General features: G+C 39.8%; 5 protein-coding genes and 1 long non-coding RNA gene across 13 annotated transcripts in view; 5 read left to right on the top strand and 1 right to left on the bottom strand.

The window, feature by feature from the left end:
- Nucleotides 1-20,754: 20,754 nt before the first annotated feature.
- LOC131353841 (junctional adhesion molecule-like) lies at nucleotides 20,755-27,526 on the top strand. The gene is made up of 4 exons (XM_058390915.1): nucleotides 20,755-20,809; nucleotides 21,435-21,740; nucleotides 26,800-27,126; nucleotides 27,237-27,526. The coding sequence occupies exons 1-4, from the start codon at nucleotides 20,755-20,757 to the stop codon at nucleotides 27,410-27,412; spliced, it is 864 nt and encodes a 287-aa protein (XP_058246898.1). The 3' UTR covers nucleotides 27,413-27,526.
- A 5,841-nt stretch (nucleotides 27,527-33,367) lies between these two features.
- On the top strand, nucleotides 33,368-34,457 carry LOC131354844 (uncharacterized). The gene is made up of 3 exons (XR_009204787.1): nucleotides 33,368-33,576; nucleotides 33,912-34,026; nucleotides 34,132-34,457. It is a non-coding gene; the product is annotated as an uncharacterized LOC131354844 (long non-coding RNA).
- A 9,727-nt stretch (nucleotides 34,458-44,184) lies between these two features.
- Nucleotides 44,185-60,571, top strand: LOC131354098 (uncharacterized). The gene is made up of 8 exons (XM_058391374.1): nucleotides 44,185-44,291; nucleotides 53,467-53,769; nucleotides 55,862-56,014; nucleotides 57,316-57,642; nucleotides 57,753-57,905; nucleotides 57,988-58,059; nucleotides 58,287-58,342; nucleotides 58,554-60,571. The coding sequence occupies exons 1-8, from the start codon at nucleotides 44,243-44,245 to the stop codon at nucleotides 58,665-58,667; spliced, it is 1,227 nt and encodes a 408-aa protein (XP_058247357.1). The 5' UTR covers nucleotides 44,185-44,242; the 3' UTR covers nucleotides 58,668-60,571.
- A 777-nt stretch (nucleotides 60,572-61,348) lies between these two features.
- swt1 (SWT1 RNA endoribonuclease homolog) lies at nucleotides 61,349-86,975 on the top strand. Of its 5 annotated transcripts, none has more exons than XR_009204771.1 (20): nucleotides 61,404-61,427; nucleotides 62,553-62,589; nucleotides 64,930-65,022; nucleotides 65,139-65,200; nucleotides 67,911-68,823; nucleotides 69,161-69,211; nucleotides 69,307-69,439; nucleotides 69,584-69,694; nucleotides 70,637-70,825; nucleotides 70,914-71,007; nucleotides 71,430-71,593; nucleotides 71,693-71,856; nucleotides 72,734-72,872; nucleotides 74,831-74,979; nucleotides 75,558-75,695; nucleotides 75,932-76,075; nucleotides 77,972-78,038; nucleotides 78,866-78,933; nucleotides 84,137-84,424; nucleotides 85,127-86,975. XR_009204771.1 is itself a non-coding variant. In XM_058392551.1 (19 exons), exons 2-19 carry the CDS (start codon nucleotides 62,584-62,586, stop codon nucleotides 85,215-85,217), a joined length of 2,781 nt encoding a protein of 926 aa, XP_058248534.1. In that variant the 5' UTR covers nucleotides 61,349-61,427; nucleotides 62,553-62,583; the 3' UTR covers nucleotides 85,218-86,975. The 5 variants fall into 5 exon arrangements, 2 of the variants coding, with proteins under 2 accessions (XP_058248534.1, XP_058248535.1); XR_009204770.1 differs by having other exon boundaries at nucleotides 75,558-75,700; XM_058392551.1 differs by lacking the exon at nucleotides 84,137-84,424 and having other exon boundaries at nucleotides 61,349-61,427; nucleotides 75,558-75,700.
- A 740-nt stretch (nucleotides 86,976-87,715) lies between these two features.
- ivns1abpa (influenza virus NS1A binding protein a) lies at nucleotides 87,716-101,695 on the bottom strand. Of its 2 annotated transcripts, none has more exons than XM_058392554.1 (15): nucleotides 101,528-101,695; nucleotides 95,835-96,081; nucleotides 95,592-95,728; nucleotides 94,417-94,586; nucleotides 94,215-94,290; nucleotides 93,279-93,452; nucleotides 93,061-93,186; nucleotides 91,403-91,510; nucleotides 90,893-91,007; nucleotides 90,476-90,703; nucleotides 89,693-89,814; nucleotides 89,465-89,591; nucleotides 89,241-89,372; nucleotides 88,973-89,158; nucleotides 87,716-88,876 (listed from the first exon to the last, which is right to left on the bottom strand). In XM_058392554.1, the coding sequence occupies exons 3-15, from the start codon at nucleotides 95,700-95,702 to the stop codon at nucleotides 88,620-88,622; spliced, it is 1,932 nt and encodes a 643-aa protein (XP_058248537.1). In that variant the 5' UTR covers nucleotides 95,703-95,728; nucleotides 95,835-96,081; nucleotides 101,528-101,695; the 3' UTR covers nucleotides 87,716-88,619. The 2 variants fall into 2 exon arrangements, with proteins under 2 accessions (XP_058248537.1, XP_058248538.1); XM_058392555.1 differs by having other exon boundaries at nucleotides 88,985-89,158; nucleotides 101,528-101,694.
- Nucleotides 101,696-120,363: 18,668 nt separating this feature from the next.
- Nucleotides 120,364-144,179, top strand: part of hmcn1 (hemicentin 1) — a 93,134-nt gene continuing 69,318 nt past the window's right edge. For all 3 annotated transcript variants that reach the window (XM_058393178.1, XM_058393177.1, XM_058393179.1), the window contains exons 1-5: nucleotides 120,364-120,821; nucleotides 141,694-141,764; nucleotides 142,428-142,586; nucleotides 142,681-142,803; nucleotides 144,002-144,173. In XM_058393178.1, the coding sequence (XP_058249161.1) occupies nucleotides 120,575-120,821; nucleotides 141,694-141,764; nucleotides 142,428-142,586; nucleotides 142,681-142,803; nucleotides 144,002-144,173 (772 nt within the window). In that variant the 5' untranslated portion in view covers nucleotides 120,364-120,574. The remainder of the gene's footprint in view (nucleotides 120,822-141,693; nucleotides 141,765-142,427; nucleotides 142,587-142,680; nucleotides 142,804-144,001; nucleotides 144,174-144,179) is intronic.

Raw genomic sequence — 144,179 nt, 5'->3', positions numbered from 1 at the left:
AAGAGATCCACCAGCATGCTTTACAGTGGGGATGGTGTACTTTTCACCATAGGCCTTGTTGACTCCTCTCCAAACATAGTGTTTATAGTTGTGATTATAAAGTACAGTTTTGGTTTCATCACTCCAAATGACTGCTCCAGAGGCTTGTCTAGGTGCTGTCTGGCGTACTGAAAGCAGGCCTTTTTGTGGCATGGGTGCAGAAATGGCCTTCCCCTGGCAACTCGACCATGCTGGTCATTTGTGTTCAGGTGTCTCCTTATTCTGCTCCTTGAAACAACACCACCACTTTTTTCCCCCAGAGAAGCCCATATTTGTCTCAAGGTTGTGTCTTTATAACATTTATAACTTTATAACATTTGATCAGGGTTGTTTGAGTGATTTCAGTTATCATTAGGTTTTAAAAAGGGGTCAGACAACTATGTGATAATTAATGACCACTACTTTAAATAAGAAAAAAATCTTTGGCATTATCAGTCATATTTTCCAAATAAATGGCAATGTTTTACAGTTTCTATCAGGGTGTGCGAACTTTTGAGAACAACTATATATCAGGTTAAGAAATGAATGCTCTAGAAGGGGGGCAGTACGGTGTCTTAGTGGTTAGCAGTGTTGCCTCACAGCAAGAAGGTCCTGAGTTTGAGTCCCGGGTTCGAACAGACACGGGCCTTTCTGTGTGGAGTTTGCATGTTCTCCAGTACATGTTTTTGCAAGTCCAGAAACATGTACATCAGGATGATTTGTAATTCTAAATCGCCCATAGGAGTGAGTGTGAGTGTGTGTGGTTGTCTGTCTATGTGTGGCCCTGTGATGGACTGGCGACCTGTCCAGGGTGTACCCCTGCCTTTTGCCCTATGTGTGCTGGGATAGGTTCCAGCAGACCCCCGTGACCCTAATTAGGGATAAGCGGGTGTAGACAATGGATGGATGGATGCTCTAGAAGGCTTTTGTGTAAATAGTCTGCTGTAGAAGTTCTTGTTTGTGACTTTCTGAAGTTGAGTAACTTAGTAAACTTGAGTAAAAATAAACACAGAAGGAATTGTTGAATCTGCCTGGACTGAATGTGTTTTTCTAAAGAGCATATAAACCTACAACAGCTACACTATATTGCCAAAAGTTTTGGGACACCCCTCCAAATCATTGAATTCAGGTGTTTGTTTTTCAGGGGTTGGGCTCGGCCCCTTAGTTCCAGTGAAAGGAACTCTTAATGCTTCAGCTTCATACCAAGACATTTTGGACAATTTCATGCTCCCAACTTTGTGGGAACAATTTGGGGATGACCCCTTCCTGTTCCAACATGACTGTACACCAGTGTGGAGAAGATCTATCAGAATGTACAGAGTGGAGCAGAAGTGTTAGTGAGACATGAGAGTCCTAGTGGTGCAGTGTAGAGTTCAGTAGATTTATGGTTGTGAGGAAAAACTGGCCCTGAACCTGCTGGTTCTGGTGTGGATGGTCCTGTATCTCTTCCTGGATGGAAGGAGGTTGAACTGATTGTGACTCGGGTGGGAGGAGACCTTGATGATTTTGTGTGCTCTGCTCAGACATCTACTGTGGTGAAGAGACTCAATGACAGGTAGTTGGGTGCTGATGATGCGTTGGTCGGTTTTCACCACCCTTTGCAGTGATTTCCTTTCACACACTGTGGAGCTGCCATACCACACTGTGATAGAGTTCATCAAGATGCTGTCAATGATGCGGCGGTAAAAACTGGTCAGGATCTTGGGGGATAGGTGAAGGTTTTTCAGTCTTCACAGGAAGTAAGAGTTTTGTTCTGACGCAAAGACAGATCCTTAGAGATGTAGTAGCCCAGGAACTTAAAGCTGGAGACATGATCTACTTCAGACCCGTTGATCTAGACAGGGGAGTGTCTGCTGCTGTTATGTCTTTTTAGCATTGAGGGTAAGGTTGTTTGTTGAACTCCATGCTGACAGGCTTTGGATCTCCTCTCTGTAGGCTGATTTATCATTGTTGCTGATCTGACTAACCACTGTGGTATCATCTGCATACTTGATAAAGATGTTGGAGTCATGCAGCAGAACACAGTCATGTGTGAACAGGGAGTAGAGCAGTGTGCTCAGCATGCAGTGTGTACATTTACTTTTACATCAATTTCTACATTTTCTTTTACATACATTTCTACATTTTCTTTTACATAAATTTCTACATTTTCTTTTACATAAATTTCTACATTTTCTTTTACATAAATGTGTACATTTATATTTCACCGATTCTATGAACATTTACCTCTGTAAATGTCTGACTGTGTTTTGGTATCTGAAAACTGGTCAAATCAGGCTGGATTTTTCAGCAGGGTAGCTGTTATAATGTCAACTCTAACTGAAAATACCTTTAAAAGTACAATAGAAGTGACTATAAACTGATAGAAGTATGTGTGTGTGTAATTCTTTATTCTAATGAATATAAAATACTGCATAGAAACAGAAACTAATTATAACCAACTTTTTTCTGTTCAGAGAATTATAGTTCCAGTTAAAGGTTAATTTCAAAGTTTGTTAAAAGAGAAGATAATGCTATTTTTTATTTAGGTTTTTTTTTTTTAATTATTTTTTTATTTGGCAATTTATTTCTTTTCAGTTTAACTAGTTTAACTTCACTTTTTCCCCAAAAGTGAGCTAAATGATAATTTATTGTCCTGGGCTAATATTACAGCTCCAATAAATGCATGTTGATGTTTTTCTCCTAGTATTGTGTATTTATCTTACACTGAATGCATCTTCTGCACAGAAGTTTCTGATATTTCAAACAAAATGTACAATGAAGCGGTAATTATGCACAAATTTCACAATGGAGTGAACACAGAGTGAGGACTGAGTGAGGAGGAAGTGAGGAGTGGGAAATGTTCAACCTGGTGAGGAGCTGAAGTGGAGTCTCCCGAAAAACCCAATATAGATGCTGCAGATGAATATTTCTCAAACTTGACTTGAACATCATTTTATTACCAGTTATAAACTTCCTCTGAGGAAAAAAGTAAAGTAATGCAACATAAACATCACTTAGTAAATTGCCCTGTTTCCTTCAACAGAATGATATTTATAGAGGACTTTTAACATTTTACATCGTCACATATAGCTTTAAAACTTAATCCAAATTCCGAGCATGATATGTGAAGGAAAATATTATTATTATTATTATTAACCTGTTCATTAATTAGAGACAGTAAAGGCCTTTTTTCTTCTTTCTGCAGAAATCTGGATGTACACTATATTGCCAAAAGTATTCGCTCACCCATCCAAATATTCAGAATCAGGTGTTCCAATCACTTCCATGGCCACAGGTGTATAAAATCAAGCACCTAGGCATGCAGACTGTTTTTACAAACATTTGTGAAAGAATGGGTCGCTCTCAGGAGCTCAGTGAATTCCAGCGTGGAACTGTGATAGGATGCCACCTGTGCAACAAATCCAGTCGTGAAATTTCCTCGCTCCTAAATATTCCACAGTCAACTGTCAGCTGTATTATAAGAACGTGGAAGTGTTTGGGAACGACAGCAACTCAGCCACGAAGTGGTAGGCCACGTAAACTGACGGAGCGGGGTCAGCGGATGCTGAGGCGCATAGTGCGAAGAGGTCGCCAACTTTCTGCAGAGTCAATCGCTACAGACCTCCAAACTTCATGTGGCCTTCAGATTAGCTCAAGAACAGTGCGCAGAGAGCTTCATGGAATGGGTTTCCATGGCCGAGCAGCTGCATCCAAGCCATACATCACCAAGTGCAATGCAAAGCGTCGGATGCAGTGGTGTAAAGCACGCCGCCACTGGACTCTAGAGCAGTGGAGACGCGTTCTCTGGAGTGACGAATCACGCTTCTCCATCTGGCAATCTGATGGACGAGTCTGGGTTTGGCGGTTGCCAGGAGAACGGTACTTGTCTGACTGCATTGTGCCAAGTGTAAAGTTTGGTGGAGGGGGGATTATGGTGTGGGGTTGTTTTTCAGGAGCTGGGCTTGGCCCCTTAGTTCCACTGAAAGGAACTCTGAATGCTTCAGCATACCAAGACATTTTGGACAATTCCATGCTCCCAACTTTGTGGGAACAGTTTGGAGCTGGCCCCTTCCTCTTCCAACATGACTGTGCATCAGTGCACAAAGCAAGGTCCATAAAGACATGGATGACAGAGTCTGGTGTGGATGAACTTGACTGGCCTGCACAGAGTTCTGACCTCAACCCGATAGAACACCTTTGGGATGAATTAGAACGGAGACTGAGAGCCAGGCCTTCTCGTCCAACATCAGTGTGTGACCTCACAAATGCGCTTCTGGAAGAATGGTCAAAAATTCCCATAAACACACTCCTAAACCTTGTGGACAGCCTTCCCAGAAGAGTTGAAGCTGTTATAGCTGCAAAGGGTGGACCGACGTCATATTGAACCCTATGGATTAGGAATGGGATGTCACTTAAGTTCATATGCGAGTCAAGGCAGGTGAGTGAATACTTTTGTCAATATAGTGTAGCTTTACATCAGTAATTATCTGTAGACCAGCTGTAGTAGCAATTTTATAACACAAGATGTCGCCAATTAATCACTAAACCATTACCCTGTAAGTAAATAATTAAATATAGTAACCTTTTAAAAACAGTTTAAACTCCATTAATTAATTAATTAAAATTATTATGAATCTTACTTTTTATAATCACATGTGATCAGCCTCTAAGTGCTCCTCAGCTCACATGTGGTAAATGTGTCTTTATCACTTCCTGTAAGTCTCAGGAAACACACTTGCTGGTGAATATACTAATGGACATTACAGCTTTGTCCCAAACACCAGAATTCCTGTTTTGATAAGTGAAGTTAATGTTGCAGCTCATGCCCAGTTTTACTTTTTATTTTATCATGTTCGTTATTATTATTAATGTTATTGAGTCAGTCCTTTAGGATATGGTGGTGTATAGGTGGTCGCTGCAGGTGAGGGAAGTGAAGTTATTTTCTATTTTTTATTACAGAAAGGAGAGAGAATATTAGCCAGTTCATTTTTAGTTCATGTGGTTTCTGTCCAGACTGGGTTTACAGTAGGCCGGAGTTCAGCTCTGTTCCTGAACAAATAAACCAAACACTGTCAAATGTTTATTACAAAATAACTTTAAAACTGTAAATTTCAGGACCAGCATGTTCTTCTAATGAATCTGTTCAAAGACAGAGTTAATCTTTATACACAAGGTAAACGTACACATCCTGCCTTGTGTTATAATGTCCTTATTTAGACCTGTTCAGCTTTGATCATGTGGATTTTTTCTTCCTGATTAACTTCAGTGTAAAATGTACTGATGAAGAGAGGTGGCTAATGAATAAGGAGGATTCTACAGTCAGATTATTTTACATCCCTATAATACTTACAGTGTATGTTTTTACACATTTACTGAATTACATCTCTCACAATCTCTGTCTTATTGAATGTATCTATAATAACTCATATAAAGCATAGTAGAAAAGTTATTTCCTGTAACTTGTACATCACTTCTTCACTCTGGTCTTAGCTGTAAATAGATGTGTGTGAATTTCACACCTTTTTCTGCTGTCTCTCTGTCACTGCTGTCTCTCTGTCACTGCTGTCTCTCTCTCACTGCTGTCTCTCTGACCACCAACTTCACTCCCTACATTGCATCACATTTAGAGTTTTTATTTTTTACATTAGTTACATGCTTTTATCAACACTGTGTTCACATTTTCAAACCTTTCAAACACAATTCAGTAAAATAAATTCAATAAAAATCTTTAAATTGAATAATAAATTATAAATACATTTATAGAAAAATACCTGGCTGATTTCTACTTTATCCTTATCCATGTGTTCTATTTTTCACTTGATTCCCATCTCTACAAAAGTGTAAATGTGTGGATCTATGAGCAGTGTGGTGATGCAGTGTGTAGCGTCGTCTCCTCACAGCTCCAGGGTCCCTGCTTCAGTCCTGAGATCAGGTTCCCATCTGTGTGGAGTTTCTGTGTTTGTTCTGTATGTGTCGGTGGTCCAGTGAAATCAGTTAAAATACACATTAACACACTTATAGTTAGTTAAAGGGTTTGTGACAGTGGTCTTGTTGAGTGTGGAGTATTACACAATATTCTTTCTGCATGGTACAATGTTGGTTAACTGAAGCTGTGAGAAAGAGGAAGTCCCATCAGCCCCCATTCTCCCATCAGCCCCCACGTTGCCCTGACCACAGTCCTGTGGTCACTCTGACATGCTGGGTGTCTCACACTGGCTCTGCAGAACTATGAGAATGCTAGTTGTTCATGTGTCTGTGGTTTTATAAACTGTGAATACTTGTCAGTGTCCTTGTTAAAAAGTCTCTGGTGCATGGGGGGAGGGGAATCACTGGTCCACCTGCGGTCTTTGTAGTTTACGCATATTCCACAAAAAATGTAAAACCTGCATAGCCTGAAGTTTCTCTTCTTCCTCCTGAAAAGACAAAACATATTAAATCTAAAGGCTGTTTTTAATCACTGTTAGTAATATGACACATGACACTGGAGTAAAGCATGTTCACAGTCATTAATGAAAAAATGTACCTTTAACATTTAGTCTGAAATCTTTTCTCTCTGCCTGTACAGAACATCTGTAGTTTCCCTGGTCCTCTTCAGTCAGGTCTGATATGAGTAGAGAGAGGTTTCCTGGAGAGTTTTTACTGACCAGTTTGACTCTGTTTCTGTGATGTCCAGTCTGTTCAGGGTAAATTTCCTGATAATGATTGCTATTAGATTCTGTTGGTATTGAAAACTCCCATTTTAGAGACTTTGGTTTGTTCTGTAGGTCAGTGCAGACACAGGGCAGAACTACAGACTCTCCTGTGAACACAGTCATGTCCTCTACCTCTGCCTTCTTCACCAGCTCACAGCCTGTAAACACAACATTTACAGTTAATAATAGAAATACTGCAATTATTAATATTCCCTGCTTGGAAATCACAACATTTTCTGATAGAAACCAGAAGAGATTTTTAAAGGACCTGTTTTTAATTCTCTAAATGAATCCAATATCAGGACTCTGATACCCAATACTGAAGCATTACTGACTTATTTTATTTTAATAACTGTAAAATCTTTAATAAACTTTAATATTTGTTTTATTCCAGCTGATGATGCTCCTACAAATGGAAACAATTCCTCCAGTTAAAATACTTCACCTTCCATAAAAACAATAAAATAGTTGTTAACATATGTCTTTATGTCATGTACCTTAGCTTAGAAATTGTTAGGATTTTATCTGCAATTTCCCAACCTGACCACCAGAGGGACCCTTCACCCCAATTCTAGCGCTTCTGGGTCACAAACTCACTTCCTCTCTGTCAGCCATTTAATCATGAAAAATGTTTAGATTTAATATTTAATTTTATAAAGATATGTTCTACTTATTTCAGCATACTTTAACAAATGTCTGCATTTAAGAACCACACAAAATATTTATTTATTCATAAATGAATTAATTTCTTCCATCCTTCATTCATTCACTCCCTCAAACCTGAGTTTCCGCACATGCGCAGTGTAAATCATGTTTCCGGTACAGATGGCGGTGTGACACCCCCCACTATTATGTGAAGTATTGTTAGTGTCACTACATCACCAAGCCGTTTATTGTCTTGTCTAGTGCCATAGTGTTTCCACCTAGCCTGTTTCCTGTTCTAAGTGTGTTTTGGATTAGAGATTTGGATTTGTTTGCTCCGTGGATTGTTTTCTCTGTTACTGAACTGTGTCTGTTTTCTGTTTCTGACCTGCCTTTTGTTTTTGGATTGTTTACTCTGTCTTTTTTCTTTATTAAACCACTCTGCATATGGATTCTGCTCCTGCTGCTCATTCATTACAGAAATAAAGTTAACACATTACTTAAGATACATCTTCATTGGGCTACATGACACCTACATAAACCCTTCATAACAACTGACATCAACCTAAATACATATTATATGTAGGCTTATGTTAGTGTTATGAAGGGTTTATACAGGTGTCATGTAGCTCTATAAACACTACAGTGTTAATGAAAATAAATCATAGATTAGACTGAGAAATGTCTCAAATCCAATCCAACACCAGTTGAAAGTTTCAGGTCAGTCTGATCCCATAATCAGTATTTAATGTCATTTAGAACTCTGTACTGATGTGTCACTATATGACTCCTAGATTAATTCTCCTTTAGTTATAGGAAATGGAGTAGACATTTTTGTTAAATATGTAACTATAATACATTTAAAGACTTATCAAATCTGCTTTCACACTGAATATCAACTTTTATTGTGTATTTAAATTCTTTTCCTTTAACATAAATCCTGAAGTCTCTGTGTTTCTTCTCAGTTCTGCACCTGTAGACTCCCTGATCCTCTTCTCTCAGGTCAGATATGAACAGAGACAGATTACCAGTACCTCGGTTTTTCTTTTCTCAAGCTGCTTTGAGACAATGTTCATTGTAAAAGGCGTTATACAAAATAAATTGAATTCAATTGAATTATTGACAGGAACTATATGAATAGTGAAGTGACTAATTAATGTAGAGATATGAGATTTAAACACTCCTTTTTCCTACTTAGATAAATTTTCAGATATAAACTGACTTATGGTATTGTTTATGGTATTATTTGTTGTTCATCAGTGAGTTCATTTCTAATTAATCGAAGCCACATTTAAATGATATTATTTATATCATCATCAATAAATAAGGCTATGTCAGAGTGTGCACAGAGAAGTATGTGCAGGTAGTATTCACAGCATATAAAGTGACAGGTGTAATTATAATTGTGCTAAAAATGTCTGCATTATGTACAATGTATGTAAAACAGTAACAGATACAGTGAATATACAGATAGTATATAGTATGTATAAATATAGTATATATAAAAGTATATAAATAGATAGAAAGATAGATAAAAAAAACTAGGTGTAATCTATGAAATGGACAATATGTACATTAATTATATTACACAGTGAGAAGATATTATATTATAACAGAATGTACAACAGAATGTATAACAGTGAAAAATATTATATTAACAGAATGTACAGGATGGAGCAGAACTGTAAAGTGGTAAGTGTAGTAAGACATGAGTGTCCTAGTGGTGTAGTGTAGAGTTCAGTAGATTTATGGTTGAAGGAGAAAACTGGCCCTAAACCTGCTGGTTCTGGTACAGATGGACCTGTATCTTCTCCTGGATGGAAGGAGGTTGAACAGTTTGTGACTCGGGTTTGTCTTTGATTATTTTGTGTGCTCTGCTCAGACATCTACTGTGGTGAAGAGACTCAATGACAGGTAGTTGGGTGCTGATGATGCGTTGGGCAGTTTTCACCACCCTTTGCAGTGATTTCCTTTCACACACTGTGATGGAGCTCGTCAAGATGCTGTCAATGATGCAGCGGTAAAAACTGGTCAGGATCTTGGGGGATAAGTGAACTTTCTTCAGTCTCCTTAGGAAGTAAAGACACTGTTGCGCCTTCTGAACCAGAGTTGAGGTGTTTAGCTGCCAGGACAGATCCTCAGACATATGGACACCCAGGAACTTAAAGCTGGAGACACGCTCTACTTCAGACCTGTTGATGTAAATAGGGGAGTGTCTGCTGCTGTTAGATTTCAGGAAGTCCACAATGAGCTCTTTGGTCTTTGTGGCGTTGAGGGTGAGGTTGTTCATGGAACACCATGCTGACAGTCTTTGGATCTCCTCCCTGTAGGCTGATTCATCGTTGTTGCTGATTTGGCCAACAACTGTGGTATCATCTGCATATTTGATGAAGATGCTGGAGTTATGTTGCGGAACACAGTCATGGGTAAACAGGGAGTAGAGCAGTGGGCTCAGCACACAGCCTTGTGGGACACCGGTGTTCAGGATGAGGGTTGAGGATAAGTGATTAACCCAACCTTACAGACTGAGGTCGATTTGTTAAAAAGTCCATAATCCAGCTGCATACGGATGTGCAGATACCCAGGTCACTGAGCTTAGTGATCAGTTTACTAGGGACAACTGTATTAAAAGCAGAGCTGAAGTCGATGAACAACATCCGAGTGTATGTATTGTTATTGTCCAGGTGGGAGAGAGCAAGATGAAGAGCAGTGGAAATGGCATCCTCTGTTGACCTATTTGATTCAACTCCCATTTTATCATCCAGGCTACCTTTGCTGCTGCCATCACCACCCTGTTCATGTAATCTACCAGACTGCTAATCTTTTAGGCTAACCCTATTAATTGATGTAACAGGTAGACTACTAGACCAATTATAAATGAATAAATAGGCCTAAATGAACCCTCAAAAATGCACTAGGAATACACCATCTATACTACCACACCACAGACAAATATAAAATTGACTTACACTTTTACACAGATACACATTCAAATGTTGAAATATATATATTTTATGTATTTCCAATGATCAAGTACAGTATATCAAAAGTATCAGAAACACAAACTGAACAAAAGCTACGACAGTGTAAATAACAATGTTCACTCAATGGCATATGAACAGACCTGTAAGAGTAAACAGTAAGTAATTAGCACTAGTAAATAAATCAACGTCCTTGGACTGACCATGGCAAAATAATCAAATGGATTATCAAGGCATTCACTCTCTTTCATCTTTCCCTGAATCTCTCCCTCTATCTCTCTTTCTCTCTCTCTTTCACATCTAGTTGCTCTGCAATATGAAATAAACACATTCTATACTTATATTAATTGTATATTACAGTCATACTACTGAAGATCTCATAAATCATAAAAGCACATATTATTCTGAGTATAGCCTGCATGTTTAGTTTTGCTTAGCATAAATTTGAAAAGAAGAAGAAGAAATTTCTGGTCAAATTTGGCACTAGAAAATACTCCTTAAATAATCCCCATCTCTAAAACAGTGTCATTTTCTAAGATGTTGCAACATTCTCTTTTAAAACTTCTATCGGTTTATATATTTTAGCCATGCTGTAGATGTGCGTTTGCAGGTAATTCATATTTATTTATTTTTAAAGTATCTTGACCCTCTAACACTTACACTCTCTATTCTACCTCTATGATTTCATTTATTTGTTATATAAAAATCTTGACCCACAAACACTAGCACTCTCTATTCTATCTCATTTTTATTCTTTTTATTTATTATTTAAAAAACCATGCTACATGCACTGTGTTAGACTAAACGAGACTTGTCACAGCACAGCACTCACATGCTGTTTGTTGGTTTGATTTTATTTATTGTAAGTTACTTTGCATGAAAGCATCCGTCTGCCAAATGAAGACACCAAAGTATCGCGAGAGTGATTCTCGAGCATATTCGAGCGCACACTCTTAAGTCACTCTCGCGGTACTTTGACCTCGTGTACCAATCGGTCTGCGCAGAGTTGCTTCAAGTCAGACACACCTATTACCTGCCTCTGGAAATAGCCATTTAGGCAGTGCGTCACTGTGGGTCATGTGATGATGTCATTTTCATTACCAGTTACAAAGATTGAGAAAAAAGGAATCTTAACAATAAACATGCAGCTTTACAACATACTCCAAATTCTGACCAAGCTGGGAAATGTGAAGAAAAATAATATTACAATTATCCTGTTCATTAATTAGAGACAATAAAGGCCTTTTTTCTTCTTTCTGCAGAAATCTGGATGTAGCTTTATATCGGTGATGAGTAATTATCTGTAGACCAGCTGTAGTAGCAGCGTTATGACACAAGATGTCGCCACTTAGTCTCTAAACCATAGTTCTGTAATCTAATAATAAATAAATAAATATAATCTTTTTATACTATAGTTTATACTATATTAACTTATGTTATTAATTAAAATTGTGTGTGTGTGTGTGTGAGAGAGAGTGTACATATACGAATGTTTATAATGATGGAATTAGTGATGAAATACGTTTTCAATAATGAGAAATGACGTAGTGTTCGTTGTGGTTTCCTGAAAACCAGAGTATATAAAGAGAGACACTCAGGCAGTGTGTCAGAGTGTGTGTGTGTTTCACGCTGAGGGACTGGTGTGTGTGTGTACAGAAGAATCAGTAATGATGAAGTGCTTGTATCTTTTGTCTGTCGTGTTTCACGTGGCTGCAGGTGAGTGAAGTTATTTTCTATTTTCTATTACAGAAAGGAGAGAGAATATTAGCCAGTTCTTAGTTCAGCTGCTTTGTGTTTAGTTCATGTGGTTTCTGTCCAGACTGGGTTTACAGTAGGCCCGAGTTCAGCTCTGATCCTGAACTAACAAACCAAACACTGTTGAATGTTTATTATTTAGAGAATTAATAACATTAAAACTGTAAATTTCAGGACCAGCATGTTCTTCTAATGAATCTGTTCAAAGACAGAGTTAATCTTTATACACAAGGTAAACGTACACATCCTGCCTTGTGTTATAATGTCCTTATTTAGACCTGTTCAGCTTTGATCATGTGGATTTTTTCTTCCTGATTAACTTCAGTCTAAAATGTACTGATGAAGAGAGGTGGGCTAATGAATAAGGAGGATTCTACAGTCAGATTATTTTACATCCCTATAATACTTACAGTGTATGTTTTTACACATTTACTGAATTACATCTCTCACAATCTCTGTCTTATTGAATGTACACTATATTGCCAAAAGTATTCGCTCACCTGCCTTGACTCGCATATGAACTTAAGTGACATCCCATTCCTAATCCATAGGGTTCAATATGACGTCGGTCCACCCTTTGCAGCTATAACAGCTTCAACTCTTCTGGGAAGGCTGTCCACAAGGTTTAGGAGTGTGTTTATGGGAATTTTTGACCATTCTTCCAGAAGCGCATTTGTGAGGTCACACACTGATGTTGGACGAGAAGGCCTGGCTCTTAGTCTCCGCTCTAATTCATCCCAAAGGTGTTCTATCGGGTTGAGGTCAGAACTCTGTGCAGGCCAGTCAAGTTCATCCACACCAGACTCTGTCATCCATGTCTTTATGGACCTTGCTTTGTACACTGGTGCACAGTCATGTTGGAAGAGGAAGGGGCCAGCTCCAAACTGTTCCCACAAACTTGGGAGCATGGAATTGTCCAAGATGTCTTGGTATGCTGAAGCATTCAGAGTTCCTTTCACTGGAACTAAGGGGCCAAGCCCAGCTCCTGACCCCTGAAACAACCCCACACCATAATCCCCCCTCCACCAAACGTTACACTTGGCACAATGCAGTCAGACAAGTACCGTTCTCCTGGCAACCGCCAAACCCAGACTCGTCCATCAGATTGCCAGATGGAGAAGCGCAATTCGTCACTCCAGAGAACGCGTCTCCACTGCTCTAGAGTCCAGTGGCGGCGTGCTTTACACCACTGCATCCGACGCTTTGCATTGCACTTGGTGATGTATGGCTTGGATGCAGCTGCTCGGCCATGGAAACCCATTCCATGAAGCTCTCTGCACACTGTTCTTGAGCTAATCTGAAGGCCACATGAAGTTTGGAGGTCTGTAGCGATTGACTCTGCAGAAAGTTGGCGACCTCTTCGCACTATGCGCCTCAGCATCCGCTGACCCCGCTCCGTCAGTTTACGTGGCCTACCACTTCGTGGCTGAGTTGCTGTCGTTCCCAAACACTTCCACGTTCTTATAATACAGCTGACAGTTGACTGTGGAATATTTAGGAGCGAGGAAATTTCACGACTGGATTTGATGCACAGGTGGCATCCTATCACAGTTCCACGCTGGAATTCACTGAGCTCCTGAGAGCGACCCATTCTTTCACAAATGTTTGTAAAAACAGTCTGCATGCCTATGTGCTTGATTTTATACACCTGTGGCCATGGAAGTGATTGGAACACCTGATTCTGATTATTTGGATGGGTGAGCGAATACTTTTGGCAATATAGTGTATCTATTATAACTCATATAAAGCATAGTAGAAAAGTTATTTCCTGTAACTTGTACATCACTTCTTCACTCTGGTCTTAGCTGTAAATAGATGTGTGTGAATTTCACACCTTTTTCTGCTGTCTCTCTGTCACTGCTGTCTCTCTGTCACTGCTGTCTCTCTGACCACCAACTTCACTTCCTGAATTACATCATATTTTTAGCATTAGTTACAACCAGAAGATCGATTTTTCACTTGATTCCCATCTCTACAAAAGTGTAAATGTGTGGATCTATGAGCAGTGTGGTGATGCAGTGTGTAGCGTCGTCTCCTCACAGCTCCAGGGTCCCTGCTTCAGTCCTGAGATCAGGTTCCCATCTGTGTGGAGTTTCTGTGTTTGTTCTGTATGTGTCGGTGGTCCAGTGAAATCAGTTAACATACACATTAACACACTTATAGTTAGTTAAAGGGTTTGTGACAGTGGTCTTGTTGAGTGTGGAGTATTACACAGTATTCTTTCTGCATGGTACAATGTTGGTTAACTGAAGCTGTGAGAAAGAGGAAGTTGTCATTCTCCCATCAGCCCCCACGTTGCCCTGACCACAGTCATGTGGTCACTCTGACATGCTGGGTGTCTCACATTGGCTCTGCAGAACTATGAGAATGCTAGTTGTTCATGTGTCTGTGGTTTTATAAACTGTGAATACTTGTCAGTGTCCTTATTAAAAAGTCTCTGGTGCATGGGGGGAGGGGAATCACTGGTCCACCTGCGGTCAATCCTAACGTCCTCTACATTAGTTGTCTCTGTACACAGTGACCTGGCTGATACTTGATAATGTCTGTATAGCTGATATTATTGTGTGAAGTTATCTTCATGCTGATGAATTGTACAACCTGCTTCACTGTGAGAACAAGTGCTGAGAACAGACACAGTGCAGGACCGCTGATGTGAACCAGTCCTGTGGTTGTACCTCATGCATTACATCAGACTCTCTTAGTTTATTAGTACAGAAGGTCTTTTCACGAAAGTCAATTCACATTGAGCAGAAATGATGGCCACCAACGATGTTGGAGACGCCAAGGAGAGCGCTATGCATCAGCCACTGTTGTCACCAGACGAGCCTGTGGTGGTGGTGGTGGTGGTGTTACAGTCTGGGCAGGTGTGTCTATTCAATACAGAACTGCCCTACATTTTGTGAATGGTACAGTGACAAGCCAATACTACCTAAATAACATCATTAATCCAGTCATTGTGCCCCTGCATGAACAACACAGACCTAATTTCATCTTCATGGACGACAATGCTCCAGCTCATCGAGGTCGCATCATTAGGGAACGGCTGCTGGAGGCTGGGGTACCTCAGATGGAGTGGCCTGCACTTTCTCCAGACCTGAATCCCATAGAAAACCTATGGGATCAGCTGAGTCGCCGTGTAGAGGCTCATAACCCTGCACCCCAGAACCTCAATGACCTGAGGGCCGCCCTTCAAGAAGAGTGGAATGCCATGCCTCAGCAGACAATAAGTCGACTCGTGAACAGCATGAGACGTCGTTGTCAAGCTGCAATTGATGGTCAAGGGCACATGACAAATTATTGAGACATTGACATTTTTTGTTGTGGTATACCCACCACTGTTGTTGGATTTTGATTTGTTGTGGTTTCATGAAAACCAAAGTATATAAAGACAGACACTCAGACATTTCATGCTGAGGGACTGGTGTGTGTGTGTGTGTGTGTCTGTGTGTGTGTGTGTGTGTGTGTGTGTGTGTGCCGAAACGTACACATCCTGCCTTGTGTTATAATGTCCTTATTTAGACCTGTTCAGCTTTGATCATGTGGATTTTTTCTTCCTGATTAACTTCAGTGTAAAATGTACTGATGAAGAGAGGTGGGATAATGAATAAGGAGGATTCTACAGTCAGATTATTTTACATCCCTATAATACTTACAGTGTATGTTTTTACACATTTACTGAATTACATCTCTCACAATCTCTGTCTTATTGAATGTATCTATAATAACTCATATAAAACATAGTAGAAAAGTTATTTCCTGTAACTTGTACATCACTTCTTCACTCTGGTCTTAGCTGTAAATAGATGTGTGTGAATTTCACGCCCTTTTCTGCTGTCTCTCTGTCACTGCTGTCTCTCTGTCACTGCTGTCTCTCTGACCACCAACTCCACTTCCTGCATTACATCATATTTAGGGTTTTTATTTTTTAACATTAGTTAATTGCTTTTATCAACAAATTTCACATTTTCAAAACTGACACAATTCAGTAAAATAAATTCAATAAAAATCTTTAAATTAAATTATAAAATATAAATAAAATTATAGAAAAAACAGCTGATTTCTACTTTATCCTTATCCATGTGTTCTATTTTTCACTTCATTCCCATCTCTACAAAAGTGTAAATGTGTGGATCTATGAGCAGTGTGGTGATGCAGTGTGTAGCGTCGTCTCCTCACAGCTCCAGGGTCCCTGCTTCAGTCCTGAGATCAGGTTCCCATCTGTGTGGAGTTTCTGTGATTGTTCTTCATGTGTCAGTGTTCCAGTGAAATCAGTTAACATAAACATTAACATATTAACAAACAACTAATATAATCCTACATATAATATTTATTTAGGTTTATGTCAGTTGTTATGAACTGTATGAAGATGTAACTTAAGTAATGTGTTAACTTTATTTAGCTAAGGTACATGCCATAAAAGCATATGTTAACAACCATTTTATTGTTTTTATGAAAGATGAAGTATTTTAACTGGAGTAATTGTATGTATAATACACTATAATGCCAAAAGTTTTGGGACACCCCTCCAAATCATTCAGGTGTTTGAATCACTTCCATGGACACAGCTTTATAAAATCAAGCACCTAGGCATGCAGACTGCTCCTACAAATATTTGTGAAAAATTTGGTTGCTCTCAAGAGCTCTGTGAATTCAAGCATGGTACCTGACAGGTTGCCACCTGTGCAATAAGTCCATTAGTGAAATTTCCTCATTACTAAATATTCCACAGTCAATTGTGTTGTGAATTCACCGAAGCAGACTCAGGGGACTCAGAAGTAGTGTTCAGCAGAAATGTTTTATTGGAGATCAGAACACACTGCGGTGGTACTGTAGTCCTCAAGTCCAGTGAAAAGGAACATACTGTATGTTTTTGTGGTTTTAAAGGCCTTGAGTGGGCAGGACTTGGAGGTGTGACAATACAAAACCCTAGAGGTGATACTCTTAAACAAAGCACTGGATGGGAGAAAGATCCCCAGAGTTGGTCCCCCAACTGTCAGCTAGTTCACAGTTCCTCATCAGCATCTGATTTGATCACCATTTGGTGGTGAGAGCTGGGATATGTAAATGATTATTCAAAGAGAAATGTATGTTACAGTAGATTCTAGAGTGAACTCAAATGATGTTTTCCTACAACTGTTATAACAGTTGTGGAAGCAGTTGGGAACAACAGCAACTTAGCCACCAAGTGGTAGGCCACGTAAAATCACAGAACAGCTGCGTCCAAGCCTTATATCACCAAGTGCAGTGCAAAGTGTCAGATGCAGTGGTGTAAAGCACACCGCCACTGGACTTTAAAGCAGTGGAAATGTGTTCTCTGAAGTGACCAATCACACTTTCCTGTCTGGCAATCCGATGGATGAGTCTGGGTTTGGCGGTTGCCAGGAGAACGGTACTTGCCTGATGGCATTGTGCCAAATGTAAAGTTTGGTGGAGGGTTGGGTTATGGTGTGGGGGTGTTTTTCAGGGGTTGGGCTTGGCCCCCTAGTTCCAGTGAAAGGAACTCATAATGCTTCAGCATACCAAGACATTTTAGACAATTTCATGTTTCCATCTTTGTGGGAACAGTTTGGGGATGACCCCTTCCTGTTCCAACATGACTGTACACCAGTCCACAAAGCAAGGTCCATAAAGACATGGATGAGCGAGTTTGGTGTGGAGGAACATGACTGGCCTGCACAGAGTTCTGACCTCAACTATCCTCTGATAGAACACCTTTGGGATGAATTAGAGTGAAGACTGTGAGCCATGCCTTCTCATCCAGCATCAGTGCCTGACCTCACAAATGCACTTCTAGAGGAATGGTCAAAAATTCCCATAAACACCCATTACACCCTCTGGATGAAGAAAGGGGTGGCATTAAAATTCATTTGCATGTAAAGGCAGATGTCCCAAAACTTTTGGCAATAATGTGTCTGTGTGCTGATGGATAATATCAGAAATAATATTTTGAGTCTATGCGTCATTTTATATCTTTTGTGAAGCATTCTTTGATAAAGGGAAAAAAGGGGGGAAAAGTTTAATACCCTGTTAGAGAAAGAGGAAGTTGTCATTCTCCCATCAGCCCCCACGTTGCCCTGACCACAGTCATGTGGTCACTCTGACATGCTGGGTGTCTCACATTGGCTCTGCAGAACTATGAGAATGCTAGTTGTTCATGTGTCTGTGGTTTTATAAACTGTGAATACTTGTCAGTGTCCTTGTTAAAAAGTCTCTGGTGCATGGGGGGAGGGGAATCACTGGTCCACCTGCGGTCAATCCTAACGTCCTCTACATTAGTTGTCTCTGTACACAGTGACCTGGCTGATGCTTGATAATGTCTCTGTCATTATCTCAATCTCTGTCTTATTGAATGTATCTATAATAACTCATATAAAGCATAGTAGAAAAGTTATTTCCTGTAACTTGTACATCACTTCTTCACTCTGGTCTTAGCTGTAAATAGATGTGTGTGAATTTCACACCTTTTTCTGCTGTCTCTCTTTCACTGCTGTCGCTCTGACCACCAACTTCACTTCCTACATTACATCATATTTAGAGTTTTTATTTTGCATAAAAATTAGTTACATGCATTTATCAACACTGGTATTTTAAAAACTGACACAATGCAATAAAATAAACTCAGTAAAAATCTTCACAGGTGGACTATGTCCTATGCAGGAGATACAACCTGAAAGAGATTAGAGACTGTAAGGTGTTGGCAGGGGAGAGTGTAACTAGACAGCACAGGATGGTAGTCTGTAGGATGATTTTAGCAGTGAGGATGAGGAAGAGAACAAAGACTGAATCTCAGATCAGGTGGTGGCAGCTAAAGGAAGAAGACTGTTGTGTGAAATTCAGAGAGGAGATGGGACAGGTGCTGGGATGAAGGGAGACTGGACAGTTGGTCAGGTACTGCAGAAGTGGTGAGGGAGACAGCTAGGTACGTACTAGGTGTGACATCTGGACAGGGGAAAGAAGACAAAGAGACTTGGTGGTGGAATGAGGAAGTACAGGAAAGTATAAGGAGAAAGAGGCTGGCAGAAAAGATCTGAGATAGGCGAAGTGATGAAGAAAGTAGACAGGAGCACAAGGAAATGCATCATAAGGTAATAAAACCAGCTTCATGGTTTCTAAATGGTACCATATTCAGTAATCTCATGAGACCATCCTCAGCAGCAGCTAGAGGTTTCCAAGTTCAATCAGAAGTAGGTCATCATGATGGATCAGGCAGGTCTAGAAGGCTGAAGGGGTCTGAATCACTGGTATAAGAGGAGAAGCATGTAGAGCAGGGGTCTCCAACACACACTTCTGAGTAGCTCACCTAAAGTTTAATAGAATATGTACAAAATTGATAAAATCAAATTAACTCATTAAACCTGTTTAAATTTCATCCCAATCAAGCATGTTGCACAATAATCATGTTAATATCAAATACACATCTAAAATAAATAAATGAATAAATGAATAAAAACGTCCCACCCCTTTCGTGTGCTGTACCGAAATCTGACTCCCCGGACAAATCATGCTCCTCCACGCGCATCACACACTTTAATAAAGACGTTCATCAATCGATTTGACACACAGCTAGCACCAAGACCGTACATGGAAGCGTTATAGAAACTTAAATCTATAAACACAAATTGAAGTAGTTTGGATAAAGGATAAAGAAAACAAAATATACCTGTTTGACACTGATATTTATTTTTTAGTTCACACAGCAATAGCTTATTCAGCTGGTTTGGTTTACTGCAATAAGCTGTGTAAATAAATGCTACTAAAAATATATAATATTATAACATGAGTAGCTCTTGGCCACCTTCATTTTGTCAAAAGTTCTCAGAGGAAAAACTGTTGGAGACCCCTGATGTAGAGAGAGAGAGAGAGAGAGAGAGAGAGACAAGACTAGCTATGAAAACTAAAAGGGAGAGCCATTTGTAACGGGTGCCCCATCCAGACTACACAAAGAGCACCCATTGGTAATAATGTAGTGATGGACCAGTTACTAGGTTCTGTGAGGAGGGACGAGTGTAGTTAAGTAAAAGGGACCACACAATGTTAGAGAAATTGAGCTTTGTATTAACTAGCGTGAAACAATAAACAGGCAAAATAAATCAGTTGTACATATGTATAAACAATAAAAGAGAAGAAAAAAATAACAATTGTAGTTGAATGGGTTTCAATTCTAGTGTCCACCTGTTTTATGTCTTTTAGAGGAGGCCTATTATTAGTTTATCTATTTTGGAGTTTTAGTTTGTAATATATATATATATTGCTACTCAGTTTAGTTCTGTTTAGTACCCTTTTAATTTTGTTTCTATTTGTTTGGTTATAGGTCTATGTTCCATTAAAGGAGGATATTAATTTTAGGTTTTGCCTGATACCAGATTTACCCAACATGAAATATATAACTTTTTTTCAAGGACTCAGACAAAGGAATACCAAGTTCAGAAAACTAACATGAACCATACAAACTCAAAACATTCGTGAATATCAAGAACAAAAAACATTAAAGAAAGTGCACAGTCTCTATTAGAGATCCTTGGAAAGTTCAATATCCTCTGTGTGTTTCACAAAGACCTTAATGAAGCTCGTATAAAGTTCACTTGAATGTAGTGCAAGGTTGAATTTAGTCCTATCTGTAAGTGGTCCTCAACGAAAACAAAAAATAACTTCCACTTGAAAGGGGTTTCCAGTGGTTAGCATCAATGTTAGATCGGGGTCGATTTCCTAAGGGTGGCTCGCCATCTCAGATTGAGAAAAGTATCAGTTTAATCCAAAAAGGAAAAAAAAGTCCATGAGTATCACTATTAATCCATGTGTACATCCATCGACCGGACATTACATCTCACAATCATCCCTTAATCCATGAAGTTCAGTCACAGATTCAGCAGCATTCATGCCCCGTTTTCAAAACGCACTTCCGTGTTCTGTCTGACGTCACACGCAACTACATCACATGGCTATGTGCGCTTTAATTCCTTATTATTTTCACTTATCATTATTTTATTTTTTTCCTTCCATACATCAACTCACATTTATCAGTAAGTGTTTAGAAAAGAAAAAAAATACAATTGTTTTAATTATATCATTTATTTTCTTAGTCAACTTCTGACCTGTGTTACACATTCTACTGTTGAAGATTTCCTAATCATACTCAACACTTAAATATGGTACAATCCTAAATAAACACAATATAAACAAACAAACAGTTATCTGTACCAATTAATTATTTCTTAGGTAGTCAGTAGTAGTAAAACAGAAACATTTCAAAATTTTAGAATGAATTGTACTGAAGCATAAATATTTTAATAGAATTTCATTTTGAAATATTGTACTTCATATAGTATTCAGTAGATTCTGAGTTTTTGTATGTGTGTTTCTGTAGGCTGTGATCTCTCTGGTGATAATGACCTGGTAGAAATCACCCAACACCAAGGAGGTTCAGTTCTGTTACCCTGCTCCTGCTCTGACCTGAACACCAAACCTCAGACATTCACCTGGATGACCTTCAGAACAGGATCTCTGACTGACGTGTTAAATGATGAACACTACCGTGGCAGACTTCAGCTGTTTAATAACATTTCTCCTGGTAATCTGTCTCTGTTCATATCTGACCTGAGAGAAGAGGATCAGGGAGACTACAGGTGCAGAACTGAGAAGAAACACAGAGACTTCAGGATTTATGTTAAAGGTAAAGAATTTAAATACACAATAATAGTTAGTATTCAGTGTGAAAGCAGATTTGATAAGTCTTTAAATGTATTATAGTTACATATTTAACAAAAATGTCTACTCCATTTCCTATAACTAAAGGGGAATTAATCTAGGAGTCATATAGTGACACATCAGTACAGAGTTCTAAATGACATTAAATACTGATTATGGGATCAGACTGACCTGAAACTTTCAACTGGTGTTGGATTGGATTTGAGACATTTCTCAGTCTAATCTATGATTTATTTTCATTAACACTGTAGCGTTTATAGAGCTACATAACACCTGTATAAACCCTTCATAACACTTACATAAGCCTACATATAATATGTATTTAGGTTGATGTCAGTTGTTATGAAGGGTTTATGTAGGTGTCATGTAGCCCAATGAAGATGTATCTTAAGTAATGTGTTAACTTTATTTCTGTAATGAATGAGCAGCAGGAGCAGAATCCATATGCAGAGTGGTTTAATAAAGAAAAAGACAGAGTAAACAATCCAAAAACAAAAGGCAGGTCAGAAACAGAAAACAGACACAGTTCAGTAACAGAGAAAACAATCCACGGAGCAAACAAATCCAAATCTCTAATCCAAAACACACTTAGAACAGGAAACAGGCTAGGTGGAAACACTATGGCACTAGACAAGACAATAAACGGCTTGGTGATGTAGTGACACTAACAATACTTCACATAATAGTGGGGGGTGTCACACCGCCATCTGTACCGGAAACATGATTTACACTGCGCATGTGCGGAAACTCAGGTTTGTTCTGCGCATGTGCGGAAACTCAGGTTTGTTCTGCGCATGTGCGGAAACTCAGGTTTGTTCTGCGCACGCACAAAATTGCTGGGTAGATGAGTCTAGACAAACTATCCATTTTAGACAAAAGAACCCTACCAAAAATTGTGAGATCCCTCTGCAACCATCTATTCAAAGTGAATTTACATTTGTCTATGTTATTCAAAACTTTTTTATTCTCCATTATTTCTCTATCTTTAGAAATAGTAATTCCAAGATATTTAACTTCCTTTTTAATTGGAATATTAAACAATGTCAGTAAAGGAAACTCATGCAAAGTTAACATTTCACATTTCTTTAGGTTCAAATAAAGCCCTGAAGATTTAGAGAAAAGGTTAACAGAGTGTAAGGCTAGTGGAATTTGTTGTTCATTTTTAGGAAACAAACAGCAAACAGGAGCAACCTGACTTTTTTGCCTATCCAACACTGTCAAGGAACTGAATAACAAATTTCTCAAATCTGTCCAAAAAAACTTCAAAAAATTACTAGTGAGCCCATCTGTCCCTGGGGATTTATTTAAAGCCATTCTCTCCACAACTCAACCCAATTCCTCAAAGATCTGAATCACATAAAACTTTAAAAGCATCATCAATACGTGGAATAAAGTTCTGGATTTTATCAAAAAGAAGATCAGACTCATCTGAGGAGAACTCTGAAGAATAAAGTTTGGAATAAAACTGAAACACTTTTTTCAAAAAAATTTCTAAAATCTTTGCATTCCTCTTCTTGGATCAGTAAACTACTGATAGAGTTCCTTTGTTACCTAATTTTTTCTAAATTACTAAAATAAGAAGAGTTTTTTCACCTTCTTCTATCCACTTGGCACGTGATCTTATAAAAGCACCCTGTGCCCTCACGAGATACAAATAATCTAATTTACTCTGCAGCTCCAAAATCTTATCATTTTCCAAATGATTTAAAACAGGTTTATTACAGCATCGGCTTATTTCACAAATTAAATCCCTTTCCTGCTCCATTTTCTCTTTGTTTAATATTTTAGAAAAACTTATAGAGAAATCTGTAATTTTTAATTTTAAAAATTCCCATTTACTTGCATTACAATCAAAAGAATCATATCTCACTATACCCTGTATTAATTCCTTCATTTTATTGCAGAATTCTTCATTCTTCAAAAGAAAGGCATTACAATTCCAACAACCTTTGTTCCTAAATTGCATAAATTTTGGTTCTATAACGATATCTATAAAGCAATGGTCTGTTAGCGGAGCTTTAGAAATTGTAGACTGTGAAACATATTTTAAAATATTGTCACTAACCATCCAATAATCAATTCTAGACTTGCTCTCCCCATTAGGTTTAAACCATGAGAAAGAATCAACCTCTGGATTTAAGTATCGCCAAACATCAATCAAATTATTTTCTGATTTCAAAAAGTCGACACTCATATTGAGCCATCTGTCTTTCCATTCGTCTGGAACCATATTCCAGTCCCCTCCTACTAAAATATTTTCGGATGGGTAAAGTGCTTTAGCTTCTGAGATCATATTAGAAATCTCTTCTACTAAATTTTGGTTTTGAACTGCGTTGTTAAAGCCATAGACATTAATTAAAATGAAAAAAGAACATCAATTTTCAGTACCACCATCACCCAGTGTCTGCTACCATCAGCTTTATAAGGGATGACTTCCCCAGGACATTTGTTGAAGCATATTGCCACTCCTCCAGAACGATTAGAACCATGGCTGAAAAAAATCTTGTCACCCCATTGATTGGTCCAAAAAGAAGTATCCAAATCAGAAGAATGAGTCTCCTGTAGAAACACACAATGTGCTTTCTGACATTTACAAAATGAAAAAAAAAAAACGCTTTTCTTTTAACAGTATCTTTTAAGCCCATAACATTCAGAGAACCAAATACAATTTTGTCCGTAATCATTAACAATAGAACAAAAAAATAAAAAAGGAGAATTAGTAAATAGAAACACAAATTGAACCACTTGTAAACTCACACTCAGTCCCTCTGAACCGTAATTTAAAGATAGAGCTCCAGTGTCCCACGGAAAGGTTTCCAACTACCTGTCAATTAGAAATGTAACCCTTCACCCGTCAGGATCAATCCGTTGTCCTTCAGTGAAACCATATGGACCACGAAAAAAGATCGATTTTCCTGCCCTCCTAGCTGGATCAATTTGAGGCCACAACTTCCATCTGTCTTCCAAATCTCGGCCAGTCGAACTCCCTCTGTTTTACAGACCGGCAAATTTTTGCTTCTGCGCCAGACTTCCTCCTTCACCTGCCTTTGAGTGAACAGCACGATGACAGACTGCTTTTATTGTCCATCGTCCTTCCCAGCTTGTGGACTATGTCGACGGCCTCATCCATCTTAGCTTCCATCTCAGGTGCAATCTTAACAAGGATTCATACAGTATGACACATGATCTGATATCATCGTCCTTTTTTTCTTCTATACCTTTTAAACGGAGACACCACCTCATTCTGTATCTTTCTTGTTCTCTCACTCTCTCTTTCAGCTCCCAATTCTCCTTGCGCAGATGATCATTCTGTAACTCCAAACCCTTTACTCTTTTCTTACATTCCTTCACCTCTTCCGGGTTGAACTGAATCACCTTCATTAAACTTGCAATCATGGTGCTGCTTTGTTTGGATTGTTCACTTAAATCCGCTAGCTTCCCATCCACTCTCCTTTACAGATTTACAATGGCGTCCAGAATGGTTTCGTTGGAGATTTCGTCTTTTTGTCAGTTGATGGCTTAACCCTTTTCTCTGCAGGAGTTTTACTCTGTGTTGAAGGAAGGGAGCCATCTCCACGTTCTCTTTTACTTTGCACCGTAACCTCCATTGCATAGTCATGTTCTCTAGCCTCATCATTTTTTCCGATATTAGGCGACAGATCTTTCCATTTGAGGTCTAATTTTATCCTGGCAGGTTTGATCGATTCTTGTGAAGACATCTTAACATTAACCAGTCGGAATTACTCACTTCAAGCAACCTTTTGGGAAACATTTTCACGAGCATCAAAAAAACACACCTGCTCTGCACCACCCCCCATCTTCGCAATCAAGAGGAAGAGGAAGAGGAAGGGGCCAGCTCCAAACTGTTCCCACAAAGTTGGGAGCATGGAATTGTCCAAAATGTCTTGGTATGCTGAAGCATTCAGAGTTCCTTTCACTGGAACTAAGGGGCCAAGCCCAGCTCCTGAAAAACAACCCCACACCATAATCCCCCCTCCACCAAACTTTACACTTGGCACAATGCAGTCAGACAAGTACCGTTCTCCTGGCAACTGCCAAACCCAGACTCGTCCATCAGATTGCCAGATGGAGAAGCGCGATTCGTCACTCCAGAGAACGCGTCTCCACTGCTCTAGAGTCCAGTGGCGGCGTGCTTTACACCACTGCATCCGACGCTTTGCATTGCACTTGGTGATGTATGGCTTGGATGCAGCTGCTCGGCCATGGAAACCCATTCCATGAAGCTCTCTGCGCACTGTTCTTGAGCTAATCTGAAGGCCACATGAAGTTTGGAGGTCTGTAGCGATTGACTCTACAGAAAGTTGGCGACCTCTTCGCACTATGTACCTCAGCATCCGCTGACCCTGCTCCGTCAGTTTACGTGGCCTACCACTTCGTGGCTGAGTTGCTGTCGTTCCCAAACACTTCCATGTTCTTATAATACAGCTGACAGTTGACTGTGGAATATTTAGGAGCGAGGAAATTTCATGACTGGATTTGTTGCACAGGTGGCATCCTATCACAGTTCCACGCTGGAATTCACTGAGCTCCTGAGAGCGACCCATTCTTTCACAAATGTTTGTAAAAACAGTCTGCATGCCTAGGTGCTTGATTTTATACACCTGTGGCCATGGAAGTGATTGGAACACCTGATTCTGATTATTTGGTTGGGTGAGCGAATACTTTTGGCAATATAGTGTATGTTAACAACTATTTTATTGTTTTTATGGAAGGTGAAGGATTTTAACTGGAGGAATTGTTTCCATTTGTAGGAGCATCATCAGCTGGAATAAAACAAATATTAAAGTTTATTAAAGATTTTACAGTTATTAAAATAAAAATAAGTCAGTAATGCTTCAGTATTGGGTATCAGAGTCCTGATATTAGATTCATTTAGAGAATTTAAACAGGTCCTTTAAAAATCTCTTCTGGTTTCTATCAGAAAATGTTGTGATTTCCACAACAGCAGGGAATATTAATAATTGCAGTATTTCTATTATTAACTGTAAATGTTGTGTTTTCAGGCTGTGAGCTGGTGAAGAAGGCAGAGGTAGAGGACATGACTGTGTTCACAGGAGAGTCTGTAGTTCTGCCCTGTGTCTGCACTGACCTACAGAACAAACCAAAGTCTCTAAAATGGGAGTTTTCAATACCAACAGAATCTAATAGCAATCATTATCAGGAAATTTACCCTGAACAGACTGGACATCACAGAAACAGAGTCAAACTGGTCAGTAAAAACTCTCCAGGAAACCTCTCTCTACTCCTATCAGACCTGACTGAAGAGGACCAGGGAAACTACAGATGTTCTGTACAGGCAGAGAGAAAAGATTTCAGACTAAATGTTAAAGGTACATTTTTTCATTAATGACTGTGAACATGCTTTACTCCAGTGTCATGTGTCATATTACTAACAGTGATTAAAAACAGACTTTAGATTTAATATGTTTTGTCTTTTCAGGAGGAAGAAGAGAAACTTCAACACACTCGGGGAAAACAGACAGAAGACCTCCATCAGAACAGCCTCCAAGTAAAACAACAAACTCTCCACCTTCATCATCCTCAACAACACTGGAACAAGATAAACAACAAACTCACAGCAGACCTCTGGGTGCCAAAACTTTTCATCAGCAATAAAAAAAAATACCAGTATTACATTTATTAACATTATTGGTGTTTTATTACACAGTGTTCGGCATTGCTGCGGCTTTTCTGTTGGTGGTAATCGGTGTAGTGGCATTTATTTGTTGGAGACGCAAAGGTACAACACACACACACACAGATTTTGAAAGTGATTAACTAATAACTGATTTGTGATTTTGTGAGGTGTATTGTGAATTGTGAACATTTTTTTTCTAGTACAATTTCCATAAATTTTCTTTAGTGAATCAGATCAGATCAAGTCAGTCAGTAATTCAGTAAGTAGTTTCACTGTAAAATAAAGTTTAAACTGTGGCTCTTTGCATCACTCAGTGTTAATGTATGTGAGCTGAAGCAGAACAGCAGCCTCCACACTTCACCTGATTACTTCAAATAGTGAAAGTCTGTAGTTCCCACTAGAGGTGTGATTTCTGAGGTCTTTTCTCATTAGGAGGAAGATGTGGAAAGAAGGTGATTACTGAAGGACGTCCAAAGCAGAAGGATCAGGTTAGTGTACACACAGGTCTGGATTCAGCTGGATTTTTATTATCATGTGACATCTTTAAGTCTTAAATGTACAGAACAACACATGGTGTAAAGAAAGAAGTCAGATTTAGAGATTTGTCGTCTTTACAGGATTTTATTTGCTTCTTAAAGTCAACAGTAGAAGTGACAGAAGTGTTATATGAATAATTTTCCTCTTCTGTCTTTCACAGACTGTACCTGATGTTACTTACTCTACTGTAAGCCACATTCACACAGCCGGAGCAGCTCGGGTCCAGATCAACGCTGGAGAGAAAACCGAATACGCCAGCATTGTAACAAACTAATCTGCAGTAAATATATAGAATAATGCTGAAATCATACAGTAGATTAAATACATACCATGATAAGCACAGGATTCATGATATCGGTTCGGTTTATTTTACTGTCATTTTTTTTCTAGCCATAAATGGCAGATTTAATCATATGTGTGCTGATGAATAATCTCAGCAATAATATTTTGAGTCTACATGTCATTTTATATCTTTTGTGAAACATTCTTAGAAAAAAGAAAAAAGAACGTTCGTGGATTTCAAAATGAGTTTTTGTAAAACACACTTATAGTTAGTTAAAGGGTTTGTGACAGTGGTCTTGTTGAGTGTGGAGTATTACACAGTATTCTTTCTGCATGGTACAATGCTACAACGTCCTCTACATTAGTTGTCTCTGTACACAGTCACCTGGCTGATGCTTGATAATGTCTGTATAGCTGATATTATTGTGTGAAGTTATCTTCATGCTGATGAATTGTACAACCTGCTTCACTGTGAGAACAAGTGCTGAGAACAGACACAGTGCAGGACCGCTGATGTGAACCAGTCCTGTGGTTGTACCTCATGCATTACATCAGACTCTATTATTATTATTATTAGTAGTAGTAGTAGTAGTAGTAGTAGTAGTGCTGCAGGATCCCATGCTCTCATTCCTGCAGCCCGGGTTTGATTCCTGTGTAGGGCACTAACCCAGACACTGAGGGATTAACTCTCAGTGTCCAGATGAAATGGGAGGGTTGAATCAGGAAGGGCATCCGGCGTGAAACCTGTGTCACATCAAATATGTGGACCAGATGATCTGCTGTGGTAACCTCCAATAGGGAGCAGCTGAAAGAAAAACAACAACATTATCACTATTTAAACACAATTATTATTATCTAAATGTTAGCTATTTGTGATCAAATCACAGGTTTAAATAAAAGTGTTTCAGACGTAGAAATCAGGCAGTGTCAAAACTGCTGCCTGTGTTATTCAGCTGAGAGCGGGTATATTTTGGCACAAGTGACTTTTTTAACTAATTAAGTTTTATAAAGTCACTCTTACTGCTGCTGAAATGGGTTCCATATACAATGTTTAAGGATTTTTAGGGATCCTGTTTTTCACACAATCAGCTTTTTCCAGACATCTCACCAGGTCTGATTTAGTTCATGTTCAACTTGTTCCTCTGGGGTTCAGGGTTTGATTCTCTCCCCTGCCCTGTGTGTATGAGAAGTTAGAATCTTCTCCCTGTGCTTTTTTGGTCTCTTTAAGGTCCAAAGACATGCATTGTAGGCTGATGAACATCTTTAAAATGTATTTTGTGTGTAAATGAGTGTGCAGATTTCTCTATGTTGGTAGCCCATCCAGGGTGTCCCCCGAGTTCCCTGGGATAGGTTTTGTGTAGGATACGTGGTACAGAAGATACTTCTAAAATGATATTAGATCTATTAAACTTTTGTTTGTCTTTTTGTTTTGTGGTGGACACATGGAATATTTGTGTAAATCAAAACCATGCATGGTCACAACTTTATTAGGATATTAGCATGAAATGTATGTTTAAGCAATAAATTTTTAGTTGTTGTAGCTTGTTTGTTGCTTGTACACTGATACACATGGCAAATAAAATCACATTACAATTCGTCTCATTACGGTCCTTTATTAAAGAAAGGGGGTGGTCTTAATATTACAGAAGTAAATGCAGTATTAAAGTAAACGTAATTGGTTATTGTATTTAAATATCTTTTTCCAGTATCTGTACTTTACTAAAGTATAAATAAAAAGACTTTTTACTTTCACTCCACTACATTTTGAAGTAACATATCATACTTTCTACTCCTCTACATTATCCCACATCTCCCAATACTTAAAACTGTACTTAGTACTACTTTAGTACTAAAAATTGTCCAATTACAGCACAGCAAACCGAGAAACAGAGCTCATATTATTATTGAACCAACATAAGGTTTTATTGGTTTCATTAAATGCAGCGAGTGCAAACAGTTCAGTAGAACATTAAAACTGCAGTGTCACAGCCTAAAATACACAGCCTGTAGCCTACGATGGAAGAAAACCCTGACCACATCCTGCCACCTGCACACCTATGACCCGTGGTCTGACATGCAGGATTTGTTTTAAGTTGTAGAACAGAAGAAAGTCTTTCATATTCAGATTCCTGCTCTGCCTCAATAACATACAGGACTTACAAGACTTAACATACAAGACTACACTTACAAGAATCCAAGAATCATATTTTGTGAAATCATGTAGAGGTGAGCGTCCTGTGGTAATCATAATGGCCATTTTCTTTAATATGTATCTAATGTTAGCTCGTAGCATTGAATTCTTGTGTATGTGAATAAATCTGTCATTATCTTAATTATGTCCTGTATGGCTAGTTACACTTTAGTTAGCTAAGTAAGCTAACGTAATCAGTAACTCTTAATCAATCAGTTAATCATATATTAACATTACTGATGTTATACAGCATAACCCATATTGATCAACTGTTATTGTTGATATTTGACCAGTCACCAAGTAAAATTTATTTTTCATATTTTTTTATGTAAAGCAGAATAAGATTACTGCACAAATACTGTAATTGTCCATCACACACCAAAGCATTAGTTACTGAATACTGAAATATTGACTGAGCTGAATCTGAACTTTTTTCCTCTGAATCTGTAGAGCAGCAAGTTTCTGTTAAAGTCAATCTGCTTAGATCCTCGCTGGTCATTTGTTTAAAACTGATTCCCCAGACACAGGAGTGTCCAGCACACATTAGTTATTCTGTATGAGTGACCAAGTCAGACTGTCCCGCTGTAGTACTTCATATTTTCTTCTACTGTGATGTTTATATTTTTATTTTTAAGCACTTTATGTAGGAAACAGCTTACAAGCTATAAAGCCTGTCTTTATATAAGGGTTAGTTTTTCCTGTGTAGTGTCCATGTACAAATACCTGTGCCCTGTAAATACTGACACACACACACACACACACACTGCATGAAAAGTGGGATTTTCCTCAGTTAACGACACTGTAAATTGCCACAGAATTTCAGGGTAATGACTGTTCATGGGAATGTGCAGGCAGCACAGAGAATTGTCGGGAACTGCCAAAAATTGACATTAAATAGGCTTGGCAGTTGACCCCCCCATGTTCCTATCTCCTTGGCCTGGGTTTAGCTTTTATATGTAAATGACTACAGTGAGCTATACAAATGCAAACCAGGGTAGTGTGGGGAGGGGGGATTCACTGATTGAGAGTGGGCTTATTACCCAAATGTAAAGAAAATCTAGTGTAAAAAGCTCAGTCTTATTTTAATTATAGACTTTTAAATTGTTGCTTGAATTTTGAATTGAGATTTGTCTTACATCGTGTCCTAGCTACACGCGACATGATGCAGCGACACGCCATAAAATGGATCTTTTCCATGTTAATCAGTTTTTGTCCTGACCAAACTAACCAGTTTTAGAAAGCGGCTGATGGCTGACAGCTCCTATACAGAGAGCACAATGAAAGTTCTGCGCATTAATTAATATTAATCATCAAAAATGGATGAGGAGAGACTGATTATAGACGTTTAATAGCAGAAATATATAATAAATCCCTCAAGTTTTATAAGGAAAGCCATAAGAAGTGGAGGGGTGTATCTCTCTATGCATGTACGCTCTTGTATGTAAGTATGTGTGTGCGGACTATGATCATATCACATCGCGTCTAGTTAGACTAATTACCTTGTATACCACTAAAAGACACAAAACATTAATAATAATAAACAAATGTGTGTGTCACGGCCGGGATCCTCGCCCTAGGCGGGGCTTGAACCCAGGCCGTCCATGGTGCACGTGCCCACGCTAGCACGTGGCTGAACGCAGACCTAGACACAGGATTTAGCGAACCGCTGCTTTATTACATAAAGACAGGACATGGGGAAACAGACAGGTGACGAGACATGGCATGGTAAACTGAGAATACTGAAGACTAATACGAAAGCCGAACAGGAGCAGCCACAGCCTGGAACCACGGCACAAGTAACAGCAAAACAATCACGGACAAAGACAAGCATAAAAGGATCCCTATTTATAGGGCTAGACATTAGGGTAAACTGGGTACAGGTGAAACAATCAGGGGAGAGAACAATAGGACAGGTAATCACACGAACGACACACGAACAAGCAGGCTTCTCGGGTTCACCTGCCAGCGCCCTCCTCAGGCCAGGCAGGGAACAGTCCAGCAGTTCCTGACAGTGTGTGTGTGTGATATATATATATATGAAGCATTGAAAATGAGGATTTTCTTATATATATATATATATATATATATATATATATATATATATATATATATATATATATAATTATATATAACAAATAAATGTTTTTTTAAAAAACAACAATACCAAAATAAAGAAAATCCACATTTGTTCAGTGCTTTATCAATTCAGTTTATTTATCTAACACATTTAATGAAAGTGAAATCAACTGAGCGTTATTGTCATTCTGCTACATGTAGGAACATACAGTGGTATGTTACATACAATGTTGTATCTCTAAGGCTCCAAATTAAAGAAAAGAAAATACTTTTTATTGTATACAACTAAAAGTATATAGCAAATGATTAAATAAAGTTAAAAAAAATAGTATAACATTTTAAGACAATAGTCTGATCCTCACAGCACTCCTAGACCTCAACCACTGTACATAGTGGCATGACTACAGTAACTTTTTCTGTTCCGACAATGTGCTCAACAGGGAGAAATGATGCTGGGTATCAGATGTCTTTCCCTGCAAACTCCAAATTTCTATGGGTTTTTCATAAAAATGATGGTCTGGATGGGGATGAAGCCAGGAGACTTGTGCAATGACATGTTTAAATTATTACCTTTTGACACAACATGTACAACAATAAACCTCTTGATAATAGCCAGCGGTGGTTCTGCTACAGGGTCAATGGTGGGTTACCCTTTTGCATGTCTTGGCAAAACAGTCAATCTCAGTTATACAATTTTCATTTACATTTGATGTTACATGGTCAACATCGCATTTCTGTCATCCTCATCCAAGACTGTTTGCTGGAAGGGAGACAGAGGCTCCACTGTACAGTTTAATGCTCTCCGAGCTCTTCCTGGTTATGTCACTTCGCATGTGACGAGCCTCGGCCAATCAGGTGCTAGATCACGGATGAAAGATATGGGCTAACATGCACTCTGTTATTTCAGAAGCAAATAAACACGTTGTTTTAACTCTGTACTTTTTGCCTCCACAGATTAAACTCGCCATATAATGAGACGGTCACCTCCTTTTAGTGGAGCACTATCCATAAGCCCGGAATTGCGTGATGAAGGCCTGGATAAAACTGACTTTGTTGGTAAGTAATTTTCACTGTGTTGTTGTTGTTGTTGTTATTTACTTGTTAGATTCAAGAAGCTTTATTGTCATTTCAACCACATATCGCTGACGCAGTACATAGTGAAATGAAACAACATTTCTCCAGGACCTGGTGCTACATAAACACACAACATAGAGTTCAAACACAAGAACAACACAAAGCTAGGACCGAAAGTTCGTCCAAGCCACATAAAGTATAAAGTGTTATTATATTTTGTTGTCACCATGTTGTTCTTAATTCTGCTTTTGCTATTTATCTGTGTAGATATGTTTGGTTGGTTGTGTTTTTTAACAAACCCATTCATTTTTTTCTAGTTGCCTGCAATACATACTATGAAACCATGCATAGAAATTTCCGGTACAGCCAGAGCTAGCAAATGTGGCTGCAGCTAATAAGACCTCAGCCCGGAGTTGCCAGAGGAGGAAGAGGGTAAGACCGATTTAGAAATAAATTCGTTTTACTTATTTTTGTTGCATCATTATAAACTGTTATGATGTACATGTTGCTTATTATATGTAACAATTGTGTTTTCAGCACTTAGAGGCGAAGCAAAGTGTACTGGCTGCGGACAAAGTGGTCTTCTGGAGGGGAATCACCGCTGACCTGATGTTAGGCAAAGAAGATGGTGCCGTTGATGGAGTCTCGGGGTGGATTGTGAGACCTCCATCGTTCCGCAGCCAGGAGCTCAGCAATCTGTGTGCTAAGCTGCAGGCGAGACTAGAAGCCAGTTCAAAGTGTGCAGCACTGCATCACTGGCATCTGCGAACTGGGCTTCCATCTAACAGAACGCCACTGCATACCTACGACCCCAGGCAGCAAAAAGACATTTAATGCCATGACATTAATCTCTGGCTACTTTTTGTGTACTTATATTTCATATGTCTATTTAATAAAACTCTTACATTTAATCAACATGTCTCTCCCAAATGTCTATAAAATAAATATATAAATAATAATAAATAAATAATAATAAATAATAAATATAAATAAAAAAATTATATATATATATATATATATATATATATATATATATATATATATATATATATATATATATACATACATATAACAAAAGGGAAAAGGGAGGGGATTACTCAAAACGGTATTATAATTGCCCAGACTGACCAATAGCAACACATCACAGGTTATCTTTCTGTTTTAAAAATTGTGCTTTCATCCAGTAGGTACTGTAGAACATTCAAGGTGGTTTCATTCATATGCTAATTCACATTTTGCACCTTGTACCTCCACACACACCTCCCTCCCCATACACCCCCTGGTACGATAACAACTGTTTCTGTCACTTGTGAACAGGAACTTCCCAGGCTGTGAATTGTCAATAACTGCCGGTGATTAGAGGGGTCATAAGGCATTCACAGGGACAAAAATTTGCCTTTTCATGCAGTGCTGACCAAGGGCCTTTGCTTCTACTGGGGCCAAACAGGACATGCACTGCCTGCATGTCCCTCACGCCCAGTATGCCCCGCGGTGAGTACTATTACCTATTCTCCTAATCACTTAAAGCCACTCACCACTCCCATAGAACTGATTTGCGGTGCATCTCCCATTACAGTTCACGCGCTCCTAGACTCTGGATCAGCCAGCAACTTCATCTCCGCCGACCTCTGCCACCAGCTGAGCCTCAAGAAGAGCCCTAACCCTGTCCATTACCACACTGCACCACATTCCATCACTGGTAGTCCCCTAGGACGGGGGACAGTGCACTACTTTGTGGGGCCAGTTCACATGAGGATCGGCTTCCTGCACTCTGAGAACATCCACTTTCTGGTTCTAGAGTCCACATCAAAGATTGTCCCTGGAGGTCCCTGGATTATGGAGCCTACCCCAACCATTTCCTGGGCCACCAGACAGATTCTGAAGTGGGGAGAAAACTGCTTCCATCGTAGTTTTCCAACCTCCTGCTTCAAGTACCTGAAACTCCGACCTTACCTCTACAATTCATGTCCATAGAGAGTCCACACCAACAACAACTTCTGTCCATTCCTCCCCAATACTCGGACTACCGAGACATGTTCTGTCCCCGCAAGGCTTCCAAGCTTCCCCCATCAACCTTGGGATTGCTGTATCGATCTCCTTCCGGATGCCCCAGTGCCACAAGGCAAAATATATTCCCTATCCCTACCGGAACACCAGGCCATGGAGGAATACATTCAAGAAGCCATAAAGCAAGGCTATATCCACCCTTCCAAGTCCCTGGCAGCCTCAAGTTTTTTCTTTGTGGCCAATTAGGATGGAGGACTCCGTCCCTGTGTTGATTACCGTGCTCTAAACCAGGTCACTGTGAAATACTGGTATCCCCTTCCATTTGTTCCAGCCGCCCTCAAACAACTGAGAGGAGCCTGGATCTTCTCTAAGCTGGACCTCCGCAGTGCCTACAATTTTATCCGGAGCCGCGAGGGAGACGAGTGGAAGACGGCTATCGTGACCCCTACCGGCCACTACAAATACCTCATTATGCCGTACGCCATGGTTAACGCACCATCCGTATTCCAGGGGTACATGAATGAACTGTTCCGGGAGTACCTACATCGCTTCAACATCGACATTCTGGTGTACTCTTGGGACGAGACCGAGCATGTTCTTCATGTCAGAACTCTCCTCCAAAAACTCTGGGAACACCACCTCTTCTTAAAGGCTGAGAAATGCTCCTTCCATTTAACTTCCACCAGCTACCTAGGATACGTCATCAGTCCCGAAGGGGTTAGAATGGAAGAGGGCAAGGTGGAAGCCATCACTGCCTGGCCAATCCCCACCATGGTGAAGGAGTTGCAGAGGTTCCTGGGGTTCTACAGGAGGTTCATCGGGGGGTACTGTTCCAACGTCACCCCTCTCACGTACCTCCTCAAAAAGGGGCCCAAAACCCTGCAGTGGAACCCCGAAGCCAACCAAGCCTTCCACCTTCTTAAACAGCGGTTTGTGTCAGTTCCCCTCCTATCCCATCCTGACCCTGATCTTCCCTTCATCGTGGAGGTGGATGCTTCCAGCACCGGAGTGGGGGCGGTTCTCTCCCAAGAGCATGGTAGTCCAGATTCATAATTTGTGTCAATACACATTGTGATGCCAAGTGTGGTTCTTTGTGATTACGATCAATAGCATCATTTTCGGTACAACTGAAATTATCACTTATAAATAAACACTCTTCAGGATTACAAGCTTCTAGAATATTTTAACCTTATTTAAAAACAAAACTCTTTCACCACCCATTACTGGAGCATACACCTTCAGAAAAACAACATTCTCAAAACTGACACATACTTTCAATAAATGTCCACAATCACATTTTCTATTTCATCTGAAACAGGAGTAACACTATTACTTAGTAAAATAGCTCTACCACCACTATTATTACTCTTATGGCTTAAGATCACTTTTCCAACATCCATTCACTTTCATTTATCATGTCACTATGTGTTTCTTGAATAAACATGACATCAATACTTTTGCTTTGGTCTTATTAATTTAAAGAGCATCGCTCTCTCCCTGTAGTTCCCTGCACCGTTTATATTTAAACTGCCCAGTCTTAAATTACTCATAAAATGAATAAAGAAAGACACTGAGCAAGACAAACACAAAAACAAAGGGAAAATTAGAACACTTGTTTTTCATCATTCAACATGCTTAAACTCAACATTTACACAATTTACTTTAACCTGTATATCTCCTGTTCTGTTAAACCCCCAGCCCTGTTTCTTTCATTGCTACTCTTGCTGACTCTATAAACAATCCACCATCTGGAAAAAAAACTCTACTTTAATTCCTTTCATCACTTTAGTTGTTTGCAGAAAGGAGTTAATTTTCTCAGGAGTATAAACGCTCCTCCCAGCTCTCCTCTGAGGGACTGAGTCAAATGAGCTCACTGATTCACTCTCACTTTCCATTTCTGAATCATCAGAGTTACTACAGAGATAGATAGATAGATAGATAGATAGATAGATAGATAGATAGATAGATAGATAGATAGATAGATAGAACTTTATTGTGATTGCAAAGTACAGGTACATAGCAGTGAAATGCTGTTTAGCATCTACCAGAAGTGCAAATAGTAGAAATTGTGCAAATGAACAAGTGCAGATAAATATGTAAATATATACACTACCAGTCAAAAGTTTGGACATATCTTCTAATTCCATGGTCTTTCCTGATGTTTATTTCTTTCTACATTGTAAAACAATGCTGAAGGCGGCCAAAATACACAATAATGTCCTTTGAACAGTTGATATTGAGATATGTCTGCTACTGATTCTCTGTAAAGCCTTCATAACGGCTCTAATCTGAGGTGCTGTTAATTGGTGATTTCTGAGGCTGGTAACTCTAAATGAACTTCTCCTCTGCAGCAGAGGTAAGTTTTGGTCTTGCTTTACTGGGATGGTCTTCATGTGAGCCAGTTTCTTCATGGTGCTTGATGGGTTTTGCAAATGCACTTGACAATACTGTTCTTGCAAGAACTATTCCAGAACACCTGACCTTCGTGTCTTAAAATAACAACTGACTGTTTTTTGTTGTCATTACATATGGATTACTGAAGTCCATGTGTGTTATTTCATAGTGTTGAAATCTCCAGTATTGTTCAATACTGTAGAAAATAAATCCCTAAACAAAAAACACTGAATCAAAAGGTGTGTCCAAACTTTTGACTGGTAGTGTACATCAATAAATAAGGCTATGTCAGAGTGTGCATAGAGAAGTATGTGCAGGTAGTATTCACAGCATATAAAGTGACAGGTGTAATTATAATTGTGCTAAAAATGTCTGCATTATGTACAATGTATGTAAAACAGTAACAGATACAGTGAATATACAGATAGTATATAGTATGTATAAATATAGTATATATAAATGTATATAAATAGATAGAAAGATAGATAAAAAAAACTAGGTGTAATCTATGAAATGGACAATATGTACATTAATTATATTACACAGTGAGAAGATATCTACTGTGGTGAAGAGACTCAATGACAGGTAGTTGGGTGCTGATGATGCGTTGGGCGGTTTTCACCACCCTTTGTAGTGATTTCCTTTCACACACTGTGATGGAGCTCGTCAAGATGCTGTCAATGATGCAGTGGTAAAAACTGGTCAGGATCCTGGGGGATAAATGAACTTTCTTCAGTCTCCTTAGGAAGTAAAGACACTGTTGCGCCTTCTGAACCAGAGTTGAGGTGTTTAGCTGCCAGGACAGATCCTCAGACATATGGACACCCAGGAACTTAAAGCTGGAGACACGCTCTACTTCAGACCTGTTGATGTAAATAGGGGAGTGTCTGCTGCTGTTAGATTTCAGGAAGTCCACGATGAGCTCTTTGGTCTTTGTGGCGTTGAGGGTGAGGTTGTTCATGGAACACCATGCTGACAGTCTTTGGATCTCCTCCCTGTAGGCCGATTCATCGTTGTTGCTGATTTGGCCAACAACTGTGGTATCATCTGCATATTTGATGAAGTCGCTGGAGTTATGTTGCGGAACACAGTCATGGGTAAACAGGGAGTAGAGCAGTGGGCTCAGCACACAGCCTTGTGGGACACCGGTGTTCAGGATGAGGGTTGAGGATAAGTGATTAACCCAACCTTACAGACTGAGGTCGATTTGTTAAAAAGTCCATAATCCAGCTGCATAAGGATGTGCAGATACCCAGGTCACTGAGCTTAGTGTTCAGTTTACTAGGAACAACTGTATTAAAAGCAGAGCTGAAGTCAATGAACAACATCCGAGTGTATGTATTGTTATTGTCCAGGTGGGAGAGAGCAAGATGAAGAGCAGTGGAAATGGCATCCTCTGTTGACCTATTTGATTCAACTCCCATTTTATCATCCAGGCTACCTTTGCTGCTGCCATCACCACCCTGTTCATGTAATCTACCAGACTGCTAATCTTTTAGGCTAACCCTATTAATTGATGTAACAGGTAGACTACTAGACCAATTATAAATGAATAAATAGGCCTAAATGAACCCACAAAAACGCACTAGGAATCTATACTACCACACCACAGACAAATATAAAATTGACTTTTACACAGATACACATTCAAATGTTGAAATATATATATTTTATGTATTTCCAATGATCAAGTACAGTATATCAAAAGTATCAGAAACACAAACTTAACAAAAGCTACGACAGTGTAAATAACAATGTTCACTCAATGGCATATGAACAGACCTGTAAGAGTAAACAGTAAGTAATTAGCACTAGTAAATAAATCAACGTCCTTGGACTGACCATGGCAAAATAATCAAATGGATTATCAAGGCATTCACTCTCTTTCATCTTTCCCTGAATCAATCAATCAATCAATCAATCAATCAATCAATCAATATCTCTCTCTCTCTCTCTCTCTCTCTCTCTCTGCACATCTAGTTGCTCTGCAATATGAAATAAACATGTAACCCAGACTCAAATTAGTTCATTTGCGCTCTAAAAAAAACAAAAAAAAAAATTAAATAAATAAATTATTTTACTATATTCACCTACATGGGGAATCTATATACAAAGAAAGACACAGAAAAATTGGGAGAAAATATAATTCTTTATTAACTGTCTTTATTATTGCAGTAAAATGTATCCAATCATAGTTTGAATTACCGCCGCAGGTGTAAATTGGCCAATTGAGTGAGCTTAGCAGCGATGCTAACTCCGCCCACCGGAAGTGCCGACAGAAAAAAAAAAAGTCAATAGAGAGAGGAAAAAGAAACAGACTGTATGTGAATAAAGCTTGAGAATTTCGAGGAAAGAAACAAGTTATTTTAGAAAAATAACGGGAGTCTCTTTTTTTTTCCCCCATAAGGATTAAAAAGTAGATGGTTTGTCTAAAGCTAAAATACTAACAAAACTTTGAAGTGTGTAAGGGAGCTTACCCTTTTATGGCCTTGTTCGTCGGGAGCGTCGATCTGAGGTTAACGGAGTCATCACTGTAATTGTGGTGAAAGATTTGCAAGACAGTTAATTCAGGGGAATCGGTGAGTTGCAGATTTATTTTTGTTGCATGTGATGAATTGAAACTAGTTATTGTATTCCTATGCGTTAAAATTGAAGTAATATGTTTATTGTATGTGAAGTATGGCCTATGCTGTGAGTAACGAACATTAATTTTGGTGAATACTGTTGACACAGTATGTGAGAGATCTAAGAATGCTATCCTGTGTGTACAGGTCAGTTTTGTTGTATGTATTGAAATTGGAATTTTCTGCTGTGAGTTACAGACCTGGTGTGGAGGCATCAAGCTGCGTTGAGAAAAAAGATGGCGAGCCACCCATAACCTCTGAGTCTGAGTCTGAGTCTTCAACTTTTGTTTTTATCCCCCAACGATTCACCGTCTGTTCTGCTGACGGACTTTCCGCTTCCAACTTCTGAGGGACAGAGGGATTTTCTTTCCCTGATTCTGATTTAATGGACTGAAGTAGTTTCTGCACTTGATTTGAATCATGGAATGGACGGAGGCGATTAATCTTTATTGTATGCTGTTGTGTGACTTAGTTCACATCTTGTTTGTTTACAAATGTTTCCCCCCTGACAAAAAGATCTGTTTTCTATGATTTTATACACTGTCAAGGTATCAAGGTTAATTTTGTTATTGATTTTGGCTTGAAACCATAATCTGAATTTGTTTATTCAAACCAAATAGTTACAGTAGAGCAGAACATGTTTTAAAATCAAAACCAAATTTATTCATTGGCAATAAATAGACGTATTTAATTTAGCAGACTAAAAGGTACAATACACAACCTAAATTTCATAAGAATCAAAAGGGGAATTATCGGCTAAGTGTTTTTGTTTTATTTCATCAAAGGGTACATTTCATTTATTTGGGTTTGTCATTCGCCAAATTCCAAGCAGAAGGTCGGTTGTTCTCTCTGTTGACATTTCATGTAATTCATTTTCAGATAACTATTTTGTTTTTCTGTCTATTTCATTTTAATTATCATTCATAACAATTCTAAAAGTAAACATACAAAATCTAAAAACTTCAAATCTGTGTGTTCTCTGTATTCTTTGCCTCCCACGGACTCTGTTTCTTCTGATTGGCCCATTACTCTGGCTCAGTGTGTTGAACACACTGTTTCATTAACTGTGTATAACATTGGGTCAAGCATCCGGTTGGCGACGAATGTAAGACCGTTCTCGCCAGGCGGGTGTTACACAATAAGTGGCGAGCCAGCCAGGAGGCAAAGAACACACATTAACTAATAATTTTAATTCTAGAGATTCCGTCTTAACCTTGAAGGAAAAAAAGGAAAGGCTTAGTTCTACCTAACATCTTTAGTGCAGAAGCCAACCAAATAATAAAGTATAATAAGTATCCCAGAATGGAGGTGATAGAGGAAAAAGGGGTTAAAGTTCCCAATGCAGTCCTAATTAGAGGCGTTACTGGGACAGAAGTGGAGGAAGAAATAGTGGACTTTGTGAAACAGTATGGGTCAATTAATAGAACCATCTCAATAAGTGATTCTAGTTCAGAGTCAGGGAAGTCCTTGATAGTTGAGTTTAGCTCTGGGCTGGCAGTACAAACCCTTCAGACAATGCTTCCATATGTCCAGCAAGCGAAAAATAACCCTGATGTCTCCTTCCATGTGACAGCTTTGTCAAATACTTATGTTGAGAGATGTGGACGAAACACAACTCAAACTTTCCTCAATGAACTGAGAGGGTTGGCAAGCCGCAGTGGTGAGAATTTGAGGATGTTTTGAAGAGTATGTTAGCTCAAATGCATGAGATTGTGGTCCCAAAGCCATGTCCTGCACCCGTTCTTGCTGAAGTTAGTGACACTTCATCTGCTCCTTGAGCAGATCCGTGTCTGACTGATTTTACTCTAAAGCAGTCTCAGGCAACAGCAGATGCTGCATATCACTCTGTCCCACTGGTTCCAGCAGCGGCAGGTCCAGAATCCCCATCGCTCACTACTAGTGATTTAAATCCACCTGGAGTGCAGAGAGTCGTGGTGGAGCATCTTGTACGCAGTACTGACTTAGTACTGACGGACGTGTTCCTTGTCCACCAAACGAAGTTGATTATGAGACTTGGCGCACTAGTGTTGGATTACTGTTACAAGACCCGACAGTTTCTGATTTCCACAGAGTGCGTAGGATCTGTGAGAGTCTGCTTTCCCCAGCAGCTGACATCATCAAGTCTGTTGGCCTGACAGCGTCACCATCTACCTACCTTCAACTGCTTGATTCTGCTTTCGCCACCATCGAGGATGGCGATGAACTATTTGCAAAATTCTTGAATATCTTCCAGAACCCAGGAGAGAAACCCTCTGCTTACCTTCAGCGGTTGCATGTGGCATTGCAGTCTGCCATGAGGCAAGGTGGCGTCCTTCAATAATCTATACTTATATTAATTGTATATTACAGTCATACTACTGAAGATCTCATAAATCATAAAAGCACATATTATTCTGAGTATAGCCTGCATGTTTAGTTTTGCTTAGCATAAATTTGAAAAGAAGAAGAAGAAATTTCTGGTCAAATCTGGCACTAGAAAATACTCCTTAAATAATCCCCATCTCTAAAACAGTGTGCTAGTGTGTCATTTTCTAAGATTTGTGAACATCATTAGCTTGCAGTTAGCCATGCTGTAGATGTGCGTGTGCAGGTAATTCATATTTATTTATTTTTAAAGTATCTTGACCCTCTAACACTTACACTCTCTATTCTACCTCTATGATTTCTTTTATTTGTTATATAAAAATCTTGACCCACAAACACTAGCACTCTCTATTCTATCTCATTTTTATTCTTTTTATTTATTATTTAAAAAACCATGCTACATGCACTGTGTTAGACTAAACGAGACTTGTCACAGCACAGCACTCACATGCTGTTTGTTGGTTTGAAGTTACTTTGCATGAAAGCATCCGTCTGCCAAATGAAGACACCAAAGTATCGCGAGAGTGATTCTCGAGCATATTCGAGCGCACACTCTTAAGTCACTCTCGCGGTACTTTGACCTCGTGTACCAATCGGTCTGCGCAGAGTTGTTTCAAGTCAGACACACCTATTACCTGCCTCTGGAAATAGCCATTTAGGCAGTGCGTCACTGTGGGTCATGTGATGATGTCATTTTCATTACCAGTTACAAAGATTGAGAAAAAAGGAATCTTAACAATAAACATGCAGCTTTACAACATACTCCAAATTCTGACCAAGCTGGGAAATGTGAAGAAAAATAATATTACAATTATCCTGTTCATTAATTAGAGACAATAAAGGGCTTTTTTCTTCTTTCTGCAGAAATCTGGATATAGCTTTATATCGGTGATGAGTAATTATCTGTAGACCAGCTGTAGTAGCAGCGTTATGACACAAGATGTCGCCACTTAGTCTCTAAACCATAGCTCTGTAATCTAATAATAAATAAATAAATCTAATCTTTTTATACTATAGTTTATACTATATTAACTTATGTTATTAATTAAAATTATGTGTGTGAGAGTGTGTACATAAACGAATGTTTATAATGATGGAAAGAGTGATGAAATACGTTTTCAATAATGAGAAATGACGTAGTGTTCGTTGTGGTTTCCTGAAAACCAGAGTATATAAAGAGAGACACTCAGGCAGTGTGTCAGAGTGTGTGTGTGTTTCACGCTGAGGAACTGGTGTGTGTGTGTACAGAAGAATCAGTAATGATGAAGTGCTTGTATCTTTTGTCTGTCGTGTTTCACGTGGCTGCAGGTGAGTGAAGTTATTTTCTATTTTCTATTACAGAAAGGAGAGAGAATATTAGCCAGTTCTTAGTTCAGCTGCTTTGTGTTTAGTTCATGTGGTTTCTGTCCAGACTGGGTTTACAGTAGGCCCGAGTTCAGCTCTGATCCTGAACTAACAAACCAAACACTGTTGAATGTTTATTATTTAGAGAATTAATAACATTAAAACTGTAAATTTCAGGACCAGCATGTTCTTCTAATTAATCTGTTCAAAGACAGCATTAATCTTTATACACAAGGTAAACGTACACATCCTGCCTTGTGTTATAATGTCCTTATTTAGACCTGTTCAGCTTTTGTGGATTTTTTCTTCCTGATTAACTTCAGTCTAAAATGTACTGATGAAGAGAGGTGGGCTAATGAATAAGGAGGATTCCTATAGATTTATAGATGTGTGTGAATTTCACACCTTTTTCTGCTGTCTCTCTGTCACTGCTGTCTTTCTGACCACCAACTTCACTTCCTGCATTACATCATATTTTTAGCATTAGTTACAACCAGAAGATCTATTTTTCACTTCATTCCCATCTCTACAAAAGTGTAAATGTGTGGATCTATGAGCAGTGTGGTGATGCAGTGTGTAGCGTCGTCTCCTCACAGCTCCAGGGTCCCTGCTTCAGTCCTGAGATCAGGTTCCCATCTGTGTGGAGTTTCTGTGTTTGTTCTGTATGTGTCGGTGGTCCAGTGAAATCAGTTAACATAAACATTAACACACTTATAGTTAGTTAAAGGGTTTGTGACAGTGGTCTTGTTGAGTGTGGAGTATTACACAGTATTCTTTCTGCATGGTACAATGTTGGTTAACTGAAGCTGTGAGAAAGATGCAGTTGTCATTCTCCCATCAGCCCCCACGTTGCCCTGACCACAGTCATGTGGTCACTCTGACATGCTGGGTGTCTCACATTGGCTCTGCAGAACTATGAGAATGCTAGTTGTTCATGTGTCTGTGGTTTTATAAACTGTGAATACTTGTCAGTGTCCTTATTAAAAAGTCTCTGGTGCATGGGGGGAGGGGAATCACTGGTCCACCTGCGGTCAATCCTAACGTCCTCTACATTAGTTGGCTCTGTACACAGTGACCTGGCTGATGCTTGATAATGTCTGTATAGCTGATATTATTGTGTGAAGTTATCTTCATGCTGATGAATTGTACAACCTGCTTCACTGTGAGAACAAGTGCTGAGAACAGACACAGTGCAGGACCGCTGATGTGAACCAGTCCTGTGGTTGTACCATCAGACTCTCTTAGTGTTCAGTTTATTAGTACAGAAGGTCTTTTAGGAACCAGTTCAGACCTCTGAAATGTAGAATTAGATAGAAATCTTTTGAAAAAGGTAGAACCTTGAATTTTTTTATTTTATTCAATTTTATTAACTATCACGGTCTTCAGGGTTTTTTATTTTGAAAAACAACCTCTATCAATCAGGAGTAATTATCTGTAGACCAGCTGTAGTAGCAGCGTTATGACACGAGATGTCGCTAAGCCATAGCAATGTAATCATACACCAATCAGGCATAACATTATGACCACCTGCCTAATATTGTGTTGGTCCCCCTTTTTTGCTGCCAAAACAGCCCTGACCCATCAAGGCATGAATTCCACTAGATCCCTGAAGGTGTGCTGTGGTATCTGGCACCAAGATGTTAGCAGCAGATCCTTTAAGTCCTGTAAGTTACGAGGTGAGGCCTCCATGGATCTGACTTGTTTGTTCAGAACATCCCACAGATGCTGGATTGGATTGAGATCTGGGGAATTTGGAGACCAAGTCAACACCTCAAACTCTTTGTTGTACTCATCAAACCATTCCTGATCCATTTTTGGTTTGTGGCATGGTGCATTATCCTGCTGAAAGAGGCCACAGCCATCAGGGAATACTGTTTCCATGAAAGGGTGTACATGGTCTGCAACAATGCTTAGGTAGGTGGTGCATGTCAAAGTAACATCCACATGGATGGCAGGACACAAGGTTTTCCAGCAGAACATTGCACATAGCATGACACTGCCTTCACCAGCATGCCTTCTTCCCATAGTACAACCTGGTGTGTTCCCTATGTAAGCAATGCACACGCACCCGGCCATCCACGTGATGTAGACCAGCTTCTTTCATTGCTCCGTGGTCCAGTTCTGACGCTCACATGCACACTGTTGGTGCTTTCGGTGGTGCACAGGGGTCAGCATGGCTCACTCTCACTGGTCTGCAGGTACCCTGACTGTGATGCACTGTGTATTCTGACCCCTTTCTATCAGAACCAGCATTAACTTCTTCAGCAATTTGAGCAACAGTAGCTCATCTGTTGGATCGGACCACATGGGCCAGCTTTCGCTCCACATGTACACCAGTGAGCTATTGCCACCCATGACCCTGTCACCGGTCCACCACTGTTCCTTCTTTGGACCACTTTTGATAGATACTGACCATTGCAGACCGGGAACACCCCACAGGAGCTGCAGCTCCTCAGCTCACACTTGGTAAACGTGACTTTATTTCTTCCTGTAAGTCTCAGGAGTCTCAGGAAACACACTACTCACTACTCACAAAAAGTTAAGAATATTCGTCTTTCGGGTGAAATTTCAGGATGCACCTAAAATGCCCTATAACCTTTACAGGTGAACTTAATTTGACCTTCTCTACACTTTTGAATGCACATGTCCAACTGTTCAGTGTTTCAGTACTTTTTGCATAACTTGCTGTTCTCTAACAAGGTGCTTAACGGCAAAATTCACAACCGGTGTTTGATCCATGAATCAACCAATAAATTTTCTGGTTCCATTAGAATTGGTATTTAAACAGTCCTCTTCATCATGCTGTTCACATTTTGACATCATGAGACCAAGACCACACCTAACAATTGATCAACAGTACCTCACCATTGCGAGGCTTCAAACAGGATGTTCTCAGAGGGAAGTGGCCACTGAGCTTAGAGTGTCACAGAGTGTCATCAGCAGGTTGATACAGAGATACAGAGAGACTGGAAGAGTCACAGAAAGGCATAGAAGTGGACATCCTTTGGCCACATCCCACGTTGATGACCGCTTCATTGTGAATAGTGCCCTGCAGAACCGGATGATGAATGCCACTCAACTCCAGGCACATTTAAGGGAGGTGAGAGGCACCCAAGTGTCACGTCGGACCATTTGAAACCGTTTACATCAGCGTGGTCTGCGTGCTAGACGACCTGCATGGGCCAGGGAGCAGTTAGGCTGGACGAGGGACCAATGGGCCTCAGTGCTGTTCTCTGATGAAAGTCGATTCATGTTGAGCAGAAATGATGGCCGCCAACGATGTTGGAGACGTCAAGGAGAGGGCTATGCATCAGCCACTGTTGTGGTGGTGTTACAGTCTGGGCAGGTGTGTCTACTCAATACAGAACTGCCCTACATCTTGTGAATGGTACAGTGACAAGTCAATACTACCTGAATAACATCATTAATCCAGTCATTGTGCCCCTACATGAACAACACAGACCTAATTTCATCTTCATGGACGACAATGCTCCAGCTCATCAAGGTCGCATCATTAGGGAATGGCTGCTGAAGGCTGGGGTACCTCAAATGGAGTGGCCTGCACTCTCTCCAGACCTGAATCCCATAGAAAACCTATGGGATCAGCTGAGTCACTGTGTAGAGGCTCGTAACCCTGCACCCCAGAACCTCAATGACCTGAGGGCCGCCCTTCAAGAAGAGTGGAATGCCATGCCTCAGCAGACAATAAGTCGACTCGTGAACAGCATGAGACGTCGTTGTCAAGCTGTAAATGATGGTCAAGGGCACATGACAAATTATTGAGACATTGACATTTTTTGTTGTGGTATACCCACCACTGTTGTTGGCTTTTGTTTCTATAAATTGTTTGAGATGAGGAAATCATTATTGCATGCTTCTACTTAAATGCCCTACTTTCATGATATTATATCACTGTAGCGTGAACTTTTTACATTTTCCATAAATTTCAGTCAAAGACAAACATCCTCAACTTTTTATGAGTAGTGTATATCTGATCCTTCAAAATCCTTGAGTTCTTTTAAGTGTACAAAATGTGCAAGATGCTGATTTGAAGGAAAAGGGTAGACACAACAAGCATTGATTTGATTTAGGTTTTATTCTTTTTGCTCACTTTACATTTTGCATAACCATTAACACTTTATTTTTAAAGCATTCTTACTTTACAGTGTATTTATGTATGGAAAGAGCGATGAAATATGTTTTCAAAAAAGAGAAATGACCTAGTGGTTGTTGTGGTTTCCTGAAAACCAAAGTATATAAAGACAGACACTCAGGCATTTCATGCTGAGGGACTGGTGTGTGTCTGTGTGTGTGTGTGTGTGTGTGTGTGTGTGTGTGTGTGCCGAAACGTACACATCCTGCCTTGTGTTATAATGTCCTTATTTAGACCTGTTCCGCTTTGATCATGTGGATTTTTTCTTCCTGATTAACTTCAGTGTAAAATGTACTGATGAAGAGAGGTGGGCTAATGAATAAGGAGGATTCTACAGTCAGATTATTTTACATCCCTATAATACTTGCAGTGTATGTTTTTACACATTTACTGAATTACATCTCTCACAATCTCTGTCTTATTGAATGTATCTATAATAACTCATATAAAGCATAGTAGAAAAGTTATTTCCTGTAACTTGTACATCACTTCTTCACTCTGGTCTTAGCTGTAAATAGATGTGTGTGAATTTCACACCTTTTTCTGCTGTCTCTCTCTCAATGCTGTCTCTCTGACCACCAACTCCACTTCCTGCATTACATCATATTTAGGGTTTTTATTTTTTAACATTAGTTAATTGCTTTTATCAACACATTTCACATTTTCAAAACTGACACAATTCAGTAAAATAAATTCAATAAAAATCTTTAAATTAAGATTAATTATAAAATATAAATAAAATTATAGCAAAAAAAATAGCTGATTTCTACTTTATCCTTATCCATGTGTTCTATTTTTCACTTCATTCCCATCTCTACAAAAGTGTAAATGTGTGGATCTATGAGCAGTGTGGTGATGCAGTGTGTAGCGTCGTCTCCTCACAGCTCCAGGGTCCCTGCTTCAGTCCTGAGATCAGGTTCCCATCTGTGTGGAGTTTCTGTGTTTGTTCTGTATGTGTCGGTGGTCCAGTGAAATCATTTAACATAAACATTAACATATTAACAAACAACTAATATAATCCTACATATAATATTTATTTAGGTTTATGTCAGTTGTTATGAACTGTATGAACATGTAACTTAAGTAATGTATTAACTATATTTAGTTAAGGTACATGCCATAAAAGCATATGTTAACAACCATTTTATTGTTTTTATGAAAGATGAAGTATTTTAACTGGAGTAATTGTATGTATAATACACTATAATGCCAAAAGTTTTGGGTCACCCCTCCAAATCATTCAGGTGTTTGAATCACTTCCATGGCCACAGGTTTATAAAATCAAGCACCTAGGCATGCAGACTGCTATATTTTATATATTTTAATATTTGTGAAAAATTTGGTTGCTCTCAAGAGCTCTGTGAATTCAAGCATGGTACCTGACAGGTTGCCACCTGTGCAATAAGTCCATTAGTGAAATTTCCTCATTACTAAATATTCCACAGTCAATTGTGTTGTGAATTCACCGAAGCAGACTCAGGGGACTCAGAAGTAGTGTTCAGCAGAAATGTTTTATTGGAGATCAGAACACACTGCGGTGGTACTGTAGTCCTCAAGTCCAGTGAAAAGGAACATACTGTATGTTGTAGTTTTAAAGGCCTTGAGTGGGCAGGACTTGGAGGTGTGACAGTACAAAACCCTAGAGGTGATACTCTTAAACAAAGCACTGGATGGGAGAAAGATCCCCAGAGTTGGTCCCCCAACTGTCAGCTAGTTCACAGTTCCTCATCAGCATCTGATTTGATCACCATTTGGTGGTGAGAGCTGGGATATGTAAATGATCATTCAAAGAGAAATGTATGTTACAGTAGATTCTAGAGTGAACTCAAATGATGTTTTCCTACAACTGTTATAACAGTTGTGGAAGCAGTTGGGAACAACAGCAACTTAGCCACCAAGTGGTAGGCCACGTAAAATCACAGAACAGCTGCATCCAAGCCTTATATCACCAAGTGCAGTGCAAAGTGTCAGATGCAGTGGTGTAAAGCACACCGCCACTGGACTTTAAAGCAGTGGAAATGTGTTCTCTGAAGTGACCAATCACACTTTCCTGTCTGGCAATCCGATGGATGAGTCTGGGTTTGGCGGTTGCCAGGAGAACGGTACTTGCCTGATGGCATTGTGCCAAATGTAAAGTTTGGTGGAGGGTTGGGTTATGGTGTGGGGGTGTTTTTCAGGGGTTGGGCTTGGCCCATCAGTTCCAGTGAAAGGAACTCATAATGCTTCAGCATAGCAAGACATTTTAGACAATTTCATGTTTCCATCTTTGTGGAAACAGTTTGGGGATGACCCCTTCCTGTTCCAACATGACTGTACACCAGTCCACAAAGCAAGGTCCATAAAGACATGGATGAGCGAGTTTGGTGTGGAGGAACATGACTGGCCTGCACAGAGTTCTGACCTCAACTATCCTCTGATAGAACACGTTTGGGATGAATTAGAGTGAAGACTGTGAGCCATGCCTTCTCATCCAGCATCAGTGCCTGACCTCACAAATGCACTTCTAGAGGAATGGTCAAAAATTCCCATAAACACCCATTACATCCTCTGGATGAAGAAAGGGGTGGCATTAAAATTCATTTGCATGTAAAGGCAGATGTCCCAAAACCTTTGGCAGTAAAGTGTCTCTGTGCTGATGGATAATATCAGAAATAATATTTTGAGTCTACGTGTCATTTTATATCTTTCGTGAAGCATTCTTTGATAAAGGGAAAAAAGGGGGGGAAAGTTTAATACCCTGTTAGAGAAAGAGGAAGTTGTCATTCTCCCATCAGCCCCCACGTTGCCCTGACCACAGTCATGTGGTCACTCTGACATGCTGGGTGTCTCACATTGGCTCTGCAGAACTATGGGAATGCTAGCTGTTCATGTGTCTGTGGTTTTATAAACTGTGAATACTTGTCAGTGTCCTTGTTAAAAAATCTCTGGTGCATGGGGGGAGGGGAATCACTGGTCCACCTGCGGTCAATCCTAACATCCTCTACATTAGTTGGCTCTGTACACAGTGACCTGGCTGATGCTTGATAATGTCTGTGTCATTATCTCAATCTCTGTCTTATTGAATGTATCTTTAATAACTCATATAAAGCATAGTAGAAAAGTTATTTCCTGTAACTTGTGCATCACTTCTTCACTCTGGTCTTAGCTGTAAATAGATGTGTGTGAATTTCACACCTTTTTTTGCTGTCTCTCTGTCACTGCTGTCTCTCTGACCACCAACTTCACTTCCTACATTACATCATATTTAGAGTTTTTATTTTGCATAAAAATTAGTTACATGCATTTATCAACACTGGTATTTTAAAAACTGACACAATGCGATAAAATAAACTCAGTAAAAATCTACACAGGTGGACTATGTCCTATGCAGGAGATACAACCTGAAAGAGATTAGAGACTGTAAGGTGTTGGCAGGGGAGAGTGTAACTAGACAGCACAGGATGGTAGTCTGTAGGATGATTTTAGCAGTGAGGATGAGGAAGAGAACAAAGACTGAATCTCAGATCAGGTGGTGGAAGCTAAAGGAAGAAGACTGTTGTGTGAAATTCAGAGAGGAGATGGGACAGATGCTGGGATGAAGGGATACTGGACAGTTGGTCAGGTACTGCAGAAGTGGTGAGGGAGACAGCTAGGTACGTACTAGGTATGACATCTGGACAATGGAAAGAAGACAAAGAGACTTGGTGGTGGAATGAGGAAGTACAGGAAAGTATAAGGAGAAAGAGGCTGGCAGAAAAGAACTGGGATAGGCGAAGTGATGAAGAAAGTAGACAGGAGCACAAGGAGATGCATCATAAGGTGAAGAGATGTTGTGAAGGCTAAGGAGAAGATGTATGGAGAGCTGTGTGAGATATTCAGTTGGATATTGTTGGAAGAAGAAAAGGACTTGTATCGATTGTATCTAATGCACTTCCTGCATTACATCATATTTTTAGCATTAGTTACAAGCATTTATCAACACTGTGTTCACATTTTCAGAACTGACACAATTCCGTGAAAGAAATTCAGTAAAAATCTATAAATTATATTATAAAATATAAATAAATTTATAAAAAAAAAATACCTGGCTGATTTCTACTTTATCCTTATCCATGTGTTCTATTTTTCTCTTCATTCCCATCTCTACAAAAGTGTAAATGTGTGGATCTATGAGCAGTGTGGTGATGCAGTGTGTAGCGTCGTCTCCTCACAGCTCCAGGGTCCCTGCTTCAGTCCTGAGATCAGGTTCCCATCTGTGTGGAGTTTCTGTGTTTGTTCTTCTCATGCCCCTGGTTTCCTCTGTGAGTACATGAGAGAGAAATACAATGCAGGATGTATTTCCAGTATTTCCAGGTTCATGTTGTTGAGAGAGATTTTACTCATGTTCTGGTTTTGAGGAGTGTGTGAAGTGTATTGATGGTTATAGTGCATTATGGATGTGAGGTGAACTGATGTACTGAACTGTACAACTGCGTGAAACCAACTGTGTAAAGAGTAATTGTAAAATTGAAAACTGATCAGTTTAAAGAAATCTGCACTTTGTGTAGTTTTATTCTCTCCAAATTGTCTTTATTTTCAGATGTAGTTGTAACATTGAGTCAAAACACAGCTGTCTAACTACAAGTGGAACAAATACACACATGATCACAGGATAGTGTAACACACACAGTAGTTAGGAACTGGGCTGAGAAACAAGAGATTCATTTTTCTCACTTCTCTCGCTGTGAGCTTTATATTGACAAGCCTTTACTAATTATACCAACATTAGAATATGGTACAATTTTAAATAAAGAAAATATTTTTAAATTATCACAATGTATTTTCCTTATAATATATAAGTTTTAAAAATAATATTATAATCATTATAACTAATAATTCTCATTTAGTCAATAGAAGTAAAACAAACATTTCATGATTTTGGAATTAATTCTACTGAAGCATAAATATTTTCTTGTACTTCATATAGTATTCAGTAGATTCTGAGTTTTTGTATGTTTGTTTCTGTAGGCTGTGATCTCTCTGGTGATAATCATCAGGTGTTTAATGGATCCCAAGGAGGTTCAGTTCTGTTACCCTGCTCCTGCTCTGACCTGAACACCAAACCTCAGACATTCACCTGGAGGACCTACAGAACAGGACCTTCGACTGACATGTTAAATGATGAACACTACCGTGGCAGACTTCAGCTGTTTAATAACATTTCTCCTGGTAATCTGTCTCTGTTCATATCTGACCTGAGAGAAGAAGATGGGGCAGACTACAGGTGCAGCACTGAGAAGGAATACAGAGACATGAAGATTAATGTTAAAGGTAAAGCATTTTAATACAAACTTGATCTTAAATGTAAAATCATCCTTGTTAAGGCTTAAAAAAGAATTATAATTACATACTGTATGTAACAAAAATGTTTACTCCATTTACTATAACTTAAGAGAAATTGATCTAGGAGTCGTAGAGTGACGTTATTTTCAACTTATAAACAGTAATAATTAGATTGGATTTGTGATATTTCTCAGTCTAATCTATGATTAATTCTGATAACACTGTAGTGTTTATAGAGCTACATGACACCTGTATAATCCCTTCATGTCAGCAGACATATGACTACATAAACAGTAATAAAGCCTTCATTAGATGTCACTCTGAGCTTGTTGAGTCAGTTTTTATATTAATATCTGATACATCAGAATAAAATTTAATATGACATGAAACATTAAAACCAAACTCTAATTTACAGTCAAAGAAAATCTCCATAAGACACTAGACTAGGTGTTTATACCAGTTTAACATTAACATTGATAAACACAGTCTGTACATCAGCTGATACATTAGGAAGACTTTTTAAATCCATGTCTTTATAAATATTGATTTAGGTTCATGTCAGTTATTATGAAAGGTTTATTTAGGTGTCATGTAGCCCTATGAAGAAGTTCCTTAAGTAATGTTTTAACTTTATTTATCAGTGAAGGTTCAGTGACCTCCAGCTTCACTTCCTACATTGTGCCTTATTTACATTTTATTTTGGTTACATCCATTTATCAACACTGTGTTCACTTTTTTAAATCTTTTCACACAGTGAACACAACAGAGGTCTATGTGAACTGAACTGTGTATCACTTTTCACTGCTTTGATACAAAAAGGATTGAATAACCTCAGCTTTCAAATATCATGAATACTTTTCTCAGTTAAACTCAACTTCCAAAAAAACTCTGTGTCTACAGCTTATATTTCACATGGACTTTTCACCATGCAGTGGGTATCATCATCTCCTCACAGCTCCAGGGTCCATGCTTCAGTCCTGATCTTTGTACTTCATATAGTATTCAGTAGATTCTGAGTTTTTGTATGTTTGTTTCTGTAGGCTGTGATCTCTCTGGTGATAATGACCTGGTAGAAATCACCCAACACCAAGGAGGTTCAGTTCTGTTACCCTGCTCCTGCTCTGACCTGAACACCAAACCTCAGACATTCACCTGGATGACCTTCAGAACAGGATCTCTGACTGACGTGTTAAATGATGAACACTACCGTGGCAGACTTCAGCTGTTTAATAACATTTCTCCTGGTAATCTGTCTCTGTTCATATCTGACCTGAGAGAAGAGGATCAGGGAGACTACAGGTGCAGCACTGGATTCTGGGAATTCAGAGACATCAGGATTAATGTTAAAGATAAAGCATTTATATACACAATAAAAGTTTATATTCAGTGTATAAGCTGACCTGATTTCCAAATGAACTATAGTCACATACGTAACAAAACTGTCTACTAAATTTACCATAACTGAGGGTTTTATTCTATAAGTCACAGTGTGACACATTATAATGACTCCTATTTGGTGAGCAGGTCAGAGCAGGAGCAGGGTAACAACACAGAACCACCTTTGTGTCATGTGATTTCTGTCTGATTATCATCACCAGAGAGCACAGCCTTCAGAACACACCTTCATTACAGCTGACATAAGCCTACATAAACATTAATAACAGCTTCAAAAGGTGTCAGTGTCATGTTGTTTAATCTATTTTTATATTTATATCTGATTCATAGAATTTATATGATGTTAAATTAAAATCAGTCTCACTCTAATGTACAGTCAGAGAAATAATATATAGAAATTTATATCTGATATCTGTATTAATTCTTTTATCAGCTTGACATTAACATTGAGAAATGCAGACTTTACCTCAGATTACACTTATAGCACTTTATAAATACTCATGTATGTTCAAGTTTTTGTTTATGTAGGTGTCATTTATCTTCATTAACATGCCTCTGTGTTACCTTTTATTTTAAAGAAGGTATTACAGACATTGTTTCATTAATGACTGAGCATGAGTGTCATGTGTCATATTACTAACAGTGATTAAAAACAGACTTTAGATTTAATGTTTTGTCTTTTCAGTAGGAAGAAGAGAAACTTCAACACACTCGGGGAAAACAGACAGAAGACCTCCATCAGAACAGCCTCCATGTAAAACAACAAACTCTCCACCTTCATCATCCTCAACAACACTGGAACAAGATAAACAACAAACTCACAGCAGCCTCCCTCTGGGTGACATAGCTTTCATTTTCAATCAGAAGTGAAAAAACATATCTCTGTTCTTACATTTATTTATTATTACACAGGTTTTAGCATTCTGTTTGTGGGATATACTTCAACTACAAAGGCACACACACACACACACACAAACACACACACTGAGTTGTCAGTGTGTTGTGAGTTGAGTGTAAACTGTTAAATGTCAGTCGCTAGGGCTAATCATACTTTAATGTCATACACGTGACTAAAACACACACCTATACACACTCACACACCACGTGACTAAAACACACACCTATACACACTCACACACCACGTGACTAAAATACCTTACAGCCCTTGAGCGCTGCCCAAGACATACAAAAGCCTTAAATGAAATCATCCTAAAGATAGATGTAAATAAAATATAAAGTGTTAAAGCAGTAAGACATTACAGTCTGAACATCATGACTTTCTATTATTCCACTAATGCAGTATTTAAGTTAAAATACAGACATGACTTAGGTGAACAATGGACCAGAACAGACTCCATCATTCAGCTGTTCTGTCAATAGATAAAGGAATTCTCAGCACTAGAAATACTAGTATGGTGATTGACCGTTTTACTCAAGTCCAGTCTCTGAGATAATCTCTGATGATTCCACCCTCAAAGAAATAAGATAGAAAAGTCACCAAGAGCATGAAGTAGACAAGATACAAGCAGCAAGACAGATGAGAGAATGAGAGATGAGAGAACAAGAAGAGAAGAGAAGAGAAGAGAAGAGAAGAGAAGAGAAGAGAAGAGAAGAGAAGAGAAGAGAAGAGAAGAGAAGAGAAGAGAGGCTGTAAAAAATAAACAATAAACAAAGAATAATAAATACAGTAGTGCCAGTATAAATGAGGAATGAAATAAGAGGTGCAGTAAAATATAGATTATTATAAAATAATAATAATAATAATAAAGGATCTACACAACACTGCTTCACACACAAGCTGTAAAAGAGATAATATTACATGGTCTACCTGTGAGAGAGAAAATGGAATGAAGATGAAGTATGTTAACTGGCGGAATTGTTTCCATTTGTAGGAGCATCATCAGCTGGAATAAAACAAATATTAAAGTTTATTAAAGATTTTACAGTTATTAAAATAAAATAAGTCAGTAATGCTTCAGTATTGGGTATCAGAGTCCTGATATTGGATTCATTGAGAGAATTTAAACAGGTCCTTTAAAAATCTCTTCTGGTTTCTATCAGAAAATGTTGTGATTTCCAAGCAGGGAATATTAATAATTGCAGTATTTCTATTATTAACTGTAAATGTTGTGTTTTCAGGCTGTGAGCTGGTGAAGAAGGCAGAGGTAGAGGACATCACTGTGTTCACAGGAGAGTCTGTAGTTCTGCCCTGTGTCTGCACTGACCTACAGAACAAACCAAAGTCTCTAAAATGGGAGTTTTCAATACCAACAGAATCTAATAGCAATCATTATCAGGAAATTTACCCTGAACAGACTGGACATCACAGAAACAGAGTCAAACTGGTCAGTAAAAACTCTCCAGGAAACCTCTCTCTACTCCTATCAGACCTGACTGAAGAGGACCAGGGAAACTACAGATGTTCTGTACAGGCAGAGAGAAAAGATTTCAGACTAAATGTTAAAGGTACATTTTTTCATTAATGACTGTGAACATGCTTTACTCTAGTGTCATGTGTCATATTACTAACAGTGATTAAAAATAGACTTTAGATTTAATATGTTTTGTCTTTTCAGTAGGAAGAAGAGAAACTTCAACACACTCGGGGAAAACAGACAGAAGACCTCCATCAGAACAGCCTCCAAGTAAAACAACAAACTCTCCACCTTCATCATCCTCAACAACACTGGAACAAGATAAACAACAAATTCACAGCAGCCTCCCTCTGGGTGCCAAAACTTTTCATCAGCAAAGAAATAGATACCAGTATTATTAGATTTATTAATATTTTTGGTGTGTTTTATTACACAGTGTTTGGCATTGCTGCGGCTTTTCTGTTGGTGATAGTCGGTGTAGTGGCATTTATTTGTTGGAGACACAAAGGTACAACACACACACACACACACACACACACACACACATACCAGATTTTAAAACTGATTAATTAAAAACTGATTTGTGATATTTTGGGTAAGGTTTTTACATCACTCAGTGTTAATGTATGGGAGCTGAAGCAGAACAGCAGCCTCCACACTTCACCTGATTACTTCAAATAGTGAAAGTCTGTAGTTCCCACTAGAGGTGTGATTTCTGAGGTCTTTTCTCATTAGGAGGAAGATGTGGAAAGAAGGTGATTACTGAAGGACGTCCAAAGCAGAAGGATCAGGTTAGTGTACACACAGGTCTGGATTCAGCTGGATTTTTATTATCATGTGACATCTTTAAGTCTTAAATGTTCAGAACAACACATGGTGTAAAGAAAGAAGTCAGATTTAGAGATTTGTGTCGTCTTTACAGGATTTTATTTGCTTCTTAAAGTCAACAGTAGAAGTGACAGAAGTGTTATATGAATAATTTTCCTCTTCTGTCTTTCACAGACTGTACCTGATGTTACTTACTCTACTGTAAGCCACATTCACACAGCCGGAGCAGCTCGGGTCCAGATCAACGCTGGAGAGAAAACCGAATACGCCAGCATTGTAACAAACTAATCTGCAGTAAATATATAGAATAATGCTGAAATCATACAGTAGATTAAATACATACCATGATAAGCACAGGATTCAGGATATTGACTTGATTTATTTTCCTGTGATTTTTTTTTTTTCTAGCCATAAACAACAGACTTAATCATATGTGTGCTGATGAATAATCTCAGAAATCATTTTTGAGCATATGTGTCATTTTATATCTTTTGTGAAGCATTTTTTAAACAGAAAAAAGACAAAAAGACAGAAAAAATGAAGTTCATCACCCTGTTTTGTGTAAGACGACTGCTGTAGAAGTTGTGTTTGTTTGTGACTGTCGTGGGAAAGTCGTCTGGACTGAATGTGGATTTCAAAATGAGTTTTTGTAAAACACACTTATAGTTAGTTAAAGGGTTTGTGACAGTGGTCTTGTTGAGTGTGGAGTATTACACAGTATTCTTTCTGCATGGTACAATGTTGGTTAACTGAAGCTGTGAGAAAGATGCAGTTGTCATTCTCCCATCAGCCCCCACGTTGCCCTGACCACAGTCATATGGTCACTTTGACATGCTGGGTATCTCTCATTGGCTCTGCAGAACTATGAGAATGCTAGTTGTTCATGTGTCTGTGGTTTTATAAACTGTGAATACTTGTCAGCGTCCTTATTAAAAAGTCTCTGGTGCATGGGGGGAGGGGAATCACTGGTCCACCTGCGGTCAATCCTAACGTCCTCTACATTAGTTGGCTCTGTACACAGTGACCTGGCTGATGCTTGATAATGTCTGTATAGCTGATATTATTGTGTGAAGTTATCTTCATGCTGATGAATTGTACAACCTGCTTCACTGTGAGAACAAGTGCTGAGAACAGACACAGTGCAGGACCGCTGATGTGAACCAGTCCTGTGGTTGTAGCTCATGCATTACATCAGACTCTCTTAGTGTTCAGTTTATTAGTACAGAAGGTCTTACTATTATTATTATCATTATTACTATTCAGTCTCCTGTTATTCAGCTTAGAGCGGTTATATTTTGGCACAAATGACTTTTTTAAGTAATTAAGTTTTATAAAGTCACTGCTGCTGAAATGGGTTCCATATACAATGTTTAAGGATTTTTAGGGAACCTGTTTTTCACACAATCATGTCTACAATCTTTTAGTGTGTGTTCAGTCATCATTTTGAGCTGTTTCCAGACATCTCACCAGGTCTGATTTAGTTCATGTTCGCCATGCACCTCTGGGGTTCAGGGTTTGATTCTCACCCCTGCCCTGTATGAGAAGTTTGCATCTTCTCCTTTGGGAGTTTCTTTCAGGTACAAAGACAGTCCAGAGACATGCACTGTAGGTTGATGAACATCTTTACACGCAGATTTCCCTATGTTGGTAGCCCATCCAGGGTGTCCCACAAGTTCCCTGGGACATGCTTTGTGTAGGATAAGTGGTACAGAAGATGAGTGGATGGATTTTTTTTTTAGTTTGTTTGTTTGTTTATATGTATAATACTTTTAAAATGATATCAGACCCATTACACTTTTCTTTTCTTTTCATTTGCTTTGTGGTGGACACATGGAATACTTTTTTAGAATAATAGCATGAAATGTATGTGTAGAGTGTAGAGAAATGTATGTACGTTCTCAGAATTATCATTATCATTATCAGAATTATCAGAATTATCTCAGAATTTTCGAAAGCTACGAAATCAACAGCTTCGATTTCATGACTGCAATAATTACTTTCCACCACCAGATGTCGAAGTTTTCAATGTTCTGGCGCATCAGAAAGTAGGATTTTGTGATTTCCTGTTTACATAGACAATAAATGTAATTTAAATGTAATAAACAATTAGTGAAATCTTATTTGTTAGAAAGGAATAAGCTTATGAAAGAAATGTTCAGCTTGCTGTCAATAAAGAATTAAAATTGGTCTCATTACAGTCTAGGTTGGATGATTTTTTCATTTTTAAGGAAGGGGGTGATCTTAATATTACACTTGTCACAAATTGGATGTAAAAATTCTGTAAATAAATAAATAAAATAAAGTCTCATACAGGTCATTAAAGAAGTATGTTTGGTGATGTAATACATCCTGTATCAGGTAATAGGAACATTTCTTTTTAATTTATTTATTGAACATAAATGTAGAAAGCGGAGGACAAACTACACTGGATTTTGTTTTGTTTTTAATTATTAAGTCATAAACAATGTTTTGTTAAAACTACAGAAAGATTAATTTGAATGGTTTGGGGGGGGATTATGTTGTGTTTTGAATGTTACTGGATCACAAAAAGGTAGAACGTCTTAATAACAATTTTTAGATTTTTTGGTACTTTATTTTGCTTTTTTGTTAAATTTTTTTTTTATTATTTTATTTTATTTTATTTTATTTTATTTTATTTTATTTTATTTTATTTTATTTTATTTTATTTTATTTTATTTTATTGAAGGGTTAAAGGACGAAACACGCTCACAAACATCCATCCAATCACAATCCTGTTTGTTGCATTACAGACGTCAAAGTAACCAATCAAAAGCCTCCGTGTGTGACACGTGATATCAGCGATGCGTAATCACAATCCTGAAACTAGAACAGCCTTCTTTTTCAACCCCTACCCATATTCCGAGTAATCCCGCCTCCTGCGCTGGGATTGGTTAACACTAACCCATTTCTCTACTCGGATTGGCTCTTCTGGTTACGTCCTAATCCGGAATACGAGTGGGAAAAAAAAATAACAACACGTCTGAATTTGAAGCAGCTAGATCCTCTCGGTCTGTCAAACTCCGGCAGGTGATATGTTCTCTCAGTTTAATCTCCTAGAGACACAACAAGAGCTTAAAGCTTAACGGTTTAGTGAAATTATCTGCGGTTTGGTCAGTATATAAGTGTAAAACATTAATATTTGTTGGAAGTAATGACAAAAATGAAGGCACCGAGTTAGCAATACAGTTAAAACGAATCTTTATTGGTTAAGTAAGAAAGCAAACTAGTGACTAGTATTACTAGTATTAGTAAACTAGTATGACCATTAATGCTACATTAGTGAGAGACTAGTACTAACCTTAGAAACTCAATTAATCCAGAAGACGTAAAATCAAGGCAAGAAAATAGCCTAACAATATTATAATGTTACTTTAAAACCTCTATTAATTATCTAACAAGTAAAAACACAGCTATCAAAAGCTTTCTATTCAACTTACAGGGTTTATTCACAATAATGAACCTTCCTACCACCTTCTTATTATCCAGCAAGCACCAACTGTTTTATAGCACAGCCATCACACCCTGTACACTGGCTTATTATTTATTTATTTATTTATTCATTCATTCATTCATTCATTCTAGATATATATATATAGAGAGAGAGAGAGAGAGAGAGAGAGACTCATTTGTTATTGTGGGTGATATTGTGATGTAATTGGGTTAGCCCCGCCTCCTGATATGGAATATTTTCTAACATCATATCTTATTTTTGACATCATATCTTCAACAACTTTAGTATTGTTGATATTTCATCCCGAGCCACTCGTAAACTTATGACCCAACCTGGGAGGATGGGGAGTATCCGCTTAGGAGGGCTCACTATCTCCTTATTCCTTTATGTTACCAGTGTATTCTTAATCAAATCTAGGCCCAAGAACGACCTTGAAAATTGACCAATGTGAAGAGGTTTGTAACTTTTGTTCAGGAAAACAACCGCGTGAGCGATAAGTCAGCTTTGCCAGTGTCCCGAGATGATGTTCAAGGTTGGTTGTGACTAAAAGATAAGTTTGATTAAAAGTGGTTTCTGAAAAAAATAAGGCCAAGGTGTGACCAAATGTAAAACGGTCATTTTGAAATGACCAGGTTTCTGGATCGGTTCAGTTTACTGTCTATGTGGACTGACACATCTATGTGTTCTCCCCATGTTCGCAGGTTTGCCAGTTTTCCTGCACCTACTAGAAACATGCAGGTAAGTTGATTATGTTTACTTGCCCTATGTCTGTGTCTGTGTGTATGTGTGTGTGTTCATGTTGCCTTGAGTTGGACTGGATTTCCCTGATACACCTTGTGCCCAGTGTACTGCAGATATTCCAGATCCTCTACAACATTGACCAGGATGAAAAGATGAATAAAACTTTATGTACTTGATATAATGTATCTACATTTACTTTACCCATATTTTCATTTATTATACATAGAATATATGTTACATATGGTATCTACACTATATTGCCAAAAGTATTCGCTCACCCATCCAAATAATCAGAATCAGGTGTTCCAATCACTTCCATGGCCACAGGTGTATAAAATCAAGCACCTAGGCATGCAGACTGTTTTTACAAACATTTGTGAAAGAATGGGTCGCTCTCAGGAGCTCAGTGAATTCCAGCGTGGAACTGTGATAGGATGCCACCTGTGCAACAAATCCAGTCGTGAAATTTCCTCGCTCCTAAATATTCCACAGTCAACTGTCAGCTGTATTATAAGAACGTGGAAGTGTTTGGGAACGACAGCAACTCAGCCACGAAGTGGTAGGCCACGTAAACTGACGGAGCGGGGTCAGCGGATGCTGAGGCGCATAGTGCGAAGAGGTCGCCAACTTTCTGCAGAGTCAATCGCTACAGACCTCCAAACTTCATGTGGCCTTCAGATTAGCTCAAGAACAGTGCGCAGAGAGCTTCATGGAATGGGTTTCCATGGCCGAGCAGCTGCATCCAAGCCATACATCACCAAGTGCAATGCAAAGCGTCGGATGCAGTGGTGTAAAGCACGCCACCACTGGACTCTAGAGCAGTGGAGACGCGTTCTCTGGAGTGACGAATCACGCTTCTCCATCTGGCCATCTGATGGACGAGTCTGGGTTTGGTGGTTGCCAGGAGAACGGTACTTGTCTGACTGCATTGTGCCAAGTGTAAAGTTTGGTGGAGGGGGGATTATGGTGTGGGGTTGTTTTTCAGGAGCTGGGCTTGGCCCCTTAGTTCCAGTGAAAGGAACTCTGAATGCTTCAGCATACCAAGACATTTTGGACAATTCCATGCTCCCAACTTTGTGGGAACAGTTTGGAGCCCTTTCCTCTTCCAACATGACTGTGCACCAGTGCACAAAGCAAGGTCCATAAAGACATGGATGACAGAGTCTGGTGTGGATGAACTTGACTGGCCTGCACAGAGTCCTGACCTCAACCCGATAGAACACCTTTGGGATGAATTAGAGCGGAGACTGAGAGCCAGGCCTTCTCGTCCAACATCAGTGTGTGACCTCACAAATGCGCTTCTGGAAGAATGGTCAAAAATTCCCATAAACACACTCCTAAACCTTGTGGACAGCCTTCCCAGAAGAGTTGAAGCTGTTATAGCTGCAAAGGGTGGACCGACGTCATATTGAACCCTATGGATTAGGAATGGGATGTCACTTAAGTTCATATGCGAGTCAAGGCAGGTGAGCGAATACTTTTGGCAATATAGTGTATATTCCCTTTCATAGTACATCAGCCATAACATTATGAGCACTGACAGGTGAAGTGAATAACAATGATTATCTCCTGATCATGGCACCTGTAAGTGAACATTTTGTCCTCAAAGTTGATGTTTTAGAAGCGGGAAAAATGGACAAGTGTAAGGATTTGAGTGAGTTTGATGCAGGGCCAAATTGTGATGGCTAGACCACTGGATCAGAGCATCTCCAAAACTGCAGCTCTTGTGGGGTGTTCCCGGTCTGCAGTGGTCAGTATCTATCAAAAGTGGTCCAAGGAAGGAACAGTGGTGAACCGGTGACAGGGTCATGGGCAGTCAAGGCTCATTGATGTACGTGGGGAGCGAAGGCTGGCCTGTGTGATCCGATCTAACAGACGAGCTACTGTTGCTCAAATTGCTGAAGTTATTGCTGATTCTAATAGAAAGGTGTCAGAATACACAGTGGATGAAGGGTCAGGGCTGTTTTGGCAGGAACAGGGGAACCAAAACAATATTAGGCAGGTGATCATAATGTTATGCCTGGTCTGTGTATATAATGTATTTACATTAACTTTACTTATATTTACAGTTAATATACATATAATATATATTACATCTTGTATCTACATTCACGTTTATAGTAGATATAATTTACGCAGTGAATCTTTATTCATATTGAATGTTTTTATTGACCTATAATTTACTTTACAGTGTGTATTTTCATTTACTTTACACTTTCAATACATGTTCCTACTAATGTGTCCACAGAAGATTTTATTGTGATTTCTGTATTTAACTTATTAAGTGAACAGATGCTCATGTCCTTATTGAATCCATGCTATTGTATATCCTCACAGGCAGCAGCGATGCCCAGAAAAAAGACCAAAACAAAGAAGCATAAGAAAGATCGAAAGAAACGCAGACCATCAACATCCTCCTCTAAGGATCAGGTAACGATTAGCACATTACATGTTTGACATTTCACTTGTTCAAGTCTGCCTATTCTGCACACACGGTGCTCTCGTTGAAACGATGTTTAATGTTTCTTCATTATATGTTGCTTTAGGTTAAAGATGACGCAGAGAGACACAGAGGCAGTCGGAGTGACAATAACAAGCTTGTGAGCAGGTGAGATTCAGTATTTATATATACAGTGAGGGGAAAATATTATTTGATCCCCTGCTGATTTTGTACATTTGCCCACTGACAAAGAAATGATCAGTCTAAATTAACCTACCATTAAAATTATATTTTAACAGAGAGAGACAGAATAACAACAAAAAATCCAGCAAAACACATTTCAGAAAAGTTCTACATTGATTTGCATTTTAATGAGTGAAATAAGTATTTGATCCCCTATCAATCAGAAAGATTTCTGGCTCCCAGGTGTCTTATACAGGTAACAAGCTGAGATTTGAAGGACTCTCTTAAAGGAGTGCTCCTAATCTCAGTTTGTTACCTGTATAAAAGACACCTGACCACAGAAGCAATCAATCAATCAGATTCCAAACTCTCCACCATGGCCAGGACCAAAGAGCTGTCCAAGGATGTCAGGGACAAGATTGTAGACCTACACAAGGCCACATCGCCAAGCAGCTTGGTGAGAAGGTGACAACAGTTGGTGCGATTATTCGCAAATGGAAGAAACACAAAACAACTTTCAATCTCCTTCGGTCTGGGGCTCCATGCAAGATCTCACCTCATGGAGTTTCAGTGATCATGAGAACGGTGAGGAATCAGGCCAGAATTACACTGGAGGAGCTTGTCAATAATCTCAAGGCAGCTGGGACCATAGTCACCAAGAAAACAATTGGTAACACATTACGTCATAAAGGACTGAAATCCTGCAGCGCCTGCAAGCTCAAGAAAGCCAGTGAACATCTGAATATTTCAGAGGAGAACTGGGTGAAAGTGTTGTGGTCAGATGAGACCAAAATCGAGCTCTTTGGCATCAACTCAACTTACCGTGTTTGGAGAGGGAGGAACACTGCCTCTGACCCCAAGATCACCATCCCACCATCAAACATGAAGGTGGAAACATTATGTTTTGGGGAGACTTTACTAAGGGGACAGAACAACTGCATCGCATCAAAGGGACAATAGAAGGGGCAAAGGGCATTGAAAATGGGTCCTGGATGGGTATTCCAGCATGACAATGACCCAAAACACACATTTAAGGCAACAAATGAGTGGCTCAGGAAGAAGCTTATTAAGGTCCTGGAGGTCCAGTCTTCAGACCTTAATCCCATAGAAAATCTGTGGAGGGAGCTGAAGGTTCAAGTCGCCAAACGTCAGCATCAAAACCTTTATGACTTGGAGAGGATCTGCAAAGAGGAGTGGGACAAAATCCCTCCTGAGAGGTGTGCAAACCTGGTGGCCAACTACAAGCCACGTTTTGCGAAGGGGTCAAATACTTATTTCACTTATTAAAATGCAAATCAATGTATAACTTTTTTGAAATCTGTTTCTGTATCTCTCACTGTTCAAATAAACCTACCATTAAAATTATAGACTGATCATTTCTTTGTCAGTGGGCAAACATACAGAATCAGAAGGGGATCAAATAATTTTTTTCCCCTCACTGCAATTATAGATAGATTATGCTGAACTTTTACATGTAGTCAAAAGTCTAGTCCAAGCCTTTTTATTGCCATTTCAACCACATATAGCTGACACAGTGAAATCAGATACTGGACAATTTAATAGGAATGCACTATATTGCCAAAAGTTTTGGGACACCCCTCCAAATCATTGAATTCAGGGGTTGGACTCGGCCCCTCAGTTCCAGTGAAAGGAACTCTTAATGCTTCAGCATACCAAGACATTTTAGGCAATTTCATGCTCCCAATTTTGTGGGAACAGTTTGGGGATGAACTCTTCCTGTTCTAACATGACTGCACACCAGTGCACAAAGCAAGGTCCATAAAGACATGGATGAGTGAGTTTGGTGAGGAGGAACTTCACAGAGTCCTGACCTCAAACATCTTCAATTCATCAATTAGAGCGGAGACTGTGAGCCAGGCACATCCAACATCAGTGCCTGACCTCACAAATGCACTTCTAGAGGAAGGGTCAAAAATTCCACTAAATTCCACTTGGTATGAAGCTGAAGCATTAAGAGTTCTTTTCACTGGAACTAAGGGGCCAAGCCCAACCCCTGAAAAACAACACCTGAGTTCAACTATTTGGATGGGTGTCCCAAAACGTTTGGCATAATAGTGTACATTCTTATGCATACAGTCATTCCGAGAATAGTCAGACTGGTTCAAGTTGACAGGAAGGCTACAGTAACTCAGACAACTACTCCTGTGATGAACAGATAAGCATCTCAGAACCTTGAGGTGGATGACACCAATGGGCAGAACAGGAAGCTGAGGCTACAGTGAGCACAGGCTATAATAATAATAATAATAATAATAAAGCGTGTAATCCTTGATTAGATTTCTTGCATAACGTATAATAGTTACAGACTCCAGTGTCAGAGCTTATTAACAGTCAGTATGTTTTCCACAACAGGAAAGTCTTCATGATAGAAAACATTGAAATTCCTCTGTAATATGACAAGCTGCATTTTCTTTTTGCTTTATTAATTTAAAGAAAAATAAAGACTGCTTATAGCTTTATTTCTTCTGTAACCTAAGTGATATCAGAAACAAATTTGCTTTGAGGATGTTCCACAGCATTACACAGAACTGGTTAAAAAATGAGATGTCATACATTAACAATGAATAAAAGACTTCAAGAAACTGTTATTGGAAAAGAATTAATTCTGGAGTAGGGTTAGGATGCCATTTGTTTACTGTTTCGTTTGACCCAGAAATGTGTCTTAATTCTACAGCAAAAGCACTGACTGTCCACGATCACCAAGGGAAATGGGGGCAAATAGTGGGACGTACAAAACCTCAGACAGAAAAAGCATGAAGGATAAAACAGAAGGAAACAAAGAGTCTCATGACAGCAAGCACAGGGCATTACACACCTTTGGGAAGCACTCCTCCTCACAACATTACACATCTACCTCAACAAAGAGCTCCAGCAGCCAAATTCCTGAAGCCCTAACCGGAGAGAGGCATGAGTGGAGGAAGAGTCTGGGTAAAGAGCCAGGAAAGAGACCAGATGAGGAAGAAGAAAAGAGAAAGAAAGTCATGAAAAGAAAGGCATCACAAGAAGACGATTACCCAGCAACCAAGCGAAGATCCTGTAACGAAGAGACTGATGCTGGAAGCAGAGATAGAAAGGAGTTAGTAGAGATAGGCTGCAGGAAGTCAACTGAAGAGCGTATCTCAGGATGGAAACACAGCAGTCCGGAGAAAAGTCAAAGCCAACACTTGTCTAAAAAATCTAAAAACCAATCATCTGCAGTTACACAAAATGTCAGAATGAAATTGCAGAGTAAGGGACACCCAGAGTCCGTCTATCCCACTGTCTCTAAAGAATCATCGTCTTCGTCACCGTCATCATCTTCTACTTCTCTAAAAATCTCTTTCAAGATCCCAAAGAAGACTAGTATTATAAAGTCACAGACAAGCACAGCCTGTTGGGAAAATGTTAAAAAGTCTCCCATCAGCAGTAAGTGTTCTCCTAAGACCATAGACTCTCCATCTGTGAAGGTTTCTTCTGAACTAACCAGACCAAAGCCTACAGAGGTTCCTTCTCCAGTTCCTTCCCGTTCTCCTCCTGTCCAGAGGGTGCAGTCGAGTAGAACGGAGGAGACGAGTGTTGCATGCAGCAGTAATGCTTTAGTAGAATGTGTAAGTCATGCCTTTTTTCTACATTTATCACACAGAGCAGATACGGTCCTAAAGCAGTCAGTAAAACAAGGAATATCTTGGGATCGATAGAAATTAAAATATTCAAATCACACATCTGTGTCAAATATGTACTGTGAAATTAGGTAGTATTGTTTAAAGATGTCATTTTTTTAAAGAATACTGTCAGACATCGCAGAGGAAAGTCGACTACAATCACCAAAAAAAAAATCTGGGATGATTTTGATTATGTTAAACTAGTAAAAAACTGAAAAATAATATATATATATCATCATCGTCAGTAATAAATTTAACTTTTTTACTTTTCACATTTTTTCAGGCTACGTGTTATATTTCAGCGGCGTCCACCGTAAACACTGATGATTATGAGGTAAGTTTTATAAAAAAAAATAAAATAAATTTCATACCTTATAATGAAGATATTGTTTCTTTGGATGTTAAATTGTTGTGTTGTTACGACCGTAGATGCAGATAGTTGAGGAGTTACACCTGGCTCGCTCTAACAGACAGCTACACGTGAAAGTGGAGATGAGTTACGGAGAGCTGACCAGTATGGACGTAGACCCTGCAGACGAGAGCACCGCCATCACTGCACTCGGTAACATGAGCACTGGAACTCGTGTTCGGATGAAATATGTTGCTTTACTAATGTAGTTGATGAGTATCCAGGTACTGTAGGTTAGCTCTTTGCTGTTTCATACAAGGTGTGTTACCTACATGTGATAATGTGTGACATCTTTAGGTCAGAAGCAGCAGCAGCATCAGCAGCAGGTACTCTTCATTGTGCTCGACACTAATGTTCTCCTCAGCCACCTGGACTTTGTGAAGAGGATTAGATCCCATGGACTTGGAGGTAAGAAGTACTTGTAGCAAGACACTTCCAATAGATGAAATTCAAGTTCTTGATGAAGCTCTTGACATTTATGTGTGATTTGATGCACAGCTGATTGGATCATTGCATGAGTGTTCCTAATAAAGTGGTCAATGAGTGGGTGTGTGTATTATTTGACTAATACTTGAAAACTACTATAAAATATATATGTATATAGATGTTTGTAGCATATTTTAATATTGGGTGGCTCTAGTACTACAGCTATTACAACTGATGTAGAAGAGAAAAATATGTACAGTATTTGATTTATGATACCGTGAATAAGATATACTATTGCCAAAAATTTTGGGACACCCCTCCAAATCAGTTTGGAGATGGCTCCTTCCTGTTCCAACATGACTGTGCAACAGTGCACAAAGCAAGGGTCATAAAGACATGGATGAGCGAGTTTGGTGTGGAGAAACTTAACTGACCTGCACAGAGTCCTGACCTCACCCTGATAGAACACCTTTGGGATGAGTTAGAGAGGAGACTGTGAGACGTCTGCCTTCACATGCACATGAATGTAAGATGGAGTTGTCCCACCCTTTGCAGCTATCACAGCTTCAACTCTTCTGGGAAGGCTTTGCACAAGGGTTAGGAGTGTGTTTATGGGAATAGAATTGAGGTCAGGCACTGATGTTGTAGGAGAAGGCCTGGCTCACAGTCTCCGCTCTAATTCATGTTGGAACAGGAAGGGGTCATCCCCAAACTGTTCCCACAAAGTTGGGAGCATGAAATTGACCAAAATGTCTTGGTATGCTGAAGCATTAAGAGTTCCTTTTATAGAAACTAAGAGGCCGAGTCCAACCCCTGAAAAACAACACGTGAATTCAATGATGTGGAGGGGTTTAGGCAATATAGTGTATAACTGGTTTTAACTGGTTAACTAACTCTAGGTGTTGATCTGTTTTTGTTCTGCAGCTCTTGGATTCCCAACTCTCCTAATTCCCTGGGTCGTTCTACAGGAGCTGGACTCGTTGAAAAGTGGGAAACTGTCAAAGAATGTTGAAAAGAAAGCCAGACCGGCTGTCAACTACATCTACACCTCCCTGAAGAACCAAGTGCCACGTCTCTGGGGCCAGTCCATGCAGCAAGTGTCTCAAGCTTCCTGTGAGCTGCAGATTTTTTAAGAGTACACCTGTATGAAGTCATGCAGCCGCTCACCAGCTGATGGCACTGTTTGTTAACTTTGTTTCAGGTGGGCTGAACTCTGAGAATAACGACGATCGAGTGCTGCAATGCTGCCTGCAGTACAAGGCGTTGTATCCAGAGGGCACTATCATTCTGTGCACGTAAGCTGTACATTCAAGATCATTTGGGCATCTTTAGGAGGGGGGGGGGGTTGTGTCACATCTGGAATTGTTTGTTAATCACGGGTTGAACTAAAGACCTCGATTTAACCTCTGAAGCTGATTTGATCACAGTCTCCTGCTGGATGTTTTGGTTATTTGTATAGTGCTTTTAATTTTCTTGAAGGTTATTATCAGTTTGAAGGAATAAAATACTATTAAATGTATTTATACAACATATCTGGTGTGAATTTAGAATTAACATTAACACGGCACGTCACAAACGTTTTCTCTGATTATATTTAAATAGCAGCCCTGACCTCGGATAGTGCTGTTATAAATCATTGCATATTACATCATAAGCATATATGAATCCTCTTTATGATTTCAGCATGAGTGACTTCATCGTTTTCATTTTATTATAGTAACGATAAGAACCTGTGCAGTAAAGCTCTCCTGAGCGGAGTCAAGGCCCTGAGTAAAGTCGATCTAGAGCAGCAGGCAGAAGTAAACCCTGATCTGTTTCATCAGCACTATGACCAGACGTCTGCTTATACGCATCCAGCACCAGTTATACAACACCAGGAAGGTGACATGGCCTTGTATTTCATTCTGAAGCCTGGTTTTGCCCAAGGCTTTTTACTGGACCACATGATGAATCCTTAATTATTTCATCTGTCGAAAGCAGAGAAGGCACAAAGGTCACGTGAAGAGGTGGAGGCGAGCAGGAAGAAGGAGAAGGAGCGGGAACTGAGCGAGTGTGTGTCCGTGCTGGAGAACAGCCTGCAGAGTGCTCTGTCCGCCATCCTGGAGGAAGAGATGAAGGCTGCCTTTGGAGAGCTGTGGCTAGAGGTGACCTTGGCTTAGACAGACTTTACTACTCCTGTGTAATGAATGACCTCAGATTTGAATGGTTTATAGGCAATTAAATATTTTAACATGAACGTCATCTCAGGTGCATTCTAACTTACTATTTTTCATTATTAATATTTCACTTCTAATTATTGCCTAAATATTCTTGTGAGCCCCCAAGTTTAGAGATATAAACCCCCAGGATTTGCGAGACTGACTTACTAAGAAAGCTAATCATTACCTAGTTCAACGGAAAACACACTTGCTAAGAAATGAGTGATGTTTATTTCTCCTGCCTCCAGTAACCATCTCCAGCTTTTAAAGCACCACCCTTCCTGCCTGGAAAGACTTGGCTGTTACTCATTATTGGGTTAAATCGACTGAAATGATCAGATTATTGTGTGTGAAGAAAATGATTTGTATATAATCCAACTGCTCAAATGTTTATTACTATTTACCATCATGTTTATTTAGAGCTTTTTATTCTGCCCTAGTTACAGAAGTAGTTAGATTGACCTGAATTGTAGATTTGAATTATTTATTATCAGCTTTATTTCAATTGCAGATTTATTTCAATTAGAATTGATGTATGCTGAAACGCTCACAAATGAAATACTGTTTGGGTTGACCTACAAATCTAAACAGCTCACACTAAACACACACACATTTTCTCTTCCCCTCAATCATGCTACTCTCTTCCAGTCACTCAATCCTTCCCATCATACACCTACACCAGTACAGAAGCTGAAAATAATGTAATAAGAATTAAGAAATATTAATGTTCGTTTATGTGTTAGATCTCTGCTCGTACATTTCATTCACACGTCTGCAGACATTTATGATTTTTTTGTATAACAAGTGTGTGTATGCTTCGTAGATAGTTTACGTGAAGCCTCCGTGGAGTCTGGATGCTTTGCTGCAATGTTTCCGGAAGCACTGGATCGCCGTGTTTGGAGTCATTGTCAGAAGAAGTCTGATCGGTTGTGTGGAGACACTCAGCAGTTTTGTCCACACAGGTGTGTGTGTGTGTGTGTGTGTGTGTGCATTACTGTGTCCAGGCAGACTTAACAAAATCCACAGTGAGACTTTCGATTGGTTAGATTTGTTATTTTGCTCAGGACCCCTTTTCCTTTAATTGTGGGTTTTTTTTTTTTACTTTTACTTGATCTTTTCCGTCGTTTTCATTTTATTCTACTTGTTTTAATCTTTTTCTTAGTCTTGGTTATTTTTCTCCTATTTATCGTCATTGTGGAAAACTTCCCAAAACATTAGAAAAACAGTAATTGGATTTGTATAATCTGATTGCTTTAGATGTGCACGTTGTTCTTGTTTTTCGCATTTGCTTGTGAAGGAAGGTAAAGAGGGCTTTGTCCAAAAAGAATATAACCATGTCACTCATATTTGCAGTTTTGTCGAATCCAGAGTGCAAAACTTTTACAATGTCTTTATAAAGCAATTAAAAATGCATACTTACATTTATGGCATTTGGCAGATGCCCTTATCCAGAGTGACTTACATTTTTATTTCATTCTGAGCAAGTGAGGGTTAAGGGCCTTACTCAGGGGCCCAGCAGTGGTGGACTTGGTGGACCTGGGATTCGAACTCACAACCTTCCGATCACTTTCACACCAGTGAAAGATTCTGACAGCGATGTCCTATATATACACACATTATATATATATATATATATATATATGAAATGTTTAACGCACCATGATTCATCTCCCGTACTTGGCCCCCTTTGTGAACGCTTGCATCAACAGAGAAAGCAGCTGACATTCCCATGTTTCTAAGTTTTAGCTGTTTAGAAATTAACACTGAATCGAGTGATGATATCAACCCTGTGTGTGGGTGTGTGTGTGTGTGTGTGTGCGTGTGTGTGTGCAGTTGTGTATTAGACCTGGTTTTGTGCATCTATTTTGTGCTAGCATGACTGTGCTTTCCTTCTTTAGTTTCTTTGGCTGGGAGCCATGTCTGAAAAAGCGAGAGAGAGAGAGAGAGAGAGAGAAAGAGAGAGAGGGAGGGAGGGAAAGTGGGGAAAGTGGAAAAAGGGCATTGTAAAAGTTTGCAGAGGAGTGGAAAAGTACTGGTCTGTTTCTGTTACCAAGCTCCTGAGTGTGTGAGTTAGTGGGTGGGGAATATATCTTTGTATGACCTCTGAAGAGTGTGTGTGTGTGTGTCTATAAAGGGCTTTCATTATGGAGAGTTCTCTAGACTATTTATTTTTTTCCACTGGCTTTTTCAATCTTGCAGGTTTATATATCACAGCATACCAACGGTACGTTCTATATCAGTGTTTTGGGACTTGCTGGATCTTAAATTAAGTTGCCCATTCAAGCAGGGGACGAGCTGCTACAGCTTGAATTAAGTTCTGGGGGGAAAAAAAGTACAAAAGCCTTCTTAAAGAAATGGTAACATTCTATTCAGCTGGTGTGTCCTGCCATTTTATTTACAGCAAAAATACAATTCACAAATGATTACTACTACTATTCACTTCGTTTAATAGATAAATAAAATAGTCTGTTCTGAAAGACTGTTAAAGCTCCTGCATTTTCATTGGTCAGCTTGGAGACGCAGTTCGGATGAGAGCTCTTGGGGCATTGTCATGCAGAAAGGTCCAGTTCCTTTGCATTTTCAACTTGCCAACAGACATCTGAAGGATTTGCACTTGCTATTTCTAGTTATTTATGATTGACAAAAGCCGTACTTCTGTCTGAAAGAAAGCAGCCCTAAAGCAGGATGCTGCCACCACCATGTTACACTGTGGATATGGTGTTCTTTTTTTTTTCTTTTGAGCACAACCACACCCCCAATTACAAGATGGTGTGCATATTTATACAACCAAGTCATTGTAACTTTTATTCCCAGTGGTTTATTTTTTTTGCATGACAAAAACCATCCTTTTTTTCATTGCTTTCTATAATGAAGTCAGTTTGGTCCCTCAAGTCATTACGTGCATGTGTGTATCGTGTAGAAGTGTCAGTGGAACGCAGGACCATTCTGCACACAGTGTCTGTGGCCGAGGAGCTTCTTACCGAGCTGCGCTGCAGGTCTCCGTACGGAGGCCACGTGGACTCGGCCCTCTCCTGCCTCAAGACCTTACAACACCGACTGCAAGCCAAGGTGAGTCCCAACACACACACAGTTATTCATGATCCAGACTCTTTGATAGCGTTTCTAGGATCGCATCCAGGAGCACCAGAGCACTGTGATCAACTTATTATTTCTCCAAATATATTATGATGAGCTATAGAGAATCAGAAAAGCACACATCATGGAACAACTGGTTTGTGTGTTGGTCTTTCCCGTAAGGAGAAAAAAAAAACAGATAGACAGTTCACTCGTTCACAGACTGCATGTAGGTGGTTCTGGCTCCAATCACAAACAGCATAAATCAGCAAAACATGAAGGGATTCTTCGTAAGATTTTTCTAGAAATTATGTGAAAAGTTGAGTACACACTCTCAGCACACACTTTTTTTTATTTCCTCACACGTCATCCAACCCTAAAATTTAAAGCATATAGTGTTTCTCTCCAGTGATTATCCTCCACATTTTCTCTCACACTTCAGCCCTGCTGTGGGAGTTTACACTTACACTGCAGACATGTTTGTGACCAAGCTTGTTAGCCTTGCAAATGAGGTAAAGTGTAAAGAGATGTAACTGCGCTCATGTGTGTGTGCATGTGTGTGTTGAATTCAGCCTGAGAAATCCCCAGTGGTTGACCGAGGTGGTGACACTCTAATGGCTGATGCAGTTCAGGATGTAGCTCTTCCTCCACAAGCTTCTCATCAGGAAGTGTGGGCTTTATTCGAAAGCATCTGGAACAATGTGTGCCATGTCAGGTGCCACCTTTTTTCTTTTTTTTTTTTCTTTTTTTTTATTAATTCATCTTAGTGTGCTTGGTTATCTCTTGCATGTATAGAGTCCACACCTGGAAATATAATATATAACATAAATAACAAATTATTCTGATTTGTGATTTCTCTGATATAGTTTTATTGTTAAATAAATGTATTTCGCTTTCTCTCTCTCGTCTCTCTCTCTCACTTTATCTTTCTCAATTTCTTTATTAGCTCAGCTGTGTTCTCAGCACTGCACTTCTCTCCAGGCTCAGTGGGCTCAGCAGAGCCACGGTCCACGCCGCCTCCCCAGGATGCCCTCAGCTGCCTCCACAGACTCAATGCCACTCTCGAGCAGCTGCTGGAGGCCTTCCAGAGGTACTAAAACATTATTGCTCTGCAGCTCGTCTGATCGGTAGCTGTAGGAAAGAAACAACTACCTAAGTGTTGTTTGTGACATTATGTTGTAATTAAAGAACAGAGATTGAGCTTGGTTGCTAAAGCGCCGTACACTAAGAAACATATATTCAAGGATCTGCTACTATATATGCAGATAATGTCTTGTAAAATTGTCACCATAGAAACCATAACATATTGGAATCTGCATAATAATATAAACCAGTTATTTATGTTACAGATAGAATTTCATGCTTTTTATAGAAAATGATAGCTGAAGAGATGGCCGTAAATGAATTTCTCATGTTCTAAGGTGAGATCTAACTGGTCATGACCATCCTTCAAAAGTAGAGAGTTCCAGTGCACCAGCAATTTTTGGGATGTTTTGCAATGCCTTAAGAAGAACAGCTCATAACCAATTCCACATTCAGTGCCCGTTATCTAATCTCCTTCTATCAAAAGAAACACAAATTCTCAAGAATTATTAGCATTCTCACTCAGGAATGTTCCTTGGAAGCCTTTATCAATGATAGATAGCTGATAGAGTTTTTTATATATATATATATATATATATATATATATATATATATATATATATATATATATATATATATATATATTCTGCAGGAGGTGCCTTCATTAAGTTCTCATTAAATGTTTGCCATTTGTTTATCAGTTATGAGAGTCATAAATTTGACTGAACTCCTTTTAGATCATTAGACCCAATACACTGTGTCCTGTATTAATAACAGATGATATCAGGCAGAGAGCTGTTTGCTCAGATTTGGTGTTTGGAGCTGACAGAGAGAGATTTGTTGGTGTTACCATGGATATGGTTAGGCTATTGTTCATGTGCTGGTTAGCAGAGTTGACTCAGCAGACAGGCACACAAACACATCTTTGTAACATTGTCCTGACTTTTTATCATTTTTCCTTCTGCCTAGCTATAACATTACTGTCATCCTTTATCAGCTTTCCATTTACTCTTTATTCTTTTTACTTTCCAATATATTTCAGTAAGTTCGTGCCCAGCATAGCCTTAGCTTCCTATTCTTGACTTGCAGGAACGGACACTATTGTGTTCTTTTGCAGTTGTAACCCATCCAACTCAGGTTTCTGTGTAATGTGCATCTCAATTCAATTCAATTTATTTTGTATAGCGCCTTTTACAAGGAACATTGTCTCAAAGCAGCTTTGCAAAAGAAGAAAAACAGAGAAAGGGGAGGGGAAAAATGAAAATAAAAATAACTAAATAACTAGAAATAAATCATTAAATTTAATAATTAAACTATTTTATCCCTATCCCTAATGAGCAAGCCTGTGGCAACGGTGGCAAGGAAAAACTCCCTGGGATGGAATAAGGAAGAAACCTTGAGAGGAACCAGGCTCAGAAGGGAACCCATCCTCATTTGGGTGAAAATATGACAAAACATTTTAATATAAATGACCAGGTCATGTGGAGATCTGGGCTTAATTCATTCTCATCTTATAAAGAGAAACTGTACATCTGAGATGCTTTTCTGCTCAACATGGTTGCATGGTTGAGTGGTTAATTGAGGACATTTTTTTTTTTCTGATATCAGAATTCAGTTTTTCTTCTTTCTGATGTAAAGTTCTTGACCTTATATTCCCGAATTTTTCACTCATTCAGATTAAACAGTGTGTAATGTATTCCTTAAATAAAACTACTTGTTCACACTTATTGGGTTTTATTTCATTTCAAGTGACCAGTCAATAAGGTTTTCCACCTCCCTGAAATTCATCCACAAACACATCTGAGGGACAGAAAGCCCAAGTGACTTCCTGTCTAATTCCAGCAAGTGTTATAAAATCGGTCAAAGCTGTAGTAGGTAAATGTGTGTGCTTTGTCTCTTTCAGGTTACTGTCTGTGGGCAGCTCTGTAGACGATGCTCAGGCTCTGCTTACTTTTATTCACACTAGTGAGGTAAGATGAACAGCTAAAAAAAACCCATCACATTTCTTTTGTCTAAAGGAGCAGTTTGTAATTGCTGCCCCTGAGGTGTTACCCTGTGTTCACTTGAACAAGAGCCAAAGAGGATCATTAATTTTCTGTGCATGTGTGCAGCATGGAAGAGCGATTTCCACAAAAAAAAAGGCAAGCATCAGTACGGCATGCATCATTTGCTATCGAGATTTTTCAATCCAGTTAGGTGTGAAAGTAAAAGAGGTGAAATGGCTCGATTGATTCCTTGAAGCAGTCCATGTGGTCCGATTGTTCACCCCACACAGCTACCAGCAGTTACTTCCTGTTTTGGTGGTGGTTATGTGTTTCTTCTTATTGCGAAACACTTCCCAGACACACTTTCTGATGCACTCCGGACCTGTAAATCTCAGAGTTGAATAGATTTAAACAGACGGCAGTATAGCGATCTGCGGCACAAACATTAAGCATTTATGCTCGCACACAATTGAGCAGGTTATTAAGAATGTAATAAGGTGTACTAAGTGTAACTAGGGAATCTAGTTTCAGCATCCTCTAAGGTTTATAGGTCATTATAGACACAGAACACTGTTCATGCATCAGTTCATCAGATTCGGATCGAACAAAGTCGACGAAACGCAGTTTAAGCCGTGAAATTTAATTGCCCGTGTGTTATATGTTTACAGTACACCAACAAATGGAGGAAAACATGACATTGAAATGGCCAGTTTCTGTTGTCAGCTGCCAGAGGTTCAGTGAACCTGATGAGAAGTGTGAGTTTTAATGGTATGTATGTTAGCTGGGATAAAAAACCTGCATTGTGTTTTCAGATCGTTGCTATGGAGCCACGCTTCAGTGCCAAAGACCTGTTTGAGTGCCTGTCTCACCACGAGTACAGGTTAGTTGAAAGAGCGCACACACACACACACTTTTTATTAATATAATTAATTATTACTACTCAATTAGTATTGTATTAATTATTTGTATTATATTTGAATGAATTTCTTGTTTACATAATAGCACTTTTCGGCTATAAAGTACAGAAATTATTTATAATTGCACCCAGAAGAGGATGAGGTTCCATTTTGAGTCAACACTGTCGTCTCTGTTAAGCATAAATTAATATATTCATAATTTCTGTCCATTTGACTGGTCATTTGATTTGAATTAGGTTTAATCCAGACCTCAGTAGCTCAAAAATTATTCATGTCAATTTTTTTTCTGTAAGTGGAGCATTTAGGAATTTAAAGAAATTAACTCTATCTAGTGCTAATAAATAGATAAAATAATATCGGACACCATTAAATCGCTATTTATTTTATCAGTTTATTATGTAATATTGTTCATTAAATAATAATAATATATTAAATAATATAATAATATTAAATAATATAAATAATATTTATTAAATAATACACGAGTCATATCTGAGTACATTCAATAAAATCACCCATGCTGAGGAGTTTCATGGAGTCTGTTAAATGTTAAAGACTACACAGACTGGAGAAAGTTGGACTTGAATAGATTCAGTGGTTTTTGTCTTCCTCTGTCTCCTCTGTTCCTCTTCATGCCTGTTAGTTACAATAGGCGTCCTCCCACTCTTTAAATCTCGCACTGTTTCAAAGCCTGCACTATTCAAATCACGTATCTCAATGCAAAGATTTTTGTTCATTATGCACACTCAGTATGATTCGATCCCACAGTATTATTAATCTATGTTAAATGTCTTCACCTATACACTCAGGCAAGTGCATAGGTAATTGGTTTGCTTCAAGATGAAGGTTTTCAGATAGGACAGGACTTTTTTTTTTCCAGTTGTTCTGGGTAGTGTCCAAGCCTCAATTTCTCTAAGTGCTGATACAAAAAGTGTCTCTTTCATGGGCATGTGGTCATCAAATGAGTCAGCGGAGTTTTTGTATTTTCCTATCTGTAATTTCCCATAAACTATAACACACTCAGGCATATGATCTATTCCCGGAAAGCCTCGGAAATAAGATGTCAGGATTATTTATTGTAAATATACACTGATCAGCTATAACATTATGAGCATTGAGAGGTGAAGTGAATAACACTGATGATCTCCTCATCATGGCACCTGTTAGTGGGTGGGATATATTAGGCAGCAAGTGAACATTTTGTCCTCAAAGTTGATGTGGTAGAAGTAGAAAAAATGGACAAGTGTAAGGATTTGAGCGAGTTTAACAAGGACCAAATTGTGATGGCTAGACGACTGGATCAGAGCATCTCCAAAACTGCAGCTCTTGTGGGGTGTTCCCGGTCTGCAGTGGTATCAAAAGTGGTCCAAGGAAGGAACAATGGTGAACCGGTGACAGGGTCATGGATGGCCAAGGCTCATTGATGCACTTGGGGAGCGAAGGCTGGCCCGTGTGGTCCGATCCAACAGACGAGCAGATTTCTTTCTTTTTTTTTTATTCATGCTAACCATAAAACTTTTACTCTGCCTTTATTATTGTTCACTATAGCCCCCATTGCTGGCTGGGAAAATTGTGGAATGAGTATAAAACCTGAGATTGGAAAATTAATTCCAGGTATTCTTTAACCAGGCTATGCTTTTGTGTTATGTTATGTTGTGTTCTTGTTGCTGTAGCTCCGCAGAGGATCTCGTCATGTGATACCAAAACACAAGCGCAAACACAGACGTATTGTTCACCTCCGTTTTCAATGACCTTTTGTAAGCGGACTAGGCAGCAACTTTTGAGTTGATGCTTTCAACTTGCTTATTTCTGCTTCTTTTATTATAACATCATAATATTAACTATAATATCGATGACAGCTGATAGTAGAGGTATCATCATGGAAGAGATTTCCTTATGAACTTTTATCATAGGATTATAACTTTATCACTTTGCAGTACAATGCAGTTCTTTTCTCCAAGCAGACAAACCTTGCTAACGGAGTATATGCACTCCCAACCTCCCCTGGGGATACGGGATAACGTTCCTTTAATTTGTCTCCCGTCGGTACATGAATTTGTAAACAAAGCTGTCTGGTTAGCCAAAGACCATTTAGTAGTTAATACCTTACCCACACAATAGGTTTAATCTCTGTTTACTGATTTACTCGGACATCTTTGTTCTCACCCACTGAGTAAACCTACACTTCTGAAACATACATCCTGTCTTGATGACCTTGTCATGTGCTGTAAGCGCTTTGTCAGAGCTGACTGATATTTAACACCACAAAACGTGTACTCGGTGCTGCTATGTCTCTCTCTCTCTCTCTCTCTCTCTCTCAGTAATCATTAACCTGACCGTAGCCTGTTACATAACACCCAGTCTGCAGGGAGTACTGAGGTCACGACTTTGTCACTGTAGTGTAGCAGGTGTCCATTATTACCAAAGGCGGCGAGATAGCAAACATTTCAGACCGGGTCACGTAGCAGGAATATGACGTATACTGTAAAGAGCTTATCATACAGGTGGAGAGCAAGTCAAAAGCCATGAATGCTCAAAAACCATTTTTCTCCACCCAGTTTTGGCCACCTTCCAATTCATAGCCAAGGAGAGCAAGCCATGGAGGGTGAAGGATAACAAGTGCTGTCTCTAAGACACATTAAGATACATTACATCAAGTGCTGCTCATTCTGAGTCACAAGGATGTGTTGCATTTAGAGGAACACACGCCGTCCTCTTCCGCAGACATGAGCTCTCAGGAGTCCACAATTTTGCCGTCCTGGCTCCTGCCAATCTATTTGAACGTAGTCAGACCTGTTCTGTTTACATGTATGCAATATCCAGTCTGTCAGGATGCGAGACTCATTCACACTGATAACCAAACAAACATGTAAACGTCTAGTCTGGCGCTGAGCGTGTCTCTCTGTGATTCCCAGTAAATGGGTACATGTTCCCTCTCTCTGCTGGAGAATGCCAGCCATAGGTACGCAGACAGAAGGCTGAGTGCACTAGAAATAATTTAGTGCATGTTATATTTATCCCTCCACTCAGCAAGAGACAACAGTGCGGTGTCCAGAGATCACCGCCGGAGGTCAAGCACACAAAGCTTTGGTCTAGATGAGTGCGGTCCATTTGATGTTTGACCAAGTGCACAGGCGTTTTGCCCGTTTTTTTTTTGTTTTTTTTTAAATTTCTCTTCCTGCTCTTTATTAGGAACGCAATTTAGTCTGGACATTGAGGGCATTGTTGAAGCTCGGCACATCCGTCAGAAGTGGAGCTTGTGCTGACTGCGTATGTGTGTAAATGGTGGTATTCTGGTGTGTGGTCACCATGGCAGCAGAGTGGCTCTAATGGAGAGTTGCATCACAGTTCTCTGCTGAAGCATCCAACCTGCACCTTTTATCTGACAGGGGAATGTGAATCTTTCTAATTATAAGGACTTTAATATGGAAATAGGCATTCAGTCTAGCGTAGGTTGTGATTTGCATTGACCTAGAGACCTTAGTTTTCGAATTTTGCGATTCTTCAGTAATTTAGGTTTAGGACATATAGTAATCCCCTGGGGTTACGTTCCAAAACCACCCGCGATAAACGAAAATCTGCGATACACGGACGCCACCCCCAAATGCTTTTTTTTTATTGTTTAAGCCGTAAATGACCCTCCTACACTCTTTAAACACACACAGAAAACATTTGCAAGCATATAGCGAGTGAATTTTGGGTAAATTCGTAGAAATATCACATTTATAGTGAGTACTGTATGTATGTATGTATGTTTCTTGCTAGAAGCCTTAGAAGGTGCAGAGCGTTTGGGAGACATAATAGGGCTTGCAGAAAAAGCGCAAAAAATAGAGCGTACATAGAACAAAACACTCGGGACAGTGACACGCAAAAAACTGGGATGCTGGAGAATTCCTCTTCCCTTTCCCCAACTGCAGGCATAGCCAGCAGCCAATCACAGCCGTGATTAAATGAATGGGGCATTCCGATTAGCCAGACTCTTTCCTCCAGCCGTACTGTATTTAGATTTTCAGCATCTCCGCACCGCGCTTTCCTAAACGACGCTACGTGTTCTTTGTCTCTTCAGTAAATATGCTGTACAGTATTTTATATATTATTAACATTTGACTTCATTTTAATTAATGTTTATATTTTGTAATTGACAATTATGTTTTTATTAATAAATTACCTTATTTCAGCATAAAAACAGTTCACTATAAGGTTTGCGGATACCACAATATACCCATAAGGACCCACTGTCCTCTGGCTTCCTGTAGGCAAATTTCAAGGCCTTTATGCTCACGTACAACAAGTTGTCTGGAACAACAAACCTCTAACTCAAGGTTTACGTTCTTTCCTGCAACCTGCGATCAGATAACGAGCGACGCCTGGGAGTGTCAACACGGCAATCTTACTCAATTCGGATAGCAGAATTCATCACTATCTTCAAAAAACAGCTAGACCCACCAAACATATATATATATAGATAAGTTCCACTATAATATCCAATATAAGTTTTTGTTAGTACACACGCTCTTATTTTCTGAACTAAAAAGCAGAGATCTGTAACTTTAATGCTACGTTCCGCGTTTTCTCTGTTTTTTTGCGTACACTACTTTCAGCCCTGTTGCATAATGTTGCGATGTCTTAACATGTCGTCATTTCGCTTTTTGCATCAGCATTTAAAAGTTAAATTCCCTGAAAGGCATCTGCGGTGACTGTACAGAGTGACAGCATGACTCTAGTGACCTCACCTTTGTATTCAACACGTTTCAGCTGTGGTTTGCGGTGCGTTGTACACATGCGTAGGCTGCACCGTCTTCATGTCTCTCTCACACACCAGTGTTTATAGACACTGCAGAGAAAACTCGGTCACTACCCAGTTTCAGCCTGCCCTTATTTTTCTGCTATGGACAACCGTTACATAAACAGGCATGAAGGGAAAAAAAAATGCTCTGAATTCCACCTCCTCAGTTTTTTTTTTTTTTTTTTTTTTTTTTTTTGGTTATATAACATTCAACAGTGAACAGAAAGCTCATTGCTAGAGGGAGTGCGAGAGATCTGCAGGTCGAAGATTACATGAGCAGCTTATAATGTTCACATAAAACTCGCAGACTGTTTCTGTTATACCGCTCGAGATCCAGATGAACACTGTTATTCTCTCAGGTTTTTTTTTTTTTTCCCCAGCAGTGCTAATGCTGAGCTTCTCTGGGATTGACAACAGCAGCTGGAAAGAAAGACGTATTCCTGACTAATGCAGATTCTGTAATTACTCTTTCACGCTGACGCAACCACTTCCTGTATAAGAACACAATGTTTCCTGTTTGCAAGTTGGTGGTGTGGAACGGAAATCTTTGCTGAGTTGCGTTTCAGATGGAAGTAGTCACAGAGGACACGACACGTATCACAAGATATTGCTGGAAATACAAGAATGCTGTGTGTCTAGATGCTGTTTTGAGTCCGTTTCAAGAATCGGTATTATTACAGATTTACAGTATTGCAGTTCTGTTCAGTCGTCTGTTCATTCATTCCTCCTGTAGTTTGCCTTTTGACTTTAGAGAAACAGGAACCATCCGAACTTCTCCTTTGTCTGATCATGTCTTTATTTGTCCCTTTACTCTTGGGTACCACAATCATTTTTTTGCCTTGCCTTCACTTCAGGTTAACCTTAATAGTATTCTTCATCATCATCTTCTTCTCAGACCTTCATTTAACTCAACACAGACCTTCATTCAGTTCTGACGTGATGTGCTTTGACTTTTCTAATTATATTGGAATTATAGTTTTCCCATTAGCGAAGCTCAAATTAGCCAATTACCTTCCATTGAAAGAACTGGACCGGATCTACATTCACTGAACTCACTGTAGACATTCAGTCTGTTATACAATAGTGCACTTTGACTTTATTAAATGATCAGAATTACAGTTTTCCCGTTACCGAAGCTCGAACTAGCCAAAATTCCCACTGACCTCCATTGAAAGAACTGGCCTGTTATAACAGAACAATGGTAAATGTGTTCATTATAGTAATAGAGCCATCTCGTATTTGCAGCTGTGTTTGTATTGGTGTCCCACCTAAGCCATGACGCTATTCGTGGATTTTTGATGAGCGGCTTGAGATTCAAACCCACCTGAATATAGGAGCTCCATGACATTTGTGATGTTTGTGTGTTTCAGGGAGAAGCTGTGTATAGGTGGAGCGCAGATGATGGAACTGAGGGAGAACCTCCATCGCTGCGCAGCCGCCATGTGTGGTGCGAAAACCTAAAGTCGGCAAACGACCTGGCTCACTCATTTGTTTACAAATAAACCAAACCAGAGTGTGTGTGTATATATATATATATATAATCAGTCAGCTGATTAATACACTATATGAGTGCCTCTATATGAGATCTGAGCTGGTGAGCGTTCTTTAGCGGTTGGAACGCATTTCTGGTTCGTTCTGCGTTCGTGTGAGGACCAGATCCCAGTGTTAAACCTGATTTCTACACTTAATATTGCTGCTGTTAGTTCCGGATGAGTTGCAGAAAATTGCTTTCTCATGTTCGTGGCCTGCCCTTTTCTTTTTACTGTATCTGACCATTCTGCTGTGAACGCAGGATGTTTTTTGTTTTTGTTTTTTTTAAATGTTTTCATCAATAGTTGCTGTAGGTGGAGATCATTGTGGAAACTACCTCGAAATAAAAAATTGCAGCCATGTTTAAAGACTTAAAAGCCTTAACATTTGTAATAATTAGTCAAATCTAGTGGGGACCCATTCGTTCATTCATTCATTTTATTTATTTTTTTTTATTATTCGGATTTTAGGGATACAGCAGGCATTTACAGTAAAATGTAACATAAAGGATTGAACCACTTACACATTATTTCTTCAACCCGCATTTCATCCGAATTTTATGTCAAGGCTTCACTTCTCTCCGTTCCTCCACATGTTCATTTGTTAAATCTGTTCATTCACTGAGAATGTATAGATTTATGCAGGGTTTTTTTTTTTTAGCACTGTTATACCTGTTATTGTTGAGCATGGTTTATTCTGTTTTCTATGACAAATGCATTTTATATCCATGTTAAAAAAAATCCATGCTGTCATTAAATCCTATATTTATTTCTGCCTTAAACAGGAGTTGTGTGTGTCATGTCTTTGCCGTACAACAGAGTCATGTTTGCCACTGATTTGAAGACCGAACAGAGATAGACAGACAGACAGCTGAGACTAGCTGTAAAAGGATCAGGACGAGGCAGTGGAAGAACGGAGAGATTACACTGTCTTTCATTAACATAGGTAAGATCTCTGACGCAACTGCAAGATGAGGTCATGACAGGATCCGGCTTTCTCGTCACCACGTGGTCGTCGGATCACGGCGTAAGCAAGAGTCAAGGCAGGAACTTTAGAGTTTAAATAAGGTGAGACTCATTTTCACAGGGTTTAAAGTGTACATTTAGAAAACATGACAAATTATCTTTAATTCATTACATATGCAGATATATTCAGGAAAATAAGCACACTTTAATAGACCACAAAAAAAAAAAAGAATAGTGATATTCAAGCTTTTTCAAACACAAAGTTTTCATTTTGTGTGACTTTAATATGATTCAGAAGGATGTTCATCATAGCGAAAGCTCAGTTTATGGCTAAGTCAGAACCTCTTGGCAGAGGCAAGCAAGACTGCATGTTGCTCCCAATCCCGACAAGATTCTCTGAACCACCAGCACAAAACGTCCCAGAAGAACCACTGATCCACCTCCATGTTTACAGAGAACCAGAAGCTTCTGCTTTTCCACACAGTCTTCTTTTGTTGCCAAACATGCTGCTTGAGCGAAAATTTTTATTTTGCAGAAAGCAAGACGGCTTGTGGAACCTTTTCCCTCCTTCCTGTCAATTTTTTAACAATTTTTTTTTTTGTTATTTATATGGTACCAATTGCACTAAATATACACTCTGTTACATGATCTGTGCATGATAGCAAATCCTTTCGGTCTCCTGAGCACCCTGTTTTCATATGTAGAGCAAATAAATCAAAGTCCATACACCGTTGTAGCCTATTAGGGAAATATCTGAAATGATGACTAAACACAAATATTTCCCAAAGCCGATATCAGGGACGAGATGATTTCCGAGTAATGACCGTTTGTTTGACTCATTGCCTGGCGACATCGGCATGGCTCTTGGCCATTGGCACCCTGTCTCGGAAATGTCCTCTGAAATCCTTTCAACCCTGGTGCTGACACTATGGCCCAATTCCTGAGAGCGCGAGGCGTGCGTCACTGCCTCTTACAGAGGGTTAATACTACTGAAGGAGTGCAGAGTAGGAGGAGTGATTTGCACATTTCATTAATACCATTCTGGATGAACATGCAAGATCAGACATCCTGGCTGATAAGTACTGACGAAGCACATATTTAGCATTAGTGATGATAGATTTATGCATTAATATATTGTTTAAATTAAATGTTTCATGTACTCCTTGTGTAACTAATCTCACACGTTGAAAAAAAAATATATAAAATGAGTAGTCTGTCTTGGTTCGTTTCTAAATAACATTTTTTTTGGGATGCAGCTTTGCTCGTCATGGAAAAATATGCGACACTCCCGTTTCAAATTAAGAAACAGGATACACACAAACCCGATTAGTGTAATCCCACCACTATTCAGCTCAGGAGCCACAGTCCATTATAGTGGTTTGATAAGCCTCACAACACAATCATTCCATTCTACTAAATAACACGATTTCATAGGCAGGTCATAAAAAGGACACAAGAACCCAGTTTGAGGCTGAAATGGTCTATTTGTTAAGAAATATCAGCTTGTAACAAGTGGTATACAGAATCTCACTCACCATTTCAGTTGAATGCAGAAAACAAAACAAACAAAAAAAAAAAAACATTGAACTCTGTACCTCAAATTCTTAACACAGAAAATCAGACACTGAAAAGGAAAAAAAAACGTGACAGTCATGAGTTAGTTCAACTGCAGATGTTAGTTTAGCTGAAGTGTGTGTGTGTGTGTGTGTGCACTCATGTATACTTGACTCATTTAACTAAACTGGCACCGATTTAAGGTTCGTGTGTGTCTGCTTAGCTCATCTATCGATCAGCAGTGTATCAAAAATATAAAAAGGCCATCGTTATTGATTGGTAAACCAATCCTGCATAACAGTTAATGCGAAAAATAAAAGCTATGCAAGTGATTGTTCGTTGAGTAAGGCTATTACGTAACCATGTGTGAGCTAATATTTAGAAAATAAAATGCACTAACTGAAGTCAATAACATCTGAAACCTGGTTAACCAATGAACCCTACCAATGCTTTACTGGAAAGCCTTTCCTAACTTAAATATCCACTGAAAAAGTACAATCAATGTGCAGTAAAGATTGGCAATTTCTGTCAAATAAAAAAAAAGCTAATGAAGGAAAAAAAAAAAAAACTATGTACAGCAAATTTCTTTCTGTCCTGATAATCCACCCCCACCCACCCACCTCCCCACTCTCGTCAGTCTTCACTGAAGACCCACATAACACCCCCCAGTACAAAGTCCAAAACCCCACCCCCTTTCCCATTAACATACACGACATCACGAAGCACGATTACGTCACTAAGCCTGTTAGTTTGAGAGAGACATTATCCACTAACACTCCCCTCCCTTCTGCGCCCGTCCTGTCTAATGCATCCGTCAGGCGCTGCTGAAAGCCTCAGCACAGGTGCTCCACTCGTCCAGCTCCGGGTTATACACCTCCACTGTATTGAGGAAGTCGTTGCCGTCAAAGCCACCCACCGCGAAGATGAGGTTGCCGATCACGGCCACGCCAGCGTTGCTCCGTGCCGAGTTCATGCTCCCTAGCATCCTCCACTCGTTTCGGGCCGGGTCGTAGACCTCTACACAGCTCAGGGCGTGGGAGCCGTCAAAGCCACCCACCACAAACAGCTTACCTGTGAGAGGACACAATAACCTCCCCTTAATTAACTAATGATACGTTCAAACAAATATTCCAACTAGTCCGGGATATTTTTAAAGATGTTTAAGACCTGCTTGTTCACCTTCGTAGATGCCCACGCCAGCGCCTCTCCGAGCCACGTTCATTGGGGCGACCAGGGTCCAGGTGTTGTTCTCAGGATTGTAGCGCTCCACACTGTTCAGACAGTTCCAGGACTCTGCTCCTCCGATCACATACATATAACCATCCAACCCGCAAACAGCTGCCTGGTGCCTCCCTGCGTAAACATACACACAGACTTCAGAACCAGAACCATCTGCAGAACCACACCAAAGAACTGGAATGGAGAAAACACTCACTGATGTTTAGCAGGGCACAGCTAGTCCACTCCTTGGTCACAGGATCAAAAGTGTCGCAGTTCTTCAGACCTTTCTGCCCACAGGGGTCTGATCCACCCACAACGTAGAGCTTGTTGTTGAGAGAGCAGACGCCTAGAGCAAAAATGGATAAAGTGAGTCAACAATAAATAGTCAGGACAAGCAAACAAGATTGTCCATGGATCCCCGTCACTTTCTTTAGATACCTGCATTGCAGCGGTTGGTCCGGAGCTCCGGCACTTGGGTCCATTCATCTGAATCCGGATTGTACATCTCCCCGCAGCTCAGCTCATCCGAGTGGCCGTTGGAGCCACCCATCACATACAGCTGACCCTGAGTGGTCAAGGAGAACGAGTTTGTTTTTTATTTTGCTGTCACTTTGTTGACAACACGGACAGTTATTACTTGTTTTGGCAAGATGTGCAGTTTTGTACCATAAGCACAGCCATCTGAAAGCGGGCCCGAGGTGTCCTCATTGGTGCAATAAAACTCCAGCTGTCAGTCTTCAGATCGTAACATTCCACAGTCCTCAGGCACTCCTCCCGGTTATAACCACCTGACAAGCACAACATTACTACGTCTGACAGAACGGACACTTCCTCCTCTTTCCTTCTTATGCTTTCTGAAACTACTGCATGTATCAAGTATTGTGCTACATTCACACATTGTAAGCCAATTGTGTGACAGCAGAGCAATGCACAAAAAAAAAAAAAAAAATTTCAGAAACGAGTCAAAAGCAAACATCAGAACTGGGGGCAAAAGGGATTCCTTTGACCATTGTATGATGGCTACTAGTTTAAGTATTTCTGAAACTGTTGATCTCAGTGTCTAGAATTTTCAGAGAAAGGTATGAAACCCAAAAAACAACATCCATTGAGTGGTTGACCTGCAGGCAGAAATGCCATGCTAATTATTAAGGTCAAAGGAGAATGGCCAGACTGGTTTGGGCTGACAACCTCATTACAACCACTGTGAGACGAAAAGCATCTCAGAATGCAAAATACATGAAACCAGACAACAGCAGGTTCCAGTCCTGTCAGTCAAGAAGCCACCCATCATACTTTTGTCTAATGTGAAGCTCTTGACCCGTTTCTGCATTGTGCAGGTGTCAGATCAGAGTAAATGCACACGTCTTCCTAATAAAGTGGCAGTCTACTATGGTATTAGAAAATGTTTTTGAATATCCTCTGCTTTTATGAGGTTTTACATCCACCAACCTGCAGCAATCAGTCTCCCGTTCAGCGCGGCAGTGCCAAGGCCAGAGCGGGCGTAGTGCATGGGAGCCAGCAGACGCTCCTGTTCCTCTTCTAGGGGCGGAGCCTCGAAGCTCAGGCTCTTCTGCAGGCAGGGTGTGGCTGAGGGCGAGGCCTGGGGACTGCTCCGCCCATGCAGGAAGATGACACACAGCACACCGTTGAGCACCGCCAGGCACAGGTATGTATTGTCTGTGAGAGCATAAATGAAGAATCAGTTGGAAATGTGAAGTTTTGTCTTTTAAACTGCTTATTAAAAAAATCCGAATATATAAAATCTTTTGATATTGTTTATTAAAACAAAAAAAAAAAAAAACTGCTCAATAGCTCGTTTTAGCAAATTATTTCCATCTTTGTGTGCCAGTGGAGTGGGACACTTACTGCTGGTCTTCTCAGAGGCGATGTACTTCCACTCCTGTTTAGCCGAGCCGGGCGAGAGGCTGCCGGAGGAGCTGTTGCTCAGCTGCCTGTGAACGTTCTCTCGCGGTGTCTTTTTCTAAAAAAATGCACAGTGCAGCTACAGATACCCTTCCCAAGGCCCACAGTCAAACAGTCTTCTGAGGCCCACAAAAGCTACAATTCTACAAGGCGCACCCTACAAACCTACTCACAAATCAGGCTGAAGGTACTATGGAGCTATTAGCAAAGAATGTCTTTGGGCAGTCTAGATCCTAATCTGTGCTACAATCCAGGCTAACTACTTTAATAATACACCCACATACCAAAAAAAAATCGTAGATTAGAGTATAAATTATTTATGCAATCTTGCTGGGGGAAAAAAAAAAAAAAAGCGAAAGCAGCTAGCCTTCTCAGTCTAAAATATCGCACTTTAACAACGTTCGCTGTACTGAATGGCAGGGCTAAACCGGTTTGGTGCTGGTTTTAATGTACCTGCACAAACTGACTGCGGTCATCCTCAGCGCCAAACACCTCGGCCTGGCCCTCAAGCAGGCCCCCATCGAGCAGCTTGTGATCGGCCGAATAGTACAGCGTTTGCACCTGCAAGACACACAGCGACACAAGAACCCATGTGGCGGTCTCCATGGCAACAGCACACCCGGAGGAGAAGAAGAGAGGAAGAAGAAAGGGGATGGGGAAAGAGAAAAGGGAGGGGATGGGGGTACGTCGCAAGATGGCTGCAGAACGCTGAGAAATCCATTTTAAAAGACTGAACACAATGCGCCTTCTGTTCAGGGGCTGTTTATGAAAAGCAGGACAGCACAAAAAAAAAAAAAGCTCTTCTTTGGTGCTCCTGAGGTTTCCGCACTGCATTTTGTATTTTTTTTTTTTTGGACTCTCACATATACATACACACACACACACACACACTCGCATACTGCTGCCAGCTTTGCAACCCAGGAACTATATGTTAAGGTTGAAGAGAGAAAGAAAAAAAAGGGGGGGTAGGGGGTAGATTGTGTAGCCATCAGGTCTTCAGCTCTTCTGGATAGCATCCTTCTTCTTGACTGAGGAGAACTTGAATTGAGATCATACATATTCCACAGAGACAGACTATTCAAACAGCTCCTGCTTCTCACCAAACTTGCTTCTTCTCGAGCTAAATGGTTAGGGAAATTACAAAAACGGCCATGAGAGAAAAGAAATCTTGTCAGCCAATCTTGAAATAATAGAAGTATTGAAAGAAAATCAAATTTATCTGCGGAGATCGAGGCGTTATTATGAACCCAGCTGAAATGAATGAGCACACTCGGCAGCTGGAACTATGAAACAGCCGATATCTAATAGTTAAAGAATTTGCGTAGAGAGAATAGTTTCTCTCGTAAAAAAAAAAAAGAAGAAGAAAAATTTTGGATTCGTGAACGCTAATAGGAAGCAGCTTCTCCAATGGGTTCGACAGTTTTGCGAGTCTAGACCTCGTTTGTGCGCATGTGTTGCGTCAGACAGATGGGAGCTCAGATGTGGCTCCCTGCCTTTTCTTTCTCTTTTTCCTGACTCATTACCATGGAGGCCCCAGCCGTGGCTTCTTCACTCAGCTCAGAGTCCTGCAGTTGTTTGCTCTAATAAACCTAAAGAGAAAAAAAATCAATGGGGAGGAAGAACTGTTAGTTTTAATGCCCAGAGTGTGCACATACGCACAAACACACTCACACACCTGGTCAGAAAAGAACGAGACATCTGTGAGACAGCAAAAAGCTCTCTGTCTCTGAGCTTTACTGTACGACACAGAGCCCGGACTGGAGGAATGGGTTTTTTTCCCCTTTCTTTTTTTTTTTGCTCACCTGGACTAACCTCTTGCCTTTGCAGAGTGTGTAACAGCCCCGCACTGTACCTAATGCAAAATATATACTCTTAAAACACCTGGGGGAAGGGGAAGGGGGGAAGTTTGTGGTAAGGCATAAGGAGAGAGAGGGGGAAAAAAAAAAAAGAATGGAATACAGATAAAACAAAAGCATCAAGCCTGTGGGATGAGTGTGAGCGCATGTGAACAGCTCACAGACCTTGAACATTGAATCTGTGATTGGAAGGTGGTGGTGTGGGGAGGGGGGAAAAAACAAAACAGAAAGCTCAAAGAGGACCGCAGTACTGACCTCCTCCATCAGTCTCTCTAGCGGCTCCCCGTTCTCCCACAGGCTGCGCTGCACCCAACTGATCACCTTCGAGTACAGCTTCCCATTGCTGGGCAAGCTCAGATGATCCTCTAGCATCACCTCCAACTGCACACAAAGCCAACGTTTCATGATACATCATCAGCTGAAGAAAAAAAAAAAATATATATATGATTTTCCTGATAAAAAACTGATCTCACCTTCAAGCGAGGCAGTTTGAGAAAATCCTCCTGCTCCGAGATCTCCAAAAGATGTTCCTGGATGTAGCAGTCGATCTTGCCTAGCAGACGAGCGTCCACCATGCTGCTGGCGAAGTTACGATAGGAAATGGCATTCTGGGAGTCCATCTTAGAGAGCAGGTAGTCTCCGCAAATCTGGAAGAAAAAGAACAGATTAGCGTTTAGTCATTCAGCGGATCTTCCAAATGAGGAAATGGTGATAAATCAAGCACAGGATGATGAAATACAAGTAGTTCCAGCATACAGGATTGAGTGTTAAAGTTAAGGGTTAGTTAAGTGGTCATGGAAGAGGTGGGTCTTTGTGCAAACATGAGTGAAGCATGAGCTCCCTTTCAACAACCTCAGTCCAGACAGCAGGAGCTGTAACTAGCTTCCAAAACCGGACAATCAGGCGTCGCTCCTTATCTGATCAGAGGTTGCAGGAAAGAACGTAAACCTTAAACAGAGTGTTGAGTTAGAGGTTTGTTGTTCCAGACAACGTGTTGTACGTGAGCATCAAAGCCTTGAAATTTGCCTACAGGAAGCCAGAGGAGGGAAGACGTAGAGGTGGGAGGGTCGACATCAAGGTGTGCTGCTGCATTCTGAATTAAATAAAGGTGTCTGATGGAGACCTGAGAGTAGTGCATTGCTGAGGTTTTGGTTCCGAGATGCTTTTCTCCTCATCACGGCTGTACAGGGCGTTTATTTGAGTTAATGTTAACGTGACCGAGTCTGGCCTTTTTACTCTGATCTCTCTCAACAGGGCATCTTTGTGATGGATTAATTTGTTACTATACAAGTGAAATTCATGGTATGCTTGTACTATAGTATTAATTATTTTAGACTCTTTCCATAGAGCACCATGTTTTTGTTTTTTTTTTACAATAATATGAAGGAACATACAGTTTATAATCTTACCTGCTTCACTCTTTCCATCTTAAGCCGTTTGGCTGCAGAGTAGACCTCCTTAACCAACTCCTTATCTGCTTTCAATCTAAAGAAGAGAAAAGAAAAGCAGCACAGGCCAATGAATTCACTTGAATTGAATGGCCTTTAGAAAATAAGCCCCAGGGTTTCAGTAAGCAGACTGCCTTATGGTATTTTTCCCCCCCAGACTTACTGGGCAGTATAGGCGTAGTTGAGCAGGATCTCCACAGCCTCAGGGTTCAGATCCTCAAACTTCACATGGGAGATACCGTGAGGCTCCAGATCGCTGTTAAAGATCTCGAACAGGTACGGGCTGCAACAAGCCAGCACGGCACGGTGCGCCATCAGCTCATGACCGCACACCTGGAGAGGTCAGGGGTCAAAGGGTTAGAGGTTCACGCAGTGTAAGACATGAATCAGTAAGAGTTGTGGGCATTTTTAGCAGCATTACTATCAAGTTAAGACAAGATATTATTATAAAAGGATGGGAAAAGGGGCAGGGCTTCCAGGGGGTCAGTTTGAAAGTCACATGCTTATTGCTGTTTATTTTGATGTTAAAAATCACCATGGACAACCATTCCGAGTTAACTCGAGTTACACCGCTGTAATCACTACTAAGAACTGGGACAGTCCTTTCTAGATCTTTCCCCTTCATTAGTAACTTAATGTATGCTACTTGGGTTACAGCCACTCACATTTCTGGGAAATTGTTCGACTGAACCAACACTCTCCTTTTGTCCCTCGTGTCGTTTGTTACACTGCTTCGTATTTCTGGATTGACTCGGCTTAACCCCGGGGCGTCTCCACGCTTCAGATGAAATACAAGCCTTGTTTTGTGACTTTGCAATAAACTGTAAGCAAGGGAGTTGTGCAGAACGACTGTAGCTGCAGGAAGTGATATTCAAGGTTCTGGGTCTCATTTGGTAGACTATTTGATGTGGAGAACAAATGCATCCATCTCTGTCCAGCTGTTAAAACGTTTTTCACCCCCCCCCCATCCAAAAAAAACCCTTTTACCAAGTACCAGCATTTTTCAAGCCCCACCCATAATGTATGATTGACAGGCACACATCCCTGACAGTGAGAAGGCAGTGTTCCATGCATTTGTGCCTTATTTTGTAAAAGTAGTGTGTGTGTTGGCGTGAGTGAAAATTTAAGCATTGCTACAGATTTTTCAACATGGCAGATTCATTCCAGTTTAAACTCTGGACAGATTTTGCATTCAAATTTCTTAACTATGCTTTTGCACCAGAATTTGAATGACGTCTAAAATTTTGATAGGAAAGTTTAAATTGCACGTTTCTATTTGAATAGTTTCCTGCCTGCATTCAAACTCTAAACCAAGAACGTAAAATAACTATTTTTAACCTGCAGTCTGACGTCACAGAACTGTCCACTCTTTCTAAGCGCGTTCATTTTGGCCACAGTGGAGTCCAGGAAGGTCTCGTCCTCGAAGATCAAATATCCGTTCGGAATCATTTTGTTTGCGGTTTCGGGAGGTAAGCCTGCAGGAAGAGAGAAGAAACAAATCATCATATGACATGGTCATTATTTTACTAAGACGGATATAGAACGTGTGCAACCATATTGAAGCAGAAGTGATGGGTTTACCTAATCAGAAATTCCTTAATTCTTGGAGAAATCTTGCAGTTGTGTTGGGAATCTAACAACCAGGTCTTTCCTTCACTTCTGAGCAGTTGGCAGAGGTGATGCCAGGGAACCAGCGAGCGCAGAGCGAATGGAAGGGCGGGCAGCCGCACTAACGCAAACTCTCAGGCTTAGAGCGACTGTAATCAAGTCCTCGGGATCCCGTTGGCTATAGAATGAAACCTTTTCTAGGTTGGTCGTGTATTATAACCTGCGAAAGAAACAGAACACAGTTTATTAGACTTTCGTTAACGTTTATACAGAAGGCTAGCGATTTGTTTATGGAAGGTGTGTTAAGCCAAACGTGTGTGTGTGTGTTTTCCACGGACACCTGTAGTGAAACAAAACATCACCACTAGAATACGTCCAAAGCTGCTTTGTAACTAACAACTTTCTCATACGGATGTTTATATATACACACACACACACAATGAAAATCAGCAGCTCAGATCGTTTTAAAGCACTCGTTTATCCACGTGCCACAAACAGCAGAGACTAATCAGGCTCAAGCTACTACCGCTAATAAGAAACTTAACACCATTATAATCTGGTCTGGCCATGTGACTACATACCTCACCCTCCACACACAAACACATTCAACACCCCCCTCTCCTTTTATTTTTAAAATTACAACCAGAGTAAATTCCAGAAATCTGTAAAAGATGGAAGAAAAAAAATCAGAAACACTGTCTGATCACGTCTCCGTGTGCTGGCTCAGACAGTCTTTTCAGTTGCACTAGGCCAGAAATTTCAAAGGCTTTTTATTGTTTTTGACAAGAAAACATTTGGAAACAAAGCCCGCACTGAGCATCTAAGCAATTTCCTCCAGCTGTCCTCAGACGTCCTTGTTGTTTTGTTTTTTCTGCTCGCCTGTCCGCACGTGGGACGTATTAAAAGATGTCGATCACTAAAACCCTGAGGCGAAAAAGATTGCATGCAGACGTCTCGGGGGGAAAAAAAAAAGGTGTAGTGAAGCTGTGATGTGTGTTTATGGGGTTTTAGTGATCAGGTATTGTGATCTTGCATTAACAGCCTCAGGGGGGGATGATACTTTAAACCTTAAGCTGTAGGTAAGGGTCTGGTGTGACTCAGCTAACCGAACAAACAAGTCACCTTTTGTGCAGACGACCGTGACGTCCTTTAGTGAAGGACGCTGAGGAAACTGGTAGCAGAGCTTCGAGAAAAAATAAATAAATAAATGGAGACAAGCAACAATAAAGCATTACTGTGCATCCTTCTGCATTGTGGTTTTGACCTCTAAAGCGTTGCGTGTGGAGGAGAGAGACATAAAGAGACACTTGTTCTGCTGTCTGCTGAAGTATTTAGTTATCCAAGACTCACTCATTGTGAGGAAAACAGTGATGAGTACGAGCAGAACTTTGTCCTAACAAGCAGGCCCCTGTTGCCAAGTGCAAAACTGGACGATCGCATATTGATGCGTTTTTGTGTCTCCGAGTATGTGTCTATGTGTGATTGTAATTACACTAATCGCTACCATGGGACCCATCCTCATGCTACTCGCACGCCCACAGAGGCTTCTTAGCCAAGCCTTCGCTCTACATTTCCTGTCGTGTTTTCAACAGCCTGTTTACGTCTTCGAGAAAAGTCTCTGTAGAATGACCAGTCTGATCCGGAGAGACCGAACAGACGAGTGAAGCAACAGCACTGAAATACGTGCCTACACCACATGTGCTTTTAAGAACATGCCAGGCTTGCGCAACACTAAAAAAAAAGAAAAAGAAATAAAAATTTGAGGACAGAACGTACAGAGAAGAGAAGGCAAGGCGGTGAGGCAGTGAAACTGAATAAAACCACAGATTTTAAAAGGGGGAAAAAAAACAAAAAGGTGTTTGCGCTTTGTCGTCTGTTCCTTGTTTCTTTAACAAATGAAGTAAGCAGTTTCCAGAGAAAGAAGAATCAGAAAAGCAAAAGCATAACAAAAAAAGCTTGTTTTTCTTCTGAAAAGCTGTATATCATTTGCATCTTCTCTTTCTCTCCACCAGGGTTTTTCCATTCGCTCATAAAACCAGCAGTAGAACATATTACTCTAACGCATGAGTCACTCCATCCTTACAAATATAAGCGACCAAAACAAACAAAATCGCCACGTTTCACCATGCCGCTACCAGCTACAGTAGTCTCGTTAGCATAATATGCTCATACCTTTACACATGGTCGAAATGATACTTGATCCAATATCAGCATTTTTATTTCACTTTTAATAATCTGTTACTTCTATTAAGTGCCGCTTGGGGAAAGACGAAGGTCTGGGCAGCTTTAAAGATCCTTCAGGTACCGATCATCTTAGTAGTGTGCTTTCATTCAGAACAAGATTCTTAACAAGCATATTATTTTTCCATCTCAGTGCATTTTATTCCCCTTACCCCAGACCAACTATTACGAATTTTAATTACGCATATTTTAATTATCCGTATGTTGTTAACGTTGTCAAATGTCAGTGTCCCGGGTTCCTTCGATCACTTACACCATTAAACAGTCGTTCTCTCACTTCCACATAAACGTTAAAGAGAACTTAACATTCTCCATCCTGAACACATTCCCCATAGAGGAAACTTCAAGGAGGAGGTTTCATCTCTGATCATGACAGAACACTGATAACGGAGACTCCTTCCATAAACGATAACCGAACCTCTTCACAGAGAACGTTTCATTGGATAAAAGAAAAATATAAAGACGTCTTTTAATCAGATCACTGTGGGATCAGAGGTTTCCATAAAAAACAAAACATTTCATACTTTTTGAGCAAGCCCACGACTCAATCATATACGCACGTCACACGAAAACTGGGTAATTTCTTACACTTCCCTTTAACCAGCCCTTAATACAAGGGAAATCTCTTCCATGTGTGAGAATTTCCCTTTCTCCTTAATGACTTAACTACACCACGGACTCTCCCACCACTGACACTTGCCTACAAAACCGACCAGCATCCTCTTCTCTTAAAGCACCAATCACTCCCCACTTTGCTTCATGATTTCACCAATGCTCAGGGTACAAGCTTCACATCAAGACCTTCCTCTGTTCTGGCACCTGGGTGATGGTACGAACTTCCCCTAGATGTCAGAACAGCAGCGTCACTGACTTCCTTCAAACGACTGGTGAAGACATACCTCTTGATGAAATACTTAAACTGACATTTTTATGTGTGCTCTTCTTGCTGCATTTCATTTCAACAGATTTAGACTGATGGCAGTCTGCGACCTTATGAACCAATGCATCAATGTATTCATTAATAGAGACTTCAGAAGCACTTCTGGATAAGAGCGTCTGCCAAACGCTGTGAATGTAAATGACTATCAGATATAGGAATGGACAGCTTTAGATTTTGTATAAAAATCACCAAATTTGCACTAATCTCGTAATTAAGGTAAATTAACGAATGAACCAGCAATCATGTTTGCTTTTTCAACAAAGAGTGACAACGCTACCAAAGAAAAAATTTCCTCGCCGTGACATTTCAAGGGCATCAGTTAAAGCAAGTAATTGGGACTCGAACAAAGGTCACGAGTACCTGTTTTTGTGCTTGTTGCTTTACACGGCTATTTGTTTCCACTGAGAGCAAACATGTCGGAGAGAGAGAGAGTGTTAATGCAGCCGATGAATGTGGGTCGAATCAAACTGCAACAAAGTTCGTCCTTCGTGACCTTTTCCGATATGGCTTCAAAATCCATAATTGGACTATATTTCCAAGTACACAGCTAGAGCTGTCGTTTTAATGAAGTGCAGTGGTCATTTCTTTTCCAAAACAAAACCTGGTGAAGAAGAGAACCGCTGTATATTGCAGCATGTAACCCTACGTTCACAAAGCGACATTTTCCTGTTGTTTTTGTAGCTGTGTCAACACTTTCTCAGTTCTGTAAAGCGACAAAGCTATACATTTAGCTGAAATGATTCCTCTGACCAAATCCAATGGCACATGCACAGACTAAAGTTTCTACAGTTCCCCACTTCACTCTCCGACATGCAAATATAGATGGAAACCATGCTTATTATTATTATTATTATTATTATTATTATTATTATTATTAAACCTTGGCTCTATTTTGTCCCGTCTTATACAAATGCTTATTAGAGATGTTTGCTTGAAATTGTTGGTATCTCCCTCTCAGGAGTGTATGTGGCTAGCATGGTCACTACTCTTCCAACCAAATTGCTACAAAGTCCCACACAACATGTAAACTAAATTTCATGCTAATTGGTTCTTTCATTGATAAGATTTGTGTTTAGCTTTAGGAGCATTTACATATTGTAACCAGAAGAAAACTAGTGAAAACAGTGGACACATGTCACAAGGGTTAGCGGTCACTACTTGTGTCTCAATACGGTAAATGTCTGGTATATATTGCTTATAAGTAAAAAGAAATGTATTTATATATAGTTATTAAAACAGAAATACATTTGTTACTTCTAATTCTTAATTATTACTTGATATACCCATGTGTCAGTTTACTTAGTACAGAACTGAATAGATGCCACGTGCTAGCTCGTGCCAAACATTATTTCTATAAAAAGGAACTGAAAATACTCTACACAAAACAAAATTGCTTAACAAAATTCTGTGTAACTGAGGCCAGTGAGTTTGACCAACAGGTCATATGAATGAAGTATACTAAACTACAATGCTCATATACTGTGTGTATTATACACTATATACACTGCCGCACTATGCAGTATTCAGCCTTTGTCTGGTTGTACGCATGCGCGTTACAGACCAGCCAACGTTACGACTGTGTTTAAGCCTAATTCTTATACGGAGTCAATGGTCTAAATGGTATTGAACAACTGAAACCTACGTTATTTTTAAGTAATACACATTTCACAGCCTAAAAGCAGACTACACTAGACTTGATTAGTATCTCACAAGCGCAGTATGGGACAAAATCTCATTAGAGACAGCCTAGCAACCTCTCTTGAATGCTGATTGGCCAGAGCGGATCAATTACGAGCGATGCTATTGGACAGAAGACACGTCAATCAAACAGTTTTCTAGAATAGTTCCAAAAAATATTCAGTTCTGTTCCCCTTTTTTGTTCATGTACGCGTGCTTGCTTGTTTTTTTTTTTTTTTATGGTTTGTTATATAGTTTCCAATAAAACGCCAACATAACTACTGGAGCAACGTTACACTTCCCAACCCTGATTTTTATTCCTAAACCTTTACGCCCAGAAATACGCTTCATTCACAAATGCGATAGCTCACTGCTCATCATCATAATAACTTGCATTTTTAAGAGGAAATCAGTCGTTAAACATTACTCAAGGACTTAGATACTTAGTTTGATTTAGAGATCGCCGAGAGCTATTTTTAAATATGTATATATATTTTTTAAAAGCTATTGCCTCGTCCTCGGTATGCAAATGTGCATGCAAATATACCACGCTCGAAGAACACACGTGACCATGCCAACGCCATGCGCGCGACAGACTTTTGATTTTTTTTTTTTTTTTCTTTCTTTCTTCTTCTGGTCTTAAGTTACTTTGTTACAGAACTAGCAAACAGATTCATTACTTTCGCGTTGGTGTATAGATCTGTTATGTTTTTAAGCAATAATAAATAAATGAATGAATGTATCAACGACACAGCAGTCTCCCGCGCGCGCGCTTTAATCAAATTCGTAGGCACGCGCCAGCTCTTACCTGATCCGTTTGACAGCAGACGATGGTAGACATATTTGGGTTCAACTCGAAGTTGTCTAACAAGCGGGTAAAGGCGAACGGGTCGGAACTGCACAGGTCCTGTATCCACACGAACCACGAGACTGTAACGGATGTACTAGCGCGTGAGCCTTTGACACCGAAGACGGGAGGCGCGCTTTTAACAAAAGCCACGCCGATAGTGACGTCAGGGGCCTTGGCCACGCCTGCGGAAAAATACAGGCTGCAAGGGGCGGGGCCACGGCGGATAGAACCGGTTTCGAGAGCTGTGTCGCGTCACGTGGAGTGTTGCTCCGTTGCCTTGGATTTCACACTGATCTATTGTTTAGGTTGAATATAGGACATAGAGGCTGAATAAAATTCAACAACTCGACTTAAACACGAATATTTCTATTTGTTAGACATCAGCTGATGTTTCTTTTTCACCTCCACATGTTAGTCTACACTAAGCATTTTTCACATGTTTAGTCCTCATGCTTGAGGAAGCCATGATTTGATGCTGTATGTTGATGTATTTCTGTAGAAACAGGAAAATCAGAGGATGGCAGATCCGTCGTCTGTTTTTACCTCATAGGCTGAAACCATCAACATGCTTGTTGAAAGGATGAATGAATCTGTTATTGTCCACCTGTCCATCACACCCACATGTGATTCTTCCCCAAACTGCTGCCTCTAGCTTTCAGATTTCTCTTCACAGGAACAATGGTACTTGTATAACAGTCCGCCTGTGCACAAAGGGTGAGGTGGAAGATCTCGAGATCCCTGATCTCAATTTCACTGAACACCCTTCGTATGACCTGGAACACACATGGTCCCCTACCTCACTAATACTGTTGTGGATGAATGGACACAGTACAGTCCAAATCTAGTGGAAAGATGACGTGGTTAGATGTGTCTCAGATAAAGCATGTGCAATCATAGGAAGTAATTACATCTGTCTTCACTGGTATGAGTTAAAATGCATGTAATTTTGCCAATTCATTTTTTTTTCTACAAAAAGTTGCACAATCAAGCATTTTTGGCCGCAACAATCACAAAATAATCCCGGAACTGTCTATTCTGTCAGTGCAAACACTTGACCCATGCCATAAACATAAAGTAAGAGTGATAAGAATTAGATTAGAGGCTGTATTAACGTGCAGATATGCACACACACACTGGAATGCCTGTACATTGTGTACAGAGGAAATAAGTTCATGTTTCTGTGCGGTTGAGTGGCAGTTTAACAAACCACACTTTTTAACTAACAGTGTTCCTTCCTCTGAACCTTCACTGAACTGGAATGACTCTCATTTCACGTGCAAGTTGTTCCAACGGAGTTTAGTATTCTTTGGCCTATTTCTTTTTTGAGCCCGGAATAAAGACATTTCATGATGACTTTACGTCATCTTCTTTAACAGGTCATTATAGTCATTTTGTATTTGAAGCGCTCCTCGTTACCCCAGCAGCTGCCGTGATCCCGTACGGAATGCAACCAACCTCCTATTCGCCGAACACTTTCCTGACACACCTGCACAATTTCCCAACGGTTACAAGTCCAACGAATAACATGTTTTTTTTAACAACATCCCCTGAGCACACTGCAGTAATGCCCGGTAAGGCTCAGTAGGACTTTGAGTCGTAATGAGTTATCACTGTGCGGTTATTAAAGTCGCAGATGGCTGTGAGGTGGCAGAAAAATAAGGTGTGATTAAGAATCAGGCCAGGATTTTTATTTTTTTTTTCCCCCAGCAAAGTGCCTCTGATGACGACGCTGCATTACGATTATCTGTATTCATGGCTGACCTGCTTTTGTTGACTCATCAGCTGAAATAGCTGGCTTTAATCCAGGGGTTTGGAAGTTTCTTGCTTATTCACGGGGTTTAAAATGAGGTTAAAGGAACATTGATTTCCAACGTCCTGAAAATATGAAGGTGAGAAATAATTACAGTAGATACAAGGACATTACACTGAATTCTAATAGCATGACATGACCGGAGTGACTCAGAAACTTATTCTCTGGTCTCTTTTGTGTGGTATGAATCACCTCTGCAGATGTTCTACGCAAACCTCCTCATTTAAAACATCATACACAGCTAATGAAAAAAGAACAAGCATTTTTTTTCCATGTATCAGTCATTAGTCAAACAAGAACTGAGCATTTTTTGGGTTTTTTTTTTTTTTTAAGTCTGTGACTTGTCCAGGTACATATCGTCCTGCCAGTGCACTCATCGTTCACCCTTTTCGGTCCTCTCTTCCTCTGTGGTAACTCCAGAAAGTGAATTAGTCAGGAGGCTTCACATTGTTAAATTGTCCTGCTTTCTTGTTTTCGTCATGCCTCTGAAGCTTTCCACATATCCTCGTGTGGCTTAGCAGAATAACAGAAGCAGGAAGTGTGATTGTTGGTGCTTTCTGTGGCACTGTGACCTAGTGTCATGTCTTCTGCAATTAACAGGCACCTAGTTATCCAGTCACAACACACACCATTTTCCTTTATTTCCTTCATGCACGGTTGCCTTTGTCTTTTATTTCCTGCCTCTGCAGCAGATTCTTTTAGCTTTAAGAGAAATAAGTACGCATCAAAAAGAATAATTCACAGACCTTTGTTGCCAGTGCTGGAATTTTAACCACTGGGTTTTTCCAGTGGTTTCCAGATGCATAGTAGTAGGATTTGCATACAATAATAATACTAATAACCTTTTTAGACGCACCCACTTTGCTACAGATATCAGTGGGCCTACAGATTGAAAGCTATTTTAATTCATGAGACTTATTATGCATTAGGCCTCTCTTTATCCTCCACTTTCATTACACACACAAAATACTTCCAATGTTTTAGACTTTGAATCACTACTGAGAAAGCAAGCATCATTTCTTCAACCTTTTTTTTTTTTTAGCAGAAACTTGTTTAGCTGAGCTGAAGAAGAGAGAGAGAGAGAGAGAGAGAGAGAAGCAAAGACAGCACTATGAACCTGGGGCACTGATGATTAGATGGAAAGCTATAATCCAATATCTGTCAATAGCTTGACAAGAAAGCTATTAAGGTTGAGCAACATGTTGTATAGTGGGTCTTATTGACTGTGTAATAAGACTGGAGCAAAGTTATTACCAACACTGTTAAATATTAAAGATTCATGTTTTCTAAACTCTAAGGTTTTGTGCTGTGTTTAGTCAGAATAGCAAACATAATAACAGAAATGCTGCATTAATCTACAGTGTGGCCTAGAAAGAAATCAGCCGCAGCATTGCTTACTCTATGGGTGATGCTACAACAATCTCATATAATCCTCGTTATAGTGCAACCCCATGTTAAAGCATTGACATTAACATCAAATAACAATGAATGGCGCTCACACGTCCATTTTCATCCACACCGAAAGGTGAGAGGGAGGGTGAATGGACACCAAAAAGGAAATTGTTTCCTGGTGTCTGTTTCCTGGCCGTTTGATAAGAATGCTGTGCTTCCTGTGAGGAAATTCACGTTTATTTAAATTCCTGTCTGATATGTTTGTGAACATATTATAAGTATGCAGTACATATACTTCTGTCCAAGCCGGATACCTGCTCCGCCAGCATTTAATCATCTTCTGCTATATCCTTCTCAGCTCATCTTTATCATATTAACCAAAGCAATAAGCAGAACAGCTATCGCTATGGTAACCGTCTCCAGCCATCAGGATGTGTGAGGGAGAAGAGAACGACGTCCGGTAAAGAGATTTCCCACCCCGCTTCCTTTTTTTGCATCCGGAGGAAATATTAAGTGACACAAGTATGCACTTCAAGTGCATTTTTATAGCTACTCATAACATTCCACTCTATTACTCATGGTAAGGCTCATTTCCTAGCATACAGTGGAGCTCTAGCTGGCTTAATAGATAAATGTCAATATATTATAAGGATTATAATGAAACTCCAGACTAGTCATCAGGACATAAATTAAAGCTGAAGTCACTGACTGATTCCCAGAGAACCGTTTAAAAGCAGAGGCTCTGCCACATCCTAATTGTTCTGTCATCATAATGGATGGTAATTATGCTTAACATGCACCCTGTGCCATGTGTCAGTCAATCAGTAGCTCTGTCTCCTGTTCTGAGTAAACCAGCTTTTGCCCTCTAGCCACTTGTGTTCTAATTCAGCCAGTCTCTCTTCAACACACCTGAACACATACGTAATATTGACTGAGCTGAAGGAGGCTTGCTGTTGTTGATGATGTTGTTTCAGTTAAAGGTCTGTTGTAGTACGTTGGAAATTAAAGCCAGAGCAGGTCCCTCAGTAACTCTACTTCTTTCTTATCTCGAGTCAGATGTTGACACTGCTTCAAGGACGCACTTCTAGACGTATTATTTTGGACGTGTTTTTATGAAGGTCCTTGGTTCAGTTGGTTCAGAAAGAAAAGCATGTTGTTTCCAAATACTGTGAAGAAGAATGTATACAAAGCTAATGGCAGTGTCACTTGATTATGAATGCAGCCCGCATTCATTTTGACCTTTTAGTGCTATCAGTGTGCTGCGGCAAAACTGAACTTTATTCGTTTCAAGGCCACACCTAGCATATACAGACATTTCAGCAAACACTGGCTTAGTGGTTAGTATGTTTGACTTGCACATATGGGGATTAGGGGTTTGATTCCTGGCTATGTGTGTGTGTAAAGTTTGCATTTTTTTATCCATGCTTTGGGGGTTTCCTCTGGGAACTCCAGTTTCCTCCACCATACAGAGGATGATTGACATCTCTAAACTGTCCATAGTGTATGAGTGTGCTTGTGACCTGTGATTGGATGCACCCTGCCCAGGGTTTCCCACATTTTTTGCCCTAATTCACCTGGGATACATGTCAGGCCCCCGTGACCTTGTGTAAGCGAGGATAAGTGATACAGAAAATGTCTGGATGGCTTGTTTTTTCCCAGTGAAAAATCTCTGGGTAAACATGGATGTGGCCATAATTATGTAAAATCACTACAGATTATTAAAATCTGCTGCTGTAGTGATAAAAAAAAGAATTGATGTCATGCAGAAGAACATGGGTTCTCCTTAAGGGTTAAACACTGCTTTGCTTTGTAGGAATCTAAATCTACATTTCTGTAAAGCTGCTTAACAGTTAACAGCACTGACAAGGTTCCAGATCGGTGTACACCTTGAGGGTCAGAGTTGTTACTGGCTTACTGTTAGATTTCAAATCCTACCCCATTTGCCCTGGTATTCTCAGAAATATGTCATACTGCAAACAGATAATGCAGTGTCAATACGGAGCTTAACGTTTAACCAGTCTGACCTCTAAAGAGGGGATGCCACGTTACTCTTTACCAAATCCTGCCTCATTGAACCTGGGGAAGTCCTGGTCAGGCTAGCACTTGTGCCAGAAGAGTGTTTATGGGATATTGGCTGAAAAGAAAGACAAATGGATCGCTGTTTTGCATGTTCTGGAGAATAATTTCAACCATTTGCATCCTCCCTCACTCTATATGTCATGCTGTGGCACCTAAGACCACACCTGTGTGGAAAAAAAATGCTGAAAGCATCAGCAATTCAGTATACCAACCTGGTCTAGAAGAGAATTCACATGTTAACAAAAAAGAAAGTCAAATCCCTAAAGTGTGAAGAATTCACTGGGGCTAATCCAATTCTGGAGTCAAATGCTGATCAGCACTGAATAGCTAATGAAAGATTGACTGAAACACTGCCGACGTTTCAACACTTCCCTGTCCTATAAGAGTTACCAAGCAGACAGGGTGAAGGCAACACCTGATACATGCAGAAAACCAGTTGTTTATTGTCAAACTGCTGCTCCTGCTGCATCACTTGGCAGCATAACACACTTAGATGAAAATGAGTCTTCCACATACTTGAGCTCATAGACACTGGCGATTCCATTGTATTGCTATGATTGACAGGGGAAGAAGAGTATGACATTGTTTGGATTATTTAGTTGAAAGCTAGACTAGCATACACAGTATAGACTGTCAAGAAGGCAAAAGAGAACATTTTGGCAGACACTATTCACAGATAAAATAACAAAATTGTTCTTTTCTTAAATTCAGAACAGCTGTCTTATGCCCATGGTGATCTTCAAGTAAGAACTTAAAGTGCGAATTGTCCAGTTGTCTTATTTATATAGCCATCAAGTAAAAAAATATTAACCGTTCTGCTTAGCCATCTGGTAATGTTAGTTGTTAATACGCAATTTTCTATGCAGGGAATTTAATGAAACTGGAACTTCAGAGGTTTAGTTGTTTAGAAGTTTAGTGGAATACCTGTTCACTCAAGCAAGATTTAAGAATCAACTGCTGGCAGCTGGAGTCTCCTCAGAGTTTTAGCAAGAGAATTTTTTTAGCAGCAGACACAGTCCCATATGCTCTGTGCTACAGATATATAAACGCTGTATACATTTGGAAGGTATGTGAAGAAGATAAAGGCTCTGACCCAACGTAGCACCACCGGTTCTTATGATAGGCATGCTTATCATGTCCATGTGAGATAAATTTGTTTCAAAGATCAGTCACTGAACCTTTGTATGCTGACTGCCATGGCTATAGGAAGCATATCAGGTTGTTAGAAGCTACATGTGTCCAATCTGTTTGAATAACCTCTGGGATACTGCACTGCTACTGGATTTCTAATCACCTCCCAGGCCGGGAAGGTGATAAATCTGTTCTGCTGTTATCGATCCACATGAAGGAATTTCCCCAATGGCTGTTCAGCATATTCAGATATACAAAAGGAAATGCCATTCTCTCCTTTTTTTATTTTAAAGCCTGTAACATTAGAGGACAGTCTGAATCTCATAATACCCATTCTATTCATTTTGAAGCATTGTTTTCAATCATTGCGTAAAATGGCTTTAAAAGAATGTTTATATAACCAAAAACATGAACAAAGACAGAAGGTAAGATCTACACATGCTCTCCTAAGATTAGCTGATTACGCATCTTACTGAAACAGTACTATGTGATTAAAAAAAAAAAAAAAGTATTTGCCCCGTTACAATTTCAAGAATTTCAATCAAAATGAAGCAGGTTCCAATTCTAAATTGCCCACAGGAGTGAGTGTGAGTGTGTGTGGTTGTTCGTCTATGTGTGGCCCTGCGATGGACTGGCAACCTGTCCAGGGTGTACCCCTGCCTTTCGCCCTATGTGCGCTGGGATAGGCTCCAGCAGACCCCCGTGACCCTAGGAATCCTAGGAATAAGCGGGTATAGACAATGAATGAATGAATGAATGAATGAAGCAGGTTCCTATCCAATTCTATGCATTAGCCACAAAATGCCTGAGGCAGCTGCAGCAGTGTCTAAGACTAATGAACATCCCTGACCCTCATTTGTTTAAGTATATTATAAAATGCTTCAAAGGAGACAGAATTATTCAAGCTTTATCGTAAAATCTTAACATCCAACCGATGGAAACATCCACCTTAGCTGTTAGCTAGCTGAATGAGCTAAAGTAGCTAAACTAGCCAGATAATTTTGATGTTTCTTGATGTGTTAAATGTTACTAATTGCTCCTATTGCCTTTATAAAGTTGCTAGTACATACTGTATATAGCTAGATGTTTAAATTACTATGCCAAAAAATACCACAGTAAGTTAGGTAGCCAGCTAATGACAGGTTTTTTCTTAGAAACATATCAATGAAAGCATAGTTTGTCATTTAACCAGCACTCCTTCCATGGTATTCCCACCTCACGCTCAAATATTCCTGGGATATGCCCCGGATCCACCGCAACCCTGACCAGGATAAACATAAACATAACATCTTATTGAAGACGAGTGAATAGAAATGTTTTCTGTAAGCATAGTTGAACCAGTAAAGTTGTTAAATGTCACACGTTAGTCATTTGGCTTAATGGTTTACAGCTTCGTCAGGATTGTTGTGTTTTTATTAATAAATTAATAATCAACCCTGTTGTATTTACAGCATAAACACAGGCGAATTTCTGGGAAGAGCAGCAGCTTAGACCGTTCTGTCAGACGGATTTCCGAGCGGTTTGTGTGTGTGTGTGTGTGTGTGCTGCTCTCATAGGCAATGTGTAACCAAGGCCAGAGCCACTGTGACTTCGCTGAGTGCCAGCACTGACCGAAGCAATTTTCCTAATCATTCAAACTACCTGAAACGACCTCAGTCTCTCGCTCTCTCGCACACCGATGGAAAATTTCGGTCTGATTAACCTCTTGAACAGCAGCTGAGAACATACAGAGTGGCCTGTAAAGTAAAAGGACGTGAGGCTAGTAATCACAAGCACTCTAGTGTTAAGCGTCCTCTCTTCAGTCTTGGCAGTGGAAGGGAAAAGAGAGCATGAGAACTGGCACAGACCCAAACATTCAACCACCAAGCACAACAGCGCCACCATGGTATGAAGAAGGGAAGCTGGGCCTGATTTCTTTCTAACCCAGCCATTCATAGATCTTTTTAACCCTGCTTTATTGACACATCTGTAATACGGTCACAGTGTAACAAGGGCCAGCGAGGTGAGCTATTTACTCATCACCCCCCTTTTTCGCCCAAAACCTGCCTTTCACAGAAAACTAAAAGTAGATCTAAATGTGAAGACACTGTCCGCAAAGGACACAGAGACAAAGTACAAATGATGAGGTTTGTGTTACAATGAGGAGGAAGAGCTTTTATTTTTTGTTTGTTTGTTTTTTTGAATGGGGACAAGTTAAGCAACCATGATTCATATTCATATTAAGTTCTTACGAACTGTGTTCAGAAGAACCCTAGCCTGAAATTCCAGGAGATAACTATGGACTCTTATCTCTTACAACAGTCTAGTTTCAGTGATTTGATGTGTTGCACAAACTGAAATGCATTTTTGCTCTACACGGTGGCAAAGAGTGGCTGTTTTGGAGTTAACAAAACCGTCCGGTCAGCTCAAACTTGACTGTCTGGCTGTTCTTCTACTCTGATATAATCTGACTGGATGTTTGTAGTTTAGTTAAATCCCAGATTTAACAACAGTTTCTCAGATACTCAAAGCAGCCTGTCTGGCACCAGCAGCCATGCCATGGTTTTTTTTTAGAGATCACATTTTCCCCTCATTCTCATGCACTTGACTTGATCAGGGGCTGTGGTAGCACAGTGGTTAAGAATTTGCAGTATTGCCTGGATGGTTGTGAATTCCAATTCCAGCACTGCCAAGCTGCCACTGCTGGGCCCTTGAGCTAGGTCTTTAACCCTCAAGTGCTCAGTTGTATGAATGAGATAAATGCGTCTGCCTTTTCTTCTGCTTTGCTCCGCCGCCTGTTAATCGACAGACTGGATAATTGCATGATATACAGCTGTTCCTAATAAAGTGAACGGCAGATATATGCCGAGAACTTCTAAAACGCTTTAAAACCTTTGGATAAAACATTTTTTTAATGCGATGATGAATATAGATTCATTCAGACTATTCGAACCTAAATCTAAATGACTTTAGTCTCTTTACTGTAGCAGATGGCTGTTAATGAAAGGACATTCCCTGGGATAATATTTCCTCTAAAATCTCTTTCCAAAAATGTTTGGCTTTCACGCTCATGTTAGATGCTCACCATACATATTATATTAACTGTAAAAGAACAACAGTGAGGCTGCCATAACAGCATGTGTGTGTGTGATTCTGAATGCACGTGTACAGCATATACGTGTGTGTGTGTGTGTGTGTGTGTATGTTGTGTGTGTGTGTGTGGGAGGCAGTGAGGCGTGTTCAGAGGTGTGTTTTCATGTACAAGCATGCACAGAATCAGGATGTACGTGCATGTTTGTACACTTGGGCAAAGTGTACAGTTTGTACACCTGTATTGTTATTAAAACAAATGACAAGTGTGACCAGAAGGAACGATATGATTTGACAGCGTTGTTCAGTCCGTGTCACAAGCTATGAAGGGCCGCGTGTATGCTTTTTCAAATAGATTAGCAGAGACCTAAGACAGTAAATCATATTGACTGAGTTGTGTACTCATTTAATTTCACTCTTCACCTCATTACATCATCTCAGTCCGAGTTGCATGAGATCGACCACACAGATTGTGTCACCTGCCACAAGTAAATCTGTCTGGTTTCTGTGGTCAGGGATAATGAATACACATTAGATCCACTTGCAGAAAAGGAAGGGTGCGATTATCTCAGAGGACACAGAGTGAAAAACTACCCCAAAGCAGAGCGAAAGTTCCAGTCTACGACAGAATGAGACAGATAGAAAGAAGCAGGTTGCGTAAACACGCAAATACTCTGACAAGTAGGAACACTGCCTGCTTTCAATTTCACTGACTTCTGAGAGCTGTGTGTGTGTGTGTGTGTGTGTGTGTGTGTGTTTTATTACGGTTCTTCCACAAAGAAAATTTGTGTAATGTGTTAAGTAAAAAAAGATTTTGAAACATCATGTAACATGTAATGATGTACAAATAAAAGAGATACTGAAACAGAAAGAAAGACAAAGATCTCTGTATTGTCCTAGAGTGTTTTTTTTTCTCACACACAGATAATAAATAACCTCCTTTAATTTCAGATAAGGATCGTGAGGACAAAATACCCATCTACTATTGATGCTGAAGATCTGCAGTCTCCGCTGAAGCACTTAATAAATATTCCTGATGAATCGGGAGCAGGGATGTTCACCCGGCTTCACTGTCTCAGACATTGCTACAGCTGACTAAAGCTCTATTGTAATCACTACAGGACTGACAAACCGAACATTCCAATTATTTCTGAAGTCGTTCCTTCTAAACAGCCATGTTTTTTAAAATATAAGCATCTGATATACTTACCAGGCCTGACTATAGTGTCTTTTAATCTAAGTGAGAGGATCGTAAATACAGGAGTATTCCTTGCAGTGTTATACGAGGAATCTTTGGTGTGAGTGCCAGACGTCTCGTTAGCAGCGCTGTCAGGTTTGTAAACTGAGATCTCTTAAGTCAATATTGAACCAAGCCAACACAACTCGCATTGTGCTCCTCATGTCCGTTTACAGTCATCTGTTTCCTCCAGGATTGCTGGTTGTAACAGAATTATTATGCAATGAACATACACACACACACACACACACACACACACACACATACACATACACACACACATCCGCCTCTGAGAACTGAGGATGTGGAAACTGTACCAAATCACTGATGTGAAACCTTGCGACTGTGAGAAATATTGCATTGATTCTCTTGACTCATTGTGCTGTCCGGATTAATCGTGTCTTAATTCCACAATGGGGTTTTATTTTAATAAATCATTAGTCCATGTTCAGATTCAAACCCTCCCTCGCTTTGGGAATACAAACTTAATATTACAATTTCAAGTCTTTATTACAGCTTTTTCCCAGATGATGGTTACGAAGCCAAAGCCAGACAAGTAGCTAAGTATATGAACTTGGTGAGTAGTTGTACTTTTTTAATTAATGTAAGGAATTTAATAGATAAGGATGTGCTGGGATAGAACGGGGTGTTTAAACAGAAATAAGTCACAACAAGTTAGCGTGACGCAGTGATCTGAGGTACTGTTACCACCTAAGCACTGACACTATATTGCCAAAAGTTTTGGGATGTCTGCCTTTACATGCACATGGACTTAATATGGAGTTGTCCCGCCCTTTGCAGCTATAACAGCTTCAACTCTTCTGGGAAGGCTTTCCACAAGGTTTAGGAGTGTGTTTATTGGAATTTTTGACCATTCCTCTAGAAGCACATTTGTGAGGTCAGGCACTGATGTTGGACGTGAAGGTCTGGCTCTCAGTCTCTGCTCTAATTCATCCCAAAGGTGTTCTATCAGGTTGAGGTCAGGACTCTGTTCAGGCCAGTCAAGTTCCTCCGCACCAAACTCACTCATCCATGTCTTTATGGACCTTGCTTTGTGCACTGGTGTGCAGTCATGTTGGAACAGGAAGGGGTCATCCCCAAACTGTTCCCACAAAGTTGGGAGCATGAAATTGTCCAAAATGTCTTGGTATGCTGAAGAATTAAGAGTTCCTTTCACTGGAACTAAGGGGCCGAGTCCAACCCCTGAAAAACAACACCTGAATTCAATGATTTGGAGGGGTGTCCCAAAACGTTTGGCAATATAGTGTATTTTCCAATAACATATTCCACTTTTACCTGCTTTTTCTGTTATACTTTTTAATTTGTTATATCCAGAGAAATTTTCTTTAATGCCTGTAAAACAAGTTAGTTCCTGTTATCACTTATGCTATAGCAGCTATAAACATCTTTATCTATAATGTATACTTTTATCATTTGTCTAATTAGACAAGCAATCCTGTCTGAAGGAGCTTTCCCTTTACCTCTGACTGCTTTAAAGCGCTGAGACTGGAGACTCCTTCCACAAAAAATGAACTAAACTTTGACATGTTGCTAACATAGTCCATGTATAAGTTGTTACTATAGTAACAATAATGTATCCATGAAAGCTACTCTTTTAGAGAATCTGACCGATCAGAAATCTAGAGTTTAACAATTCTGAGGTAAAATTGTCCATACTCTTTTAACATGGCTTGTTTAACATTGCTTTGCTAGCCACATTGGGAATGTGAACAAGAAAAAACGAAGAGAGGACAATTCCCCCCCTCAGGGCATTGCTTATTAATCACTTTGTTTCTCTCTGTCTGTGTGAATGCGGTATTTGGGAACACACATTGTTCCCGAGGCTTTGGGTCAGCAAAGGCCATTCTCACGGACACGCCGTTCCTGTTTGGCATGTCCGATAGAGACACGGAGATGAGTGCGGTGCCAGTCACAGCCTGCGAATGAATGCCAGGCTTTAGTCTAAACAATCTGTTCACTTGAATCTCTGTAATTATTGACGGGTTGTTTTCTCAGTGCCTCAAGGCTAAGCTACCGGCCGTATTGTTATCGTTCCCATTCATGGTGCTTTGCAGCGTGATCATATGTCAGCGTTTATATGTGGACTTCCTGTTCTCTTTTTTTTCTTTAACCTTAGAATGTTTTATTGTGAGAAATAGAAATAATATAAATTTAATTCTCCCCATTTTCACTGCTAATGAGAGCTAACTGGCTAACCTGACAGGATGGTGAGAAATAGAAAAATAAAATTCCTTCTTTTAACTACTTGTGAGAGCTAACTGTCTAACATGATCTAACCTGTTTTAATGATACGTATAAACGTTCCTAATATTGCCTGCTAATTCCATCTACCTGGCTAACATGAGCTAACCTGTCAGGATTTATAAATAAATATAATTTTTCCTCACCTTCACTTTAGGGCTCTTTAATGAGTGCTAACTTGCTAACATGAGCCACCATGACAGACTTGCTGAGAGGATTTTCTGTGAAAGTTTTTAATGATATATATATATATATATATATATATATAAATGACTGCTAATTCCAGCTAACTGGCTAACATGAGGTAACCTGATAGGATTTTAAGGGTTTTTATTGTGAGGAATATTCTTCATTTTTACTGCTAATTAGAGCTAATATTAATAGTAAATTAGTCTTAAGGATACAACAATAAAACATTCAATATTAGATGTTTGTACTGTTATTATTATTATTATTATTATTCACTCAGATGAAGAGTCTGGTTCCTCTTTGAGTTTCTTCTTCATGAAGTCTCAGGGAGTTTTCCCTTGCCACCTTCACCTACAATTTGCTCACAAGGAATACATTTATTTTTAATTTTTAATTATGTTTATAATATTTTTGTTTGTTTTGTATTTTTTTTAAATATACTTAGCTGTATGCTTTTTCTTTAGTTCATTTCTTTGACTTGATACTGTATTATGATTTTTATTATTTGAAGATATTTATACGTGTTTAAACATGTTTACATCATTGTAGGCTTGGGAACATTTCTACATTTTTACATTTGAATGAAATTGTATTATATATTTATTATACAAAGTCTGCCTGACTATTTCCTGAACATTGTGGATGAGTCAGTGGCTGACTGATGAATGAGAAGACAGCAGGATAAAAGCACTTTTTAGTCCAAAATGCCAGTGATAGCAAAGTTGTCCATCTTTCACACTGCCTGCATGTTTTTCCTCTTTTCCTTCCCTCGGCAGTCAAGAACCAGTCTTTCCACATGTGCCTCAGTTGTGTGTAAATGCAGGTTGTGCGCTCTCTCCTATATCACTTCTGTTTCACTTTAACGAGTCGTCATATGTTCATGAGCCGAACGCACTGATGCATGCGGGAGGGAAAGGTGTGTGTGTGTGTGTGTGTGTGTGTGCTGTGTTTTGTGCAGACGCACTGGGCCGTAATGACGTGTGGTGCTAAAACACAAAGCAGGCTTCTATGGGGATTAGGTGCAGAGCAAGGACAGGATTAGTCCTATTGAATTATATGGTTATAAAGAAGCAGCAACTCTATTGTGTTTAGAAATACGGTATGCAACTTGGCAAAACCTGGGTTTCATGCCACTTGTTTTTGAGGCTGGAGGGCACGGGTTGTCCTTATAAAACACCGTGCACACAAATCAGCGTTAGTAGTCAATACTTAAGTGATACAGCTGCTCAATACCAGGTGTGGAAAATAGTGGGATAATTGTATTTTGTAACCAAGGAGGAATTTGGGTTGGTGAGGGTGATGCAGGACCCTGGGCTTTCTTTTACAGTACAAAAAAAAGGTAAAAAGGAGAAGAAGTTGCACATGTATGATGAATAAAATTCCAGCACTCCTCAATATAAAGTGTCTTTCCATGGTCCCTTATTATTACAGTCTTCCCATGTTCCCTTATTATTAGTGTTTTCCCATGTTCCTTTTAAACAAGTAACAAGGTAATTACCTTCCCGAAAAACTTTAGCATTCATAGTACCCATTATTCTCTCTGAGGTGTGGAGAACTTTCTGTTTTGTTTGGCACTTTGATTGGGCAAATCTCTGGCTTTTGGCTTCCACTGTGTTTTTCCATGTTAAGCCCCATTTCTTGCCAAAGTAAACAAATCAAAACTATTATGACAGTGCATCAGCTCCCAAAAACCAGCATGCGACACCTTCACACTTTTTTTTAAATTGACTCACAGCGACTTTTGGCCTGGTTGGTGTCTTCTTCACAGAGATTTTTTTTTCTTCAAAGAGCACAAATACTCTGCGATCGAGTCCAAGCACTGGATGTACTTAAGGTTAAAACATGCGAGTGTGTGTGTAATAGTAAAATAGTTTTATATTCATGTGTGTTAATAGGTTGATATTACTGTATTAATTGATCATCCAAGAAAAATCTGTTCTCTTATTTGCACATCCTTTGCACAAGACACGGATGTTCTATGAGGGCTGAAATTGCACACCTCCAAAAACAGGTCAATTCAGATTCTCCGATTGCATTAGTACTTTCAGAAACTGACAGAAAAGGACGTTTGGGATGGTGTGCTTAAGCACTTGAAAAGGTGCATCAGTTTTCTACGAGTTTAGCATGGTATGATGCAAATTAATTGTATTTCTTCTTGTTACTATTGCAAGAAAAATAAAGGAAAGAAAGATAAGCACATAATTTGTGATGATGTTTGACGACGATTTGAACAAGTATGTGTAATTACATACCTGATCTAAGATTATTATTGAACTAAAAGAGACAATATGTTTCCTTTTGTTTATTGAGGTTAAGGTTAGATTTAGGCGTAGGCATGGCATTAATTGCTGCATTAAGAATCATGCCAGGTCTTTAGATGGATAGTAAGACAAGTGTGTGTGTGTGTGTGTGTGTGTGTGTGTGTGTGTTTGAGCAAGAAAGAGGTAAGTAAGGACATATTGACGTATTTAAAGTATCTGATGTGGAATGTATCTTTTGCTGTATACAGTATCTGGTACTGTGTGTCTTGTACCTTTGAAGACAGCTCTTGCAACACACTCACACACACACACACACACACACATTTCCAGGCCTTGTTCCAAGTCCTTCAAAGCCAAATGAATGCGCCTGTCCAAGATAAACTGCCTATCCCTGTGCTGTTTCATCACTTCTGGCAAATGAAGACACAAGAGCTAAGCACCTGTATCAACACAGCCTCGGAGGAATTCAGTTTAACACCACTGGATTCCGTCTTCTAAAAATGTCTAAAGAAAAAACATTTCCAAATCACGTATGTGACAAAATTTCGTCCATCAGCTAAGTCCAGAGACGAGAATAGATGGCGGTCATTTGCAATGCAAAAAATCTTCATTTGAATCAGTATAAGGCTACTTGTTTTTTTGGCAAAATCAACAGCAAAAACATTTCTCCATTTCAAGTATATGAAGATAAATAAAAAGGTCTAAGAGATTTCAGAAAACCTGAACCTTTGCTAAAATCCATAGTGCTTAGTTTACATTCATCACTGTTTAGGGTTGTAGTCAAATTGTAAAGCTTGATATTGATATTGTTCAAGTTAAATTATTATTATTATTATTATTATTGTTGTTGTTGTTATTATTATTGTTGTTGTTGTTATCAACCAGCATTTCCAGGCTTGCTGTATGTCCTTGAGTTGTGTGTCGATGCTTAGTCAGAGACGCGATGAATCGTGTTATGTGACATTTTACTAGTGCAATGTCTCCCTCTAGTGTACATTCAGTTCAACTGCAGCAGGAAGACAATGGATCGTGTTTCCATGTTTCTTTAGTATTTTTGGGTACTTTAGTGTCAGTTTTTTAAAGGATATTTTGGGTTTAAATGGGTTTAGGTCTAAATAAACAAATTTAGTGTATTTTTAAATATTATAGTAGCAATTATTTATGCTTTAAAACACGTGTTGAGTATGTGTATATGTAATGTACACTATATTGCCAAAAGTTCTGTCGCCACCTTTTGGTCATAAATAAAATTACAGCGTTTCACAGATGAATAAACGTCCATCAATATTGTGTACTGCATACATATTAATTTATAGAGACATCAAATGATAAACAATATCAGATAGATATTCTTTGTACTATTATAAAAATGTAATAATTTAGCTATCAGTGAAAGCCGATATCATTCTGCTCTAAAAAGACAGGAAAAGGAAGAATTTATTCGTCATATATACACTATATTGCCAAAAGTTTTGGGACACCCCTCCAAATCATTGAATTCAGGTGTTGTTTTTCAGGGGTTGGACTCGGCCCCTTAGTTCCAGTGAAAGGAACTCTTAATGCTTCAGCATACCAAGACATTTTGGACAATTTTATGCTCCCACCTTCGTGGGAACAGTTTAGGGATGACCCCTTCCTGTTGCAGTACATGTGCATGCAGTACACAATATTGATGGACGTTTATTCATCTGTGAAACGCTGTAATTTTATTTATGACCAAAAGGTGGCGACAGAGAAACATGTTTGTTAATGAAATCTTCCTAGACCTGAGCAGATCAAAAATAATCCTAATAAAGTAGTTACAGCGTCTCATGATGTAGGGGTTAGATATTATTAGCAATGTATTTTAATGTATTTTGCTGACCTTTTCATTACCAGATACAGTGGTATCTGGTCTACAGTACCGTCCATTAATATTCACCCCCACCCACTTGAACTTTTCCATATTTTGTAGTGCTACAAACTGACATTATTTTTGGTCCAACCAGTTGTCGTCAAGAAGTGACATATTTGGTTGTACGGAGTCCACCTGTGTCCACCATTAAAGTGTCATGTGATCTCAGTATAACTGCACCTGTTTCTAGAAGAATCCCAAAATTGTCCTATCCAAACAAACAGCATCTTGTAGACCAAAGTACTATCAAAATAACAACACCCAAAATCAATCATTAGTTTCTTATTTTTTTGGGGGGAAAAAAACAGATGAGGGCAATTAAATCCTAAAACTAGCAACTAAATACTGTATGTTCAGACAGCTAGCCAAGGCACTATATGGCAATCTAACTGACTATGAATTACAAAGGGAATACTAATACTGTAGAACAGCTCAGTCATTTGTTAGCCACAGCTAGCATAGCTAACTAGTTAAGTTATTTATCTAACATCAGATACATTCACAAGCATCTGTATTTATAGAGAATGACTCTGAAATGGTGTTGTAATGATAAATAGAAAAGTGTTTTAAGAGAAATTCCATTCATTTTCTAGCAACTACTTTCTTTTGGTCATGGTCCTGAGCCTATCCTGAGAATACTGACTGCACCCCAAATCTTTAAACCCAACATCAGTATCTGATCTCACTAATGCTCTTGTGGCTAAATAAACACAAACTTCACAATCTAGTGGAAAGCCTTCCTAGAAGAATGGAGGTTGTTATAACAGCAAAACGAGACTAAATCTGGAATAGGATGTTATGATGGTCAGGTGTCCACAAACCTGACAGGTGAAGTGAATAACACTGATGATCTCCTCATCATGGCACCTGTTAGTGGGTCAGCAAGTGAACATTTCGTCCTCAAAGTTGATGTGTTAGAAGCAGGAAAAATGGACAAGTGTAAGGATTTGAGCGAGTTTGACGAAGGGCCAAATTGTGATGGCTAGACCACTGGATCAGAGCATCTCCAAAACTGCAGCTCTTGTGGGGTGTTCCCGGTCTGCAGTGGTCAGTATCTATCAAAAGTGGTCCAAGGAAGGAACAGTGGTGGACCGGCGACAGGGTCATGGGAGGTCAAGGCTCATTGATGCACGTGGTCATGCGTCAGGGCTGTTCTGGCAGCAAAAGGGGACATACACAATATTTGGTGTTCGCTTTATTTATTTATTTTCAAGATTTCTAAGTACAATGCTACTTGTTAAAATTTCACCCCCTAAAATGAAGTTGACATTAGTTAAAACGAGGTTTATAAACTCGGCGTTAATTCAGCACTGCAAGCATCCATAACTTTAATGACAGGATTTTGTATCTACACGCACGTGTCGTTCTTTCTGAAACCCCGCCCCCCAAAACCAGTCCTGTCCAATCAGAGTGCAGCGTTCCTTCATTAATTTGCGCGCGGCGCCTGTTGTTCCTGAGCAGCTGGTCAGAAGGAGCGCAGTCACTGCTCAGAGCTCCGGAGGAGGAGGAGAGCAAACCTCTGGAGCTTCAGTCTTATCCATTTAAACTCTGAAATATTTGATTACTGTATTTTCTTGGAGTTGTGGATGAACATTCAGATATTGTTTTCCCAAATGCATCGTCAATTTTGTTGCTGAAAACAAAACAAAGCAAAACAACAACAAACTTTAGAACTTCAGCAATGGGTCGCTTGTTTGGTTTGGTGCTGGTCCGGATGGTGTTTTTAGGAGTTTTGTCGGGTGCACAAGAATCTGCAGAGCAAATCCCACAAGGAGCCTCGACTTTAGCTTTCGTCTTCGATGTCACCGGATCCATGTATGACGACTTGGTGCAAGTTATTGAAGGAGCCTCGAAGATCTTGGAGACGTCCCTGAGCCGCCCGAAACGGCCGCTTTATAACTTCGCCCTCGTGCCTTTCCACGACCCGGGTAAATACCTCCACAGTCTGAAACACACACACACACACACACACACACACACGCATGCATCAACTCAAACTGCTTTCATTATTTTACGCGTTTATTATTTTGCGTATCCCTACCAGGTATGATTTACATACGCTTTAGATTTTACACCAGCTACTGTCTTTTTCTATCCATTGTACAAGCAGGCATGAAAGAAACCTTAAACGTAACAGCTTTTTAAAAGGCTTTTAAAACGCAGTCTCGTAATTAGATCAAGCGCAACGTGCGCGCGCGCGTCTGTCTTGGTGCCAGAGGTGCGACAGATGTCGCAGTTTGCTGACAGGATGACAAAATACACCAACGCTGAATTTAACACCTAAGGCTTTGGATTAACTCGAGCTGGACTTGAAGGAACCCTCGAAGGATTGGCGTTTTTTGCAACATCCAGATGTTTCTTCACTTTCGTTTCTTTCTTTTTTCACAAAGCCAGACTGGGGTCTTCGTGCTCTTCTTGCACTCCTCTTATGCCTTGCTTAATAAGGTTACATAGAATTTGACAGTGTAGGTGATGAACAAGCAATGCACAATGGAATGAGTGACATGCTTGTGTTTCTTTACACTGTATGAAACATGCAGATGTTTATAGAGGTGTCAAGGAATGTCAGTGTGGAAGGTCTGGTCTGGGAAACCTGACTGAAAACTTCTTTTTGCTTATTCAGGATGTAGTAAAGGATACAGATACAGATCAGACAGAACTGTCGGTTATATAGATAATAGCCCATGTCGATTTTACAGGGCGTTTTATAGAGAAGGGCCCTTGTTAACCAAAAACAGGAGACAGGAGGAGAATGTGTGAATGTGTAAAAGGTGAAATTGTTGTGTCATGGTGAAGGTCTGGTGAGGAGGAAGCAGAACATTGTTGCTATTGGAAACTAAATGTGATATAGGAAAAAATTCCTTTAGATGTCACCCCTGAGTCTGATTCAGTGCTGATTTACACCCCGGTGCAGTCACACTGCACTACATATCATGTATAAGCCTTTATTTTCTATCCTGTATATATATATATATATATATATATATATATATATATATATATATATATATATATATATATATATATATATATATATATATAGGGATCAGTTCAGGGGCTCAGCCTCTGACACGACAAGCCTCGTAACGGCGTGTGCCAAATCGGTTTTCCATCCGCTTTCGAGATGCACACGGGATCCGGTTACAATTTGCAGCCTGCTATCCAGTGTAACTAAATGAGAGAGATGTGCAGCACACAAGTAAAAGAGATGACCCTTAGAGAGAGGAGGCAGCTTTCAATCGGTTTTCCAGATGTGCCGCATCATACCAAAAACAACATGTCACGTTCTTTATGCTTCCAGTGCCTATTGCGTGTATCGAGCTTGGTGTAGTGGCCAACAAAAATAAACCCTGTTTTAAAGAAAAGTAGGCGTGGGCGTTTCTGAAATAAATATTCACCCTTGATGAGATTTATTTGTTTGATCAAACATTGGATGTTGGAGCTGATGCATTCTTGCTGCTCAAATGGAAAGTTTCTAATGATGTCACCAGGCACTCCACATTAGTCCATGTGTAGGTATAATGCAGCTCTGTCCCATCTCGTGTATTCAGCAGATGTAGGCTTATTCTGAGGCTCGGCTCTGAGGACAGAGGTAGAGCGTTTGCTCCTCTTTCTGATGCTGAAAGCCGTTAAAAACGAAAGGCATGTGTCTATTCCCTGTCCCATGCCGTGATCAGGAAGTGAAACCTGTTTGTTTTGGCTGTTTTTGAATCAGTGACCTTAGCCTATTGTATTTACTCAGCAAACTGGCCGGAAGAGGGGGGAGTGTTGTTTAGAGACTTTGGGGGTTCTGCTGCGGATAGACGTTCCTCTGATGAACTCTTAAGACTAAGAGTGGGTAGGAGGAGGAGGAGGAGGAGGAGGGGAAGAAAAACTAAGACTAATTGGATGTTGGAATATAATGCAAAGGTTAACGAGCATGCAAGAGGGATTTTTCTGTATTAGTTGACTCTTGTAAATTTTCTAACATGATTGAATAACCTTCAGTATCATGAGGAAATATAACAGTTTAAGACATGAGCTCAGAATAAAAGTATTATGTGGATGAGAAAAGTCATTTGTGGAAACTTGGGGGTGGAGCTTTGTGAATGTGGGCGGGATGATGCCTTTAATGCTCTGAAAATGACTGTCTAATAATGCCCCATGTGTGCATGTTCTCCCTCACATACCACAGCTATTTGCCATGAATGTAAAACATACTAAAGGGCGATTTATCCTACTTTTTTATTCATATACAGGCGAATTGAATGCTCGAAACATTAAGTTACTTACATTGGAACAGCTATAAAGAGTCGTTTCCTCACCAGCCTCTGTTTTCAGTCTTGCAGTCTTGACGTTAATTACAGCAAATGAACATTACAGAAAAACCCAAATCTGTCTAAAAGCCTAAAGTTACAGCTTTATGTCTGACTGCGAAGCACAGACACTGCAGACAAAAAGAAATAAATTCAGTGAACATCTCAGAGAAAACTTCATCATATCACCATTTAAATCTTTGTGTGGATTGTTCCATCAAACAAGTCCCTGAAATTCAAATCATGTTTCCAACCCAGTTCATTAAAATGAACTGGAGCATTCCACAGTCCTGCGGTATAAATGAACTGACCATACAGCACAAATCATTAGCTAATCCCTGTGTGAAAATAACGTACATAAAATCATAAGTTTGGAGAATTTCCCGCCACCAAAAGCACATGGGAGCACTGGATATGTGGGCATCTGCTAAACGAAGTAAATGCTTCTTTCATGCTTCTTCCCATCATGCACCATAATAGCTGGCGATGCTACTGAAGAGCCTGAGAAGTGCAATTCTAAAACAGGAAGGTTACTCAAACCCCAAAAATGAAGACGGGTCTCTGATGACCCTGACCTGGAAGAGGAAATGGAGTACGGCCTTCAGGCATGAGGTTGTGGAAAGGAGAAAAAATGTTATTAGGTGGCCTCACTGAGTTTCACGTGTCCTGAGAGGTTTTAAAATCTCCAGCTCACAGCATGTGGCCACAGGCTTACACTGTCTCTCTCTCTCTCTCTCTCTCTCTCTCTCCCCCAATCCCTGGCCTGTAAATGTACCTCCTGTGAAGCACATTCCCTGTTCCAGCATGTTTGCTTATGCGTACGTACAAACAACTGCTGTAAAGGCTTTTTTTTCAAGGCACAGTAAGGGGGAGCCGCAGTGAGTGTCTTAACACATGCACACACACACACACACACACACTTAATCTTTTGGCCTTTTCCACTACAAAACCAAGAGAAAGAAAACTTGAAGTTGTCAGTAAAATGTTTTGACAGTTGAAGCCAGAGGATGAGATACAGCATTCGAGTGTGCTCCCTTCCATCCCCGAGGCTCCGGGCGCTTTTCCTGAACGTCCTAACAGGCGCCTGATGGACTCATGTGTCACACACTAGCCAGATGACAAGAGGGAAATTCATTTGTTGTGCTTTGGAAGTCAGAGATAGTCCTCTTTTCCAAAGCAAAGATGCACATCCACACGTCTTGTGTTGTTTTAACAGGAGGAAGGAAAGTCCTTCCTACTTATTCTGTGCATTTTCTGTCATCTTGTCGTTCTTCAGAGCAAAAGCACGCCTGACACCTACAGCAGATCATCCTATTGCAATGGTTAAAGCTCACTGCCAAACTGCCATCTTTGAGTCTTTAAGTGTCTTTGGTCCTGCTCCATTAGACTGACCCTGTGCTCAGACCCTTAACTTCCTAGAATATGCGAAGAAAAAGAATTTCACTCTGCTTTAATGTATACGTGACAAAGGGTTTTTTTTTTCGTTCACTCGTGCTCTGAATCTTCGTCCCGGCTCCCTGTAGTTTTCTACATATTTCAAAGCCCTCAGAACGAACCAAAGCTGCACTTAACCTTAAAAAACATCCAAACACATCTAAGGCAGATTCCCTTGTTAAAGATCGTCTTGACACCACTAAAGCTTTGAGAGGCTCGAGTCATCTTTGAATCCCCCGCCCAAGCTAGATTACAAGGATGGTGGATTCGGCGGGCCCATAATGATGCCATTAGGCAGGAATTCCTGGAGGGTGAGGCTCTTTTTTTTTTTTTTTTTTCTCGACCGGAGTCGGGAGTGTGTCCAAGCACGGTATAATTCTACTGTCTCATCTCTGTAATGACGAACAAAGAATATCATAATGGCCCCTAATTTGAGAGCAGCACATGTGCTTATGTCAGCGCCTCAGGTGTTGCACAAGCAATCCTTTCCAAATAGCATGGAAGCTCATATGTAGCTTTCCAGGCAGCAAAGACTTTCTTCATAATATCCTGCATCAGCAGTGGGAATATTCTGGAAACCATCTGGATCTCTAACGTTATATTTACTTTAAACTACTCATAGATACGATGGCTTCTGTTATACGTACTGAAACTAGCACTTGGTCTTGTGTACGGTTCTAGATCGTTCTTACACTAACTGGTTTTCATGGGCGAAGCTAAGGGATGTCTAGTGCCTCCTCTCAGCCCAGTAAGGCATTCTTCTTCTTCTTCTTTGGAGTGGCTACCAGCTTGAAACCCCTCTGTGACAAGCTAACCATTTACATCATCTCTGGAGAATTGTGATCCTTGTCCAATGCTTAGAATTGTCAGTGAGTCTACTCTCATACAGGAACAAGCAAGACCTCACACCTCGGGGGTTAGGGGTCCGATTTCCACCTCAACGTAGAGTGCATGGAGTTTGAACGTTCTCCCTGTGCTTCAAGGGTTTCTTCCAGGTTCTCTAGTTTCGTCCCCCAGTCCAAGGACAAGGGTTGGACATCATTTAGGTTGTCCTCCAGTCTGTGCTGTCCAGAGTCCCTTGAGGCCCTTTAGGTACCTTATTAGCTAGAGTTAGCTAATGATCCTGAATTCGTAACAGTAGCAGCAGGGACAGTGGAAGGGAAAGTGCTTGTTGAGGTTCATCAGGATTTTACACAGGAAAACCATGGAAATTTCCTCTGATAAACCTCTCTTAATATTCAGTCAATGCTCTGCACTCGATTTCATATCATCTCACCCTCTGACCTCTGACCCGCTTTACTGTTAACACTGGAAAAATCTGGACAACCAAAACCAGGACTAGACAGACTATTTAGTGCGTTGACATTTCTTTCACCGTCAGCAGCCTTGATCCACGAGAGACACATCTGTATTGATTTTAACGCTTGAAGGTGAAAGCGTTCGTTCATTATACTTTGGGTTTCCAAGAGCAGCCCTTAAAAATTACTGGCAGAGTATTACAAGATTACAGAGAGAGAAGATAATGATGTCGCGGTGCCTGAAGGCTAAACCGTATCAAAGTAGATTATTAACTAATAAAAGTTTTGGTGCAGGAGTTTGTTATATAAACACTATTCATTATATAGATAATGTGTTAGTTTCCTATTGCAGTCTTTTGGGCTGTGTGTTTTGATCCTTTACAAAAAAAAAACTGTCTCATGTGGAGCAATTGGTTCCAGACCAGAATGGAGAACGGAAATGAGCAATATTTTTGCCCGGAGCAAATATTCCGCAGAAAACTTTATCATATTTAACCGTTCCTGAAAAGAAACCATAATTGGAAAGCTCTGTTATTGGTTATTTTCCGGTCTGTGTTGCCCACTGGCTTATTATTTTTGTCTGATCTCGAACATCATCATCCCAAATGGTTTGGATCAGCAGCACATCTCGCATGATTTAATCTCATTCATTACTTTTATTTGATTTTTATTTTTTAGACCTGTTAAGAGGTGCAGGCTGGAAACCAATCAGCATTGTATAGCTTTCGAATCTAAACTGACTAAACACATCAGGATCATGACCTCCTGGGGAAATAATCAGCGGGAACATCATGTTCTTTTTTGTTTTATTCGTTTTTTTATTTGTATTTATAAATCGTTAGTCTATTCAAAAGCATTATTGACGCATTTTAGTCCATTTTCTGCTTTATTTTTTTCGATGCCGCACACCAACAAAGTGAATTTAACGACATATAAAAGTTAACAAACTAATTAGTCTTTAAGCTAAATATCAAGCAGCGGCAGTGGTCATGAAATTTTCCTTACAGTAAGAGCTTTTTCAAGCCACTATTTTACGGCCCAGTTAAAAACTCGAACGTCTAGACCGCCATTAAAGTGAAGGATATTAGACTCAATCGTGTTATATATTTAATTACGCTTTATTTTACTACTAGGTGGGGAAAGGCATTTGGTCTGGATTAAAGGAAAGCTCCTTAGATGGCACTCACCAGGCCAACCTCACACACTCCTAATATATATATTTTTAAATTTATGCAGCCTAATCACTGTTGAGTGAGCGACATTTTTTGTTTTTTTCCCCTCTGAACTCTGAATAAGTTCATCTTCCATAAGCAGACGACTAAACAGCACTCAAGTACAGCTGAGGATGATGAATGAGACCTTTTTTTTTCTTCCAGTGCTGGAAGCTGAAGGAGAAAGCGCATCCCAGTCTCCGTTTTTTATTGAAAAGATTTCTATTCATTCACTTTTCATTCGTTCTCCTTTTGACCCCTGGCTTTCTTTCATTCCTTCTTCCCTCTCTCTCTCTCACTCTCTCTCTCTCTCTCACTCTCTCTCTCTCTCTCTCTCTCTCTCTTTCTTGGCATCAAGCTACAGAGATGCTGCTTCTCTTCAGCTGGCAATCTGGGGTTTAGGACAAGATCATGGATGTCTCTCTCTCTGATTTTCTCTCTCTCTTTCTCTCTGTTCTTTCTCTTTCTCTCTCTCTCTCTCTCTCTCTCTCTCTCTCTTTCTTGGCATCAAGCTACAAAGATGCTGCTTCTCTTCAGCTGGCAATCTGGGGTTTAGGACAAGATCGTGGACATCTCTCTCTCTGATTTTCTATCTCTCTTTCTCTCGGTTCTTTCTCTTTGTCTCTCTCTCTCTCTCTCTCTCTCTCTCTTTGTCTCTCTCTTTCTCTCTGTCTCTGTTCTTTCTGTTTCTTTCTCTCTTTTTTCTCTGTATTTTTCACACTCCTCTCTCACTCTCTCTCTCTCTCTCTCTCTCTCTCTCTCTCTCTCTTTCTTGGCATCAAGCTACAGAGATGCTGCTTCTCTTCAGCTGGCAATCTGGGGTTTAGGACAAGATCATGGATGTCTCTCTCTCTGATTTTCTCTCTCTCTTTCTCTCTGTTCTTTCTCTTTGTCTCTCTCTCTCTCTCTCTCTCTCTCTCTCTCTTTGTCTCTCTCTTTCTCTCTGTCTCTGTTCTTTCTGTTTCTTTCTCTCTTTTTTCTCTGTATTTTTCACACTCCTCTCTTTCTCTCTCTCTCTCTCTCTCTCTCTCTCTTGCTCTCTTTCCGTCTCTCTCTTTCTTTGTCTCCCAGCCAAGCTTCATAGCGCTGAAACATTTCCTGAATGGCTGCAAAAGAGGCCAGTCAGCTCCCGACTGGCATATCAGCATTTGTGTGTGTGTGTGTGTGTGTGTGCGAGAGAGATCAACAACTGTTGAGGTTTAACTGTGGCTTTCAAGTCACAGACTTTTGCTATGCAATAAAGCAGAGCATCCACAAACAGAAATATCATTTGGAAATGTTTCTGAGGTCGTAACCTGACTCACGTGACTTGCAGCATCTCCTTCCAGCTTTCCACATGATCACCGTCATAACGTTCCTGAGCTCTTCATACATTTTTGTCTTCAGAGCCCAGATCACGACTCGTGTGTCAGTCAGAAACGGCTGTATTTTGTACAGCAGAATGAAAACCATGTGTTCGGCTGCTTGCAGCTTTGGCGAACGCAGACGTCGACAGAACCCTGCATGCTGCTGTGATTTACTGAGGCATCAGTCAAATCAGAGCCAAGTAATAACACATACTTGATCACGGGCTGGCCGTGCTCCAGACTCTTTTACATTCGCCTCCTTCTGAGATGTAATTACGAGCGTATCAGACAAACGAGCCGTGAACGATGTGCGCAGGTGAGCGCAGCCGCATGCCGGCCTTTTTTTTTTCAGGTTTGAACGTCGCTGTCAGCAGTTAAGCCTTTAGAGAAGCTGCCAAGCAGTCAGACATGACCTCAGGGATCGCTGACATGTTTTATAGTCTTTGTTGGAAAAGAGTATGGGATACGCCCACGTGAAGAGCTTAGTAATCGAGTATAATGTGGAGATGGTTTAGCGGGTGTCAATATTTTTCAGAAAGGCTTGTACAGGAAATTTCTTACGCTGTCGATCACGTATCAGTCATGTCCCTGATATAATCGCACACAATTCCAGGTCCACATTTTACAACTCTCATATGCACACCTCTCTATAAACGACGACGCAGACACTTCTAAAAAATTAACCTTTCGGAAGAGAATAAATATTGTTAAATATCTATTAATACAATTTTTTTGATGATTCAAAATATATATAGTTTAAAAAATTAATCATAATTGGTGCAACTAATATTGTAGATTAGTCAAATCAGAGCATTGGTGTTTTTGTGCATTCCTTTAAAAGTTTTGAAGGTTTTGTGTGTGTGTGTGCACTACAAAAAGCTTTTGTATGTCTTACTCAAATATTAGATTTGTTTGTGATCTGTCTTAGTTTTTGGATAAGTCTATGTGACAGGGATGTTGCTATGGAAACAGTAACATGTTAGAACAAGCAGGGGTCAGAGGAATGGAAGCATTTAGAATGCTTGCCCCTCATCCCGGGGTCCTGGGGCATGATTCCCACCTCCACCCTGTAGGTGGCGCCTGTATTTTCTCCCTGTGTTTTGAGGGGTTTCCTCTGGATACTTTGGTTTCCGTCCCCAGTAAATGACATGTGCTATATACACTGATCAGGCATAACATTATGACCACCTGTCTAATATTGTGTTGGTCCCCCTTTTGCTGCCAAAACAGCCCTGACCCGCCATGCACTGAGTATTCTGACACCTTTCTATCAGAACCAGCATTAATTTCTTCAGCAATTTGAGCAACAGTAGCTCGTCTGTTGGCTCGGATCACACGGGCCAGCCTTCGCTCCCCAAGTGCATCAATGAGTGCAGCCCATGACCCTGTCGCCGATTCACCACTGTTCCTTCCTTGGACCACTTTTGATAGATACTGACCACTGCAGACCGGGAACACCCCACAAGAGCTGCAGTTTTGGAGATGTTCTGATCCAGTGGTATAGCCATCACAATTTGGCCCTTCGTCAAACTCGCTCAAATCCATACACTTGTCCATTATTCCTGCTTCTACCACATCAACTTTGAGGACAAAATGTTCACTTGCTGCCTAATATATCCCACCCACTAACAGGTGCCATGATGAGGAGATCATCAGTGTTATTCACTTCACCTCTCACTGGTCATAATGTTATGCCTGATCTGTGTATATGCTGAGTGGCATCTCTAAATGATCTGTAGTGTGGTATTGCTGTCATGTAACAGCTAGAACTGTGATTATAATATTGTATTTTACATACAGTGTTCTAGTGATGTCATAACATGTAACCATGACAACATTATGTTTCGCTCAGTTACCCAAATGATGCAGTTGCTGTCTTACACACCGCAACAAAAACCGTTTGCCGCATGTCATTACATTGTCTGGATGAGCGCTCGAGCACATTGTGTTCTTACTGTCATCACATCACAGAGATGCCAGGAGGACTGTCTCATCTCATCAAAACACCTTTTAGCGATTATCTGTCCCGGCAAACAAGAAAACATCTGTCCTGGGTGACGGCCACAACTGTTCACCATGCAGAAGCTTCCTCAGAGTCAAGCCACTTAACATAACGAGCTGTATGTTCCCTCGACATTATAGAGGCATTATGAGGAGTGTTTGTGTAGACGTTACAGCATTAGCACTCAGGATTAATCCACAGGTAATCAGCATAAATGATCAGGACGATGAGAAATATATATTATTTGTGTGTGGTTGTTGTCAGGAGCAGCATTTAAGATGTTCACAGACACTCTAAGCTTCTTGTAACATCAGTGGGGTTGAATAGAGATTTACACACAGAGCTATGTGGCACTAACAATATTCTAGTGGTCTTAGTGGTCTTAATGGTCTTAGTGGTCGTCATGTCTTAGAGGTCTTAGTGTCCTTATTGGCCATATTGTCTTAGTGGTCATAGTGGTCTTAGTGTCTTAGTGGTCTTAGTGTCTTAGTGGTCTTAGTGTCTTAATGTCTAAGTCACTTGTGGTCTTAGTGTCTTAGTGGTCCTTGTATCTAAGGGTCTTAGTGGTCTTAGTATATTAGTGGTCTTAGTGTTTTTTTTAGTCCACTTAGTGGACTTTAATTTATTTGATTTAGATTTGGGTTTATTCTTTACCGGACAGGTTATGGGGTTATGGTGTCTTAGTGGTCTTAGAGTCTTAGTGGTCTTAGTGTCTTTAGTGTTTTATTTTCTTAGTGTTTTAGCATCTTAGTTTCTTGGCGGTCTTAGTGTCTTAGTGGTCTTAGAATCTTAGTGGTCTCAGTGTCTTAATGGTCTTATTGTCTTAGTGGTCTTAGTGGACTTACTGTCTTAGTGTCTTAGTGTTTTTAATGTCTTAGTGGCCTTAGTGTCTTAGTGGTGTTAGTGTCTTGATGTCTTGTGGTCTTATGGTCTTAGTGTCTTGGTGTCTTGGTGACTTAGTGGTCTTAGTGTCTTAGAGGTCTTAGTGTCTTAGTGGTTGTGCTAGCCTTATAGCTAATGCCCCTAGTTCCTTGGGACAGACTCCAGACTTATGTGACCTTGTGTAGGATAAGCGGTGTAGAAGATTGATGGATGGATGGATGGCTGGTAAGATCTTGAATTTGTTGTTTTGAGCTTTGTGCCACTACACAGTATTGTTGATTCAGTTTGGAAGATGTTCTTGGTCTGTGCTTGATAGATCCCTCAGGTGTCTAATCAAGAATAGTTTCAGTCCCCACTAAGGTGTGACTTTCTAAGTTGCAGGCTCTGTGTTCTTGTTAACATGACGAGGAAAAAGAGAGGCTAGTGTGTGGAACGACAAAAGTCATGACAGAAACTGACTTCACTTGTGGACATCCCATAATATTCTTTTTCCATTGATGAATCCTTATTGGTAAAAGGGGCAGTAACTAAAAGGTGCTTCATCATGCCTTCAGTGCCATTCACGCTCTTCCTCTGATAATCCTAGTTCTACCCGATCTCGGATGCTATCTCAGGTGTTAGCAGACTTTCCTGCTTCAGCAGTTCAGCATCAGACATGCTTTCTCCTTAAACACACACCCGGTGGCAGACAGCTGTAAAACAGCATGCTTTTCACCAGATACACACCCTCATTGTAACGAGGAGCATGTAACACACCGTTATTCGTCAGACAGTAGAACATTTATCCAGCACTCGTCTATCAGAGACACCCCATTTATTCAAATATGAGCCAGAATCTCGATATGTGGAGTGTGTGTGTGGTTGTGAAGGGTCCCCTCTCTATAAAATATACATATCTACAGTTTCCCTTCATAGAGCAAGAAAGTTTTTGAGTTGAAAGTTTCTTTGCAAATGAAATATTGTGTTTAATTTTTTTTTTTAAATTTTGAGAGACAGAAACAGAGATGGACATACAGACAGACAGAGGCAGACAGACATAGAGAGAGACAGAGACAGACATAGACAGACTTAGACAGACAGACATAGAGAGAGACTTAGACAGACAGACATAGAGAGAGACTTAGACAGACAGACATAGAGAGAGACAGACAGACATAGAGAGAGACATATAGAGAGAGATATTTGGACCATGATCTTGTCCAAAGCCTCGGAGTGCCATCTAAAAATAGAAACAGCATCTCTGTAGCTTGATGCTGCCACCAGCATGCTTCATCACCATGGTTATGTTATGATTGATTATTTTATCGTGGATTGTTTTGTCATGTAAGATTTTAGCTGTAGGCTAATAATCTCAACTGAAACAAAGCCACTATTGTTCTCTAAACACTTTAAACTGAGGAGAGTACAAACTAATCTGAATTTTATTCCTGTCCGATCGAAGCGAGGTAGAACTGATTCTCTAATCCGTGAAACCATTTGTCTCTGATTTCTTTCACTCCTGGTCTTCGTCCATGTTACAGATTTTGATTTCTTCCACGTAATTGAATCTAGGTCACATTTTGAGGCAGATGCCAGACAGGAACTGACCTCGGTAAAGTTCAGGGTTTAATATTTACCAGACATTTCACAAGGATGCAGAGGGTGCAGCAGTTTCCGCTTACGTTATTAACACAATCGCGTTTCCGTGCTTCTTCCCCTTTTCAAATCTAAACCCGTTCACCAGTACAGCGATGGAGAACGTGAGGTCTGCGATTTAGACGCCTAAAGTTGTGCCCTAAGGGGCAACACGTCAGAGAGTGAGAGAGATCTAAACCAGAACCACACGGGTTTGGTGTCCTTTTTTCCACTGACACAGTGCATTGTGGGTTTAGTGGTACTTCGCTGCAGGGGGTCTACACACAGCTTTAGTTCAGATAAAACTCCACCTCGCCATCCAGGAACTACAGATTATTGACTCTTTTCCGAGATACAGGATGTGCATGCGCACGAAAAAAACAGTCAGCTAAGAAAAGGGGGGGGGAGCTGAAAGGAATTTCTTTTTCTCTTCTGCTTCTTCACAAAGGCTCCTTGTTTGTGAGCTGCGCTGCACAATCTTGAACCAATTCAATTAACCACAGGATAGTGTGTGCTGTAAAGTTTTTATTTAGCAAAGTATTCAAGTAGGAAATAATAAAAGACCATCCAGACAGCTGTACTTACCCTTTCCATGGAGATAAAGAAAAAGGGACGAAACAGAGGTGAAAAGTTTAGATTAAAAAGAAAATTCTGCCAAAAAAAATTCTCAGATTCTGTTGTTTAAATTATTCAGTAAATAGGAATATGATCGAAATATTATATCATGATTGTTTAAAACATTTCACAATATATTATCACTGTTTAAAATAAATGGGAAAAAAAGGGGAAAAAAAAACAATGAATATAGGATGTTTTTATTAATAATTCATTTAAAAAAAATCTTGATGGTCGACAAAATAATTGTAATTTAATGTCTTCAAAATAATGATACATTTTTATATGAAAATAAATTGAAAAAATATGAAATTAAAAAAAGGAAATAAAAAATATGGTCGAGTTGAAATTATTAAGTAAAGAAAAACATGAAATAAAACGATGATGATATTTACGTTATCTCAGAAAAGTAATGCACTGTGACATGGTGTATGGTGATACTGATTACTGAATCACTCACTCACTAAATAAATGCAATAAATGTGACGGGAAATTGAGGGCACATGAGAGGGATTAAAGGGATAAACAGTTTGAACCATCAAAATAAAGGGATAAATATGAGAGAAATATATATATATAAAGAGGAAAAGAATATAAAGAAATAATGAAAGAAAGAAACAACGATAGATGCAAGGAAGGGTGGAAATAAAAAGGTCGGAAGTAAGGAAGATGTGATATAAAGAATTTATGAAGGAAGGAATTAATGAACGATGTAAAGTGGAAGGAATTAAGAAAATTGAGGAAGGCTGGAGATCAGGAAGGAAGGAAATAAATAAAGGAAATAAGGAAGTAAAGAAGAAAGGAAGAAATTATAATAAGGAAATAATAAAGGAAGGAGCTAAGGAAGGAAGTAAATAAAAAACAAGGAGTGAAGTAATAAAGAAAGGATGGAAGGAAGATAGGATATAACGAAATGATGAAGGAAGTAAAGCAGGAAGGAACTAAGGAAACAAAGGATGGAGATAAGGAAGAAGAAAGTGAAGAAGGAAGGAACTAAGGAGTTAAGGAAAGGGAGAAATGAGCAAATAAAGAAGAAATGAAGGAGTCTGATCACATTAACCACAGCTGTTGTTTTGTATCTGTGTAACTGAATACTTTCTGATTGGCTGATTGGGCGACTGCATGAGCGTGCAGGTGTACATGTGTTCCTAATAAAGTGAGCAGTAAGCATGTATCATCTTGTTTCCCTGGTAGATCGGGGTTGTTTTGTTTGTTTGTTTGGTTGAACACGTGAATTCCTGTCTTCAGATTCTTTAGAGAAATCCACACATTCCATGGAGCCATCTCATGAGAGAAACATATAAACAAGTCTAAAATTAGGCATTAGGGATTAGTCATTGTTCATTATTCAATTACATTCCCATTATCAGTGGTTAGTACGCTGGTCTTCCTGCAGCACAATAATGACAACAAAACACAACAGCAAAGCACAGAAACAAGAAAAAGAAAAATCTGTCTATCTATCTATCTATCTATCTATCTATCTATCTATCTATCTATCTATCTATCTATCTATCTATCTATCTATCTATCTATCTATCTCCCCCATCTCTCTCTGTCCGTCTCTCCCTCTGTCCCTTCCCCACATCTCTCACTTCCCCCTTTCTCTGCCCCCCCTCCCTCTGTCTCTCTCCGTCTCTCTCTGTCTCTATCTCTGTCCCTCCTCCCCTCTGTCCCTCTCTCTTTTTCTTTCTCCCTTCTCTCTCTCTCTCTCTGTCTCTGTCCGTCTCCCTCCCTCTCTCTGTCCCTCTGTCTCCCTCAGTCTTACCCTCAGTCTCTCCCCATCTCGTTCTTTTCCTCTCTCCATCTCTCTCTCTGTCCCTCTCGTCCTCCCTCTCTCTTTCTGCCCCCCCGTCTCTCTGTCCCTCTGTATCTGTCTTTCTGTCCCTCTCTCCCCGCCTCTCTCTTCCTCTCTCTCACCCTGTCTCCCCATCTCTCTCTCTGTCTCTCTCTCTGTCTCTCTCTCTCTCTCTCTCTCTCTCTCTGTCTCCCTGACAGAAGTACCTCAGTTTTGTTTAAAAGACTTGGGCTGATTGAGCTTGAGGTATTTCCAGCGTGTTCTTAATCCCATCAGCCTTCTGTTAGCACTTAAACATGCAAACGATCCATGAAGGAACATGAACTCATGTAGCATTACGTCAGATTTCAAAGTGGACGGATTTGCAGTAAAAAATCCACTTTATTAGGCACCAAAATTGCACCAAAACACAAAAACATTCCATGACTCTCCAAGCATATGTTCTTAAAAATGGCTGTTTTATTTGATATTTAAGAGCATTACAGGGTTTTTCTTGTTGTTGGTGTTTGTTTTTGTTTGTTTGTTTTTTGGAGAATAGCTGAATCTTTCTAATTTTCTGAAAAAAAAAATGTATTCGAATTTGAAAGAGAAACAGAAAAACGGAGAAGTGACTGTTTATAGCTGCTATAACGTACGTGATAATAGGACTTATCTTGTTTCCATCACAATAAACAAGTCGTATCGCCTTTCTCCGTTTTGTTAACGCTCAGGCTTTGAGACAGTTGATAAATCTGCCGAGTTTCTCTTTTCACAGCCGGAGAAAGGATGACGGAATGACGGACGTTTTCTGCTTTCCACATGACTTCCACTCAGCTTTTTTTTTTTTTAAACTGTGGTATTGCATTCCGGTCCAAGAGTCAAGAGTCAGACAGCGGCTGGGCCGGCTGAGATAAACCTGTTTAATCAGAAGATATGACTTGAAGTTGTGTAAAGTTTTCCAGCCTGAAACCGTCATCAGATTTACTGCAGCCAGACGCATTTCTATGTCAGTTTTTTTTTTACAAAGTAGCCCGTTTTCACGCGGCTCATTGAGACGTCATACATAAACCTACGTTCCTGCAAACAAACACGAAATGAAAACAAGCCCTAAAGAGCATCGCGGAATGCTCCGCCATCTTGGAATTGTGGAGATATACTGTGCATCAGCTTTTGTTTACTTTGGAAAAATAAATTTGGTTTTCTGATGTTGTTTCAGGTTTGGATAAAAGGGAGGGATGGGATTTTTTGACTTACTTGTCAATCATAGTGACATTCGCAGGTCATGAGCATTTCTGAGCTCATTTATGCGGAAGAGGGTCGAGTGAGCGTTCCTCTAAGTGTCCTGTTACGCTGCAACGAGCAGCAGGTCAGAATGACGTGCTTTAGACGTGCTTTAGCTTGATGCGACACAAAGGAAATTCTCAGAGTTCATTTGGAATTAAGAACTGACATTGGGCCAGTGGTTAAGACTCTGGGTAGTTGAACAGAAATTCTGGGGTTAGGGTTAGGGTTCAAGCCTAGCAAAACTGAACTGCTGGTCATCCCAGTTGATTCATCCCCAGTCCAGGATCTTGTGATATCTCTGAACAAATCCATGATCTCCCCTTCAGCCACTGCTCACAAACCTTGGGGTAACCATGGACAATCAGCTGCCCTTTTCCTCCCATGTTACTAATGTCACACCCTCATGTCTGGACTACTGCAACTCTCTACTGGTAGGTCTACCTCTGGATGCAATTCTTCCACTGCAAATGATCCAAAATGCAGCTGCACAACTTGTTTTCAACCTGACAAGTTCTCCAACACCACCCCACTGCTGCGTTCTCTTCACCGGCTTTTGTTAGTTGCATGCATCAAATTCAAAACACTGATGCTTGCCTACTAAGCCAAGAATGGACCAGCACCATCTTACCTCAAAGATCTTACTCCTCGCATTGCATTTCGTTCCATCAGATCCACTAGCACTGGTCCCACCATCTCTCAGGGTAAGAGGTAGGTATACAGCTAGACTCTTCTTTGTTCTGGCACCAAGGTGGTGGAATAAACATCCCCTAGATGTCCGTACAGCCGAGTCACTGACCGTCTGGATGAAGACCCACCTTTTCATGAAGCACTTAAACTAGCGATTATTTTTCCCTGTTTGCTTATAGACATGTATCTTGTAAAACATTATATGTTTAAAAAAAAATTGCTGATGGTATCCTAAGTCTGTGACTTAGTGAACCAGTGTTAATGTATTCACTGATAGAGACTTTAAAGCACTCTTGTACATCGCTCTGGATAAGAGTGTCTGCAAAATGCAAGAAAAGTAAATGTAGAAATGTAGATGTAAGCCCCAGCACTGCCAAGCTGCCACTGTTGGGCAATTAAGAAATAAGATCGGACAATCTGACCCCGACTTCCTCAACTGGGATATGCAAAAAAAAAAAAAAAAAAGAACTCCACTGTGCTGTAATGTATGTGTGGTGACAGTAAAAGCTTCTTCTGAATCTTGGTGAAATCTGTCGTAAGGTTCATGCACCTTTGATCACCAGCACTCTTTAGTTATTTTTTTTTTCCTTTGCAGTTGTACACATCAGACATGAGTCCTTTTCCTCCGATGCCTTGTTTAAAAAGCGGAACAGCTGCAGGGATGAAGTCATCCGTCTCCCCGGCTCGCTCTGAACGCCCTTGGAACAAGCAGCTCGGAAAAGTTTCACAGCTCGTTAGAACGAAGAACAAAGCAACCCGCAGGAAAAAAAAAGGAAACTACCGAGTTTTGGCCTCGGAATGAGAAATTTGAGGTTATCCGCTAGCAACTGCAGAACCATGAGCTCACGCTAACAGATACAGACGAGCATACCTGAGCTGTAAGGTATTTCCCGTCGTGGGGGAGAACAGCAGATGAGAACAGGACCTTGCTAACAAGACTCCTGCTGGAAGCACGGGCCTGTTAGCCGCAGCAGGACTCCCTTTATAGATATTCATAAAACCTTTCATAAAAAAAAGATGCTACGATACACAACATATCTAAGTGTATCCTCATTTTATACAGCTACAGAAAATGATGGCTGATGGCTTGTGCAAAGGGTCCATTATAAAGTCTATAAAATATTACAGCATAACTAGATTGAGGGAGAAATAAAAAGAAGAATGTTTCCGCTCGTTACCGCTGGAGTTTATTTTTAGTGAACCTTTTAATCTGTCAAGCGACTCTCAAGCAAGGTTTTTTTTTCTTTCAAGAACTTTTTTTAAATGAAGTTTTATTAAGCATGACTGTGAAATACATGGATATTAAAATCTTTGAGTCTTTTAAAAAAAAAGAAATGCCTTTAAAAGTGTCCCTTTAACGAAACCAATGTAGTTAAATAATTGGCTGCTCAGCTGTTAATTCGTAAAAGTCTGAAAAAAGCTCTTGCTATGAAATCTATGAACAAATCTACTGGTTATATTGATATAAGGAAATATACATCGATCAGCCATAACATTATGAACACTGACAGGTGAAGTGAATAAGACTGATGATCTCCTCATCATGGCACCTGTTAGTGGGTGGGATATATTAGGCAGCAAATGAACATTTTGTCCTCAAAGTTGATGTTAGAAGCAGGAAAAATGGACAAGTGTAAGGATTTGAGAGAGTTTGAACAGGGCCAAATTGTGATGGCTAGACCACTGGATCAGAGCATCTCCAAAACTGCAGCTCTTGTGGGGTGTTCCCGGTCTTCAGTGGTCAGTATCTGTCAAAAGTGGTCCAAGGAAGGAACAGTGGTGGACCGGTGACAGGGTCATGGGCGGCCAAGGCTCATTGATGCACGTGGGGAGTGAAGGCTGGCCCGTGTGATCCGATCCAACAGATGAGCTACTGTTTCTCAAATTGCTGAAGAAATTAATGCTGGTTCTGATAGAAAGGTGTCAGAATACACAGTGCAGGACGGGTCAGGGCTGTTTTGGCAGCAAAAGGGGGACCAACACAATATTAGACAGGTGATCATAATGTTATACCTGTTCGGTGTATAAGGAAAAGTATACGGAAAACAGAACATATGTAACAACTGGGCTCATGGAATTAGCTAAAAAAAAAAAATAAAATAAATAAAATATTAAACAATTAAAAAATAATAATTTAAAGCATCCTTGGTGTTATCTACAAAAAAATTGCTTCATTTAATTTAATGACTAGTTTGAATAATGTAGTATGAGTGTGATCATTTCACATAGTAGTAGCCTTTAGCTGAGAATCTCGGGTCAGGGGTTCGATTCCCAGCTCAGGTATGAGTTCGGTGTTTAATATTATTCAGCAAATCATTCGTCACGAACAAAAACAAATGTAATCACACAGAGCCAATGGATGCGTTTAAATGAACAACAAAATAACTCTACAATGATCTTTGATGTGAAATCCAACATCTCCATTGGCACGGAAGGATTTTTTGATGAAGGATATTTGCTTCATTTCTTTTTTTCCCAGTTTATATTAAGCAGAAGAGTTCAAGTACAAATCTTTTCTCTCAGCGTCTTTTTTGTAAAAAACATCAACCGCTTCACCTGTTGATCTGCTGAACCTCAAACAGTCCGATGGTGTTTGTTTCCGACTGCGGTTCCATTAGCGTGAGATTAATTCTAAAGTGTTTCTGGTAAAACCCAACTGGTTCTACTGAAGCCCAAAGTACTTCATTATAGCCGGAGTATGGCGAAATTGAACACAGCCGTTTAGTTCAGCTTCTCTGCAGTGAGAAACCAGAAAGCAGAGCCTTCGATGTCAGACACGTTCAAGTTCCAGACTTTGAGGCTGGACATCCACCACCGCTGGCCAGCGCAGATATTTGGCATGAGTACTCTATTCGAGAACATGAAAACAGTTCCTGTAGAGTTTTTTGCAGATTTTTTAAATTTATTTTTTTTTGCATTATTGGAGAAAAGTAATTAGTGAACTGGTGAAACTGTGAGCGTTTGATTCTTCTTTTAAACCACACACGTGAATGGAAGAGGGATTTGGTTGAATGCGTGTTGTGACACGTCTTGACACGTGACACGTCTCGCCTGAATTATGCAATAAAAAAATAAAACTGCTCAGATTGTTGTGCCACAGCGCCATACAATCCTACTAACAGAAAAGTATTTCTTTCTTTCTTTCTTTCATCCATCAATCCATCCTTTCTTTTTTTCAGTCATGTCTTTTCTCTGTCTGTTTTCACCTGTGTGTCGTTCACCTACTTGTCTCCAAGACACACAAAACTGTGTGTGAGTCCGTCCATCCATCCATCCATCCATCCATCCATCCATCCATCCATCAGTCTATACTTATTTTCTTTTTCTTTCTTTCTTTCTTTCTTTCTTTCTTTCTTTCTTTCTTTCTTTGTTTCATCCATCCATTTGTCTGTCTGTTTATCTGTCTATCCAACCATCCTTTCTTTCTTTCTTTCTTTCTTTCTTTCTTTTTCAGTCATGTCTTTTCTCTGTCTGTTTTCACCTGTGTGTCTTTCACCTACTTTTCTCCAAGACACACAAAACTGTGTGTGAGTCCGTCCATCCATCCATCCATCCATCCATCCATCAGTCTATACTTATTTTCTTTCTTTCTTTCTTTCTTTCTTTCTTTCTTTCTTTCTTTCTTTCTTTCTTTCTTTCTTTCTTTCTTTCTTTCATATCATGTCTTCTTTCTTTCTTTGTTTCATCCATCCATTTGTCTGTCTGTTTATCTGTCTATCCAACCATCCTTTCTTTCTTTCTTTCTTTCTTTCTTTCTTTCTTTCTTTCTTTCTTTCTTTCTTTCTTTCTTTCTTTCTTTCTTTCTTTCTTTTTCAGTCATGTCTTTTCTCTGTCTGTTTTCACCTGTGTGTCTTTCACCTACTTTTCTCCAAGACACACAAAACTGTGTGTGAGTCCATCCAGCCATCCATCCATCAGTCTATCCTTTCTTTCTTTCTTTTTCAGTCATGTCTTTTCTCTGTCTGTTTTCACCTGTGTCGTTCACCTACTTTTCTCCAAGACACATGAAACTGTGTGTGAGTCCATCCATCCATCCATCCATCAGTCTATATCCATCAGTCTATACTTTCTTTCTTTCTTTCTTTCTTTCTTTCTTTCTTTCTTTCTTTCTTTCTTTCTTTCTTTCTTTCTTTCTTTCTTTCTTTCATCCATCCATTTGTCTATCTGTTTATCTGTCTATCCAACCATCCTTTCTTTCTTTCTTTCTTTCTTTCTTTCTTTCTTTCTTTCTTTCTTTCTTTCTTTCTTTCTTTCTTTCTTTCTTTCTTTCTTTCTTTCTTTCTTTCTTTCTTTTTCTTTGTTTCTCTCTCTCTCTCTCTCTCTTTCTGACTTCCTGTTTGTTTGTTTGTTTGCAGAAATCGGACCAGTTACCATAACCACCGATCCCAAGAAGTTCCAGACTGAGCTGCAGGAACTCTATGTACAGGTGACTTAACAGGATATTTTTTGTGTATGTGATCAGATACAAACTACAAGGCAGTCACATTTGTTTGTGCTTCGAATCTCGTAAACATAAACGACCCGGTATCTTCAGGACGACACCCTGAAGATGAACTGAAGACTTAACGGCAGGTTTTTTCCTGGTTGAGGTGCTCAGACGTTTGTCTCAGGTCATGGAGACGTTTCAGTTGGCCGTGTTGGCTGGCGTCCGGTGCAGATGTGCGTGTGTTTCCCGAGGACACAACCAAAAGGGAGACATTAGGTTCAAATTTTTTTTTAAAAAGATTAATAATTTATCATCTCAGTACCGTGAGCAGAAGACATCATACACATGATCAGGCGATAGAAATGGTTCAGGTGTGTATGTCAGCGTGGAGATTTTTTTATTCCAGATGTTTTGCAGGTGTACAGTTAGTGATGGGATGAGATCCCAGTAAACACAGAAAGATGAGACACACACACAGGGATCTGTGAGGTGGATTTGATTGATCAGGAAGAAATAAACACACTGCTTTCTTTCAGAAACAGGAGTCTCGTTCGTCCTTCTTCACTCTTTCATTTTCTGAGAGATAATTATTCACATCTGTATAACAGCTGTGCATACCGTAATCTCTCACACTGTGCATAATTTACCCCCGTGGTCCGGCAGGGAGGTGGAGACTGTCCAGAGATGAGCATCGGAGCCATCAAGATCGCGCTGGAAATCTCGCTGCCGGGTTCCTTCATTTACGTCTTCACAGACGCCCGCTCCAAAGACTACAAACTGACCCACGAGGTGCTGCAGCTCATCCAGCAGAAACAGTCTCAGGTACAGACGCCGTCTCGTCCTCCTTACAAACCACACACAGTGCAGCGGCTTACTCTGGCTTCTCTAATGTGTGTGTGTGTGTGTGTGTGTACAGGTGGTGTTTGTGTTGACTGGTGACTGTGATGACAGATCACACATCGGTTACAAGGTTTATGAAGAAATTGCCTCCACCAGCTCAGGACAGGTGTTCCATCTGGACAAGAAACAGGTCAATGAGGTCAGGACATTTCTTTCATCCATCCATCTCTCTATCTGTTTATCTGTTCATCCATGCTTTCTTTGTTTGTTTCTTTCTTTCTTTCTTCCTTTCTTTCACACTGGCTGTCTTTCATTCCTTCATACCGTCTGTCTGTTTTCTTTCTTTCTTTCTTTCTTTCTTTCTTTCTTTCTTTCTTTCTTTCTTTCTTTCTTTCTTTCTTTCTTTCTTTCTTTCTTTCTTTCTTTTTCTGTCTTTTTTTCAGTCATGTCTTTTCTCTGTTTGTTTTCACCTGTGTGTCTTTCACCTACTTGTCTAAGACACACAAGACCATGTGTGAGTCCATCCAGCCATCTATCCATTCTTTCTTTCTTTCTTTCTTTCTTTCTTTCTTTCTTTCTTTCTTTCTTTCTGTCATGATTTTTTTTCTGTCTGTCTTCACCTGTGTTTTTCACCTACTTGTCCCCAAGATACACAAGACCGTGCCTGTGCGTGTGTCTGTGTGTGTCTGTGTAAGAGAGAGCGAGAGCGAGAGAGAGAGAGAGAGAGAGAGAGACTAAACCTTACTGAGCATGTGCAGTAAGAACCAATGAGATGCAACCTTAAACACACCAGTGCTAATAAGAGTTCCAGTAGAGAATGTCCAGTCTGCTGCAGGATACAGTAATGCAAATAAGCAACTCATTACAACTCTACACAACACACAAACACACACATTATAAACCCAGTGTAGTCTCCTTCTCTTGTAGCCCCTCCCCCCTCACCATGTTGTTCTGAGCTGCTTTTCAGCTAAGCTTAGTTGTACAGAGCGGTTACTGTAGACCAGCGTACCTCTGGTCTTGCACGAAACTCCCCAGAGTGTCTGACTCTCGAAAGCCAAATGATACTAAATGGTCTTTGCTGCTGCTAACAACAACAACAACAGACTCGTATCCAGCTGTTCCTTGCGCTTAACTTTCAATCAGCGCTGTTCCAAGCACTTCCAGATTTGTGTGTTGTGGATGTTTTTAAATCTGTCTTGTAATGCGACTCTGGTAAAACTCTTAGCGCTTGTCAAGACTCGATGTTCAAACCAGATGTGCATCTGTTTGTCCAAAAAAAATAAATAAATACACATAACGATCATGCAAATTGGCGGTCTGTATCATAACCTGCTTATCTATTATCATACCCAAACATTACCATATCACTCATTTCTTGATGGTTGTGTTTTGGAAAGGTACTTAAATGGGTGGAGGAGGCAGTGCAGTCCTCTAAAGTCCACCTGCTGTCCACTGACCACTACAGTCCAGTCAGTAACACCTGGAGGATCCCGTTTGACCCCAGTCTGAAGGAGGTCACAGTCGCCCTGAGCGGTCCGGCCCCAAACATCGAGATACGCAACCCTCAGGGTAGGT

Source organism: Hemibagrus wyckioides, linkage group LG06 (genome assembly GCF_019097595.1).
Source record: "Hemibagrus wyckioides isolate EC202008001 linkage group LG06, SWU_Hwy_1.0, whole genome shotgun sequence".
Classification (NCBI taxonomy): domain Eukaryota; kingdom Metazoa; phylum Chordata; class Actinopteri; order Siluriformes; family Bagridae; genus Hemibagrus; species Hemibagrus wyckioides.
The sequence above is the reverse complement of the archived record's forward strand: the minus strand, read 5'-3'. Positions and strand labels throughout refer to the sequence as shown.

Coding starts and splice junctions, on each gene's coding strand:
- LOC131353841 (XM_058390915.1), top strand. CDS start 20,755: ATGTTAGATCGGGGTCGATTTCCTAAGGGTGGCTCGCCATCTCAGATT. Junction 20,810..21,434: donor GCCATCTCAGATTGAGAAAA/GTATCAGTTTAA, acceptor GTGTTTCTGTAG/GCTGTGATCTCTCTGGTGAT. Junction 27,127..27,236: donor TTTCAGACTAAATGTTAAAG/GTACATTTTTTC, acceptor TTGTCTTTTCAG/GAGGAAGAAGAGAAACTTCA.
- ivns1abpa (XM_058392554.1), bottom strand. CDS start 95,702: ATGATTCCGAACGGATATTTGATCTTCGAGGACGAGACCTTCCTGGAC. Junction 93,187..93,278: donor TCAAACTGCCTCGCTTGAAG/GTGAGATCAGTT, acceptor CTTTGTGTGCAG/TTGGAGGTGATGCTAGAGGA. Junction 88,877..88,972: donor CTACGAAGGTGAACAAGCAG/GTCTTAAACATC, acceptor GTCCTCTCACAG/GTAAGCTGTTTGTGGTGGGT.
- swt1 (XM_058392551.1), top strand. Junction 76,076..77,971: donor CTGCTGGAGGCCTTCCAGAG/GTACTAAAACAT, acceptor TGTCTCTTTCAG/GTTACTGTCTGTGGGCAGCT. Junction 78,934..85,126: donor CTGTCTCACCACGAGTACAG/GTTAGTTGAAAG, acceptor TGTGTGTTTCAG/GGAGAAGCTGTGTATAGGTG.
- LOC131354098 (XM_058391374.1), top strand. CDS start 44,243: ATGATGAAGTGCTTGTATCTTTTGTCTGTCGTGTTTCACGTGGCTGCA. Junction 44,292..53,466: donor CGTGTTTCACGTGGCTGCAG/GTGAGTGAAGTT, acceptor TTGTTTCTGTAG/GCTGTGATCTCTCTGGTGAT. Junction 58,343..58,553: donor GTCCAAAGCAGAAGGATCAG/GTTAGTGTACAC, acceptor TGTCTTTCACAG/ACTGTACCTGATGTTACTTA.